We start from the raw sequence: 144179 nt of genomic DNA on the forward strand, positions 1-144179 counted from the left end.
ATAACACAACACAATGTAAGTGGCAGAAAGTGGCTGGAAGATATATGAAAAAATCCAAGGACTGTAGTACAATTTCAATCTCCCTACAATGATCTCAGGACAAGTATGGCAGCAATAAAAAGGACTGCTGCACACAAAAGTGTGGTCAAATAAACAAGATAACTGTGCAGAAAGGAGCAACAGGATTTTTGCTTTTAAAAAAGCAGTTGGTTTGCACAGCAGCGTGCAAACAGCAATGCAGCTATCAGGGAGCCCTATAAGACAGCCTAATAAGCTACAGAGCTGATGCACAAAAATATACCCTCCACTGTCCCTGCAAAAAAAAGGTGGTGTTGGACAGTGGAAATCGCTACAGCACAAGCGGTTTGGGGGTTAATCTTCCCTCCCTAACTATGTCCCTTCTTCTGATGAAGCTGCAGCAACCTCTCCCTATGCTAAGATCGGCAGAAGTAAGATGGCGGTCAGCGTGCACCCCCCTTTATAGCCCCTGTGACGCCACAGAAACCAGGCGAATCACTGTCATGCCCTTCTCTAAGATGGTGGGGACCAAGACCTATGTCATCACGCTGCCCACACTCTGCGTCCTCCTTCATTGGCTGAAAAATGGCGCTGAAAACGTCATACGAAACACGACTTTGGCGCGCAGATCGCCGACCTCATGGCCGATCCCACACTAGGATCTGGTCGGGTTTCATGAAATCCGACTTTGCCGAAAGTCGGCGATTTTTGAATTTGTCCTATCCGTTTCGCTCAACCCTACCTGTGATTACAGTTGCACATATTAGTCAGAAATTTAAGATCTATAGGACTGTAGCCAACCTCCCTGGACGTGGCCGCAGGAGGAAAATTGATGACAAATCAAAGAGATGGGTAATATGAATGGTAACGAAAGAGCCTAGAAAAACTTCTAAACAGATTAAGGCTATGTGCACACGATGCAGATTTGCTGCAGATCCGCAGCGGATTATTCCGCAGCGTTTCTGCAGATCCGCACTGTGATCTACAGTACCATGTAAATCAATGTTAAATAAAAAAAAAATTGGGCACATGGTGCAGAAAAATCAGTGCGGAATTGCTGCGGATTTAAAAGTAGTGCATGTCAGTTCTTTTGTGCGGATCTGCAGCGTTTCTGCACCCCTCCATGATAGAAATCCAGAGTGGCAAAAACCGCACAAAATCCGCGTCAATTCCGCGTCAAATCCACACAAAATCCGCATAAAAACCACGGTAAATCCGCGGCTGTGGATTCTGCAAGGAGATGCAGATTTTGTGCAGAAAATTCTGCACCCCATTCTGCAGCGTGTGCACATAGCGTTAGGGTGAACTTCAAGCTCAAGGAACATCAGTGTCAGATTGCACCATCCGTTGTTGTCTGAGCCAAAGTGGACTTCATGGGAGACAACCAAGGAGGACACCATTGTTGAAAAAAAATCATAAAAAAGCCAGACTTGAATTTGCAAACTACATGTTGACAAACCACAAAGCTTCTGGGAGAATGTCCTGTGGACAGATGAGACAAAAATTGAACTTTATGGCAAGGCACATCAGCTCTATGTTCACAGATGGAAAAATGAAACATATCAAGAAAAAAACACTGTCCTTACTGTGAAACATGGAAGAGGCTGTTATGTTCTGGGGCTGGTTTGCTGCATCTGGCACAGGGTGTCTAGAATCTGTGCAGGGTACAATGAAATCACAAGACTATCAAGGGATCCTAGAGAGAAATGTGCTGCCCAGTACCAGAAAGCTTGGTCTCAGTCCCAGCTCATGGTTCTTGTAACAGGATAATGACCCAAAACACACAGCTAAAAACACCCAAGAATGGCTAATAGGAAAACATTGGACTATTCTGAAGTGGTCTTCTATGAGCCTTGACCTAAATTCTATTGAGCATCTTTGGAAAGAGCTGAAACATGCCGTCTGGAAAATGCAACCTTCAAACACGAGACAACTGGAGTAGTTTGCTCTTGAGGAGTGGGCCAAAATACCTTTCGAGTGGTGCAGAAGTCTCATTGACAGTTACAGGAATCATTTGATTGCAGTGATTGCCTCAAAAGGTTGTGCAACAAAATATTAAGTTAAAGGTACCATCATTTCTGTCCAGGCCTATTTCATGAGTTTTATTTTTTTTTTAATTCTGTAGAAGCATGGTTGAAAAGCAATGTCTGACTTTCATTTGTTCATTTTCATAGATTTTGAATTTATTATTACTTTTGTCAGATTCAAGTTATTTCTGTGACCATTTAGAGTTTTTCAGTCATTAAACGAGGGGTACCAACAATTTTGACCACGTGTGTGTATAGAGCTCCTGTATATAATGTCACTGGTGAGTCACTGTGTTACCTGTACACATACACTTTATACTATGTACAGAGCTCCTGTGTATAATGGCACTTATGATAATATTAGCATTGTGTTTTTTAATAATTGATCAGTATTGTAGTATTCGGTCACTATATGGTTGTAATATGTGGTCTGGTCATGGTGTGGTGGTATTTGTTCCCTGTATGTAGTATTATTCGGTCACTACGTGGTGGTAATATGTGGTCTGGTCATGGTGTGGTGGTATTTGTGCCTTGTATGTGGTATTATTCGGTCACTATGTGGTGGTAATATGTGTTCTTGTCTTGGTGTGATATTTGTTCCTTGTATGTGGTATTATTCGGTCACTATGTGGTGGTAATATGTGTTCTTGTCTTGGTGTGATATTTGTTCCTTGTATGTGGTATTATTCGGTCTCTATGTGGTGGTACTATATGGTCCGGCCATGGTGTGGTGGTATTTGTTCCTTGTATGTGGTATTATTCTGTCACTATGTGGTGGTAATATGTGGTCTGGTCATGGTGTGGTGGCATTTGTTCGCTGTATGTGATATTATTCGGTCACTATGTGGTGGTAATATGTGGTCTCGTCATGGTGTGGTGATATCTGTGCCTTGTATGTGGTATTATTCGGTCACTTTGTGGTGGTAATATATGCTCCAGCCATAGTGTATTGGTATTTGTTCCTTGTATGTGGTGGTATTATTTGGTAACTATGTGGTGGTAATATATGATCTGGCTGTGGTGTTTTGGTATTTGTTCCTTGTATGTGGAATTATTCGGTCACTATGTGGTGGCGGCATATGGTCCAGTCATGATGTAGTAGTATTTTTCCTTTGTATATGGTATTACTAGTCAATTTAAAAAAATGTTACACATTCCTTTAAAGAAAATAAATACCTGAAAAGAGTATTGGATATCTTAAGAAATGTTTAATAGGTTAGAGTAGTGTAGGACTCTGACAAAAGAGTCTACCTTGTTGTGGTGGCAGCTTAAACAATCTTTTGACCAAATCAAAGCTGATGGTTATGTATGTAATATAATGTTAGATGGGTCTGTTAATGTGTGATTGGCGAGGACATGAAGGTGTATGTCATGTCCAGATAGAGGTAGCACCTCTGGTGGAGGGCTTGCCTTGTCCTTTCAGGACAGCGCATCAATCTTTGGTCTTATCTGGTACTTAACTCTGTCGTCGCCACATAATGTCGGACATTCTGAGACATTGTGCCTGTTCAAAATTAAACTATAAATTTCAAATACGTGCTCGGAAAAGCCACTCTTAATACATTAAAAATAAATCAGATCTCTTTATTAATACTCCATAACATCATCTATGTTATTAGTATTCATGCATTGTAACAATATAATTGGTTCATCTTATCTCTAAATATGTGCTGGTATTAGCATACATACTTCTAATTGGCTAAGTTAACACTGCTGACACCCAGTTTGTGGTCTAGATGTCCTCCTAGCCTCTAAGTTTCGTATATCTGGTCATTATGTCTTTACACAAAGGCTTTCCGTACCCCCCTTATCTGATCATGGACTCCATCTTTGAAGGAAAGAAATACATGTAGAAAGAAACAAAAATGAAGTCAGGATAGATATAAATCCTGCTCTCACAACTCTCACCTGTACCTCCAATTAACTGCTTACCTGCAGCAGTGGGTACACCCTGATACACCTACTTGGCAGGCGGGCCTAAGCAGGTGAGGGTAGCCATTGGTTTTGAGGCCTATGGTAACTCTAAGGGTTTGCCTACTTGTGCATGTGAAGGCTGGATTTGGCGGACTGTGCAAAAGAAACCATCTAAGATTCAACGGACAGAAAAGCGATTCGCAGCAAAGCACATATAGGAAACTGCTGGCCATCCTTTGCATCCTGACCTATCTCCATTCGTCTTGACTAGGCCCGGACAAGAGAGTAAGGCTGACGGACCTGTGCAACTCTTCCTTTCTTTAATGCAAGTCAAGCACAAATCATCATTTCGATCACCATGCTACAAACTCGTGTGGTGATGGGAGAGCCATGAAGCAGCAGGGGTGGAATCAATGGAAGCTGTATTCACGAATCTGCACAAAAGCGGCCCACGGCATAGTGTCGCTCCCCACTGGCCCAAAGCCATAGTGGAGTTTGGCAGTCCCCTGGGTGTCTGAGCAGCCCTCTATAGTATCACTCTGCCCACCTCCATGGAGGAAGGGGCTAAAAAAGGTGCCTCAAACACTTCACCTTGACCTGGCCAGCCTACAGTTGCTGGCGGATATTCCTCATAGTGATTGACACACAAAAAAGTACATGATGATACTCAACCTTGGCACATGGAATGAGAGAACTCTGCTAGGCAATATCAAGGCAGACTGGAGAGAAGAATGGCACTGGTTGCCAAGGAGCTGGCTCACTATAACGTGGACATAGCAGCTCTCTGTGAAACGCGCTTAGAAGATAAGGGTCAACTGACAGAGCGTAGTGGTGGATACACACTTTTCTGGAGTGGTCGAGGCAGCACTGAACGACGAGAAGCAGGAGTGAGATGTGCTATCAAATATCACCTGTTCGTAAACTTACCCAGCTTCCGGAGAGCATCAACAATTGCTTGATGACACTTCAGCTCCCGCTTAAAAACAGGAAGCCTGCCACTCTGGTAAGTACCTATACTCCCTCCATGACCAACCCAAGTAACAGTAAGGATAAGTTCTATGATGATCTTGACACACTTATCTCAGTAATACTCAGACAAGCTCATTATTCTTGAAGACTTTAGTGCCAGAGTGGAAACTATCAAAACTGGGAAGAAGCCACTGGGAGACACTGCATTGGCAAATGTAACAGTAATGGCCTTCTGCACCTCAAGGTGTGTGAAACACATGACCTTTTCATCACCAACACTCTGACGCTCTGTTCCATCTACCCACTCATAAGAAGAGATTGTGGATGCACCCACACTCGAGGCACTGGCATCTTATTGACTACGTCATTGCCAGGAAGAGGCATAGGATGGACTTTAGAGTAATGAGCCATGTGTGGTGCCGATTGCTGGACCAACCACCACCTCATTGTTCCTAAGTGCAGGCTTTGCATTCTGCCATTGAGGAGACCCCAAGGACAGAAGACTACAAGGAGGTTGAATCTCTCCAAGCTGCAAAACAGAAGTGTGGCAGAGGAGTTTGAAAATGACCTTAATGGCAGACTGTCATACTCACTGCAGGCAAATGAGACAGGCGTGGAAGAACAGAGGCCAACTCTTTAAGATGCTATTTAGAATACTGCCCAGAAGCCCAAAGTAACTAAGCCTGGTTCGATGAAAACGACAAATAAATAAAGGAACTTTTAGAAGAGAAACATCAGCTGAAAAAAGCTCATCAAAACAACCCCCAAGCTAAGAAAGCTGACTTTACCAGCACAAAAAGAAAGATACAGATAAAACTACACGAGATGCAAAAAAGCTGGTTCAGCAAGAAGGGTGACAAAATCGAGGGCTAAGCAGACAGCCATGAGCTCAGGTGCTTCTATGATGTGCTAAAGACTGTATATGGACCCCAATCATCCAACTCCTCATCTCTCCTCAACACGGATGGAACTAACTGCTGACAGAAAAGAAGCAGTTTCTGGAACAGTGGGCTGAGCACTTCAACAACGTCTTTAATCGCTCTGCCATTATCAACGACGTGGCCATTGGTCGCCTGCCACAGGGAAAAATCAACCAGGACCTCAATGTTCTTTCAAGTGAAAATAGAGTCAGAGAGGCAGTAAAACAACTCTCCTGTGACAAAGTGCCAGGAAACGAAACTATACCTGCCGAGTTATACAAAGCAGGAGGATCTCTCCTGATATATGATATAAATGATGACTAAATTATTCCAGTGCATGTGGAAAAAAGTGCAAGTTCCACAACAGCTGAAAGATGCCAGCATAATTCACATCTACAAGAACAACAGCCAATCTTATGATGACCATTGAGGCATCTCCCTTCTGTCCACTGCTGGGAAGATTGTGCCTCACCTTGTCACGACACACCTTGGGTGACCCAGGACCAGGGGCTTCTTCCCTGTCCCTAACACTAGGGGATGCCTTAGCTCGCCGTGCTCTCCGAGATACTTCAGATAGCGAAGATGTCGGGGCCTCCGCCCTTGCCTTATCTCCTGAGTTAGCCCTCTGTATGTTCTCTTCCCCCACCCAGGGAAGTGGGGGTGCTACTGTGCAAGGGTTATCAGAAAACTCCAGGCATACAAAATATTCACACAGATGAATGAACCGGGGTGTGCAGGAAGGGGAATAAACAAAAACAGAGAAGGACTGTCATGCCACTGCTGAGTGGGTACGAGAGACCACCACCAGAGGGTGACAGAGCGGAGGACTCAGTAAGGCAGTACTAACATAAACCCTTGGTGCTGCAGCAGCCTCCACAAAGGGCGAAAGGATAGTCAATAAAGCCAGGTCGGTAACAGACAGGAGCGAGGTACCAGTGGGGAGAAACTAATGCGTAGTCAGAAACAAGCCAGAAGATCAGAGCCTGTCAGGAGCGGAAATACCAAGGACGATAGACAGAGACACAGGTCAGAAAGCAAGCAGAGTCAAAACACAACGGGATCCGGTCACAGGGGAAAAGGCTAAGTCAGGGACGGGTACAGGGAACGTGCAAGCACCAGGAGTCAGGAAACAGCAAGAACACAAATTAGGGTGTAATGGGGTCAGCTGCTTAAGCAGAAGACTGGAACTATAAATGACATGGGCTGTCAGCAACAGCGCAGAGAAATAGCCGACCATACACCAAAGAGAGGCAGAGAAAAGTTAACCCACATATGACCAGGATGGGGAAGAGATGGAAGAAAGCAAGCCCTGACCTGGATCATGACAAGGATAAGGAATTACTTACTACACATACAAACCAATCAACAGTCAAAGAAAACTCCTCCAACTCTCCTTCTCATATGAACTCCTCTCCCTCCCTCCGGTCCACTTGGTAAACTGTTTGTTCCGGATAATCTCCGTCTTAGAGTCCTTAGCGAACATCACCATTCAGTGTTGGCCGGACATCCTGGTAATAAAGCCACTGCTGATCAGCTTCTCTGCGTTTTTGGTGGCCAGGTGCTCACCAGGATGTCCAGGAATATGTAGCCGCCTGCAGTATCTGTGCGCCCTCTAAGACCTTTCATATTCGTCCGTCGGGGGCTCTCCAACCATTGGAACTTCCCAGCAGACCTTTCAGTCACTTGTCAGTCGATTTTATCACCGATCTTCCCGTGTTGGCAGGGAATATTGTAATCCTGGTGATGGTGGACAGATTCAGTAAAATGTCTCATTTTATTGCTTTACCAGCTTTACTGAACGCCAAATCCTTGGCTCAAGTTTTTGTCAGGGAAATAATTAGATTGCATGGTATACCAACCGATATTGTTTCTAATCGGGGGATGCCGTTAGTCTCCAAGTTTTGGAGGGCATTTTGCACCCGTCTGGGGATCCATTTGTCATTTTCTTCTGCATTTCACCTGCAGTCTAATGGGCAGATTGAACAGGTTAACCATAATCTAGAGACGTATCTCAGGTGTTTTGTATCTGAAAATCAGGAGGACTGGGTTACCTTTTTACCGTTAGCCTAATTCACGGTAAATAATCGTTGTCAGAAATTGACCTGTAAGCCTCAGTTTTTTGGGGCATATGGGTTCCATCCTCAGTTTATTTCATTTAATAATAGTCACCCTTCTGGATTACCAGAGGAAGAACGGTTTTCATCTTCTATTTCTACCATATGGCAGGGGGTTGCTAATTTGAGGAAGATGGGATCCAAATATAAGAGTGTGGCTGATTGGAGACGTTTGGTGGGTGTGGTGTTGGTGTCCTGGTGTGGTTGTCCCAGGTTTATCTGTCCTTATAAGTTCGTAGCCATGGTCAGTCCCGTAGCATTTTGCCTTGCTTTACCGCCCACCTTTAGGATCCATAATGTATTTCATCGTTCTCTCCTCAAAAAAATACGTTGCATCTTCTGTACCATCACTACTACCAGGGACGGGCTGGGCCGGATCGCAGGGAGGCAAATGCCCCCCGGGCCACTCACCCAGCAGCTGTGCAGGGCCGGACGCCTGATGGCCGCACACAGCAAACTGTGTGAGGCCGTGTCTGCTGTGCTGTACAGTACTGAGATGCTGCTGGCAGCAGGGTTTGTGTCTAGATCGGGGTTGATTTCTTGAGGTAATGATGTCACTGGAAGGGGCAGGGCCTTCTTCAGTCCAGTCCAGTGAAGGTCTAATAGCAGGAAGCTGTGTTTTGCCTAGGCTGCTGGAGAAGAAAGTGGGAAATGAGGGGCTCCACCATGGAGCCCTGTGAGAGGACGGAGGGGCTGCAAATGGGAATGAGGACCCAGGACTCAGTGTTAGTACTCTGAGGATGGATTTTGGAAAGGGGTTGTTGCAGGGGTGGGATTCAGCCGGTTCTCCCCGGTTCGATGGAACCGCTTGTTAAAAAAGTAGCTGATTCCCCGAACCGGGGAGATTCAGAGCCGCGATCCGGTACCACACCTACCAACCTTCCCGTATGCTGCTGGGGAGTCCCGATTTGAGAATGCCCCGTGGTCCAGCACTGCAGAGCTGCATCCCTCCACCCGCAGAGAGCCGCACATCACATGGCTGCCGCTGCTCTGTGCGCACAGGACCTGTGATGAGGTCACAGGAGGGGAGGAGTCACATGATCAAGGGCCTCTGTGTATTGCAGGACTCTGCTCTGCTGTGCTGGTTGTCATGGTGCTGGACGACGGTAAGCTTATGTGTGGAGTCAGGAGTTGTTTACAGTGTGGATGTAGCAGAGCCGTGTGTGTGCGAGGTGCACGGAGAAGAGCCGTGTGTGTACGAGATGTACGGAGAAGAGCCGTGTGTGTACGAGGTGTACGGAGAAGAGCCGTGTGTGTACAAGGTGTACGGAGAACAACCGTGTGTGTACGAGGTGTACGGAGAAGAGCCGTGTGTGTACGAGGTGTACGGAGAAGAGCTGTGTGTGTACGAGGTGTACGGAGAAGAGCCGTGTGTGTACGAGGTGTACGGAGAAGAGCCGTGTGTGTACGAGGTGTAAGGTGAAGAGCAGTGTGTGTACGAGGTGTACGGAGAAGAGCCGTGTGTGTACGAGGTGTACGGAGAAGAGCCGTGTGTACGAGGTGTAAGGTGAAGAGCCGTGTGTGTACGAGGTGTACGGAGAAGAGCCGTGTCTGTACGAGGTGTACGGAGAAGAGCCGCGTGTGTATATGAGGTGTATGGAGAAGAGCAGTGTGTGTATGAGGTGTACGGAGAAGAGCAGTGTGTGTGTATGAGGTGTACAGAGTGGAGCCGTGTGTGTACGAGGTGTACGGAGCGGAGTCGTGTATGCAAGGTGTATGGAATATCATGTGTGGCCATTATACAGTATGGAGCATCATGTGTGGCCATTATACAGTATTGAGCATCATGTGTGGCCATTATACAGTATTGAGCATCATGTGTGACCATTATACAGTATGGAGCATCATGTGTGGCCATTATACAGCATGGAGCATCATGTGTGCCCATTATACAGTATGGTGCATCAAGTGGGGCCATTATACAGTATGGAGCATCAAGTGTGGCCATTATACAGTATGAAGCATCATGTGTGGCCATTATACAGCATGGAGCATCATGTGTGCCCATTATACAGTATGGAGCATCAAGTGGGGCCATTATACAGTATGGAGCATCAAGTGTGGCCATTATACAGTATGGAGCATCATGTGTGGCCATTATACAGTATGGAGCTCTGTGTGGCCATTATGCAGTATTGAGCATCATGTGGCCATTATACAGTATGGAGCTCTGTGTGGCCATATTTTTTTGTTTATAATTATTGTTTATGAAACAGTGTGATCAGCAGTGCTAAATGGGTGTGGTTGGGATGTGGATATGGGTGTGACTAGTTGTGAAATGGGTGTGGTCAGAGACGTGGCGTGATTTTCTGGATTTGTTTTCTCATTTTGACTCTCATAGTTGTGGTCTACCTATGGTGTCAATTACAGGCCTTTCTTATCTTTTTAAGTGGGAGAACTTGCACAATTGGTGGCTGACTAAATACTTTTTTCCTCACTGTATAATACATATAGGACAGTGAGGACCTTCATACTATATATAGGGGGCAGTGGGGACATCATATTTTATATAGGGGTTATGTAGCCATTTTACTAAATATAGGGAGCTCTGGGGTCCTCAATGTATTATAAAGGGCTTTGGGGACCATCATATTGTGTATTGGGGGCTGTAGAACCATCAGTCTGTATATACAGAGCTGTGTGGGTACTCAGAGGACATTATTTGTTATAAAAGAGGACACTATTAGTTTTGATAGGGGCACTCAGGTTCTATTATTTATTTATTTTTGTTGGGGGGTCATTATTAACTTTAAGTGGACACTCAAGGGTATTTGTTGCTGGAAGGGGGCACTTGGAATATTATATAGAATACAGGCCTTTGCACAGTAAGGGCATTAATACTTTCTATGGGACACTTTCATTTTTGGGGGAGGGAGTAATCCTAGTAATGGCACAATTTTTTAAATATTGGGGTCAGTGTTCCACACCGCAAGTGCACGCAGAGTGGGGAGTTTTTGTAGGTTGGAAATAGATGACGACGTCGCTGAAAATGTGTTTTTGTTGTAATCTGTGCAGACAAGCTGTGGCCGGAGAAGTGGTAATGGAGGTCTGGGCCAGAAGGAAAAGACTGGAAAAGTGAACAACCTGAATCAGAAAAAACGTCATGTGTAAGTTAAACTGTACTGTAATCACGTGTATGTTCTGTGGGACTGTTATCTACAAATATACGGTTACTGTAAGGTGGTAATATTGCTCTTTTTAGTAGTGTTTTAATTTTTTTTATTTAGTAACAGCTTAATGTGTTTTGGTCATTATGTAGTAGAAGGTGTATGGTGGTGTCATTGGCCTTTGTATAGAGTGTTTTGTTACGTAGAGGTAATGGTCATATTATTATGTATTCGCTGTGTAGTGGTGATGGTGGTGGCTGGTAGTTATTGTTTTGGTCTTTTATAGTAGTCATTTTGATAATATTGGTCTTTGCATTGTGTGTTGTTGGCTAGCTTCAGTGGTTTACTGTAATTACACATGTATAGATGGGGAAACATGCACTTTGGGACTTGTACCCCTGATCTTTTAGGACCCTAGCAACACCCCTGCCGTACTGTGTGTTTACATGTCCGTGTTTCTGGAGTTGTATGTTTGAAGGTAAGCTCAGTTATGGTACCATATCTGAGCAGTAAGCTTGGTTCTGGTACTGTATCGATGTAGTAATCTAGACTCTGGTACCACATGATGTAAGCTTGGTATTGTTCCCGTATCTATGTTGTAGACTTAAGGTACCTTCACACTAAGCGACTTTGCAACGATAACGATAGCGGTCCGTGACGTTGCAGCATCCTGGATAGCGATATCGTTGTGTTTGACACGCAGCAGCGATCTGGATCCTGCTGTGATATCGCTGGTCGTTGCTGAAAGTTCAGAACTTTATTTGGTCGTCAGATCGGCGTGTATCGTCGTGTTTGACACCAAAAGCAACGATGCCAGCAATGTTTTACAATGGTAACCAGGGTAAATATCGGGTTACTAAGCGCAGGGCCGCGCTTAGTAACCCGATATTTACCCTGGTTACCATTGTAAAAGTAAAAAAAACAAACCGTACATACTCACCTTCTGATGTCTGTCACACGTCCCCCGCGGTCAGCTTCCTGCACTGACTGTGAGCGCCGGCCGTAAAGTAAAAGCAGAGCACAGCGGTGACGTCACCGCTGTGCTGTGCCTTACGGCCGGCACTCACAGTCAGTGCAGGAAGCAGACGCCGGGGGACGTTACGGACACCGGAATGTAAGTGTGTACTGTTTTTTTTTTTTTACATTTACGCTGGTAACCAGGGTAAACATCGGGTTACTAAGCGCGGCCCTGCGCTTAGTAACCCGATGTTTACCCTGGTTACCCGGGGACTTCGGCATCTTTGGTCGCTGGAGAGCTGTCTGTGTGACAGCTCTCCAGCGACCACACAGCGACGCTGCAGCGATCGGCATCGTTGTCTGTATCGCTGCAGCGTCGCTTAAGGCCCCGTCTCACATAGCGATTTACCAACGATAACGACCAGCGATACGACCTGGCCGTGATTGTTGGTAAGTCGTGTGGTCGCTGGGGAGCTGTCACACAGACAGCTCTCTCCAGCGACCAACGATCAGGGGAACGACTTCGGCATCGTTGAAACTGTCTTCAACGATGCCGAAGTCCCCCTGCAGCACCCGGGTAACCAGGGTAAACATCGGGTTACTAAGCGCAGGGCCGCGCTTAGTAACCCGGTTTACCCTGGTTACCAAAAAAAACAAACAGTACATACTCGCCTTTCGGTGTCCGTCAGGTCCCTTGCCGTCTGCTTCCTGCTCTGACTGAGCCGCTGTACAGTGAGAGCAGAGCGCAGCGGTGACGTCACTGCTGTGCTGCGCTCTCACTGTATGGTGGCACCCAGAGCAGGAAGCGGATGGCAAGGGACCTGACGGACATCAGATGGTGAGTATGTACTGTTTTTTTTTTTTTACATTTACGCTGGTAACCAGGGTGTAAACATCGGGTTACTAAGCGCGGCCCTGCGCTTAGTAACCCGATGTTTACCCTGGTTACCAGTGAAGACATCGCTGGATCGGTGTCACACACACCGATTCAGCGATGTCAGCGGGACCTCAACGACCAAAAAACGGTCCAGGCCATTCCGACACGACCAGCGATCTCACAGCAGGGGCCTGATCGCTGGTACTTGTCACACATAGCGAGATCGCTACTGAGGTCGCTGTTGCGTCACAAAACTAGTGACTCAGCAGCGATCTCGCTATGTGAGACGGGGCCTTTAGTGTGAAGGTACCTTTAGTAAGCTCTCTTCTACTCCCTTATCTCTGTAGTAAGCTCTGTTCTGCTCCCTTATCTCTGCAGTAAGCTCTGTTCTGCTCCCATATCTCTAGTAAGCTCGGTTCTGCTCCCATATCTCTGTAGTAAGCTCGGTTCTGCTTCCATATCTCTGTAGTAAGCTCAGCTCTGCTCCCTTATCTCTGTAGTAAGCTCTGTTCTGCTCCCTTATCTCTGCAGTAAGCTCTGTTCTGCTCCCATATCTCTAGTAAGCTCGGTTCTGCTCCCATATCTCTAGTAAGCTCGGTTCTGCTCCCATATCTCTGTAGTAATCTCGGTTCTGCTCCCTTATCAATGTAGTAAGATCGGTTCTGCTCCATATCTCTGTAGCAAGCTCAGTTCTGCTCCCATATCTCTGTAGTAAGCTCGGTTCTGCACCCATATCCCTGTAATAAGCTATGTTCTGTTCTCATAGCTCTCTAGTAAGCTCTGTTCTGCTTCCTTGCTTCCCTATCTCTCTAGTAAATTCGGTTCTGCTCCTATATCTCTAGTAAGCTCAGTTCTGCTCCCATATCTCTGTAGTAAGCTTCTTTCAGTTTCCATATCTCTGTAGTAAGCTTGGTTCTGCTCCCATATCTCTGTAGTAAGCTAATTTCTGCTCCCATATATCTCTAGTAAGCTCGGTTCTGCTCCAATAGCTCTATAGTATGCTCAGTTCTACTCCCTTATCTCTGTAGTAAGCTTGGTTCTGCCCCATATCTCTGTAGTAAGCTCGGTTCTGCTCCCTTATTTCTGTAGTAAGCTCTGTTCTGCTCCTTTATCCCTATGGTAAGCTAGGTTCTGCTCTGACATCTCCTTTTCTACGTAGTAGTTGGTTCCGTTCTTGTGTCTATGTAGTTAGCTTGCTTCTGTTACAGTATCTACGCCGCTATTGTAGCAAGGCGTGGGAGCGCCGCTATACAGCAAGACAACACCAGACACTTAAAAATCTCTGGGCGACGACCCATTAATAACACATGAGCAGTGTTACAGTGTTAGCCGTTTCAGGGCACTGCAGGAAAATCTATTCCTTACTCTGCACTTTACTTTGGAATAAGCGATAAAGTGATTAAGGCTCTGGTAGAGCCGAAACGTCTGTTTATATCGCTTCTACTTTATATTCTTGTTTTGCTCCCAATTTATTCCATGTAATAAATACTTGAAATTGATTAGAATGATATCACCATGAGTGAAGTTATATTTATTATTACTGGGACCATTTGGTTCATTACACCAGCACTTCGCAATCTTGACTGAGTGCACGCTAACCTTATCTCTACAGTATCTATGTAGGCAGTAAGCTTGGTTCTGCTTCCATATCTATGCAGCAAGCTCCTTTCTGTGTCCCATATCTATGTACCAGCCTGTCTTTAAAGCTTGTTATCTCTGCTGCTTTATTGCACCAGCCAGAGGTAAGCAGGGCAGAGGTGGGCCAAAACAATTCGAGGGCCACTGCCATACCTCCCAACTTTCGAGGAAGGGAAAGCGGGACGAAGTCAGCGGCGCGTGCAGCGCGACGCGGCAAATTTTAGGCCACACCTCTGACCACACCCATTTCACAACTAGTCACGCCCCAACCACACCCATTTAGCACTTCTGATCACAATGTTTCATAAACAATAATTATAAACAAAAAAAATATGGCCACACATGACGCTCCATACTGTATAATGGCCACACATGACGCTCCATACTGTATAATGGCCACACATGATGCTCCATACTGTATAATGGCCCCAAATGATGCTGCGTACAGTGTACTGGCCCCACGTGATGCTCCATACAGTATAATGGGCCCACATGATGCTGCATACTGTATAATGGCCACACATGATGCTCCATACTGTATAATGGCCACATGATGCTCCATACTGTAGAATGGCCACACATGACGCTCCATACTGTATAATGGCCATTGGCCACATTATGCTCCATACTGTATAATAGCCCCACATGATGCTTCGTACTGTATAATGGCCACACATGATGCTGCGTACTGTATAATGGCCACACATGATGCTCCATACTGTATAATGGCCACACATGATGCTCCTTACTGTATAATGGCTCCACATGATGCCCCATACTGTATAATGGCCACACATGATGCTCCATACTGTATAATGGCTCCACATGATGCTCCATACTGTATAATGGCCACACAGTGCCCCATACTGTATGATGGCCACACATAATGCTCCATACTGTATAATGGCCACATTATGCTCCATACTGTATAATGGCCACACATGATGCTCCATACTGTATAATGGCCCCAAATGATGCTGCGTACAGTGTACTGGCCCCACGTGATGCTCCATACAGTATAATGGGCCCACATAATGCTGCATACTGTATAATGGCCACACATGATGCTCCATACAGTATAATGGCTCCACATGATGCTCCATACTGTATATTGGCCACACAGTGCTCCATACTGTATAATGGCCACACAGTGCTCCATACTGTATAATGGCCACACATGATGCTCCATACTGTATAATGGCCACGTGATGCTCCATACTGTATAATGGCCACATTATGCTCCATACTGTATAATGGCCACACATGATGCTCCATACTGTATATTGGCCACACAGTGCCCCATACTGTATAATGGCCACACATGATGCTCCATACTGTATAATGGCTCCACATGATGCTCCATACTGTATAATGGCTCCACATGATGCTCCATACTGTATAATGGCTCCACATGATGCTCCATACTGTATAATGGCCACACACAGTTCTCCATACTGTATAATGGCCACACATGATTCTCAATACTGTATAATGGCCACACATGATGCTCCATACTGTATAATGGCCACACATGATGCTTCATACTGTATAGTGGCCACACGTGATGCCCCATACTGTATAATGGCCACACATAATGCTCCATACTGTATAATGGCCACATGATCCTCCTTACTGTATAATGGCCACACATGATGCTCCATACTATATAATGGCCACACATTATGCTCCATACTGTATAATAGCCCCACATGATGCTTCGTACTGTATAATGGCCACACATGATGCTCCATACTGTATAATGGCCACACATGATGTTCCTTACTGTATAATGGCTCCACATGATGCTCCATACTGTATAATGGCCACACACAGTTCTCCATACTGTATAATGGCCACACATGATGATCAATACTGTATAATGGCCACACATGATGCTCCATAGTGTATAATGGCCACACATGATGCTCCATACTGTATAATGGCCACACAGTTCTCCATACTGTATAATGATCCCACATGATGCTTAATACTGTATAATGACCCCCCTCCTGTATGCATGGCTCATATTCCCCCCTGTATGCATGGCTCATATTCCCCCTCCCCCTGTATGCATGGCTCATATTTCCCCCTCCTGTATGCATGGCTCATATTTCCCCCTCCTGTATGCATGGCTCATATTCCCCCCCCCCCGTATGCATGGCTCATATTTCCCCCACCTGTATGCATGGCTCATATTCCCCCCTGTATGCATGGCTCATATTTCCCCCTCCTGTATGCATGGCTCATATTCCCCCCCCCCCGTATGCATGGCTCATATTTCCCCCTCCTGTATGCATGGCTCATATTCCCCCCCTGTATGCATGGCTCATATTCCCCCCCTCCTGTATGCATGGCTCATATTTCCCCCCTGTATGCATGGCTCATATTCCCCCCCCCTGTATGCATGACTCATATCCCCCCCCATATGCATGGCTCATCTCTCCACCATACCCCACCCCCCGCTCCCATCTTGAATGGCGCGGCTTACCGTCTTCCTTCATCCCCCCTCCCCTGTCCCTCCATCCCTCTGTCCCTCATACTTACCTGTTCCTCACCACGCGGCCGCGCCGACATCCCTCTCGCTCTGTCCCGACTCTCGGCGCAGCACCTTCTTCCTGCGTGAGCGGTCATGTGATAACACTCATTAAGGTCATGAATATGCGCATAGTCATGACCTTAATGAGCGGTACAACGTGACCGCTCATTCAGGAGCACTGCAGAAGCCGAGACCAGGCATCGCTGGAGCAGGGTGAGTATCGTCTTCAAGGAGGGCGGGTGGGAGGCGGGGGGGCGGTGTCGGTCGGGAGGTGACCCAGCTTTTATAAAAAAAAAAAAAAACAACAAACCTTGCTCAGGTGCCGCCCCCTGCATTGTCCCCACCCTAGGCACGTGATACGGATCTGCCGGGTGATGTACACACCTCCCAACCAGTGCGGGACAACTAATGTCCCGCCCGGGATCGCGGGGCTGACTGTCAAAATCTGGACAGTCCCGCTGGATCTGGGATGGTTGGGAGGTATGGCCACTGCCTTGTGATTGCCCCCCAGGCTGAAATGTGCCAGCCAGCCCCTGAGTACTCCTTTCATTGTCAATGGAAACTTGAAGTTTCACATTACGAAGATCTTGGACTCTCATCTTGTTCGTCGGTCACTTTAGTATCTGGTACATTGGAGGGGGAACAGTCCTGAGGAGAGGATGTGGGTACCAGCATCTGATGTTCATGTGGTTAGACTAGTCTGAATTTTTCACATGGCACACCCCGATAGGCCTGGTCCTGAGGTTCTGTAAGTCCCTCGTAGAAGAGGGGGTACTGTCACGGGGTTACTGAGACAGTGTGGAGCCAGAAGATTGCAGCATCTGATTGCTCCTACTCCGGTGCTGAGAAGAAGCACTTCTCCTTCATTTTAAATGTGTCTATTCCTTCTGGCAGAACACGGGTTAATTGGCCATGTTGGAAATCTCTGTGCTTACAGCTGAGCTCGGTTAACCACTACTTTTCCCTTTTTTAGTCAGGGCTCTGATACAAATCCTTGTCAGAGTTAGCTTTATTGCTGCTTGGCTAACGGAGGGAGAGGAGTTCTTATGAGTAGTAGAGCTGGAGGAGTTATTAGTGACTGATGCTTGGTTTGTATGCGTGGTAATTCCTTATTGTGAGGGATGAGAGAGACTCCATTTTGGCTTTATTAATTCAGGCCCTATAGATTATCCAGAGATCTCCCTTCACAGCAGAGTTGTGGCCCCCACCCTTGGGATAAGTCCACAATTCCCAAAAGAACAGGACTTTGCCATGTGGCCAGAGAATTAGAGGCTACGTGTTAATGAAGGCGAGGAGCAGAGCTGGAACCCCCTGCTGTCTTCTGTGCAAGGCAGCCAACTTCAATCAGCTATCAAAGGAAAGCGTTGACATTTGGGCACCAACACCTAGAGATGAATTATGAGTAGTGTTGAGCGATACCTTCCGATATCTAGCCTCTCGGGAGTCTATGCGGGCTGCCGGGGCTCTGTGCAGGCTGCCGGGGCTCTGTGCGGGCTGCCGGGGCTCTGTGCTGGCCTGCCGGGGCTCTGTGCGGGCTGCCGGGGCTCTGTGCGGGGCTGCCGGGGCTCTGTGCGGGCTGCCGGGGCTCTGTGCGGGCTGCCGGGGCTCTGTGCGGGCCTGCCGAGGGTCTGTGCGGGCCTGCCGAGGGTCTGTGTGGGCTGCCGGGGGTCTGTGCGGGCTGCCGGGGGTCTGTGCGGGCTGCCAGGGGTCTGTCCGTGCCTGCCGGGGCTCTGTGCGGGCTGCCGGGGCTCTGTGCGGGCCTGCTGGGGCTCTGTGCGGGCTGCCGGGGCTCTGTGCGAGCTTCCGGGGCTCTGTGCGGGCTGCCGGGGGCTCTGTGCGTGTGTGCAGGCATCGTCCGATGGGACTACAAGTCCCATCGGACGATGCCTGCTACAGTGACAGTGATTGACACATTAGCCAATAATGGGACAGTAGTAGTCCCATCATCCGGCTAATGTGTTGAATGTAAAAAAAAACAAAAAAAAACATACATACAGCATACTAGATACATACATACTACATACATACTACATACAATACATTCATACATTACATACAATAGATACATACAGACATACAGTACATACAACATAGAGTACATACTCACCATTACTTGTCATTTTGATCCCCGAAGCCAGTGTCACCTGTAAAAAAAAGATTAAAATAACAAACAACCAATATACTCCCTGTCCGCAGAAATCCACGAGTGTCCCACGACATCCCCGGGGGAGAACGGCAGCATCAGCTGATGCGACCGCTCTCCAGGGGCTCCATGAACACAATGACGGGAGGAAGGTATCCTTCCACCACTGTATTCCTCCGCCGCTGTAAAAAAATAGTCCCTAGTCTCACTTTTGGCATTGCTGTGTGAGAAATTTTCCCATGCAGCAAGTGCCATAAAGTAAGAGTTTGAACTCTAGTAACCTCAGTGATGCACTGCAGGAGCCATTGTCTCCTGTCAGTGTGTCACTGAAGGTCCTATAGAGCAGTGACATTACCCGATGTCACTGTTCTATAGGGGAGATCATCGTGGGACACTCGTTATTAATTGGACTACGGCGGACAGGTAGTATACGGTTTATTATTTTACGTTTTTTGCAGGCGCTGAAGTATGGTAAGTATGGTTAAATGAAGTATATTAAAATACTTTTTTCCTAATGTGTGTGTGTTTTATTAACCCTTTATTACTATTGGATTAATAATGGATAGGCGCAGTGGCGTAACTACAAAGTTATGGGCCCCGGTGCAAACTTCCAAATGGGGCCCCCCCCCGCCATAAAATTCAATGTAACCCCCATAGAATACAATGCAGCCCCCCTCATAGTATAATGCAGCCCCTCCATACAGGGGCAGTGAGAAAGACATGAGCAAATGGTGACAAGGGGGCAGGGGAGAGGGCACAAGGGGGCAAGGAAGACAGGCACAAGGGGACACATGGGGGCTAGGAGGCAGGGGAGAAGGTTACAAGGGGACTAGTGGGCAAGGGAGACTGACACAAGGGGACAATGGAGACTGACACAAGGGGCACACGGGGACAAGTGGGCAAGGGAGACTGACACAAAGGGCACACGGGGACTAGTGGACAAGGGAGACTGGCACACGGGGACACAGGGACTAGTGGGCAAGGGAGACTGACACACGGGGAATAGTGGGCAATGGAGACTGACACAAGGGGACACACTGGGACAAGGGACAAGCACAAGGGGACAAGGGAGACAGGCACAAGGGGATACACAGGGACTAGTGGGCAAGAGACTGACACAAGGGGACAAGGGATACTAGCACAAGGGGACACACAGGGACAAGTGGGAAAGGGAGACTGACACACAGGGACTAGTGGGCAAAGGAGACTGACACAAGCACAAGGGGACAAAGGAGACTGACAAAAGCACAAGGGGACATAGGAGACAGGCACATGGGGACACACAGGGACTAATGGGCAAGGGAGACTGGCACATGGGGACACAAGCATAAGGGAGACAGGCTCAAGGGGACACACGGCCCCCTGACCTGCCAGAGCCGCTTGCAGCTGCGACCGTGGTAGTTACGCCGCTGCCTCACACACACATACTACAGATATCATACACACACTACAGATATCACACACACACACATCATACTACAGATATCACACACACACACACACACACACACACACACATACTACAGATATCACACACACATACTACAGATATCACACACACACACACTACAGATATCACACACACACACATCATATTACAGATATCACACACATACTACAGTTATCACACACACACTACAGATATCACACTGTTGTGAATTTGGTTTCTGGGCTCCCCCGGTGGTCACTGGTGGTACTGAACTTGTGTGCTTCATCGCCTCTGTTCACCTGTTTCCATCAGGATGTGGGAGTTGTCTATTTAGCCTTGCTCCTCAGTCATTTCTATGCCGGCCAACAATGTTACCAGAAGCCTTTCTGTTGCATGTTCCTGCTCGTAGACTACTATCAGCTAAGTTGGACTTGTAGTCCTAAGTTTGTTTTGCATTTTTGTTCCAGTTCTCTGTGATTGTTTATTTCTGAGGCTGGAAGCTCTTGTGAGCTGGAATTGCCACTCTGGTGTCATGAGTTGATATTAGAGTCTTAAAGTAATTCCAGGATGGTGTTTTGAAAGGGTTTTCAGCTGACTGTGAAGTTCCCTTTTCTGTCTTCCTACTATCTAGTAAGCGGACCTCAATTTGCTAAACCTATCTTCATACTTCGTATGTCAATTTCCTCTGAAATCACCGACAATATATGTGGGGGCTACTGTCTGCCTTTTGGGGAAAATTTCTCTAGAGGTAAGCCAGGTCTGTATTTTCCTCTGCTAGGGTCAGTCAGTTCTCCGGCTGGCGCTGGGCGTCTAGGGATAAAACGTAGGCACGCTACCCGGCCACTGTTATTTGTGCGGTAGGTTTAGCTCACAGTCAGCTCGAGTTCCCATCTTCCAAGAGCTAGTCCTTTTTGTATGCTTTACTACGTTCTCTTGCCATTGAGAACCATGACAGTTTGGCCGGGCAAGGGTTAAAATTATTGGCAGAAGAAAGGAGAGAAAAGAAGTCTGCAGAGAATTTTTTTTTTTTTTTTTCTGAGTTTGCTCATTAGTTGATTTTCTAGCTTCTCTGCTTACTGCAGCCTTCATCTCTCTCTCCTTCTAATCCTTGAATGGTTCTGACTTCACCTGATGAAAATGGATCCTCAGGGTTTAGCTACAGGTTTGGATAATCTCGCTGGGAAGGTTCAAAGTTTACAGGATTTTGTAATTCATGCTCCTATATCTGAACCTAGAGTACCTTTGCCTGAATTTTTCTCCGGGGATAGATCTCGCTTCCAGAATTTCAAACATAATTGTAAATTATTTTTGTCTCTGAGATCTCGCTCCGCTGGAGATCCTGCACAGCAGGTCAGGATTGTAATATCCTTGCTCCAGGGCGACCCTCAGGATTGGGCATTTGCTTTGGCACCAGGGGATCCTGCGTTGCTCAGTGTGGATGCGTTTTTCCTGGCTTTGGGGTTGCTTTATGAGGAACCTCATTTAGAGATTCAGGCTGAAAAAGCCTTGATGGCCCTGTCTCAAGGGCAAGATGAGGCTGAAATATACTGCCAAAAATTTCGTAAGTGGTCTGTGCTTACTCAGTGGAATGAGTGCGCCCTGGCGGCGAATTTCAGAGAGGGTCGCTCTGATGCCATTAAAGATGTTATGGTGGGGTTCCCTGTGCCTGCAGGTCTGAATGAGTCCATGACAATGGCTATTCAGATTGATCGGCGTTTGCGGGAGCGCAAACCTGTGCACCATTTGGCGGTGTCTACTGAGAGGGCGCCAGAGATTATGCAATGTGATAGAATTCTGTCCAGAAGCGAACGACAGAATTTTAGGCGAAAAAATGGGTTATGCTTCTATTGTGGCGATTCAACTCATGTTATATCAGCATGCTCTAAACGTACTAAGAAGGTTGATAAGTCTGTTTCAATTGGTACTTTACAGTCCAAGTTTATTCTATCTGTGACCCTGATTTGCTCTTTATCGTCTATTACCGCGGACGCCTATGTCGACTCTGGCGCCGCTTTGAGTCTTATGGATTGGTCCTTTGCCAAACGCTGTGGGTTTAATTTAGAGCCTCTGGAAGTTCCTATACCTCTGAAGGGTATTGACTCCACGCCATTGGCTAGTAATAAACCACAATACTGGACACAAGTAACTATGCGTATTAATCCGGATCACCAGGAGATTATTCGCTTCCTTGTGTTGTATAATCTACATGATGTGTTGGTGCTTGGATTGCCATGGCTGCAATCTCATAACCCAGTCCTCGACTGGAAAGCTATGTCTGTGTTAAGCTGGGGATGTCAGGGGACTCATGGGGACGTACCTTTGGTTTCCATTTCGTCATCTATTCCCTCTGAGATTCCGGAATTTTTATCTGATTATCGTGACGTTTTTGAGGAGCCTAAACTTGGTTCACTACCTCCGCACAGAGATTGCGATTGTACAATAGATCTGATTCCGGGCAGTACGTTTCCAAAGGGTCGTTTATTTAATCTATCTGTGCCTGAACACGCTGCTATGCGGGAATATATTAAGGAGTCCTTGGAAAAGGGACATATTCGTCCTTCGTCATCTCCCTTAGGAGCCGGTTTTTTCTTTGTATCTAAAAAAGATGGCTCTTTGAGGCCGTGTATTGATTATCGGCTTTTGAATAAAATCACGGTTAAATATCAGTATCCTTTGCCACTGCTTACTGATTTGTTTGCTCGAATAAAGGGGGCCAAGTGGTTCTCTAAGATTGATCTTCGTGGGGCGTATAATTTAGTGCGAATTAAGCAGGGGGATGAGTGGAAAACCGCATTTAATACGCCTGAGGGCCATTTTGAGTATTTAGTAATGCCTTTTGGTCTTTCAAATGCCCCTTCAGTCTTTCAGTCTTTTATGCATGACATTTTCCGTGAATATTTGGATAAATTTATGATTGTGTATCTGGATGATATTTAGATTTTTTCGGACGACTGGGACTCTCATGTCCAACAGGTCAGGAGGGTTTTTCAGGTTTTGCGCTCTAATTCCTTGTGTGTAAAGGGTTCTAAGTGCGTTTTTGGGGTTCAAAAGATTTCGTTTTTGGGGTACATTTTTTCCCCCTCTTCCATTGAGATGGACCCTGTCAAGGTTCAGGCTATTTGTGATTGGACGCAGCCCTCTTCTCTTAAGAGCCTTCAGAAGTTTTTGGGCTTTGCTAATTTTTATCGTCGATTTATAACTGGTTTTTCTGATGTTGCTAAACCGTTGACTGATTTGACTAAGAAGGGTGCTGATGTTGCTGATTGGTCCCCTGCTGCTGTGGAGGCCTTTCGGGAGCTTAAGCGCCGCTTTTCTTCCGCCCCTGTATTGTGTCAGCCTGATGTTACTCTTCCTTTTCAGGTTGAGGTCGACGCTTCAGAAATCGGAGCTGGGGCGGTTTTGTCGCAGAAAAGTTCCGACTGCTCCGTGATGAGACCTTGCGCGTTCTTTTCTCGTAAATTTTCGCCCGCTGAGTGAAATTATGATATTGGTAATCGGGAGCTCTTGGCTATGAAGTGGGCTTTTGAGGAGTGGCGTCATTGGCTTGAGGGGGCTAGACATCAGGTGGTGGTATTGACTGACCACAAGAATTTGATTTATCTTGAGTCTGCCAGGCGCCTGAATCCTAGACAGGCGCGCTGGTCGTTATTTTTCTCTCGGTTTAATTTTGTGGTTTCTTACCTACCGGGTTCTAAAAATGTGAAGGCGGATGCCCTTTCTAGGAGTTTTGAGCCTGATTCCCCTGGTGATTCTGAACCTACAGGTATCCTTAAGGATGGAGTGATATTATCTGCTGTTTCCCCAGACTTGCGTCGGGTCTTGCAGGAGTTTCAGGCGGATAGACCTGATCGTTGCCCGCCTGGTAGAATGTTTGTTCCTGATGATTGGACCAGTAGAGTCATATCGGAGGTCCATTCTTCTGCGTTAGCTGGTCATCCTGGAATCTTTGGTACCAGGGATTTGGTGGCTAGGTCCTTCTGGTGGCCTTCCCTGTCGCGAGATGTGCGAGGTTTTGTGCAGTCTTGTGATGTTTGTGCTCGGGCCAAGCCTTGTTGTTCTCGGGCTAGTGGATTGTTGTTATCTTTGCCTATTCCGAAGAGGCCTTGGAATCACATCTCCATGGATTTTATTTCTGATCTCCCTGTTTCTCAGAAGATGTCTGTCATCTGGGTGGTGTGTGACCGTTTCTCTAAGATGGTCCATTTGGTTCCCTTGCCTAAATTGCCTTCCTCATCCGAGTTGGTTCCTCTGTTTTTTCAAAATGTGGTTCGCTTGCATGGTATTCCGGAGAATATCGTGTCTGACAGGGGAACCCAATTCGTGTCTAGATTTTGGCCAGCGTTCTGTGCTAGGATGGGCATTGATTTGTCTTTTTCGTCTGCTTTCCATCCTCAGACTAATGGCCAGACCGAGCGAACTAATCAGACCTTGGAGACTTATTTGAGGTGTTTTGTGTCTGCGGATCAGGATGATTGGGTTGCCTTTTTGCCCTTGGCGGAGTTTGCCCTCAATAATCGGGCTAGTTCTGCCACCTTGGTTTCTCCTTTCTTCTGTAATTCTGGGTTTCATCCTCGTTTCTCTTCCGGTCAGGTGGAGTCTTCGGATTGTCCTGGAGTGGATGCTGTGGTGGAGAGGTTGCATCAGATTTGGGGGCATGTGGTGGACAATTTGAAGTTGTCCCAGGAGAAGATTCAGCATTTTGCCAACCGCCGTCGTTGTGTTGGTCCTCGTCTTTGTGTTGGGGACTTGGTGTGGTTGTCTTCTCGTTTTGTCCCTATGAAGGTTTCTTCTCCTAAGTTTAAGCCTCGGTTCATCGGCCCGTACAAGATATTGGAGATTCTTAACCCTGTGTCCTTTCGTTTGGACCTCCCTGCATCTTTTTCTATTCATAATGTCTTCCATCGGTCATTGTTGCGCAGGTATGAGGTACCGGTTGTGCCTTCCGTTGAGCCTCCTGCTCCGGTGTTGGTTGAGGGTGAGTTGGAGTACGTTGTCGAGAAGATCTTGGACTCCCGTGTTTCCAGACGGAGACTTCAGTATCTGGTCAAGTGGAAGGGCTACGGTCAGGAGGATAATTCTTGGGTGACAGCCTCTGATGTTCATGCCTCCGATTTGGTCCGTGCCTTTCATAGGGCTCATCCTGATCGCCCTGGTGGTTCTGGTGAGGGTTCGGTGCCCCCTCCTTGAGGGGGGGGGTACTGTTGTGAATTTGGTTTCTGGACTCCCCCGGTGGTCACTGGTGGTACTGAACTTGTGTGCTTCATCGCCTCTGTTCACCTGTTTCCATCAGGATGTGGGAGTTGTCTATTTAGCCTTGCTCCTCAGTCATTTCTATGCCGGCCAACAATGTTACCAGAAGCCTTTCTGTTGCATGTTCCTGCTCCTAGACTACTATCAGCTAAGTTGGACTTGTAGTCCTAAGTTTGTTTTGCATTTTTGTTCCAGTTCTCTGTGATTGTTTATTTCTGAGGCTGGAAGCTCTTGTGAGCTGGAATTGTCACTCTGGTGTCATGAGTTGATATTAGAGTCTTAAAGTAATTCCAGGATGGTGTTTTGAAAGGGTTTTCAGCTGACTGTGAAGTTCCCTTTTCTGTCTTCCTACTATCTAGTAAGCGGACCTCAATTTGCTAAACCTATCTTCATACTTCGTATGTCAATTTCCTCTGAAATCACCGACAATATATGTGGGGGCTACTGTCTGCCTTTTGGGGAAAATTTCTCTAGAGGTAAGCCAGGTCTGTATTTTCCTCTGCTAGGGTCAGTCAGTTCTCCGGCTGGCACTGGGCGTCTAGGGATAAAACGTAGGCACGCTACCCGGCCACTGTTATTTGTGCGGTAGGTTTAGCTCACAGTCAGCTCGAGTTCCCATCTTCCAAGAGCTAGTCCTTTTTGTATGCTTTACTACGGTCTCTTGCCATTGAGAACCATGACATCACACACACACACACACACAGACATACTACAGATATCACACACACACTACAGATATCACACACACACACATACTACAGATATCACACACACACATACTACAGTTATCACACACACACACTACAGATATCACACACACACACACACACACACACACACACATACTACAGATATCACACACACACACCAGAGATACCAGCTCATATACACAACTCACAATCTCCTCTCTGGTACAGGGGTGGCTGATGTAAACCGGCTGCAGCTCCTCAGCTTCTCCTGACTAAAGCGGCTCTGTCCTGCACCTCCCCCCTGCTCTCGCCTTCTGTCCTGGGGTTATTTTGGCTTTCTCTTAAATACGATCTCATTCAGACGTACATGAGATGTATGAGGGGGGAAAAATACAGACTGAGAAGCTGTCTCATCGTGATGACTGGAGCTGCTTCCTGTCTCTCACGTGCCCCGGCTGCCCAATTCCCCTAGATACGCCTCGGACTGTTGCCGGGCAGGAGGAATCTCCTGCACTGCAACATGGTGTTGGGTGCCAGCACAGCCCGCACAGTGGTCTATCCAGCACAGCCCGCACAGTGGTCTATCCAGCACAGCCCGCACAGTGGTCTATCCAGCACAGCCCGCACAGTGGTATATACAGCACAGCCCGCACAGTGGTATATACAGCACAGCCCGCACAGTGGTATATCCAGCACAGCCCGCACAGTGGTATATCCAGCACAGCCCGCACAGTGGTATATCCAGCACAGCCCGCACAGTGGTATATCTGCAGCGCCCCAGAGTCCTGGTCGTTGCAGTACTGTGGCTCCGCCACTATGGGGAGCTATGGTGCGTCTGATGGCACTGAAGGAGTTCATCTAATCAGGTATCACAGTCACCAATACATTTCACAGCCGGGCCTCCGGGGGGAGCTAAGGGTTCTATTCACTAGGCCACTCCCCACCATAGTGGGTAAACTGGGGGTCAGGCAGGAAGTTAGAGGAGAAAGCTGACTGGGTTGGAACCAGGCAACACCTTGTGGCAGAGGGTGTTGTAGGGGAAGAGACAGTAGGGTCTCTGTCAGGGGTGGGATCCTGACAGAGGCTTGGCAACAAGAACGAACGTAACGGGACCGTGCCTGCTCCGGGTAGCGGCGGTGCCCAAGAAAGGATTAGAAGAGAGATAGATTGTGCTGAGTGAGAAACGGGATCACGCAAAGGAGAAATACCAGTAGGAGTCGTGCTGTAAGACCAAAGCAACGTCCTACTGAGGCGCACAACCGGTGGCCGGAACGCCGAGGGAGTAGAATAATATTCAGCTTCAAGCAATACTCCAAACAGCGGCAGGACAGTCAGTCTCAGGCGGGCTGTCTAACTCAAATCACCTATGAAGTCTTGGGGGGCAACTTGTGGAGAGGGGCGTCTCTAGGGTCCCGGAAGAGCTCCGAGCCTACCCGTCAAACGGGTGCCGTTCCTACCCGAACCTCAGGGAGGGACGGAGGATTAGCAGAACATCATCTAGTCGAGTTGTGAGGGAACTTAAGAAACAGACACAACAGTTGTGGGGACTTTCCGTAAGCACAGCAGGGAAGGACCACAACACATAGCGCAAGCAGGAAGGCACAGATTTCTACCTGTGAAGAGAACTCTGGAGGTGCCATTGGACCGGCCGGACTTGCGCAGCCTGGTGAACCGTATTCTGGACTGAGGACCCAGAGATCTTCAGTAAAGAGGTAAAGAGACTGCAACCTGGTGTCCTCGTTATTTATCGCGACCTACACCCCACCACTGCACCATTATCACCACTTATTGCACTGGACGTCCCCCACTGACAGACAGGGCCACGGACCGGGTCTAGCCACCGTGACAACCCCAGAACTGAACAGAGACTCTCAGAGGCCCGGCTCCGGGTATCCCTCGGCCCTGCGGCGGTGTGGGGGCGCTCCAAACTTGGCGTCACGAACAGGATCTACTTAAGCCTGAAGAATCAGGTCATGTGTGCCTTGGAACTGTGATTTACTGTGCTTGGACTGTACTTTATTGCAAGGACTGTGCCGCGCCATTTGCCGCCAAAATCGGCCGCCATTGCAGCGCTGAGGAGAGGCGCAGGAGAAGAAGAGGGGCGTGGAGTGGGCGTAGGCAAGCTGGAGAGCACAAAGGACAATGGCCGCCCAGTCTAAATATTTCTGCACAGTGAGGACGTGTCCGTCAGCAGCAGAGATCCGCCTCCTAATCCTCAATGGAGGGCGGAGGCAGAGAAAACGAAACCGCCCACGAAGGAGAGAGCGGGAAAAGGACCAGGAAGTGACCCACGTGGAGGACGCCATGGCCAGCAGCTCCGAGGCCGAAAGCGGGGTGGAAGCGGACGTCTCCCCTGACTACCCGGATGAGCGTGCCGGCCGGTTCTCCGAGGACAACACCAGATTCCTGAGAGCCGAGATGGAGAACTTATTTAACCAGCTCCTCCAACTGAATGTGAGGGTCCAGGCTCCACACCCGGTGGCGCCGAAAGAGAGCCCCCGGACATCGGACCCATTGCTGCCGGAATTGTTACCGGAGTTCTCGCCGATGGAGCCAGCAGAACCCATTGCGGAGGGAGAGCCTACACCGACTGGTGAGTCCGCCGACCCTGCCCCGCCAGAAGAAGATGTGTTAGTGGGCCCCGTTGCAGCACCCCCTCTCCCTGGGACTCACAAGCTCCAACGCCTGTTACCCTGGGAGGAGGCCACGGGCATGGAACACCGCATGAAGGCCCCGATTACGCCAATCACCCTGTTATGCGGGACCCGTGCGGAGCGCACGGTATACCGCTGGGTGAACCCAGGATCTGACCTCATGGGATTCCCCGGGGTGAAGACACGAGAAGGGGAGATGGTGCAGGCCTTGAGCTGGGAGGCATATCAGGCCCAGCTGGAGCAGCGGTGGAAGGAGGAGAACCAGGCGTACCAGGCCGGGCTGGAGGCGTACCATCAGAAAGACCTAGCAGTTAAGGACCGGGCCCGCAAGGACCCCACCGCTCACTAGGCCACCTGAGCAGGAATAAACCTCGGAAACCTGAAACTGTACATAGTTCTTAACTGTTTGGTGACTGTTTGCTGCTAAACCCGTCCAGGGTTAATTCTTCAATGGATCCCTTTCTTGACCCGGGATCCCTGTTTGTTTATTTTTCTTCGAGTTTGCACAAAAGTTGAAAGAACTGTTGTAATCATGGACCGTGCGTGATACAAACTTTTTTTGTAAATAGTTTGCACCTTCTTAAAGGTGCTATCTACTGGTTCTATATGAAGAAAGGACACTTTGCGAAGATATTGTTTTTGAAAACATCACTGGAGTCCTTATTGCAAACAGACTTGCAGCTTGAGGAGTTGCACTACCTCATAGACACTTGGTCCCCTCTTAAAGGGGATGTTCACTGATGGTACTTAGAGAATGATGTTGCTCTAAAAAGAAAGTTAATGATGCTGCTGATATGTACAAGTTGTATGTAACTAAATTGTTGAAAGAAGTGTTTAATAATGTGTTCTGAGATAAAGTAATTATTGGAAAGATGCAGTAGACCCGTAGGGGTAGACATAGTGTCCTGCATAGTTGTTAGCAAGAAAGTAAAGATAGAAGTTAATGCTCTAAGAAAATGTTTGGTAATGTTGATAGAAAATGGGGATAGAAGGTAAACCCTGAGTCCTCCGTAGAAAACTAGTTTATTGTAAAGAAAGAGTTTAATAATGTGTTACAAAGGACAGAAAGTGAACCCGTAGGGGTTAGTCAGTGAGTTCTCCTAGGAGCCATATGAAGATGGCTCAGTAGTCCTAAACTGAAAGAATGTTATGTTCTATACTATGTATAGTAGTAGAAAAGACAGAAGGCTCGGGCTGAAAGGAGCGGTCCTGTAACAGAAAGGAGAGGCAGTAGGTCTGGTGCCGATAGGACAGGCGGTCCTGCAGATTTAAAGAAGGAGAATGAAAAAGTTAATTTACCTTATAATGTGATTATAGGAAGGTCTTTAGTGGATACAGAGTGTATGTCCTTAAAGGCAACGTTAAAGTACTGTTCAACAATTTTTGCACTTAGTAGAATACCCGGTTGGGTAAGAAGAATTATTTATAGCATGTTGCTATGTTATTTAACCATGTTTGTAACGTTTAAGTGTCCTTACCTCCCATAAAGGGAAGCCTGTTCAAGTATACTTATTGTTATTGCACTCAAACAAAACTGTATGTCTTTTTGCTAACTTGTATTGTTGTTTTTCTTCCCAGTCCCGGAGTACTGTGTTTAACCAGGGGGGAGTGCAGCGCCCCAGAGTCCTGGTCGTTGCAGTACTGTGGCTCCGCCACTATGGGGAGCTATGGTGCGTCTGATGGCACTGAAGGAGTTCATCTAATCAGGTATCACAGTCACCAATACATTTCACAGCCGGGCCTCCGGGGGGAGCTAAGGGTTCTATTCACTAGGCCACTCCCCACCATAGTGGGTAAACTGGGGGTCAGGCAGGAAGTTAGAGGAGAAAGCTGACTGGGTTGGAACCAGGCAACACCTTGTGGCAGAGGGTGTTGTAGGGGAAGAGACAGTAGGGTCTCTGTCAGGGGTGGGATCCTGACAGAGGCTTGGCAACAAGAACGAACGTAACGGGACCGTGCCTGCTCCGGGTAGAGGCGGTGCCCAAGAAAGGATTAGAAGAGAGATAGATTGTGCTGAGTGAGAAACGGGATCATGCAAAGGAGAAATACCAGTAGGAGTCGTGCTGTAAGACCGAAGCAACGTCCTACTGAGGCGCACAACCGGTGGCCGGAACGCCGAGGGAGTAGAATAATATTCAGCTTCAAGCAATACTCCAAACAGCGGCAGGACAGTCAGTCTCAGGCGGGCTGTCTAATTCAAATCACCTATGAAGTCTTGGGGGGCAACTTGTGGAGAGGGGCGTCTCTAGGGTCCCGGAAGAGCTCCGAGCCTACCCGTCAAACGGGTGCCGTTCCTACCCGAACCTCAGGGAGGGACGGAGGATTAGCAGAACATCATCTAGTCGAGTTGTGAGGGAACTTAAGAAACAGACACAACAGTTGTGGGGACTTTCCGTAAGCACAGCAGGGAAGGACCACAACACATAGCGCAAGCAGGAAGGCACAGATTTCCACCTGTGAAGAGAACTCTGGAGGTGCCATTGGACCGGCCGGACTTGCGCAGCCTGGTGAACCGTATTCTGGACTGAGGACCCAGAGATCTTCAGTAAAGAGGTAAAGAGACTGCAACCTGGTGTCCTCATTATTTATCGCGACCTGCACCCCACCACTGCACCATTATCACCACTTATTGTAGAAAGTAGTGGAAAGCTAGCACTCAATCAATGAAGTTCACGGTGCCAGTGAACGGGATATTAAATCCCACACGTCATCAAGTTCCAAAAAATCACTGCACTCGTATGGTTTTCAAATGCATAATTCCAAAAGTTTATTAAATTTATATCAGAGGAAAAAAGGTACTTGGCGAATTGACGTTTCGGCTAACCCGTAGCCTTGTTCACAAAATCGCCTATTAGAACTGTATTGTGCACAAAGAAAGGACCCTTTACGTTTGGTGAGTCAAATAGAACGATGAAGAAGCATAACCTAGCCGACAGGACTGTGTCGGCTTCCTCCACTACGCCACCAACGCTTGCCCCTCTCCTGCACACAGGACCAGGACGTGTATTGATCCTGTATCTACAGGCAGCATTTCCCAATATACAGAGGAGACACCTTTACCACCAGTGGCCAAAATTTCTGTGGTCCCCTGCATTAAATAGTGACACAGCGCTATACCCTCTAATTACGTCTGGGGCACTGCAAAACATACAGAACGGATACAGGCTGACATCCAGTATTGACTGCACCCTCAGGACAGCCACAAGTCTTGGTCCAGCCGCTGATACGGTTTTTGTGCATTGGCTTATTTTCGCTAGCACTCTTGCTAGGTTATGCTTCTTCATCGTTCTATTTGACTCACCAAACGTAAAGGGTCCTTTCTTTGTGCACAATACAGTTCTAATAGGCGATTTTGTGAACAAGGCTACGGGTTAGCCGAAACGTCAATTCGCCAAGTACCTTTTTTCCTCTGATATAAATTTAATAAACTTTTGGAATTATGCATTTGAAAACCATACGAGTGCAGTGATTTTTTGGAACTTGATCACCACTTATTGCACCGGATGTCCCCCACTGACAGACAGGGCCACGGACCGGGTCTAGCCACCGTGACAACCCCAGAACTGAACAGAGACTCTCAGAGGCCCGGCTCCAGGTATCCCTCGGCCCTGCGGCGGTGTGGGGGCGCTCCATATCCAGCACAGCCCGCACAGTGGTGTATCCAGCACAGCCCGCACAGTGGTATATCCAGCACAGCCCGCACAGTGGTATATCCAGCACAGCCCGCACAGTGGTATATCCAGCACAGCCCGCATCTATCGCCCCCCCAAGAATGCCCCCACAGTCCAGTAAAAAAAAACAAAAAAAACACTCTCCTTACCTTTCCTCTTGCCAGCGTTGCTTCCTGCTCCGGTCTCAGGCTCAGCTGCAGTCTGCCCGGGACACAGCAGGTGCGCGATGATATGACGTCATCGCGCACCCGCAGTGTCAGAGGCAGAGCGGGGAATGATGGGAGAGGGAGCGTCTGTAGACGCGCTCTCCTCCGTCATTGCATTCAACTGTACCGGCGTCATAGACGTCGGTATAGTTGAATGCGACGGCAGGGGGGGTGAGTCGGCGGCGGGGGGAGGCGGATCGAGCGGCCCATGACTGGCACCGGCTCTTCTGGCATTTGCCAGAAGTGCCCGATGGCCAGTCCGGCCCTGCTCTGACCTGCCGGCCCCGGGCCCCTGACCTGCCGGGCCCGGTCGCAATGGCGACCGCTGCAACCGCGGTAGTTACGCCCCTGTCCATACTGTACAATGGCCACACATAGTGCTCCATACTGTACAATGGCCACACATAGTGCTCTATACTGTACAATGGCCACACATGATATTGCCTACAGTATAATGGCCACACATAGTTACTCCTACACACGCGGCTGAGCTCCGTACACATTGCACATGCGGCTCCCCTCCGTACACCTTGTACACACCCAGCTCCGCTCCGTACACCTTGCACACACGGCTCCGCTCCGTACACCTCGTACACACACGGCTACGCTCCGTACACCTCGTACACACACGGCTACGCTCCGTACACCTTGCACACACGGCTCCGCTCCGTACACCTCATACACACGCGGCTCCGGCCCGTACACATCGTACACACCCGGCTCCGCTCCATATACCTCGTACACACATGGCTCCGCTCCGTACACCTCGTACACACCTAGCTCCGCTCCGTACACCTCGTACACACCCGGCTCCGCTCCGTACACCTCATACACACCCGGCTCCGCTCCGTACACCTCGTACACACCCGGCTCCGCTCCGTACACCTCGTACACACCCGGCTCCACTCCGTACACCTCGTACACACCCGGCTCCGCTCCGTACACCTCGTACACACCCGGCTCCGCTACGTACACCTCGTACACACCCGGCTCCGCTCCGTACACCTCGTACACACCTAGCTCCGCTCCGTACACCTCATACACACGCGGCTCCGGTCCGTACACATCGTACACACCCGGCTCCGCTCCATATACCTCGTACACACCCGGCTCCGCTCCGTACACCTCGTACACACCCGGCTCCGCTCCGTACACCTCGTAACACCCGGCTCCGCTCCGTACACCTCGTACACACCTAGCTCCGCTCCGTACACCTCATACACACCCGGCTCCGCTCCGTACACCTCGTACACACCCGGCTCCGCTCCATACACCTCGTACACACCCGGCTCCGCTCCGTACACCTCGTACACACCCGGCTCCGCTCCGTACACCTTGTACACACCCGGCTCTGCTCCGTACACCTCGTACACACCCGGCTCCGCTCCATACACCTCGTACACACCCGGCTCCGCTCCGTACACCTCGTACACACCCGGCTCCGCTCCGTACACCTTGTACACACCCGGCTCTGCTCCGTACACCTTGTACACACCCGGCTCTGCTCCGTACACCTCGTACACACCCGGCTCCGCTCCGTACACCTCGTACACACCCGGCTCTGCTCCGTACACCTCGTACACACCCGGCTCCGCTCCGTACACCTCGTACACACCCGGCTCCGCTCCGTACACCTTGTACACACCCGGCTCCGCTCCGTACACCTCGTACACACACGGCTCTGCTCCATATACCTCATACACACCCGGCTCCGCTCCGTACACCTCATACACACACGGCTCCGCTCCATATACCTCATACACACACGGTTCCGCTCCGTACACCTCGTACACACACGGCTCCGCTCCGTACACCTCATACACACCCAGCTCCGCCTTGTACACCTCATACACACACGGCTCCGCTCCGTACACCTCATACACACACGGCTCCGCTCTGTACACCTCATACACACACTGCTCTGCTACATCCACACAAACCCCTCCTGACCTCACACAAAAGCTTACCCTCCTCCAACACGATGACAACCAGCACTGCACTACTGTCCTGCACTACACGGAAGCCCTTGATCATGTGACTCCGACTCCTCCCCTCCTGTGACCTCATCACAGGACCTGTGCGCACAGAGCAGCTGCAGCCATAGTTGTGGTGTGCGGCTCTCTGCGGTGGAGGGGCTCTGCTGCGGGACAAGTGCAGTCCCACCCGTGATTGCGCATGCACTGAGAGAGTGCACGCGCACCAGGGCCTGTAAAGAAGATTTATTTAAAGGGCCGGAGGCCCATTTTGTAGCTCAGAGTTCTTAGGGGCCCGACCAGTCTGCTGGACTGGGCGGGCCCCTAAGCACTGCGGGCCCCGTCGCAATTGTGACCCCTGCGACCACGGTAGTTACGCCCCTGGATAGGCATCTTATTGACGCCTCTCCGTTATTAACCCGGCTTAATGTCACCTTACAATAGCAAGGTGACATTAACCGTTTATTACCCCATATCCCACCGCTACACGGGAGTGGGAAGAGAGGGGCTAAGTGCCGGAATTGGCACATCTTACAGATGTGCCATTTCCGGGGCAGCTGTGGACTGGTATTTGTAGCCGGGGGGGGGGGCAATATCCATGGCCCCTCTTTAGGCTATGAATATCAGCCTGCAGCTGTCTGCGTAGCCCTTCTGGCTATAAAATATAGGGGGATCCCACGTCATTTTTTTGGGGGGTTCCCCTATTTTAATAGCCAGTAAAGGCTACGCAGACAGCTGCGGGCTGATATTCATAGCAGGCTACAAATATTGGCCCCCGGCCGTCGGCTTTCCCCCTCTGGCGCAGAAAATTGCGCGGGAGCCCACGACGGTTTTTCCGTTTTTTTTAATTAAACGCTCATTAAGTTACATAGTTACATAGTTATTAAGGTTGAAGGAAGACTTTAAGTCCATCTATTTCAACCCATAGTCTAACCTAACATGCCCTAACATGTTGATCCAGAGGAAGGCAAAAAAAACCCCATGTGGCAAAGAGTAAGCTCCACCTTGGGGAAAAAAATTCCTTCCCGTCTCCACATACGGCAGTCAGACTAGTTCCCTGGATCAACGCCTTATCAAGGAATCTAGTATATATAACCTGTAACATTATACTTTTCCAGAAAGGCATCCAGTCCCCTCTTAAATTTAAGTAATGAATCACTCATTACAACATCATACAGCAGAGAGTTCCATAGTCTCACTGCTCTTACAGTAAAGAATCCGCATCTGTTATTATGCTTAAACCTTCTTTCCTCCAGACGTAGAGGATGCCCCCTTGTCCCTGTCACCGGTCTATGATTAAAAAGATCATCAGAAAGGTCTTTGTACTGTCCCCTCATATATTTATACATTAAAATAACATCACCACAGTCTTCGTTTTTCCAAACTAAATAGCCCCAAGTGTAATAACCTATCTTGGTATTGCAGACCCCCCAGTCCTCTAATAACCTTGGTCGCTCTTCTCTGCACCCGCTCCAGTTCAGCAATTAAGGCCTCTTTCATACTTGCGTCGGTACGGGTCCGTCGCTATGCGTCGGGCCGACGTACCGACGCATGTTGTGAAATTTGTGCACGACGTGGGCAGCGGATGCAGTTTTTCAACGTATCCGCTGCCCATTCTGAAGTCCGGGGAGGAGGGGGTGGAGTTTCGGCCGCACATGCGCGGTAGAAAATGGCTGACGCGACGGACAAAAAAAGTTCACTCGAACGTTTTTTCGTGCCGACGGTTCGCCAAAACACGACGGATCCGTTGCACGACGGACGCGACGTGTGGCCATCCATCGCAATCCATCGCTAATACAAGTCTATGAGTAAAAAATGCTTCCTGCGAGCACATTTGCAGGATCCGTTTTTTTCTGCCGGATCAATTTTTTTCCTCATAGAGTTGTATTAGCGCCGGTTTGCGCCTGATGGCCACACGTTTCATCCGTTTTTTGCAGGATCTATCAAAAAAGCTGTTTCTGCCGGACGGAAACCACATACAGAGGTTTTTCTGTCCGGCGAAAAAACGCACAGCGACGGATCCAGCAAAAAACGGATGAAACTGAGATGTGAAATGATGAATCCGGCCTCCGAATCCAGTTTTTCATGCATGTTTCCATTCAAATTATGCTCATTTTCTGTTTGTTTATTTCCAAAAACTGCATCAAAACCTGCATCAAAAACTGCATCAAAACTGCTCCAAAAACTGCATCAAAACTGCACCAAAAACTGCATAAAAAATCGCATCAAAAACCGCACCAAAAACCTGCATCAAAAACTGCACCAAAAACAGCATCAAAAACCGCACCAAAAACCTGCATCAAAAACTGCACCAAAAACAGCATCAAAAACCGCACCAAAAACCTGCATCAAAAACTGCACCAAAAACTTCACCAAAAACTGCATCAAAAACAGCATCAAAAACCGCACCAAAAACCTGCACCAAAAACAGCATCAAAAACCGCACCAAAAACATGCATCAAAAACAGCACCAAAAACTGCATCAAAAATCGCACCAAAAACCTGCATCAAAAACAGCACCAAAAACTGCATCAAAACCTGCATCAAAAACTGGTGCAGTTTTGATGCGGTTTTTGATGCTGTTTTTGGTGCAGTTTTGATGCAGGTTTTTGGTGCGGTTTTTGATGCAGGTTTTTGGTGCGTTTTTTGATGCAGTTTTTGGTGCAGTTTTGATGCTGTTTTTGGTGCAGTTTTGATGCAGTTTTTGGTGCAGTTTTGATGCTGTTTTTGGTGCAGTTTTGATGCAGGTTTTTGGTGCGGTTTTTGATGCAGGTTTTTGGTGCGGTTTTGATGCGGTTTTTTATGCAGTTTTTGGTGCAGTTTTGATACTGTTTTTGGTGCAGTTTTGATGCAGGTTTTTGCTGCAGGTTTTTGGTGCGTTTTTGATGCGTTTTTTTATGCTGTTTTTGATGCAGTTTTGATGCAAGTTTTGATGCAGTTTTTGGAAATAAATAAATAAACGGAAAATGTGCATGATTTGAATGGAAACATGCATGAAGAAATGGACTCGGAGGCCAGATTCATAATTTCACATCTCAGTTTCACCCGTTTTTTGCCGGACAGAAAAACCGTTCCTCTGTATGTGTTTTCCGTCCGGCGGAAACATCTTTTTTGACGGATCCTGCAAAAAACGGATGAAACGTGTGGCCATCAGGCGCAATCCAGCGCTAATACAACTCCATGAGAAAAAAACTGATCTGGCGGAAAAAAAAGGATCCTGCAAATGTGCTCGCAGGAAGCGTTTTTTACCCATAGACTTGTATTAGCGACAGATCGCGACAGATGGCTGTTATGATTTTCCCAATGGCAGGGAAATCAAAATAACAACGGACTAGCTCTCGGGTGATGGGAACTAAAGTGACCGTGACCTGAACCTGACACGACACTGGAAGTAGCCGGGGAGTGTTTCCTACGATGCCCTAGACACCACGCGCCAGCCGGAGATCTAACTACCCCTATCAGAGGAATATACAGGCCTGCCTTACCTCCAGAGATGAACCCCAAAAGGAGATAGCAGCCCCCCACAGATATTGACGGTGAGTCAAGAGGAAAAGACATACGTAGGATGAACAGCAGATTTAGCACAGTGAGGTCCGCTTACTAGATAGCAGAAGTACAGGAAAGAGTCACTTCACGGTCAACTTCAAAACACTACTCAAAAACACCATCCTGAAATTACTTTAAAACTCCAGTGACAACTCATGCCACTGGAGTGGCAATTCCAGTCCACGAGAGCTTCCAGCTACAGAGAGTCACATTGCAAATAGCTGGACAAAAATAGAATAAACTAGAAACAAAATTCAACTTAGCTGAACAGGATCTTGAGGCAGGAGAATGCAACAGAATGCTACTGATACATTGTTGGCCGGCATCAGACCAGCAGCCAAGCAGCCTTAAATAGGAAACTCCCCTAATGGGTGTCAACAGGTGATCAAGGATAGAAGAAGGCAAATAAGTGGCACTACCATAAAACACCACCGGGGGAGCCCACAAACAGAATTCACAACAGTACCCCCCCCTTAAGGAGGGGGCACCGAACCCTCACCAGAACCACCAGGGCGATCTGGATGAGCACTATGAAATGCACGAACCAAATCAGGAGCATGAACATCAGATGCTGTCACCCAAGAATTATCCTCCTGACCATAGCCTTTCCACTTAACCAGATACTGAAGTTTCCGTCTGGAAACACGGGAGTCCAAGATCTTTTCCACCACATACTCCAACTCACCCTCAACCAGCACAGGAGCAGGAGGATCAGCAGACGGAACAACCGGCACCTCATACCTCCGCAACAATGACCGATGAAAAACATTATGAATAGTAAAAGATGCTGGGAGGTCCAAACGAAAGGACACAGGATTGAGAACCTCCAGAATCCTATAAGGGCCGATAAACCGAGGCTTAAACTTAGGAGACGAGACCTTCATAGGAACAAATCGAGAAGACAACCAAACCAGGTCCCCAACACAAAGACGAGGACCGACACGCCGATGACGATTAGTGAACTGTTGAGTCTTCTCCTGGGACAACTTCAGATTGTCCACAACCTGTCCCCAAATCTGATGCATTCTATCAACCACAGCATCTACTCCAGGACAATCCGAAGACTCCAATTGACCGGACGAAAAGCGAGGGTGAAACCCTGAATTACAAAAAAATGGAGAAACCAAAGTGGCAGAACTGGCCCGATTGTTAAGGGCAAACTCTGCCAATGGCAAAAAATCAAGCCAATCGTCCTGATCAGCGGACACAAAACACCTCAAGTAAGTCTCCAAGGTCTGATTAGTACGCTCAGTCTGGCCATTAGTCTGAGGATGGAATGCAGACGAAAAAGACAAGTCGATGCCCATCCTGGCACAGAACGCCCGCCAAAATCTAGACACAAACTGAGTACCCCTGTCAGACACTATATTCTCAGGAATACCATGCAAACGCACAACATTCTGAAAAAATAGAGGGACCAGCTCAGAGGAGGAGGGCAATTTGGGCAAAGGTACCAAGTGAACCATCTTGGAAAAACGGTCACACACCACCCAGATGACGGACATCCTACGAGAAACAGGAAGGTCAGAAATAAAGTCCATAGAGATGTGCGTCCAAGGCCTCTTAGGAATAGGCAAGGGCAACAACAACCAGCTGGCCCGGGAACAGCAGGGCTTAGCCCGAGCACAAACATCACAAGACTGCACAAAAATACGTACATCTCGAGACAAGGAAGGCCACCAGAAGGACCTAGACACCAGATCCCTGGTGCCAAAAATTCCAGGATGACCTGCCAACGCGGAAGAGTGAACCTCCGAAATAACTCTACTGGTCCAGTCATCAGGGACAAACAATCTACCAGGCGGACAGCGATCAGGCCTAACCACCTGAAACTCCTGCAAAGAGCGCCGCAGGTCTGGGGAGACAGCTGACAATATCACCCCATCCTTCAGGATGCCAGTAGGTTCGGAATCACCAGGCGAGTCAGGCTCAAAACTCCTAGAGAGGGCATCCGCCCTCACATTCTTAGACCCAGGCAGATATGAAACCACAAAGTTAAATCGAGAGAAAAACAACGACCAGCGCGCCTGTCTAGGATTCAGACGCCTGGCTGACTCAAGATAAATTAGATTTTTGTGGTCAGTCAAGACCACCACCTGGTGTCTAGCACCCTCAAGCCAATGACGCCACTCCTCAAATGCCCACTTCATGGCCAAGAGCTCCCGATTTCCAACATCATAATTTCGCTCAGCGGGCGAAAACTTTCGAGAGAAAAACGCACATGGTCTCATCACTGAGCAGTCAGGACCTTTCTGCGACAAAACTGCACCTGCTCCGATCTCGGAAGCATCTACTTCAACCTGGAACGGGAGCGAAACATCAGGCTGGCGCAACACAGGAGCAGAAGAAAAGCGGCGCTTAAGCTCCCGAAAGGCCTCCACAGCCGCAGAGGACCAATTAGCAACATCAGCACCCTTCTTGGTCAAATCAGTCAAAGGTTTAGCAATGGCAGAAAAACCCGCTATGAATCGGCGATAGAAATTAGCAAATCCCAAGAATTTCTGAAGACTCTTTAGAGAAGTAGGTTGTACCCAATCACAAATAGCCTGAACCTTAACAGGGTCCATCTCCATAGATGAAGGGGAAAACATATATCCCAAAAAGGAAATTCTCTGAACCCCAAAAATACACTTTGAGCCCTTCACAAATAGAGAATTAGCTCGTAAAACCTGAAAAACTCTCCTGACCTGTTGAACATGAGATTCCCAGTCCTCCGAAAAAATCAAAATATCATCCAAATACACAATCATAAATTTATCCAGATATTCACGGAAAATATCGTGCATAAAGGACTGAAAAACGGAAGGGGCATTCGCGAGACCGAAAGGCATTACCAAATACTCAAAATGGCCTTCAGGCGTATTAAATGCGGTCTTCCACTCATCCCCCTGCTTAATCCGCACCAAATTATACGCACCACGTAGATCGATCTTAGTGAACCACTTCGCCCCCTTTATGCGAGCAAAAAGATCAGTCAGTAAAGGTAACGGATACTGGTATTTAACTGTAATCTTATTCAGAAGTCGATAGTCGATACAAGGTCTCAATGAACCATCCTTTTTACCCACAAAGAAAAACCCTGCCCCCAGTGGAGACAAAGAGGGGCGAATATGACCCTTTTCCAAAGATTCTCTGATATACTCCCGCATAGCAGTATGTTCAGGTACAGACAAATTAAACAAGCGACCCTTAGGAAATTTACTACCGGGAATCAACTCAATAGCGCAGTCACACTCTCTGTGAGGAGGGAGAGAATCAGTTTTAGGCTCCTGAAAGACATCATAAAAATCTGACAGAAATGCTGGGATCTCAGAGGGAGTAGATGAAGAAATGGGAACCAAAGGTGCATCCCCATGAATCCCCTGACATCCCCAGCTCAGCACAGACATTGATCTCCAGTCCAAGACTGGATTATGAATTTGTAACCATGGTAATCCAAGTACTAATACGTCATGTAGATTATATAACACAAGGAAACGAATAATCTCCTGATGGTCTGGGGACAGATGCATAGTCACTTGTGTCCAATATTGTGGTTTATTGCTAGCCAAAGGTGTAGAATCAATACCCTTTAAGGGAATAGAAACCTCCAGAGGCTCTAAATCAAACCCACAACGCTTGGCAAAGGACCAATCCATGAGACTCAGAGCGGCGCCAGAATCCACATAAGCATCCACAGTAACAGATGATAAAGTACAAATCAATGTCACAGACAAAAGAAATTTAGACTGCAAGGTACCCATAGAAAAAGATTTATCAACCTTTTTATCAACCTTCTTTATGCGTTTAGAGCATGCTGATATAACATGAGCTGGATCTCCACAATAGAAGCACAACCCATTTTTGCGCCTGTAATTCTGTCGTTCGCCTCTAGACAATACACTATCGCATTGCATATGCTCTGGTGCCTTTTCAGAGGTCACCGCCAAATGATGCACAGGTTTTTGCTCAGAAGATACCGCCATATGGTGCACAGGTTTTTGCTCAGAAGATACCGCCATATGGTGCACAGGTTTTTGCTCAAAAGATACCGCCATATGGTGCACAGATTTTTGCTCAGAAGATACCGCCATATGGTGCACAGATTTGCGCTCCCGTAAACGCCGATCAATCTGGATAGCCAATTTCATGGCATCATTCAGACCTGTAGGCACAGGGAACCCCACCATGACATCCTTCACGGCATCAGAGAGACCTTCTCTGAAATTAGCTGCTAGAGCGCACTCATTCCATTTAGTAAGCACCGACCATTTACGACATTTTTGGCAGTATATCTCAGCTTCATCTTGCCCTTGAGAAAGAGCTATCAAGGCTTTCTCAGCCAAAATCTCTAAATTAGGTTCTTCATAAAGCAACCCCAAAGCCAGAAAAAACGCATCTACATTTAATAACGCAGGATCCCCTGGCGACAATGCAAATGCCCAACTTTGTGGGTCACCCCGCAATAGAGAAATAACAATTTTAACCTGTTGCGCAGGATCACCAGCAGAGTGAGATTTCAGAGACAAAAACAATTTACAATTCTCTCTGAAATTCAAAAAACGGGATCTGTCTCCGGTAAAAAATTCAGGCATAGGGATCTTAGGTTCAGACATTGGAGCACGTATAACAAAATCTTGTAAGTTCTGGACCTTTGTAGCCAGGTTATTCAGACCTGCAACCAAACTCTGTGGATCCATGATTCAAACAGGTGTAACCAAAGCCATTCAGAGATTAAGAGGAGAGGAAAAAAAAAAAAGGCTGAAGACTGCAGTTTAAGCAAGGAGTACAAATAAGCACTAAGGTGCACTTTCCAAACACAGAAGGAAAAAAAAACCTTTTCATATCCTTTCCTGCTTTAGTGCATAGTTTTAACACATGTGGGCCAGCCAAACTGTTATGATTTTCCCAATGGCAGGGAAATCAAAATAACAACGGACTAGCTCTCGGGTGATGGGAACTAAAGTGACCGTGACCTGAACCTGACACGACACTGGAAGTAGCCGGGGAGTGTTTCCTACGATGCCCTAGACACCACGCGCCAGCCGGAGATCTAACTACCCCTATCAGAGGAATATACAGGCCTGCCTTACCTCCAGAGATGAACCCCAAAAGGAGATAGCAGCCCCCCACAGATATTGACGGTGAGTCAAGAGGAAAAGACATACGTAGGATGAACAGCAGATTTAGCACAGTGAGGTCCGCTTACTAGATAGCAGAAGTACAGGAAAGAGTCACTTCACGGTCAACTTCAAAACACTACTCAAAAACACCATCCTGAAATTACTTTAAAACTCCAGTGACAACTCATGCCACTGGAGTGGCAATTCCAGTCCACGAGAGCTTCCAGCTACAGAGAGTCACATTGCAAATAGCTGGACAAAAATAGAATAAACTAGAAACAAAATTCAACTTAGCTGAACAGGATCTTGAGGCAGGAGAATGCAACAGAATGCTACTGATACATTGTTGGCCGGCATCAGACCAGCAGCCAAGCAGCCTTAAATAGGAAACTCCCCTAATGGGTGTCAACAGGTGATCAAGGATAGAAGAAGGCAAATAAGTGGCACTACCATAAAACACCACCGGGGGAGCCCACAAACAGAATTCACAACAGATGGCCACATGTCGCGTCCATCGTGCAATGGATCCATCGTGTTTTGGCGGACCGTCGGCACGAGAAAACGTTCAAGTGAATGTTTTTTTGTCCATCGCGTCCGCCATTTTCGACTGCGCATGCGCGACCCATACTCCACCCCCTCCTCCCCATACTTCAGAATGGGCAGCGGATGCGTTGAAAAACTGCATCCGCTGCCCACTTCGTGCACAAATTTCACAACGTGCGTTGGTGCTTCGACCCGACGCATAGCGACGGACCCGTACCGACGCAAGTATGAAAGAGGCCTGAATGAGCGTTTAATTTAAAAAAAACTTTGTGGGCTCCCGCGCAATTTTCTGCGCCAGAGGGGGAAAGCCGACGGCCGGGGGCCAATATTTGTAGCCTGCTATGAGCATCAGCCCGCAGCTGTCTGCGTAGCCTTTACTGGCTATTAAAATAGGGGGACCCCCCCAAAAAATGACGTGGGGTCCCCCTATATTTTATAGCCAGAAAGGCTACGCAGACAGCTGTGGGCTGATATTCATAGCCTAGAGAGGGGTCATGGATATTGCCCCCCCCCCCCCCGGCTACAAATACCAGTCCACAGCCACCCCGGAAATGGCGCATCTGTAAGATGCGCCAATTCTGGCACTTAGCCCCTCCCTTCCCACTCCCATGTAGCGGTGGGAAATGGGGTAATAAGGGGTTAATGTCACCTTGCTATTGTAAGGTGACATTAAGCCGGGTTAATAACAGAGAGGCGTCAATAAGACGCCTATCCATTATTAATCCAATAGTAATAAAGGGTTAATAAAACACACACACATTAGGAAAAAAGTATTTTAATATTCTTCATTTAAACATACTTACCATACTTCAGCGCCTGCAAAAAATGTAAAATAATAAACAGTCTACTACCTGTCCGCCATAGTCCAATTTATAACGAGTGTCCCACGACGATCTCCCCTATAGAACAGTGACATCGGGTGATGTCACTGCTCTATAGGACCCTCAGTGACACACTGACAGGAGACAATGGCTCCTGCAGTGCATCACTGAGGTTACTATAGTTCAAAGTCTCACTTTATTGCAATTGCTGCGTGGGAAAATTTCTCACACAGCAATGCCAAAAGTGAGACTAGGGACTATTTTTTTTACAGCGGTGGAGGAATACAGTGGCGGAAGGATACCTTCCTCCCGTCATTGTGTTCATGGAGCCCCTGGAGAGCGGTCGCATCAGCTGATGCTGCCGTTCTCCCCCGGGGATGTCGTGGGACACTCGTGGATTTTTGTGGACAGGGAGTATATTGGTTGTTTGTTATTTTAATCTTTTTTACAGGTGACACTGGCTTCGGGGATCAAAAGGACAAGTGATGGTGAGTATGTAATCTATGTTTAATGTACTGTATGTCTGTATGTATGTATTGTATGTAATGTATGAATGTATTGTATGTAGTATGTATGTAGTATGTAGTATGTAGTATGTATGTAGTATGTATGTAGTATGTATGCAGTATGTTGTATGTATGTAGCATGTATGTAGCATGTAAGTAGTATGTATGTAGTATGTATGTTGTATGTATGTAGTATGTAAGTAGTATGTATGTAGTATGTATGTATGTATGTATGTATGTATGTAGTATGTTGTATGTATGTAGTATGTATGTAGTATGTATGTATGCAGTATGTAGTATGTAAGTAGTATGTATATAGTATGTATGTAGTATGTACAGTATGTAGTTTTTTGTTTTTTTTTTACATTCAACACATTAGCCGGATGATGGGACTACTACTGTCCCATCATTGGCTAATGTGTCAATCACTGTCACTGTAGCAGGCATCGTCCGATGGGACTTGTAGTCCCATCGGACGATGCCTGCACACACGCACAGACCCCCGGCAGCCCGCACAGAGCCCTGGCAGGCCCACACAGACCCCCGGCAGGCCCGCACAGACCCCCGGCAGGCCCGCACAGACCCCCGCCAGCCCCGCACAGAGCCCCGGCAGTCCCGCACAGAGCCCCGGCAGGTCGGCACAGAGCCCCGGCAGGCCCGCACAGACCCCCGGCAGCCCGCACAGAGCCCCGGCAGCCCGCACAGAGCCCCGGCAGGCCCGCACAGAGCCCCGGCAGGCCGGCACAGACACCCGGCAGCCTGCACAGACACCCGGCAGCCCGCACAGAGCCCCGGCAGGCCCGCACAGAGCCCCAGCAGGCACACACAGACACCCAGCAGCCCACATAGAGCCCCGGCAGGCACGCACACACACACTCGCAGTCTCCGCCCACGCACCGCCCACACTCCATTATAGTGCATAATTGCACTATAGGAACTTCCGATTCTGGTATCCGATATTGCAAAAGTATCGGAACTCGGTATCGGAATTCCGATACAGCGAATATCGGCCGATACCCGATATTTGCAGTATCGGAATGCTCAACACTAATTATGAGAGTACCGTGTGTGGCACCTCAGGAGTCCGGATACCACAGTAGTGCTGCCTTCCTCTCGGGGAGGGTAGTGCTATGTCTGGAGACAGGTGAGATTCCCTTTGGCAGGTTATCACACACACAACACCTTCCAAATCCAGGCCAGGAGGGGGAGCTCAAAACCCTGTTTTAGGGCAGCTTCCCTGGATAAAGATCCTGGTTTGGAGGAGGAGTCAGATGAGCCTGTACAGACAGTCTGTGTGCGAGGACAGACAGGGATGAAGCACAGAGGAGATACAGGACTCCAAGAGGCCACAAGGAAGGCCTCCACGGAGTCAGTGCGCAGAAGCCGGGTACCGGGAGCCCGAGGCTTATGTGGATTATAATACACAGAACAGAACCGGAGGGCATTGACTTACATGGACTTTGCCCATATTTACCTGTGGCACAGCAGCACCTTGGAGCCTGGAGTCACCGTGTAAGGACCCTAGTAGGCATGGCTCAAGCTGCCTGCCATACAGGTACCTGTCCCAGGACTGGAGAACGAATAAGGACTTTGCTTAGGACACTTAGTGGCAGCAGAGACCTCAGAGACAGTGAGCGCAGAGTGGAAGGCCCCTACCTGACCTACCCAAGGGACCCCGCTTGTCTCTGGACTGCCCGGACTTCTATCCCACCTGTTGCCGGTGCCCTGGACTGTGGCCTGTCACCCACAAGTAAACCAGGTAAAGACTTATCACCGGCTACACCATCTACGCCACACACCATAGGACCCCGCTTCACCTGTGGGAAGTGTAACATCTGGGCTGCCACAACATCCCCCAGGGGACCCCTCTAATGCAGCATCAGTCCCAATACTGACCGAACCCCACAGGTGGTGTCACGACAAACTTTGGACATTTTACCCCCTTTAACGTTGAGGCCCAGGGCCACGGACTGGGTCACAGCCACCGTAACATCCCCCTTGCGACCGGACCCGGTACTGAGTACCCCGATGCCCTGGGGGCGACTCATCTCGGGGTTAAGTCCAATATACCACCAAAATCCTGGGAGCCCTCCACACACACTCCTGTGTCTCATCTTTCTCTAGCTGTCCCGGATGCCGAGCTATCGAGACTGGCTCTCCAGAACCACTTAGCCAACCCAAGTTTGGACTCTTCATATTGGTCCAGCCCCAATGAACCCATTGAGACGTAAGTCATCCCGTTTGGACCTCCCACTAGGAAGTTATGACCGATCCTAGATATTGGGAATTATTTCAGCTAGGAGGTCAAGGGAGGAAACTTCAGTCCAACCAAGAGGGGCGGTGGCAAATATTGGAGGGGGCGAGCTAGGGGTTAAAAGCTAGCTACACACCTTTAGCCAGTGTCATTGTTCTGCCATGGAAGCCACGTCTCGTCACGCTTGGAGATGGACCGGAAACTAAGATGGTACCTATGGATATGAGAGCTTCCCTTCATCCACAAGTTATAAAGAATGGTAACTTGACACATACAGCTAACTGCAATCCCATACCTGTACCCTCCGTTTACCTGTACCCTCTGTTTATCTGTACTTCTGGCTATAATTTCTGTATATTACTCTGTATATATTTGTATTATCTAGTGCACCTTTCAGCTTCTAAAATATTAATCAATTTTGGGCTGCTCTTTTATCTCGAAATCCGATTTTCCACATCCGGGAGTCCCACTAGTACTTACAGTATATGCTACCTGGGATTGGTTTCTGACCCGATATAAGCTTGTTACCGGACCAGGCTTTTATCTAACGAGGAACTGATGGCAGCATACCGTTCTGGTGTTATTGGTGGATCCTGGCAGTGATGGACTGGAGGTTTATATATATATATTTCCGGCCTGGGACTGGTGAGATATATACCGCCCTCACTGCAGAGTGCCCCGATAACCAGTATGTGACAGGGCAGCCTCTCTTGCGACTACTTATACTGGGTGCAGTTCACTGTCTGACCTGAGGGTAAGGGGGCGCCAGAGAGCTGTAACTGTAAGCTCCGTAGCAGATTGGTGACGTCAGGGGGATATCTGGATCCCATGGCTCTCATGTTTCCTTACACTTATGCTTCTCTGTTTTGGTTAATTCCCCTACCTTCACACCCCGATGCATTCCTCTATTACATGTTAGTGAATATTTTGTATGCCTGAAGTTTTCTGTTAACCCTTGTTTGTGTTGCGTTGTTTGTCGGGTTGGTTTACTACGGTGCACAGTAGCACCCCTCTTCCGTAGGTGGGGAAGAGAACAGATGGAGGGCTAACTCTGGAGATAAGGCAAGGGCGGAGGCCATGGCATCTTTACCTTCGGAAGTATACTGGGGAGCAGGGCAAGCTAGGGCGCCCCCTAGTGTTAGGGACAGGAGCCCCCTGGTCCCGGGTCACCTGTCAGCTGTGTTGTCACAATATGGAGGACTATGGGGTGTACATTATTCTGTATGGATGACTATGGCAAATGCATTATACTATATGGGGGAGTGCATTATTCTGCATGAGGACTATGGGGAATGCATTTTTACTATATGAGAGACTATGGGGTATGCAGTATACTATATGGTGGACTATGGGGTATATATTTTACTGTATGAAGAGCCATGTTTTGCTCATGTTTATTGCACTTGTCTATATTTGCCCCTTCCAGCACCATGGAATAAATGGCGCTATAAAAATGTATAATAATAATAATAATAATAGTGAGGACGATGGGGTGCATTATAGTATATGAAGGACTCTGAGGGGTGCATTATACTATTTACTATATGGAGGGCTATAGGGAGTACATTATACTATATGGAGGACTATGGGGTGCATTATAGTACATGAAGGACTTTGGGGAGTGCATTACACTATATGGGAGACTAATTTGTTGTGCAGTATACTATACTGTGGACAATGGGGTCCATTATAGTACATGAAGGACTTCAGGGAATGCATTATACTATATTGGAGACTAATTGGTGTGCAGTATACTATACGGAGGACTATGGGGTGTGTATTATACTGTATTAAGAACTACGAGGAGTACATTATACTATTTACTATATGGAGGACTATAGGGAGTACATTATGCTATATGGAGGACTGTGGGGTGCATTATACTTTATGAAGGACTATGGGGAGTGCATTATAGTATTTGGAGGACTATGGGATGCAGTATACCATATGAAGGACTATGGGGCCCCATTCACTTTGGGGGTATCATACAGTGTTTATGGGGCACTTTTGTTGACATCATACTTTATGGGTGCAATTATGAGAATCTAAGGTTTTAGTAGGAGGAAAATTACTTTGTAAAGGCTGCAGTGATGTGAGATATGCTATTCTGTGACACCGCTAAACATTCATTATTTTTTGTTGGGGGGGGGGGGCAATTACAATTTCTGCTATGAGGCCCCATGATTTCTATGTACGACCCTAGTAGAATAGTTTCTTTCTTTCTAAATGTGCAAGATAAGAATGGTATTGCACCCGGATGGTAGATGTTATACCAGACTAGAGACACCGTCCTCATCTTAAACCTATAGAAATGTTTTGAAAGGAGCTGATTTGAGCAGTTTATGGGTAAAAAACACCTACATTGCAGAGGTGAAGCTGATTTGTATTGAGGAAGTGGCTAAAATTCCTCCATCCGATGTGCAGGAATAATCAGCAACTTCTGGAAATGTTTACATGCAGTTATTGCTGCTCAAGGCGTCACACCAGATACTGAGAGCAAAGGGTTACATACTTTTACCACTCACAGACGCGTGATATTGGAACACTTTTCTCATTTATAGGATGACCATGTCTAATATTTTTTGACTGATTTGTTTGATTTGGTTCTTTCTTTACTTTCATGACTTTTGTGAGAATGTGAAGAAGTTTTAGGTCAAATTATGCAGAAATATGGAAAATTATGAAGGGTTCACAAAGTTTCACTGATGATTATAAATATTTATATTATTATTAATTTTCTAGTTCGCATCATGAATGCTTCTTGGTGGTGGAAGAAACTTTTTCCTGACCTCACAGTAATCCCCATGTCGGTCCCAGTGGCTCGGCTACATGATTTTTTTATCCTCTTTGCCGCCTAGATGGACAGGAATCTGAGAGGATGATTGGCAACTTCCAGGGACAAGATTCACAGAGAGTTAGTTAATTATTAACAGCAGTTCAGGCCTCAGGGAAATGACCAGGAGTGAAGCAGATCCAGGCGTCACGCCTGATGCACAGATTTCCCCATAAGAACCAGTTATGGCAGAGATGAGGGTCTCCAGGGTGCTGGTTACACTGGTGCTACTATCATTCACCACACAGGTTCTTATGCAGAAGATTCTGTCTGAGAGGAAGAAATGCGGGGATCCCAACTGTGAAAGTAAGTGCACCCTATGACAAATTCTTTTGTGTTGGATTTCCCATGGACACTTGTGAAGGGTTTGAATAGGTGACGGCTCCAATATGCTTCCATTGTCACAACCTCCTGAGATTTCTACATTGATATTAGGACAATTGTGACTCAGATGTTTGCAGGAGTCACCAGACGCTGTGTCCATATGCCGCTAATCTTATGTCACTGAGGCAGATGCACATTACATTGTGTATTACTTAGGGTACCGTCACATTAAGCGACGCTGCAGCGATAGCGACAGCAATGCCGATCGCTGCAGCGTCGCTGTGTGGTCGCTGGAGAGCTGTCACACAGACCGCTCTCCAGCGACCAGCGATGCCGAGGTCCCCGGGTAACCAGGGTAAACATCGGGTTGCTAAGCGCAGGGCCGCGCTTAGTAACCCGATGTTTACCCTGGTTACCAGCGTAAAAGTTAAAAAAACAAACAGTACATGCTCACCTGCGCGTCCCCCAGCCTCTGCATCCTGACGCTGACTGAGCTCCGGCCCTAACAGCAGAGCGGTGACGTCACCGCTGTGCTTTCACTTTCAGTTTAGGGCCGGCGCTTTAGTGTCAGGAAGCAGAGGCTGGGAGACGCGCTGGTGAGTATGTGCTGTTTGTTTTTTTAACTTTTACGCTGGTAACCAGGGTAAACATCGGGTTACTAAGCGCGGCCCTGCGCTTAGTAACCCGATGTTTACCCTGGTTACCAGTGTAAAATATCGCTGGTATCGTCGCTTTTGCTGTCAAACACGGCGATACACGGCGACCTAGCGACCAAATAATGTGCAGACCTTCTAGCAGCGACCAGCAATTTCACAGCGGGATCCAGATCGCTGCTGCGTGTCAAATACAGCGATATCGCCATCCAGGTCGCTGCAACGTCACGGATTGCTGGCGATATCGCCTAGTGTGACGGTACCTTTAGACACGGGCGCACTATGGATATTTCTATATAATATTTGTGATTTTGGGCATTTGGGATAGAAAGAAAACAGCGAGTTACGACACAGAGGGGACGAAGGTCACCCAGTGTTTATGGCTGGTTACAGATAATGAAAGCAGGGGAAGAGTAAGCTGAAGTCTGCAATGATTAGATATAGCTTGCACTCCATACCATGGCATACCCGTCTTATCCTGCTATACACCTCTATACCCCATTATACCCCTCTACAATCCACGGGATGCTCCTCCATTCTCCTCCTTACCTATCGATACTCCTCCATGCCTCCACACTCCTCGCTTACCTCATTCTCCTCCATACCAATGCATGCTCCTCCATTCTCCTCTATTCTCCTCTATTCTCCCCCATTCTCCTCCATGCTCCTCTATTCTCCTCTATTCTCCTCCATTCCCCTCTATTCTCCTCTGTTCTCCTCCATTCTCCTCTATTCTCCTCCATTCTCCTCCATGCTTCTCTATTCTCCTCTGTTCTCCTCCATTATCCTCCATGCTCCTCTATTCTCCCCATTTTCCTCCATACCTATCCATACTCATGCATGCTCCTCTCTTCTCTCATTCTCCTCCATACTTCTCCATACCCCTCCATTCTGCTCCTCCCTTCCCTCATTCTCCTCCATACTTCTCCATACTCCTACATTCTACTCTATGCTCCTCCATTCTCATCCATTCTCCTCCATGCTCGTCCATACTCCTCCATTCTCCTCCATGCTCCTTTATACGCCTCCATTCTCCTCTATGCTTTCATTTGCAATTGCCTCCATACCCCTCCATACTCATCCATGCTCCTCCATTCTCCTCCATGCTCCTCCATTCTCCTCTATTATCCTCCATGCTCCTCCATGCTACATTCTCCTCCATTCTTCCTTATGCTTCTCCATACTCATGCATGCTCCTCCATTCTCTTCCATACTCCTCTACTCTACTCCATGCTCTTCCATGATCATCCATTCTCCTCCATATCTCTCCATGCCCCTCCATACTCCTTCATTCTCCCTCATTCTCCTCCATGCCCCTCCTTACTCCTGCATGCTCCTTCATACTCCTCCATGCTTCCCCATGCTCCTCCATGCTTCCCCATGCTCCTCCATGCTTCCCCGTGCTCCTCCATGCTTCTCTATGCTCCTCCATTCTCCTTCATTCTCCCTCATTCTCTTCCATGTTTATCCATGCTTCTCCATGTACCTCCATTCTCCTCCTTACTCCTCCATGCTCCTCCATACTCCTCTATTCTCCCCATTCCCCTCCATACTCATGCATGCTCCTTTATGATCCTCCATTCTCTTCCATGCACCATTCTCCTCCATGCTCCATTCTCCTCCGTGCCCCTCCATACTCCTGCATGCTCCTCCATATCTCTCTATGCCCCTCCATACTCCTTCATATCCCTACATACACCTACATACTCCAACACTCCTCCTTATAGCCAAACGGATGGTGCAGGTTAGGATGGACTTAATGGGGCAGTGGGAGGCTACAGAGAAGATTGTTGTACAAGGCATAATAATACCCCATGGAGACTTCTACAACAGTCTTCTCTGTAGTTCAGCACCCAGATAATATGCCTCTAGTCCCAGCAGCGGCTGCCCAACACCGTGGTCCAGGGTTGTCCTAATTGAGGCCCCGCATCCCTCTGTGGTTTCATTGCTTGTACATTAGAATAAATTTTGTCCTTACTGGGGTGGAAATCTCTCCATATATTGACCTCCGGCTGTGCTGGTGCTTATACACAGGAGCGCGGTGCACAGCAGCATCTGATCAAGCAGAGCCGCACTATAGGGGACAGGCCAGTGTCCTGTTGTAGCACAAGAAGTTGAATTCAGACTATCTCAGATGCCAATAAATAATACTGATAAGCTTGAGTTAAGGGCCATACTGTACCTGTATTCTGATGGAAAATCAGCTGCAGAACAAAGCATAGAGGACGAAAAGCGCAGCAGTCTACACTTGTGATGGGATAGAAATATTAATTGGGAGCTCTGAGAGCCTGAGAGCATACAAATGCCAAGTCCGGGCTCTAAGACAGAGCTGCAGGAAAGGGTTGTGTGGGCTCTTGGAGGACAGGTGAGCTCGCTCCTCTTTGTTTTTCATTTTTCCTCTTCGCCTTCTGAGATATGTAACTTTTTTATATTCCAGTCACTGGAGATGCATCAAGGCTTGATTTTTTTTTCCTTTACATTTTTTCCCGTAGTTTTTATCATTACCATTTTGGGGCGATTTACTGCTTTTTTTTTGGCGTGAACAGTATGGTATAAATATTCTGAGATTTTATTAGTATCAAGTATGTTAAACATGTTCATGCTTTTATATATTTTTATTTTTAATGTTTTTTTTTTTACATTTTTTGGTCCCTTTAGGAGACTTGAACGTTTGATCATTTGTAGAATGCACAATACTGTAATGTTTCAGTGTATTGTAATATTATCTATCAGACACAGGTTTGAGGGCTGGGATGGACAATGGCATCAAAAGGGACCCTTGCCCTTATTTGTAGCCTATTAAATGCCGTCCAGGAGGTTAAACTGCTGGGATCGGAGCAGTTAGGCTTGGGTATCGGCTGTAAAACACAGCTCTTGAGCCCACGCCAAGCATGTACGGTGAATGTCACAGATAGAACCCTGGGCAGAGTGTGCCCACCAGACGCCATGGGCCAGATTTGCCCGGATTTGCTGGCTGCAGGCATCGACCCTGCTCTGAGATGATAATGACTTCTGAGATATTATAAATGCATGAAATAAACATTTGAAGATAAGTCCATTACGTGAAATAATGAGATATGATGAAGGAGTCTATGGATCAAGAGCTCTCCTGTCAGATTGTATCACACGCTCGTCCTTTCTCTTTGTTACATTTTATCACATTATCGTAATTTCTCCTTGTAACACTGTATCATATATTTATCGTTTTTCTCCTTGTTACATTGTGTCACATTCTCGGCCTTCCTTTGTTCCATTACATCACTTTCTCATAATTTCTCTTTGTTACATTGTATTACATGTTCATCCTTTCCCCTTGCTATATTGTATCACATGCTAGTTACTGTTCTTTTTGTCACATTGTATCATATGCTCAGTACATTATATCACATTCTTGTTGTTTATATTTATTACATTGTATCAAATGCTCGCCCTTTCTCTGTTACATTGTATCATATTACAATTTCTATCATATAGAAGGTGTAGATGGAGAAGAGCAGGGGCCCTAGGACTGAACCTTGCAGGACTCAGACAGATAGGGGGCGAGGTGACGAGGTGGTGTGTGAGTGGGAGACGCTGAATGTCCGGTCAGTTAGGTATGACGAGATCCAAGATAGGGCCAAGTCTGTGATGCCAAGAGATGAGAGGGTCTGTAGTAATAGGGAATGGTCCACTGTGTTGAAAGCAGACGACAGGTTCAGGAGGAGGACAGAGTAGTGTAAAAGGCAGAGGACAGGTCCAGGAGGGGGAGGACAGAGTAATATAGAAGGCAGAGGACAGGTCCAGGAGGAGGACAGTAATATAGAAGGCAGATGACAGGTCCTGGAGGAGGAGGAGAACAGAGTAGTGTAAAAGGCAGAGGACAGGTCCAGGAGGAGGAGGAGTGTCGCTTGGCTTTGGCAGTTAGCAGGTTATTGGTGACTTTAGTCAGGGCAGTTTCAGTGGAGTGATGCAGTCGAAAGCCAGATTGTAAGCGGTTGAATAGGGAGCAGGAAGAGAGTGGGGAGAATAGTTCGAAATGGACGCGCTGTTTCAGTTGTTTTAAGGCAAATGGGAGAAGTGATATGGGGCAATAGGTAGATACAGAGGATGGGTCAAGGGAGGGCTTTTTGAGGATAGGTGTGATTGAGGCATGTGGGGAAGACACCAGTTGTTAGTGATAGGTTGAAGAGATTGATTAGGGTTGGGATGAAGACTGTGGCGAGGTTTGAAATGAAGTGGGATGCAATTGCGTCAAGAGCACAGGTGGTGAGATGTAATCTCGAGAGTAGGGCGGAAAGTTGGTCTTCTATAATGGTGGAGAAGTTGGTTTTGGAGGAGGAGGGCTGAGTAGTTAGGTTGTGGGGTTTGTAGGCCAAAGCTTTCTCTGATGTTATCAATCTTCTGTTTGAAGAGTAAGACCTTTATCTTTGTTACATTGTATCCAATATCATTGTTTATATGTATTACATTGTATTATATGCTTGGCCTTTCTCTTTGTTACATTGTATCCCATTCTTGTTGGATATATTTATTACATTGTATCATATGCTCAGCCTTTCTCTTTGTTACATTGCTTGTACATGCTTGTATTTTTCCTTTAAGGTTTGATGATGCGAGTTTCAGCAAATCAAGATTATTCCGGACCAGACTGCAGATTCTTGACTTTTAAAACAGGAGATGAAATTAATGTTTATTACAAGCTGACCGGGAAGAGGGAAGACTTGTGGCAAGGAAGTGTAAGTCACCCAGCGTGGTCCTCCTGACCACCACTGGCCCTGGGCATGGTTTCTGTGACTGGTGACAGGTTGCCCATTTTTCTGATGTTGGTCCAACATGTTCGCTTTATGGTCACGATAGATAAGGATGGATCAGAAGGTTTTCTGTCCAGCTTCTCTGTGTCCCTATGATAACACCTCCATCTCCAGCAGGAAGAATTGGCACCATTGCAGCCAATCAGATAATAATTCGCATTTCGCCAGCACAAGGAGGAAAAAAAGAAACAGGAAATGAGATGTGTCATTATGATGCACAGAGTTCCTATGATAAGAGTGAGCGGGGTAAAGCACAAAGTGGGAAGTGTTGTCATCAAGACATAGGGAGAAAAGTTCCCCACTGGATGCCTGTAAATTCAATCAGTATAAATATGTAAAAAATGATTTATTGTATAATAAAACATCATATAATCTGTTAACTGCACATCCTTCCACCACCTATTGTTATCCAGCCATTGGGGAACTACAGGTCCCAGCTTGCCAGTGAGCATTGCCTGTTGCTGCATTGCAATTTTTTTCTCATATTTTTCAGACAGGAAAAGCGTACGGCTTCTTTCCAAAGGATTCTGTTACTACTGAGGAGGTTTATCTGAGTGAGGAAATAGAGATCCCAGCGCAGGTAACGATATTTATATCGCAACTTTGAAACTTTCTGACTCTATGAGGATGTCAGTAACTCCAGATTAACTGCTTTTGTCTATTGGGGTCTAACGGAGGCTTTAAACACTGTCTCATCAGTTTTTTAATTCCGTCATGCTCTGCTCCATTAAGGGGTCTGCATAATCAGTCATTACAGCTGAGCTGCACTGTCTGTTGGAGTCTGAGGAAGTCAGAAATCCAACTCCTGTCTTGTAAGAGGCTCAGGATGCGTTTTTCCCCTCAACTTCCATGCTTTACACTGCAGCTCTGCTTGGTCAAATGAAGATTTGCTTAATATTCTGTATATAGCGTAAACTTCCTTCCTGGGTAGGAGTTCAAGTCCCGTGTGGCACGGTTATGTGTTCATTGCATGGCACAATTCTGCGGGCACTGTATTTCTTTACTAATTTTCCACTATATGGTGGAATTATTGCAGTTGTGACACTACTATCTGGGCAGTAAAACTCTCCTTTTCTCTTCTTTGCAACAAACGGGTTGTAAAGTATTATAAAAACATGGCTTGCTTCTCTCAAACACAGCACCACCCCTGTCTACAGGTTGTGTCTGGTATCGCAGCTCAGCTTCATTGACGTGAATGGTGCAGAGCTGCAATACAAGATGCAACCTGTGGACAGATGTGGCGCTGTTTGGGAAGAAAGCAGCCATGTTTTTCTTACCCTGGACAACCCCTTAAAGGTTCTTAAATGAGACTAACAATGAAAGCCTACTTATTTTCTCTCCAGGAGATTGATTTTGTGTGTCTGGACGGAGGGGAATATGTTTTTGAGAACGAGGACAGTGTTTTACATCATATCAACAGAAACAAAGAAGACCCCATAGACCAAACTGTACAGGAAGGTAAGAATACAGGAGGTAATGCAGGACAATCCCAATGTATATAAAGATTTACATCTTCCTTTTAATATTAAAGGGGTTCTCTGAGATGAATAAAAGGGATCAGTAAACAAAATCCAAACCCTGATTTATAATCCTGGACCTCACTGAAAGCGACCCTGTCATTTCAGATAAGTGTTCAGAACCCGCCTTCCTGTGTGTAAATGAGAAATAGCACTATTTCTGGCCATGATATGCTGCGCATCCTGCATTTATCACCAATTTTCCCCTCTGCAGCCTTTACCACTAATTTTCAGTTGTCTCTGAGCTAGTGGGTGCAGACGAGGTGCTATGATGTCTCCCATACACAGCACACACAGACAGGGATTCCAGCTCTCCTGTCTCTATGCAGCACATTACTTGAAACAGCATGGAGGACATTAAACGGCAGAACTGAGCAGTGTAGTTGTGAGTCCAGCACTGAGGTGAGTTAAAAACTTACTAAACTTACAACAAGGCAGCAGCATCATGGATGACACTACAGTGTAGCTGTGACTCCAATTCGGGGTGAGATAAAATGCTTATTAGAAAGCAGTAGTATGGTGGATCTTATAGAGCATTACTTAGCAGTGCAGCTGTGAATCCAGCTGTAGAGTTAAATAAAACACTTACTAGAAAGTAAAGCAGTATAGGTCTGTGTTTCCCTGTCTCTGCTCCTTTCTCCTCATTTCCTCCACAGACATCAATAAGCAGCTGTAATCTGATCACTCAGTGAGCTTGCAGTCCCTTATTTTGAGCAAGGCAGTATTTCAAAGTGAATGATTAGTTCAGGCGCAAAGTGGAGAAGTTTCTTACATTCTTTTTTACTATTGATGTATGTAATGTTTAATGAGACAGCAGCGACCATTTAAAGGGAGTGTATAGGAATTTTGACTACTTTCTCATGTTAGTGCAGAATTCCTCCAAATTGACCAGCGCGTAAAATCGCTGCTGATGAACAAGCACGTGACCAGTCCCCTCCAATTGTAGCACACCTTACAAGGGAGAGCTGATTTTCGATTGGAGGAGGCTGATGGATGGGACTGGTCACATGACCTTGCACCAGCAGCCACTGTATGGACAGAAGTGTCGGTGAAGAAAACTGCACTAACAAAAGAAAGTGGACTACACCTTTAACTATAATGGATATAAGTTGTCATACCAGACAAAACTTACGGACAGGTGTGGAGCTATTTTTGGAAGAAAAAGGCCATGTGTTTCTAAACATATACAACCCCTTTAAGTTACCGGTAGATTTGCTCCAATAAATTTCCATTTCCCTGAGCATCCCGATGATCTAATACGATTGTCCCAGCTCTGTTAGATCATCATTCTACGTGTTGCAAACAGAACACCAATTGATTTTGATAATGGCATTGCTATTTAAGCAATTTCCCCATATATTATCATTGGGTTGTTATGGTCGAATGCTAAACAGATACTATTTATAATATCAGAAACTTAGCTACATTGTTTCCTTCTACAGATGGACAATCTACCAAAGATGTCATCATCCCAGAGTCACCAGAGCCTGAAGTTCAGGAGTCTTGGACTCCCTCCAGCATTGCTGGCTGGTTTGGCATGGGAAAAAAGAATGAAATGAAAAATGCAGAATCTAATATCATAAACATGGAATCCATAAATGAAGAAGCTCAAGAAGCTCAGAAACAGCCAGAGGAAGATGCTCCTGAAAAGTCTGGCTGGCTTGGAGGCGGACTCAAAAAGTTTCTGCCCTTTGGAGAAAAAAAAGTTGAACCAAAAGTAAAAGATGATGAGAACTATGGAGGAGAATCTTCCACCTCTAATGAACAGACTGACCAAGAGCAAACCAATATAAAGAAGGAGGCTGAAGAGTCAAAGTCAAAGTGGTTTCACTTTGGAATTAGGGATGTTTTAGGATTTGGGGCCAAAACTCAGAATAAAGAAGAATCAAACCTGAATGTGGTAGGAACAGATAACGAGGTTACTCCAGAGAATCACAGTCAAGATAGTAATCCAATGCTTGATCTATCGGAGACCTCAAGAATGGACCAAAGTGCGAAGACAAAGGACATCCAAATGGAATGTATGGCTGTGACCAACGTACCAGATAAAGGTGGGTCTGATGAGTCTGCAAAAAAGATGTTAGAGTGAGGATAGATGTGAGGTCTATAATGTGTAGAGTATCTGACAAACAAGTTGTAAAAAGTTCCTAGAGTTACAAAAAAAGTAAGATCCCTCCACAAGTCAAGGAACATCACAATGATTCAGTCCCGTTGTGTCAAATGTTCTAAACTCAGATAAAAGTCACAGTATGGAGAAGGAAGAGATAGAATTTGGAGAGAAGGGACATTCCACACAAACGTCAGTACATAAGTCTAGACTTACGTAAATATCTTGATACATTGTCACAGGGAAGTGAACTAAATGGACTTGGTTCTGTTGTAGATGGAAACCCTCAGGATGAATTCAGCCATCTTAAGGAGATGCATCAATCAGATGTTCATCTTGATGAATCATTGACAGAGATAATCAGCACTTTTCTAGAAGAAAAAGGCGAAGAAAGAAAGGAACAAGGAGTTGAAGGAGAACATTTTATAAAGACCTTAGGGTCTAATCAAGCTGATGATCTTGGAGAGTATGTAGCTAAGAATAAAGAAGATTCTGATACCTTGTCGCAAGGGATCAATGTCAGTGACATTTATTCCTTTGTGAATGACCAAGAGGAACATCAACCCAAGGTTTATTCTGACGATGAAATGACAAAGAAGGATAACACCTTTCATAATGGAGAAGAACATGATGAGAAACCTGAACTTGAAGAACCTAAACCTGTGCAGGCTTCAGAGTCTCGTCAAGAAGATGATTCCAGAGATCATACAGTTATGATTAATGAATATTCTGACTCATTGTCACAGAGCATTGATGACGGGCTCAAACACAGAGCAGATTTGGTCATCATAGATGATGACGATAAGGCTGAAGTCATAAATGTTGAAGAGATGGATCGACCACAGATTTTTCTTGTAGATAAATGGAAATTGGAAAGAGAAGGTGAACATGAAGAAATTCCCAAGAGACTTAAAGAAAACATCAACCCAATGGAGACCCAGGAACAGGAGAAAATACAAATTCCTGCAGAAGTTGTGTCTACAATGAGCGATATATGGAGTCTTGATGACCATTTCTTTGGGTCTTCTCATCATCTAAGAGATGATGTAGAGTCAACTGATGAAGAGAAAGTGAGCACAAACCTAAAGACAGGGAGGAAGGAGGTGGAAGAAACAAATGAAGAACATAAGACCATGGGATCTGAAAATAGAAAGCAAGCTGTGTGCACCACAAGTCAGGATCAGGACTGCATGAGGGGTCTTACTGAAGATGCACAATCCGGACAATATGAACATCAAGGTCTTACAGCCGGATCTACCTACATATCTACAGATAAGACCACCATCGAAAACTTGAGACCCGTCACTGAGATGGTAACAGAATCTCAACTTGATCCAGCAGAAAAAGGCAAAAAGCTCAGGAGCCGAGAGGACTTAGAGGATGTGGAGAATGAGAGTGATACCCCTAAATCAAGAGAAGGTGATGAAGATTACGTCTTGTGGGATCTGTTATGGTGGCACTCAGCTTTTTTAGAAATACAAATAAACATGAAATGGCCAAAACAATTTATTACATGATTGGCAGGAGATAACGATGCCACTTTTTGGACTTTTATTAGAGATTTTTCTGTTTTAGGGAAAAACAATATTTCAGGGAGGATGGAGAAGTCTATGTGTCCATGTGTGTGTGCCGTGCTGTGTTCACTAACTAAAAATGCTGTGTATATCAGTGTTATTATAATCCTCCCCATATGATCCCCAGCCGGAGTCAGTGCCCCCATAATGTGAGGAGCTTGGTTCTAACATCAAATTCATCTTTGCAACGAACAGCAATTACCCCCTGACAATAGCCATTGATCAGACAGGTTGGATTTCCATTTGTCTTGTCCTACTGTTTCTCCAGATGAGCGGCACTGCGTTGTGTCCAGGGGAAGCTTCTCCCTTCTCCCACCATAGAAATTATATTCTTATTGGTGCTGGTATTTATGGCCACTTTTGGGTTATCTCCTATCCATGGAAAGCTTAGACATGGGCGTGCATATAAAACAGATCTATACAATACCATCCCAAACACTACAATGTGTCAACCCCAGACACCACATTAAAGGGAACCTGTCACCCCTTCACCCCCAATCCCAGGCGTTTGTAACTAAAAGAGCCATCTTGTGCAGCACTAATGCTGCATTCTGACAAGGTGGCTCTTTTAGTTCTTGTTCCTGCCAAGGTTTCCTGTAAGTGCTTCTTCCAGAAACATCATACAATGGTACTCACAGAGCCCCCATAATGTGCCAACCAAAGAGATGTAAATTTCCTCTCAAAGTACCCCTATAAAGGTCCAACCACAGTAGCCACATAAAGGTCCACCCACAGTACCCTATAAAAGTCCACCCACAGTACCCTATAAAAGTCCACCCACAGTACCTCCATAAAGGTCCACCCACAGTACCCCCATAAAGGTCCACCCACAGTACTCCCATAGAGGTCCACTCACAGTACTCCATAAAGGTCCACCCACAGTACCGCCATAAAGTTCCACCCACGGTACCCCCATAAAGGTCCACTCACAGTAGCTCCATAAATGTCCACCCACGGTACCCTATAAAAGTTCACCCACAGTACCCCCATAAAGGTCCACCCACGGTACCCCTATAAAGTTCCACCCACAGTAGCCATATAAAGTTCCACCCACAGTACCCCCTATAAAATTCCACCCACAATACCTCCATAAAGTCCCACCCACAGTACCCCCATAAAGGTCCACCTAGAGTACCCCCAAAAGGATCCACCCACAGTACCCCCATAAAGGTTCATCCACAGTACCCCTATAAAGGTCCACCCACAGTGCCCCCATAAATGCCCACCCACAGTACCCCCATAAAGGTCCACCCACAGTATCCCCCCATAAATGTCCACCCACAATACCCCTATAAAGGTTCACCCACAGTACCCCCATAAAGTTACCCTCACAGTACCCCCATAAAGGTACACCCACAGTACCCCATAAAGGTCCACCCACAGTACCCCCATAAAGGTCCACCCACAGTACCCCCATAAAGGTCCACCCACAGTACCCCCATAAAATTCGAACCACAGTACCCACATAAAGCACAACCCACAGTACCCCCATAAAGGTCCATTCACAGAACTAGTATAAAGGTCCACTCACAGTACCTCCATAAAGGTCCACCACGGTACACCTATAAAAGTCCACCCATAGTACCCCCATAAAGGTCCACTCACAGTAGTCCCATAAAGGTCCACCCACGGTACCCCTATAAGAGTCCACCCACAGTACCTCCATAAAGGTCCACCAACAGCACCCCCATAAACGTCCACCCTCGGTACCCCCATAAAGGTCTACCCGCAGTACCCCCATAAAGATCCACCCACAGTACCCCTAGAAATGCCCACCCACAGTACCACCCATAAAGGTCCACCTACAGTATCCCGCATAAAGGTCCATCCACAGTACCCCCATAATGTTCCACCCACAGTACCCCCATAAAGGTCCACCCACAGTACCCCCATAAAATTCCACCCACAGTACCCATGTAAAGCACCACCCACTGTACCCTCATAAAATATCATCCACAAGATCTCCACAAAGTGCCCATACATTGTAAACCACAGCCTCGTTGAAGTGGATGTCGCGGAGATTCAATACCACACACAACCTGTGGACGGGGGGGGGGGGGGGGGTGCGGTTTTTTGAAGAAGAAGGACCATGTTTATCTCATTCTGGACAACCCCCTTAAGGATGGTGACCCCAGATATAAGGGCAATGCTGGTTGTCATGTACCTTTACATGATGGGGTTATATTACCCAGTGACACCGCTGTTGAGTGTGGGCCGGGTCTCCTCATTATTTGAAAGTCTCTTGGTCATCAAACCTGATTAATTTATTTTGCTCTTTAGATACATTATCTTCACACTGTGATGCTGCGGGGGCACCAGGGACCGGTGGGGGCTGCACCAATAGTCCTTGGAAGAGACCACAGGGGGCAGAGGAGAGCCCAGGCCCATCATATGCATCCCTGCTGGCGTTTACAGGTGAGCTGCATTGTGCCAGACTGTAACAGAAGAGGAAATGTCGTGTAACCACAGCGCTGGATTTGTTACAATGTATCGTGTCTTTATCACAGCAGAGATGATGAGGAAGATCTCGTCAGGGTCCAGGGAGGTCCACTCCCGGTATCTGGTCCCGGTCAGGTCCCAGGTCACACGTACAGTCAGAGAGGTACAAGTATTGAAACCAATCCTGCCCTCTGTCCTGCATGCGCTGGCAATGCAATCTATTACTCTCTATTATCAGCCATTTCAGAAGTTGTAATCATGTGCACAAGCTGCGGCGCCCTACAACCTCCAGAGACATTTACTTCTGTAGAGATGTAGCAGAGCTGAATGACAGTGCAGCAGAGGAGCCACACTATGTATAGCAAAGAGGTGGTCCCGGGGGGCAGCATTGGTTGCCCCAAACGCCTCTGTGCAGCAACTGAGATGGAGATGCACTGAGCTCTCCCCCGACTTCACACCTCTCCTCTCACTTATCATTTTGAGAGGCGAGAGGCAGAGATCAGTACTTGGAGCTGTCCAACATTTTAATTTAAAAAAATGTAAAAAAAAAACAGCCAACATTATAATAACCAGTTATAACAAATATTTTCTATTCCTTACTCCGGTTATTGTTGAGGATAGGGTTAGGACTTTGCTTAGGGTTAGTCATAGTTCTAGGGCAAGGATCGGACATAGGCTATAGCTAGGGTTAGGGAAAGTACAAGGGTTGGGGGTAGTAATAAGGTTAGGGCTATAGTTAGGGATATTACAATAGTAAGGGATAGTACAGGGTGGGCCATTTATATGGATACACCTAAATAAAATGGGAATGGTTGGTGATATCAACTTCCTGTTTGTGGCACATTAGTATATGGGAGGGGGGAAACTTTTCAAAATGGGTGGTGACCATGGTGGCCATTTTGAAGTCGGTCATTTTGGATCCAACTTTATTTTTTCAAACTTATTGAGAATTTCACAAGAAAACCAATGGTGTGCTTGATTTTAATGTAACTTTATTCTTTCATGAGTCATTTCCAAGTTTATGACCACTTATAAAATGTGTTCAAAGTGCTGCCCATTGTGATGGATTGTCAATGCAACCCTCTTCTCCCACTCTTGACACACTGATAGCAACACCGCAGAAGAAATGCTAACACAGGCTTCCAGTATCCATTGTTTCAGATGCTGCCCATCTCGTATCTTCACAGCATAGACAATTGCCTTCAGATGACCCCAAAGATAAAAATCTAAGGGGGTCAAATCGGGAGACCTTGGTGGCCATTCAACTGGCCCACAACGACCAATACACTTTCCAGGAAACTGTTCATGTAGGAATGCTCGGACCTGACACCCAAGATGGTGCACACCACATTATGTTGGATCCAAAATGGCGGACTTCAAAATGGCCGCCATGGTCACCACCCATCTTGAAAAGTTTCCCCCCTCCCATATACTAATGTGCCACAAACAGGAAGTTGATATCATCAACCATTCCCATTTTATTTAGGTGGATCCATATAAATGACCCACCCTGTACTAGAGATGGGACAAGGTTTAGGGATAGTTCTAGGATTTAGGCAAGGGATAGGGTTAGGCCTAGGTTTAGGGATAGTACTAGGGTTAGGACAAGATTTAGGGATAGTACTATGGTTTGGGCTAGGGATAGGGTTAGGACTATGTTTAGGGATATTACTAGAGTTCGGACTAGGTTTAGGGATAGTACAAGGGATAGTGTTATTGATAGTAATAGGGTTAGCGTTAGAACTAGGGTAAGAGATAGTACTAGGGTTATCATTAGGACTAGGCTTAGGGCTAATACTAGGGTTAGGTTTAGAGCTAGGTGAATAAAATGGTAACATAAAAAAACTATAAAAATGTAAGTGGTTCAATACTGAACTGTTGTTGGGGACTCGGGGAGCGCTAATGTTTAGAGTGTAAAATCCTTGTTGACCCGGTTCTCACAATCCACACTACACCTGGGCCCATATAGGAAAGGGACGTGATTGTGCGGCGTTTACCTTTCCTCCTCTGCTGCCTCCCGCACACTGATCCCAGAAGATCTGGATGAACAGACTGTAAGTGAATATTGCACTTATGACAACGTCAGCTCTGCTACATCTGCGCTGTAGGTAGATAATACGTGAGAAGTGACAGGTGCTGGAACCGTCTGCAGAGACAGAATAGGGTCCCTGTCGGCTGTCATTAAACCACCTGTGTCACCCCCGGCATTGCGCAAGTGTCCAGGCATCACCTTACAGAAGTAGTGACCCTGCCACCCTGTGCAGGCAACATGTCCCCCATGTCCCCCATGTCCTAGAGGCTCCCGTTACCCCCTGGATCCTTATGTACATGTTATGGAGGATCCAGTAGCAGCGGAGGAGGAGAAGGTAGGTGCAGGTGGCATATTGCCCTAATATGACCGTGCAGACGACCGCTTATAATCAATTTCCATGGATGATTGGGTAATAGAAGAGTGCGACACCGCCGCTACCAGGAGGAAGAAAGTTCTCATCCCCCTCAGTCACATGCTCTGCTTATGGGGGGGTCATTTATGTTTTTTTATTGTAGGGTCACCCTTTTCATGCACACTATTAGGGCAATCATAACTAGAAGGGCTCACTCACATCATAGAAGCGAAATCACTGTAGAATGAAAAGTTTCAAAACTTTCTAAGTAACTTTCTGGAGTAAAACATTTGCCTTTAGACATTTTTTGATTTTTGTGCCAAATTTATTATTGGATTTCTTTATGACATGGTTTTCATTGTCCAGATGTTTACAGCTAATTCATCAATTGTGTCTTTTTTCAGTTTTAACACTTTTTCTAATTCTAACTCTGGTTAGTGCTAGGGTTAGAGCTAGGGTTAGGACTTTGATTAGGATTAGTTACTCCGGCTAGAGCTAGACTTCGGGCTGGTACTAGGGTTAGGACTAGAGTTAGGGCTAGAGTTAAGACTTTGATTGGAGTTAGTGCCAGGGCAAGGACAGGACTAGGGGTAGGGGAGGTAGAAGGGTTAGTGTTAGGACTAGAGTTAGAGCTAGTACTAGGATTAGTCTTAGGGTTAGGGTTAGAATTAGGGCTAATACTAGGGTTAGCGCTAGGACTAGAGTCAGGGCTAGTAATAGGGTTAGGGTGAGGACAACAGTTAGAGATAGTACTTGGGTTAGCATTAGAACTAGAGTTAGGGTTATTATTATTAGGGTAAGAGTTAGGACTAGTACTTGGGTTAGCATTAGGACTAGAGTTAGGGTTAGTACTAGGATTAGGGCTATCATTAGGGCTAGTACTAGGGTTAGAGTTAGGGATAGTACTAGGGTGAGAACAGGAGTTAGAGATAGTACTAGGGTTAGCGTTATTACTGGAGTTAGGGTTAGTACTAGGGTTAGGAATCGGGCTAGTACTAAGGTTAGAGTTAGGGCTAGTACTAAGGTTAGGGTTGGAGATACAGCTCGTACTAGGGTTATTGTTAGTACTGGAGTTAGGGTTAGTACTAGTATTAGGGTTACAGTTAGGGCAAGTACTAGGGTTAGGACAAGAGTTAGAGCTAGTGCTAGGGTTAGGACAAGAGTTAAAGTTAGTACTAGGGTTAGCATTATGGCTAGGCATAGCACTAGGGTTAGTACTACGGTTAGGTTAGGACTAGAGATAGTACTAAGGTTAGCGTTAGGACCAGAGATAGTACTAGGGTTAGCGTTAGGGCTAGGGTTAGCATTACAGCTAGTACTAGAGTTAGCGTTAGGACTAGAGATAGGGTTAGCATTAGGGCTAGTACTAGGGTTAGCGTTAGGGCTAGTACTAGAGATAGGGTTAGAGTTAGAGCTAGTACTAGAGTTAGCGTTAGGACTAGAGATAGGGTTAGCGTTAGGGCTAGTGCTAGGGATAGGGTTAGAGTTAGAGCTAGTACTAGAGTTAGCGTTAGGACTAGAGATAGGGTTAGCATTAGGGCTAGTGCTAGGGATAGGGTTAGAGTTAGAGCTAGTACTAGAGTTAGCGTTAGGACTAGAGATAGGGTTAGCATTAGGGCTAGTACTAGGGTTAGCATTAGGGCTAGTACTAGAGATAGGGTTAGAGTTAGAGCTAGTACTAGAGTTAGCGTTAGGACTAGAGATAGGGTTAGCGTTAGGGCTAGTGCTAGGGATAGGGTTAGAGTTAGAGCTAGTACTAGGGTTAGCGTTAGGACTAGAGATAGGGTTAGCGTTAGGGCTAGTACTAGGGATAGGGTTAGAGCTAGTACTAGAGTTAGCGTTAGGAATAGAAATAGGGTTAGTACTAGGCTTAGCGTTAGGGCTAGTACTAGGGTTCGGGAGAGGGTAATAAAATAGTTACATAAAAAACACAAATAGGTAAGCAGCACTAAATTGATTAAACATTGTGAAACTTTTTTGAGAAATTTAGTGCAATTTCCTACAGCGAAAATACAGACTAAGAAGAAAAATTACTTTAAAAATGCATTTGTTGATTTTGGTCCTTTGTGTTTCAATTCTTCATTTTTCCCGCCCCAAGATCTCTGCTTGCTGTTGGTAGATGGTAACAGTCTAGAGGCGCTATACAGACTTGATGCTTCCCACACTTAGGCGTTTGCTACAAATGCATCCAGTCTTGATAATGCAAAGATCAGCAGAGCAAATCTCTCTCCTGCCCTGAAAGTTTGTTACAATGTATCAGTGCAGGTGACGTGGAAATAGATGAGCTGCTGTTATAATAGAAGTCGGAGTAGTAACGATCCCAGCGTCTTCTGATTCCTCCGTGTCACAGGGGGCTCCAGGGAAACAAACGGCACCCCATATCTCAGCTTCCTGAGTGTTCTATAGGGGGATGAAGTCTATTTGCAGTAATTCGCTGAATTATAGGTTTAATCATTAATTGCTGCTTGTCATGGAGAGGAAAGCGCTTTTGTTCGGCAGCGGCAGAGATTGCTGTTGGCCGGAATAAGACACGGATGTGGGGAGATAAGGAATCGGGCACTAGTGGATAAATCCCACGGTGTTGCCTCTGATAAAGCATTGCTGAGCCTAAGGGCTCATACCCATTTGTGAAAAAAATGGACGAGTGCAATCCGATAAAAAAATCAGATTGCACCCGGACCAATGTTATTCAATGGGTGACATCTCATATGAGATTTTTTTTCTCAGCCGAAATCGGACTGCATGCTGCCTATTGCTGCGTATGTCGGACGAGACTCGCCAATGCAAGTCAATGGGTGCGAGAAAAAAAAGCACAGCACTCGGGCCATGCGAGTGCTGCCTATTTTTTATGCAACGGCGACCTTGGAAAAGCCACTAATTCATATGCGGCTACTGTAAAAATCACACTGACAGGTTAGAATAGAATAGATATATACACATAGAATGCACATGTATATATAGATGTCAGTGATACACACATATAATAATAATAACAATAATAATAATAATATATTTTTATTTATATAGCGCCAACATATTCCACAGCACTTTACAATTAAAAATATGTATATATATATATATATATATATATATATATATATATATATATATATATATATATATATACCATATATACTCGAGTATAAGCCGAGAATTTCAGCCCATTTTTTTAGGCTGAAATTGCCCCTCTCGGCTTATACTCAAGTCATTCCCAGGGGTCGGCGGGGGAGGGGGAGCAGCAGCTGTCTAATAATATTCACCTGCTCATGGCGCAGTCCCTGCACATCCCTGGTTCTCAGGGCGCTGACAGCTTCTTCCTGTAGTGAGAGGTCACATGGTACCTCTCATTACAGTAATGAATATGGACCTGACTCCACTCCCATAGGGGTGCAACCGCATATTCATTACTGTAATGAGCGGTACAATGAGACCGCTCAATACAGGAAGAAGCTGTCAGTGCCCGGAAAACCAGGGACCTGCAGGGAACCGTGCCCGGAGCAGGTGAGTATAACGGGGGCATATTCACCTGTCCCATGTTCCACCGTCGGCGCCGCTCCGTCTTCCGTGTCCTCTGCAGTGACGCTCAGCTCAGAGGGCGCAATGACGCGATTAGTGTGCCCAGCGGTGGAACGGGAAAGGTGAGTATAGCATGTGCCGGGGGCCAGAGCGACGAGAGGTGAGTATGTGATTGATTTTTTTTTTTATTGCAGCAACAGCATATGGGGCAAATATCTCTATGGAGCATCTTATGGGGCCATGTGCAGCGTTATATGGGGCAAATGTGTCTATGGAGCATCTTATGGGGCCATAATCACCATTTGTGCAGCATTATATGTGGCATATTTTAATATGGAGCATCTTATGGGGCCCATCATAAACTGTATGGAGCATTAGATGGGGTGTATTTTGTATGGAGAATCTTATGGGGTCCATAATGAACAGTATGGAGCATTATATGGGGCTCCTGATTCAATATGGATATTCAAAAACACTTAATCTACTGATGTCTCAATTAATTTTACTTTTATTGGTATCTATTTTTATTTTTGACATTTACCGGTAGCTGCTGCATTTTCCACCCTAGGCTTATACTCGAGTCATTAAGTTTTCCCAGTTTTTTGTGGCAAAATTAGGGGGGTCGGCTTATACTCGGGTCGACTTATACTCGAGTATATACGGTATGTATTGATATTACATAGATGGAGAGATAGATAGAAGAAAAGCCGGTAATTCATTTGCCGGGTTCTGTAAAATCACTGCAGGAGCCGACAGAATAGAAAAGATGGATTACATACAGTAAATACATATAGAATAGGTAGATATATAGATGTCAGAGACAAATACAATTAGTACGGTGTGTGTGCAAATTACTGGACATGTATTTAATTAATAATATATTATTTTGGGGAAAAAAAGTGCTCCAGCGCAATTTTCAAATCCAGCAGAGGGAAAGCCAGTGACTGGCGGCAGATGTTTATAGCCTGGGAAGGGGGTAATACCCATGGAGCTTCCCAGGTTATTAATATCACCTCATAGCTGTATATTTAGCCTTTACTGGCTATTAAAATAGGGGACCCCCCAAAAATGACGTGTGGCCCCCCTATGATTAATAACCAGCAAATGCTATGCAGACAGTTGCGGGCTGATATTAATAGCCTATATATATGTATATATTTATATGTATTCTATGTGTATATATCTATTCTAACTATTCTATTCTAACCTGTCACTGTGTGATTATACTGTACGCGGTAGGTCATTTGCTGGCTTTTAAGCTATCGATCTAATATATATATGTGTGTGTTTTGACGAATATTTCGCTTTAAAACGATGTAAATGACAGAGAACTGCTGTATGTAAAAGCTCATGTTAAAATCGCATTGCACACGGATGTCATACAGATGTTGTGTTTAAAAATTGCATTGTACTCAATGAGACCGTTTTTTTCTCTCATATGGGTATGAGCCCTAATTCTGTTTTTTTGGGAGGGAAATTGTATAAATAGCAATTCCCTAAAGAGCCATATTCCAGAAGGCTTTCCTGCTGCAGACTGACGCTGATCGCTTACTCCATAGGGGAATGACGACTTGAGCAGTCTATCAATATATTAATGTAGAAATAGCAAATTCTGCAGACACGCAGTAATATTACACATTAAATGGAATGCAACTGGCAAGAGGACTGGGGCTTACTGGTAACCAGTACGGCAGGCAGCAAATACTGAGCAGACCAGATTCTACGTTTTGTTTTTATCTTTTCTTCTGCCCCCATTGCCATATGCGATCTTGTTCTTGGCACGGCGAGTTGATGATTTTACTGATTCGCAAGGTTTTATTGCATTTTTTTTTTTTTGGGGGGGGGGGACTCAAACTGAAAAACTGCACTTCCAGATTTCTTTTTTCTTTTTTATCTTACTGTACAGGTTAAATAATTTAATATTTTGGCGGGGATACCAGATTTTATATTTTTTAATGTATTAATTTGGGGGAAAAAACTTCTAGACTTTTCTTTAATATTTTTTTTTTATTGCACCTTACTTTTTTAGTCCCTGCTTGCTCGGACTATGCATCGAAATACTGAGTAATCGAATATCTTGCAATTGACGACCTGACGATCTATGAGGTCACGGCACGGGAGGACCAATATGGCGATGACTGGGGGGATAGGGGAGGTTTCAGTACCACTAGACCAATAACCAGGGTGTCAAACATGTGATGTAAAAATGATCATTTACAGTCATTTATTGTTCATTTCCTTAATTCTGCCTGGATTACATTTAAGTTTTCCATTCACAAAGTGATAATTTACAGTCATTTATTGATTTTTTGCCTTATTGTATCTTTAGCCTTTGTCCCTGATGACAGTCCTGGCACTTTTTACATGGACTGGCCCTTTAATTTTTTCAAGCTGCCAGTCAATATGGCCGCCGCGGCCTCAGCCGCCCCGCCCCCTCCAGGGACACGTCCAGCTACGCTCCTTCCTATTCCTGTGACGCTCGGTTGGGCTAAACCAAATGAAGAGGAGGGGGAGATTTTCACGTAAACTCTGCAGATTCTCTCAGAAGATTATGTGGATACATCAGTGCCGGGCTGGTAGGAGTATACGGATGTAGGTACAACTCCCGGTTAGGCGGCTGGTGGTGTAACCAGTGGAGCGCACTCCGTCCCACTTCCTGTGTAGATGGTACCGTCCAGCCGGTGACTGAGGGCTGCGGATGCGGGTGCTGCGCGTTATATGAGCGGGGATGGCGGAGGCGGTGCGGCGGGTGAGTCCCCGACCACATCCACACCTGACCGAGGCTGACAGGCGGCCACAGAGGGGGTCGTGCCCCCCAGTAGTACGGCAATGACAGTACAGGCACCCCTTCTATACGGCGCCTGCGCACATTGCTTGTCCTGACTTAGTTACTATGTATCAGTCCACTCAGACTTGTAACAACCTGGATACAATAGTAACGAACCCCCAGCTGTTGTATTAGGAGGCTTGTGTTCATTCATTGACAGCAAGCAGAGGTCATACATGTTGTGTATTTTCATCTGTCTTTAAAGCAGAAAATAAAATCTGTCTGATGTTCTGTGTTTTTTTATGGTTTATATTTATAAATTTGTTAGAAAGTTGCAGAAGTTTTCGTCACAGCAATTAATGACCTACAGTCAGATAATCCAGACTATCCGATAATCGGGCATGCTGCAGGTCACATGATAGTGCTGTATTGATACGAGCGTGGTCGGGGTTTGCCAGATTTCTCATGGCAGCGATCTGGTTGATGAACACACACACACACACACACACACACACACACACACACACACACACACACACACACACACACACACACACACACTCACACACTCACTATCGTCCCTTCCCCCATTGTAACGTCCCTTCCATCACCCCTTACTGTAACATCCCCCCCACTGTAACGTCCCTTCACCCACTTCTCCCCCCACTGTAAGTCCCTTCCCCCCACTGTAACCTCCCTTCCCCCCACTGTAACTTCCCCTCTCCCCCACATGGTAACGTCCCCTCCCCCAGATGCTCTTGTGTAATGACTGCTTGTCACAGAGCTGCAGATCCGTCTTCTTTCTGATCTGCATCATTTCAGGATCTCTGCTGTCAGCTGATGACTCTTAATGTGCAGACAGCTGAGGGTTTGGTACAATTGTATCCAATCCAGATATACGCCTCTGGGCTCTAGAAATAAGACTGATACTTTTTCCCTGCACCGATACACTGTAACAAAGTGTTAGCATAGGAGAGATCGGCGCTGCAGAATGTGTTTAGCTTGTGGAGTTTTGCACACACTGACACTATAACGCCCACTCCTGACCACAGGCCACCTGTCCTTACACTTCTCACAGCGGAGGTTTTGTTACAGTCTGTTCTTTTTCCTCGCAGGTTGCGTCCCTGTTACCGGACGACCTCCAACCCGGCGTGGATTTCTTCGGCTGTCCCTGGGATGTGGTGATCTTCACTGCGATCTTCGGATTTGTCTCTGTCTTGGTGTTTACGTGCAGAACGCTGCGATGTGTAAGTCATGGCCCGGATTATACATTCCTCCTGGGGATAATCGGACCAGAGGGTGAAACATCCTGGGAATTACTGTATAATCCGGCAGCTTCAGGATCCCAGATATACGGCACATGCTTCATCATCTGGGGATCTAACGGTTCTAAAAAAAATCCTCCGTAAAGGGGTATTACCATCATGGGGATTGGGCATCACCTAAAGGGTTTGTCCCCTCATCAAAAGTTGTCCTCCTCCATGTGACGACATGCGGGGGGGTCCGGCCGCTCCATTCATTATCAATGGCCCTGCAGGAGATGGCCGAGTCTCACAGAGGGATAAAGTGATGACCCACAATTGTGACGCGACATTTCATCACGTGGGATCCAGGGGGGTCCCTGAGGTCGTCCCCCCATCAATATTTAAGTCCCTTCAATAAATTATTTCTTCTATTGATTGGCGAAACCCTTTAGGCTATGTGCACACGTTGCGGATTTGGCCACTGTGGATTCGCAAAAGTTTTCCATGCATTTGTACAGTACCATGTAAACCAAATCCGCTGTGCACATGCTGCGGAAAATACAGCGCGGAAACGCTGTGGTTTGTTTTCTGCAGCATGTCAATTCTTTGTGTGGATTCCTCAGCAATTTACACCTGTTCCATAATAGGAATCCGCAGGTGTAAAACCGCAAGTGGAATCCGCACAAAAACTGCGGTAAATCCGCGCATGAATCCACAACGTGTGCACATACCCTTAATCATCACTGGGGGTCCGACCTCTGGGGACATCATTGATCCTGAGAATTAAGGACTTAGCACTGTGTCCGTCCTCCTGCAATGTTCAACCAAATTTGGCCAATAGCATTTGGTTGCATTGGGTATCCAGATAAGGGATGAAATACTACAGCCCCCTTCATTCTAAGGATTGGTAGGAGTCGCAGAGATTCGACCATCATTAAAGGGTTGTTCATCTGATTGATCTTTGGGAGGCCACCACTCCTTGGCCTCTCGGCTTTATGCTTGTCAGGGGACAGTGCACTCCTGAAGGTTGACAGCTCAGACTGCCTGCCCCGTTACTGTGCCCACCTGCCCCGTGCTGTTCCTCCATGCACCGTGCTGTGCCCCCTGCCCCGTGCTTTGCCCCCATTCCCCGTACTGTACCCTCATGCCCCATACTGTGCCCCCATGCCCCGTGCTGTGACCACATTCCCCGAGCTGTGCCCCCTACCCCGTACTGTGCCCCGTGCGGTGCGCCCCGTACTGTGCCCCCATGCCCCGTACTGTGCCCCATGCTTTGCCCCCATGCCCCGTGCGATGCCCTCATGCCCCGTACTGTGCCCCCCTGCCCCGTGCTTTGCCCCCATGCCCCGTACTGTGCCCCTGCTGCTAGCGGAGGAGCTTAGGCTCTGCAGCATCGGAGGAGCACACGGCACAGCTGCTGATGCATGTAACCATCTGACCTACGTCAGTGCAGCGATTGCAGACGTGTGCTCGATGCCCAGGACACTGGCCACAGCTGATCAAATGCAGCAGTGGCCAGCACCTAGACAACAAGCTGTACAGCTATGGAATGATTAGTCCCTCCATTTTGGAGAAGAGGTAAATGACAAATCTGCTTGTTTTTTCCCAACACCTTGCACTGAGCGCCGTCTTCCCTAGTGGATTTGCACTTGCGTGACTGAGTTTTGGGATCTACAAAACACGACTGCTTTCCAAAAACGGCCTCACACTTCATCCTCTATTGTATCGCAGCTCCATTCAAGTCAAAATAGGGCTGAGCTGCAGTGCCACACGCCTACTGTGGTTCAGGGAGGCGCTAGAGAGCCATGCTTTCCTAACCTCATACGTAATATGGATGATTGCTGATTTGTGACTGTTTCTCTCTTATATTTTTTTATAGATTAAGAGCAGATTTTATGCCGGTAAGTGTCTGGACCAACCAAGGCCGCCCCGGTAATTATTCCCTTATTTAAACTTTTAAAGATTAACTGTGATGCAGACCTTTCTAAAAAGTCCTTAAAGGGGTTGTCAGCTGCTTCTTCTTCTGCGGGAGGAGCAGAGGACGTGCTGGGCAGCCATTGATGCCATGTCAGCAGCGCCTCATTTGTCCTGATGCAGCAGTCCGAGGGGTCTGTCCACTTCTCTTAGGGGAGACGCGTCCATCTGTCACCTGTCCCCCCTATTACCATAGAGATGGGTGCACAATGCCAGGCAGGTGGCAGAGCGGAGAGACCCCGGTTCATCTTCCCGCTCGCTCATTTTCCTGCTGTCCATCACTTCATCTTCTCATCTGCAGGTCGAGAATATAGACTCGGGAATCAAGTCGCAGAAGCTTTAAGCAGTAAAAGGGAAGTCCTGGAGAAACTCTGCATTGTACAGAAGCAGGTATGGTGGTCTCTTCGGGTGGGTGCCGGCTCAGGGGGCAGGAGATGGGGGCAACATTCTGCTGATAAAGTCACTTTTTTTAACCTGCTTCTCAAAGTATGAAGAGGTCCAACGGACATTACAAGAGTCGGGTCACCAGAAATTAGTGAGCGGGATCTCCGAGCAGAAGGTTAGTGGAGAGAAGTGCAATAGATGGATTGGGGTGATCTCATGGGAGGCATCCTCAATTACATGTGTATCATCTATTCTGTGGACAAAGCAGACATGGTAATTATGGGATGACCCCTGTAAACTCAGCAGTGTGTGACCAGAGCTACAAGAGGAGCTGGTATCAGTCACATGAGGAGGTGACCAGTGGTTTCTCATCTGTCATTCATTATGTTGGCTGATAACATAGAATAGTAGATTGCACACCATCATTTCCTTTTGAGTTGTATATTTGCATAGACCACAGGGTGTGCAGTTATGCATGTATCATAATAGCTAGGTCACCCCCCACCTGGAGAAGAAAATATTCCTCCTGCTAGTCTTTTATTACCTTACACTTAACCATTTAATGCTTATTTTAGACTCTGCAGAAATCTCTACAGGCGTCTAACAAGGAACTGGAAGAGAACCTGGCCAAACTGGAGCGGGAGCTGGAGGAGGAAAAGCAGCGGGGCTCCGAACTGGACAGTATGGTAAAGTATGGGAGGAGAAGCAATGGGGGTCAGAGCTGGACAGTACTGTAATATATATGGGAGAAGAAGCAGCGGGGGTCCGGGCTGGACAGTACTGTAATATATGGGAGAGGAAGCAATGGGGGTCCTTGCTGTACAATACAGTAATATATATAGAAGGAGAAGCAGCAAGGGTCCAGGTTGGACAGTACAATAATATATGGGAGAAGAAGCAGCGGGGGTCCGGGCTGTACAATACTGTGATATATGTGGGAGAAGAAGCAGCGGGGGTCCGGGCTGGACAATACTGTAATATATATGGGAGAAGAAGCAGCGGGGTCAGGGCTGGACAGTACTGTAATATATGTGGGAGAAGAAGCAGCAGGGGTCCGGGCTGGATAATACTGTAATATATATTGGAGAAGATGCAGCGAGGCTCCGTGCTGGACAATACTGTAATATATATTGGAGAAGATGCAGCGAGGCTCCGTGCTGGACAATACTGTAATATATATTGGAGAAGATGCAGCGAGGCTCCGTGCTGGACAATACTGTAATATATATTGGAGAAGATGCAGCGAGGCTCCGTGCTGGACAATACTGTAATATATATTGGAGAAGATGCAGCGAGGCTCCGTGCTGGACAATACTGTAATATATATTGGAGAAGATGCAGCGAGGCTCCGTGCTGGACAATACTGTAATATATATTGGAGAAGATGCAGCGAGGCTCCGTGCTGGACAATACTGTAATATATATTGGAGAAGATGCAGCGAGGCTCCGTGCTGGACAATACTGTAATATATGGGAGAATAAGCAGTGGGGGTCCAGTCTGGACAGTATGGTAATGTATGGGAGGAGAAGCCGTGGGGGTCTGGCCTGGACAATACTGTAATATATATGGGAGAAGAAGCAGCGGGGGTCCGGGCTGGACAATACTGTAATATATATGGGAGAAGAAGCAGCGGGGGTCTGGGCTGGACAATACTGTAATATATGTAGGAGAAGAAGCAGCAGGGGTCTGGGCTGGACAATACTGTAATATATGTGGGAGAAGAAGCAGCGGGGGTCCGGGCTTGACAATACTGTAATATATGTGGGAGAAGAAGCAGCAGGGGTCTGGGCTGGACAATACTGTAATATATGTGGGAGAAGAAGCAGCGGGGGTCCGGGCTTGACAATACTGTAATATATTTGGGAGAAGAAGCAGCGGGGGTCCGGGCTGGACAATACTGTAATATATATGGGAGAAGAAGCAGCGGGGGTCCGGGCTGGACAATACTGTAATATATGTGGGAGAAAAAGCAGCGGGGGTCCGGGCTGGACAATACTGTAATATATGTGGGAGAAGAAGCAGCGGGGGTCCGGGCTTGACAATACTGTAATATATTTGGGAGAAGAAGCAGCGGGGGTCCGGGCTGGACAATACTGTAATATATCTGGGAGAAGAAGCAGCAGGGGTCCAGGCTGGTCAATACTGTAATATATGTGGGAGAAGAAGCAGCAGGGGTCCAGGCTGGTCAATACTGTAATATATATGGGAGAAGAAGCAGCAGGGGTCCAGGCTGGTCAATACTGTAATATATATGGGAGAAGAAGCAGCAGGGGTCCAGGCTGGCCAATACTGTAATATATATGGGAGAAGAAGCAGCAGGGGTCCAGGCTGGTCAATACTGTAATATATATATGGGAGAAGAAGCAGCAGGGGTCCAGGCTGGCCAATACTGTAATATATCTGGGAGAAGAAGCAGCGAGGGTCCGGGCTGGACAATAGTGTAATATGTATGGGAGAAGAAGCAGTGAGGGTTCGGGCTGGACAATACTGTAATATATATGGGAGACGAAGCAACTGGGGGTCCTGGCTTGACAATACAGTAATATATATAGAACGAGAAGCAGCAGGGGTCCTGGTTGGACAATACAATAATATATGGGAGAAGAAGAAGCGAGGGTCCGGACTGGACAACACTGTAATATATATGGGAGAAGCAGTAAGGGTCCGGGCTGGACAATATAGTAATACATGGGAGGAGAAGCAGCAGGGGGCCGGGCTGGACCGTATGGTTGCATATAGGAGGAGAAGTAGCAAGGGTCTGGACTGGGCACTACTGTAATATACAGTATGTGGAACGAGAAACAATGGGGCCAGGGGATATGTCTGATGGGGAGGATATGGGTCTCGGCATTGGTAGGATGCTAGTTGCTATTACTGTAAATGTCTCTACAGCTTGAAGATCTAAATAAGAAAATAAAATCTCTGGAGGAAAATTTTAAGAAGGAAACATCTCAGAAGGATGAGGTAAGTGATTTCAGCATGGGCGGGTGAGTCTGGGAGAGCAGTTCTTGGGTCTCACTTATGTAAGGAGTTGCCTTATTTAGAGAGATAACTCTATGAACAGCAGTAAATATGGCCTCTGTGCTCAGGCAGCCTCCCACTCACATGGCCTCTGTGCTCAGGCAGCCTCCCACTCACATGGCCTCTGTGCTCAGGCAGCCTCCCACTCACATGGCCTCTGTGCTTAGGCAGCCTCCCACTCACTCACATGACCTCTGCGCTCAGGCGGCCTCCACACTCACATGACCTCCTCACTCAGGCGACCTCTGCGCTCAGGCGGCCTCTGCGCTCTTGTGACCTGCGTACTCACATGACCTCCGCACTCACGTGACCTCCTCTTATTCCGCAGACTCGCACGACCCAGAAAGTATTTGAAGTTAACACCGGACGCCTGGAGTCATCGCTTCAGGACGCAGCGGAGGAGAAGTCTCACCTGCAGGAGAGCATCAAGCAGGTCGGTCCCTTTCCAAATGATACAATGTCATCTTATTTACGATGCAAAAGAAACAATAAAGAAAATTTCAAATGGAAGCAAAAAATCAGTTCTACAAACCTCTGGGATTTTCTAAAATAGTAAAAATAAAAAAAAATAAAAAAACAACCTAGATTTAGTTTCTTTGTAATTGTTTTGACCCCAAGAATAAAGTTCTCATTTCCAGGTTACCATACAGTGAACTTAATAAAAGCAAGAGATGAAAAACAAAATTTCTGTGGTTGATTTTTCTTTTTTTTTTCATTCTACGCCGTACTTTTATTTTTTTCTATTTTTCAACACAAAATAACAAAACAAATAATTCTTCATGCAAAATACTAGCCACCATATGACAGCATCTATGGACATACATAAAGGGGAAATGAAAAGGGTACAAATAAATAATGGCTATGGCACCCTGGGGCTAAGGCTAAAGAGGTCATTCGTCTGTACCTTGTGACCTGACAACCCCTTTAATAGCAAACGCCTTATTAAAGAGACCTGTCCCCCTTCCGTTATAGTAAATACTTGTGTTCCCTGTGACATTATGATTCTTTTTGCTTTGCAGCTTTCTAAGGAGGCCGAGGGCTGGGAGGAAAGATTCAGCGAGCTGTCCGAGAATTCTAGAATCCTCAGCTCGTCAGTGGGAGTCATGCAGGAAGATCTGAGCAGCAAGCAGAGCCAGGTGAAGGTGAGCAGAGAATGCGGTGATGAACGCGGGGACTAAGGCGGTGATGAGCGCGGGGATGAACGCAGTAACAGTGATCACCTGCCCCACACCCGCTGACCATATAACAAATGCTTATTATTTTTTAGTCATTAATTGAAAATTTGCTGTCGCTGAAAGACTGGAGCTCAGAGGTGGACGAAGTCAATGATGAGGAAGACGACGACATTCTCTCCAGTATTAAGTGGGATTTTGAAAACGGCGAACCCCTGGGTAATGTCCTGCAAGTAATCACTGCCGTCTACTCATATAGCTTGGAAAATATTTTCATTACTTTTTAATTTTATTTTCAGGGGATCCCCAGAAACAAAGAATTAAGAAGCTGATTTATGCTGCCATGGTAGGTGGTCTACGTGGTCATCTTGTATCTGTATATAGGGAGCTGCCCCTAGTGGTGGCTGCAGACATAATCTTATCATGTATCTGTATACAGGGAGCTCCCCCTAGTGGTAGCTGCAGACAGAACCTTATCATGTATCTCTTTATACAGGAAGCTCCCCCTAGTGGTGGCTGCAGACAGGATTTTATCATGTATCTCTGTATACAGGGAGCTCCCCCTAGTGGTGGCTGCAGACAGGATCTTATCATGTATCTCTGTATACAGGGAGCTCCCCCTAGTGGTGGCTGCAGACAGGATCTTCTCATGTATCTCTGCATACAGGGAGCTCCCCCTAGTGGTGGCTGCAGACAGGATCTTATCATGTATCTCTGTATAATGGGAGCTCTCCTAGTGGTGGCTGCAGACAGGATCTTATCATGTATCTCTGTATACAGGGAGCTCCCCTAGTGGTGACTGCAGACAGGATCGTATCCTCTTTATACGCGGAGCTCTCCTTAGTGGTGGCTGCAGACAGAATCTTATCATGTATCTCTGTATAATGGGAGCTCTCCTAGTGGTGGCTGCAGACAGGATCTTATCATGTATCTCTGTATACAGGGAGCTCCCCTAGTGGTGACTGCAGACAGGATCGTATCCTCTTTATACGCGGAGCTCTCCTTAGTGGTGGCTGCAGACAGAATCTTATCATGTATCTCTGTATACAGGGAGCTCCCCCTAGTGGTGGCTGCAGACAGGATCTTATCATGTATCTCTGTATACAGGGAGCTCCCTCTAGTGGTGACTGCAGACAGGATCTTATCCTGTATCTCTTTATACAGGGAGCTCCCCCTAGTGGTGTCTGCAGACAGGATCTTATCATGTATCTCTGCATACAGGGGGCATCTCCCCCTAGTGGTGGCTACAGACAGAATATTATCTTGTATCTTTGTATACGCGGAGCTCCCCTAGTGGTGGATGCAGACAGAATATTATCATGTATCTCTGTATACGCTTAGCTCTCTCTAGTGGTGGCTGCAGACGGAATCTTAGTTTTTATGTTAATTTTCATCTTTGTTTTGTAGCTAAATGCGTCTTTGAAAAGTGTGGAATCAGAGAAGAAGCATTTGTGTGATAATCTTTCCGATGAAATGAAGGCGAAAGAACAGCTTGCAGGTAGAGTGATACTTTACATATTTTATCACTGGATCCTTGGACTCCTTTTATTATAGATAATTCTCTCTTTGTATGTGCAGAGTGTATCACGAATCTGCAGAACAGCAGCCAGTCGCTCTCACATGAGAAAGGAGAATTGGAGGAAGAGTTGGAGAAACTAAAGCAGAAAATGAGTGTCATGATGGAGGTGTACCAGGAGAACGAGCAGAAGCTGCATCGGTAGGATATTGGCTTTTTATGGCTTTGCAGTTAGTAGCAATTTTAATATACAGAATCAAACCGCTCACATACCGTCCTCGCTCGCATACATCATAGAATCATAGAATGATAGAGTTGGAAGGGACCTCCTGGGTCATCTTGTCCAAGCCCCTGCTGCCTACCGTCCTCGCTCGCATGCCGGCATCGCTCACATGCTGGTTCTCCGAACATGTCTCCTTCCACTTGGAGTATTCAGGGCAATGATGTGTGTAAAATAGCTCTCCTCCAGGTAAAAAATAAACCTTTTTACATTTTTCTTCTTTGTGGGTCCATCATTAACCCCCATAAAAAGAAGAAAGCCCACGACCTTCCCTGTCTAATGTTCTTCTAGATTGTGAGCTGTGATGCTGAAGCTCGGGGAGAAGCAGTCTGTTCTCAGGTAGCGGCTGCGCCCCACACATCAGCTGAGCTCAGACTCTGGCTGTGCTTCTACAAACAGGGCAGCGAGGTGGTAAAAACACAAAAAATGCATCCAGCACGGTATAATTCACTAATCCAGTAGTTTACATATGTATATAATTCATAATTTTCTAGGAAACTTACTGTTCAGGAGAAGGAGCGGGTCCAGAAGGAGGCAAAACTGTCTAAAGCAGACGAAAAGATGAACATGGCGACCAGTGAACTTGTCACTGTCAAGTAAGAGAAGTCCTGAAGTCAGTCCCCGAGCTCTCTGCTATTTCTACTTGTTCACAAAATTCCTCTCCTCTAGGACAAGAGTCTCCGAACTGGAAGAAGAAATGGATAAAACAGTCTCCTCCTATCAACACCAGGTTAGTGCAGTCACTGTGTACATACATTACATTACTGATCCTCAGTTACATACTGTATTATACTCCAGAGCTACGCTCACTATTCTGCTGGTGCAGTCATTGTGTACATACATTACATTACTGATCCTGAGTTACATCCTGTATTATACCCCAGAGCTGCACTCACTATTCTGCTGGTGCAGTCACTGTGTACATACATTACATTACTGATCCTCAGTTACATACTGTATTATACTCCAGAGCTACGCTCACTATTCTGCTGGTGCAGTCATTGTGTACATACATTACATTACTGATCCTGAGTTACATCCTGTATTATACCCCAGAGCTGCACTCACTATTCTGCTGGTGCAGTCACTGTGTACATACATTACATTACTGATCCTCAGTTACATACTGTATTATACTCCAGAGCTACGCTCACTATTCTGCTGGTGCAGTCATTGTGTACATACATTACATTACTGATTCTGAGTTACATCCTGTATTATACCCCAGAGCTGCACTCACTATTCTGCTGGTGCAGTTACTGTGCACATTCATTACATTACTGATCCTGAGTTACATGCTGTATTATACCCCAGAGCTGCACTCACTATTCTGCTTGTGCAGTTACTGTGCACATTCATTACATTACTGATCCTGAGTTACATGCTGTATTATACCCCAGAGCTGCACTCACTATTCTGCTGGTGCAGTTACTGTGCACATTCATTACATTACTGATCCTGAGTTACATGCTGTATTATACCCCAGAGCTGCACTCACTATTCTGATGGTGCAGTCACTGTGTACATACATTACATTACTGATCCTGAGTTACATCCTGTATTATACCCCAGAGCTGCACTCACTATTCTGCTGGTGCAGTCACTGTGCACATTCATTACATTACTGATCCTGAGTTACATGCTGTATTATACCCCAGAGCTGCACTCACTATTCTGATGGTGCAGTCACTGTGTACATACATTACTGATCCTGAGTTACATCCTGTATTATACCCCAGAGCTGTACTCACTATTCTGCTGGTGCAGTCACTGTGCACATTCATTACATTACTGATCCTGAGTTACATGCTGTATTATACCCCAGAGCTGCACTCACTATTCTGATGGTGCAGTCACTGTGTACATACATTACGTTACTGATCATGTGTTGCATCCTGTAGATCTTTTATTATAAAAATGAAAAACATAACAATAATAATAACAGAAACAAAACAGAAATATCAGCCAGAGAAATAATCAGTATAATGAACACTGGTCCAGCCGCTCATTCTCTCCTCAAACATATTATACATATATACAGAATAATAACTAATATTAAATACTTACACCTTTTTGTCTGGTCACCAATTAAAATAATAACTAACAAATAAACTAAACAATAGCAAACAAAAACTATATACATAAACTATTTTTTTTTTTACATTTTAAATAGAATAACCACAAACTATACAAATATATACAATACTAAGCTAACTACCACCCCACACTCAAGCCCACCATTCCCAACCCCCCACTGACCTGAGAGCTGGTCCTGCGTCTCATGCCTCAGTCCATGTCCATTGTCCTTAGGCCAGATCAGGCAGTGCCAGTTTTCCACCAAACACCCCGGTGTTCTATAGTCCCACAAGATAAACCCACCTCCCCCCTTTTCCCACCACCCAACCTAACACCTACACACAAATCTATATCCCTATATACAATATATACAGCAGCACACACTACAATAACCACAAATCATGAAGCCCAAGTTCAGCGCCTGCGGCCCTATATTACTGTATACCGATCAATCAAAACAAAAATCAACAGTGTCAGCAGCAGCCCACCACCAGGAAAGGAGATGACCAGACTAGGGCACACTAAAAGAAAAGCCCCTCCAGAGGAGAGCGGCCCTCCGTGTGCCCAGTCTCCCATACTCCAGAGAGCGCACCTTCACCAGTATGATCCTAAACACATCGTCCACTGGGAGGATTGTCCATTGCATCGATACTAAGCACCGTGTGTTCCATGGGCAATACCTAACCACTGTGCTAACTAGCAATAAGGTGCAGAGGTCTCGACCACCAAGGTCTCCGAATGCTCCAAAGGCCCATTCCGCATAAGGCTACTTTCACACTTGCGTTTTCAGGCGTACGTCGCAATGCGTCATTTTCGAGAAAAAACGCATCCTGCAAAGTTGCTCGCAGGATGCGTTTTTTCTCCATAGACTTGCATTAGCGACGGATTGCCACACGTCGCATCCATCGTCCGACGGATGCGTCGTGTTTTGGCAGACCGTCGGCACAAAAAAACGTTCCATGTAACGTTTTTTTGTGCGTCGCGTCCGCCATTTTCGACCGCGCATGTGCGGCCGAAACTCCGCCCCTCCGGACTGCAGAATGGGCAGCGGATGCGTTGTAAAACTGCATCCGCTGCCCACGTCTTGCAGTTATTTCTCAGGTTCCGTCAGTACGTCGGCCCGACGCATTGAGCCGGGCCCGTACCGACGAAAGTGTGAAAGTAGCCTAAGAGAGACCGGCCAGCCGAGACCAGCCCACCCTGTTGTACATCTGTATTAAAGGGACACCGAAGCAGGAAGTGATTCATGCTTTCCAGCACGGTACCACAATTCTCCCGAGGACAGTTCCTGTCCTCAGAGCTCCTACAATTCAGATTGTCCCTCACACACAGTTTCCCATGGAAGCAGCGCTAAGCCAAGTCCCAAAACTTCGAGGGGATCCTGATAGAATTCAAAAGATGCAAACCCACCCCAAGATCCCGAGCAGAGTCCTGATCTCACATGTTCCCAGACCCCACCGGCGAATTACCTTCAGAACCAAGGTAGGGTAAGCCGGAAGATCTCCATGGTGTGCGAAGATCCTTCACTTGCCCTCCTGTCTCCCATTCCTGGAAGAAAGGCTGAAACCAATCCCCTACAGGAGAATACCCACAGGAGCCCTCTCCAGAGGTTTGCAATACTGATCTTAATGAAGGTGTCCACAAGGAATACCACAGGGTTGATCATCCTCCTAGTCTCCTCATACGGTAAGTAATCTCCCTCTTGACCAGGTTCAGTCTATTCCCCCATAACAGTTGGAAAAACAAACTGTATACCCGAATTCAGAGATACTCCGGCAAGATGCACACACTGCCTAGATAAATCAGTAAAGGGAGCAGGTAAGTTTTGATCAGGTTTACCCTTTTCCTTAGAGTCAAAGACCAACACTTCAATTGGTTCACCTTCTGAGTGGCGATCTCTAGCCTACTGTCCCAATTTTGTTTGGGGTAATCCCCCTGGCCAAATTCGATGCCAAGGTCTTTTGCAGAGACTTTGGTCCCTGGAACGGTGTCCGGGAGATCAAAACCAGTATCTTCTCCTCCCAGCCAGAGACACTCACACTTATCCCAGTTGATCTTGGACCTGGATGCCTCCGAGTAACGATCTACCTCTGACATCAGCCACCCTGCCTCCTTGTGAGAGGAAAACAAAAACAGTGACATAATCTGCATATGCCACCACCCACAGAGTGGCTTCCGGTGCTGCTTGTTCCATCCCGATCCCAGCCAATGGTCCACGCTCCACCCTCCTATGAAGTGGGTCAATCCCAAACACGTACAGCAGTGGGCTCAAGGAACAACCCTGACGAACACCAGACCCAACCTCAAAAGACATGCCAATCCAACCGTTCACAAGCAGGAAACTTTCTGCCACACTGTACAAGGTCTTAAGCTAATCAACCAACCCCCGCAGCAGGCCATATCTCAGAAGGACAGACCAGAGGTACAGTTATATGAAAAAATTTGGGCACCCCTATTAATCTTAAGCTTACTGTTTTATAAAAATTGTTTTTTTTGCAACAGTTATTTCAGTTTCATATATCTAATAACTGTTGGACACAGTAATGTTTCTGCCTTGAAATGAGGTTTATTGTACTAATAGAAAATGTTCAATCTGCATTCAAACAAAATTTGACAGGTGCATAAGTATGGGCACCTCACCAGAAAAGTGACATTAATATTTAGTAGATCCTCCTTTTGCAAAAATAACAGCCTCTAGTCGCTTCCTGTAGCTTTTAATGAGTTCCTGGATCCTGGATGAAGGTATTTTTGACCATTCCTCTGTACAAAACAATTCCAGTTCAGTTAAGTTTGATGGTCGCCGAGCATGGACAGCCCTCTTCAAATGATCCCACAGATGTTCAATGATATTCAGGTCTGGGGACTGGGATGGCCATTCCAGAACAGTGGAATTGTTCCTCTGCATGAATGCCTGAGTAGATTTGGAGCGGTGTTTTGGATCATTGTCTTGCTGAAAGATCCATCCCCTGCATAACTTCAACTTTGTCACTGATTCATGAACATTATTGTCAAGAATCTGCTGATACTGAGAGGAATCCATGCATTTCTCAACTTTAACAAGATTTCCGGTGCCGGTATTAGCCACACAGCCCCAAAGCATGATGAAACCTCCACCAAATTTTACTGTGGGTAGCAAGTGTTTTTCTTGGAATGCTGTGTGTTTTTGCCGCCATGCATAACGCCTTTTTGTATGACCAAACAACTCAATCTTGGTTTCATCAGTCCACAGGACCTTCTTCCAAAAAGAAATTGGCTTCTCCAAATGTGCTTTTGCATACCTCAGCCGACTCTGTTGGTGGCGTGCTTGCAGAAACGGCTTCTTTCACATCACTCTCCCATACAGCTTCTCCTTGTGCAAAGTGCGTTGTATAGTTGACCGATGCACAGTGACAACATCTGCAGCAAGTTGATGCTGCAGCTCTCTGGAGGTGGTCTGAGGATTGTCCTTGACTGATCTCACCATTCTTTTTCTCTGCCTTTCTGATGTTTTTCTTGGCCTGCCACTTCTGGCCTTAACAAGAACTGTACCTGTGTTCTTCCATTTCCTTACTATGTTCCTCACAGTGGAAATTGACAGGTTAAATCTCTGAGACAGCTTTTTGTATCCTTCCCCTGAATAACTATGTTGAATAATCTTTGTTTTCAGATCATTTGACAGTTGTTTTGAGGAGCCCATGATGCCACTATTCAGAGGAGATTTAAACAGGAGAACAACTTGCAAGTGGCCACTTTAAGTAGCTTTTCTCATGATTGCATACACCTGGCTATGAAGTTCAAAGCTCAATGAGGTTACAAAACCAAAAAAAATGCTTTAGTAAGTCAGTAAAAAGTAGGTAGGAGTATTTAAAACAAGAAAATAAGGGTGCCCATACTAATGCACCTGTCAAATTTTGTTTGAATGCAGATTGCACATTTTCTGTTAGTACAATAAACCTCATTTCAAGGCAGAAACATTACTGTGTCCAACAGTTATTAGATATATGAAACTGAAATAGCTGTTGCAAAAAAAACTATTTTTATAAAACATTAAGCTTAAGATTAATAGGGGTGCCCAAACTTTTTCATATAACTGTACTTGTGACTAACCCGATCAAACACTTTTGCCTGGTCCAGTGACAGCATGAACCCCTTCCAGTGACCACTCCTACCCTGCTCCACTGCCTCTAGGACACAGAGCACAGCACTAAATGTGCTGCGGCCTGGAATAGAGCAATGCTGGGCCTCTGAAAGGAGTCTGGGTGCAAATTTCAACAGCCAATTAAACGGCACCTCTGCCAGAACCTTCCTGTCTACATTGAGAAACACTATAGGATGCCAATTCTCAATGCAAGATGAGTCCTTGCCCTTTGACAAGATGATCGGAGCAAACCACCTCATTGACTTTGGAAGAGTGCCCAAGGAAAGACACTGATTGAATAAATCAGTCAAGAGGGGAAACAAAGAGACCTTAAAGGTCTTGTAGAATTCAGATGTTAAGCCATCTGGACCGGGCAATTTTGGGGGGGGGCAAGCCCTTCAATAGCCAACGTAACTTCCTCTTCCCTGATCATCTCTGTCAATAAGTCAAGAGAGAGGTCTACCCCTGTTATGGGGATGACTTCAGCCAGGAAAGTCGACCTCTCATCCCAATCAAGATCCCTCTTCCCCAAGAGGTGCGAGTAGAAGGATCTGACAACCTCCAGGGTCCCTGATCTGGATCGCCTCAGGGACCCGGCAATGTCGACCAGTCCTGTAACTACTCACTAATATCTTGCAGTTTCTGTAAGGTTCGGGCGAGCGGTACTTCCCGTAACCCTCTCAAAAACCAAAGATGCGTGTCTATCATACTGACCCCTCATAATCCAAGATTTCACTCTGGAGATCTCCTCGCGGCTACCTCCAGGTGAGACAAGATGTTCGAGTTTCCTCCTCAGACCTTGATACAGGCGGTACCTGCTCAGACTCCTGAGGCTCGGGAGCTGGCAGAAGATTCTTTGGCATCTCCCCCACCTCTCCATATCGGCCATGCCACGTCATGATGTCATAACAAGAAAGTGACTTGTTACAAGTCATCACGGTCACTTTCTTGATTTGGGTTTTGGCGAGACACTGCCTGAAAGGCAAAGTCTTGCCAGCCGAGCTCATTGTTTTCAAACTCATAATACGACCAGAAGAGCTTAAACCCCTCTGGCTTAACAAAGCTGACACAAACTCCGGTGTGGAATAGGGATGTGTTGTGAATTAGACTTTTTGGCTCCCTCTTGTGGTTACTAGTGATATGACTCTGGGATTTTCTTCCCTCAGTTTGCACCCAGCTGGGTCGTTAGTTCAGGGGTGTTGCTATATAAACCTCCTGGATCCTTAGTCCAGTGCCTGGCATCGTTGTAATCAGACACATTCTGTTTGCTCCTATCTGCTGGTCCTGGTTCGTGCAAAATTAAGCTAAGTCCTGCTTCTTTGTTTTTTGGGTTATTTGCTTGCTCTCATTTTTGTCCAGCTTGTACTAAATGTGATTCCTGACCTTGCTGGAAGCTCTAGGGGGCTGGTGTTCTCCCCCCGGGCCGTTAGACGGTTCGGGGGTTCTTGAATTTCCAGTGTGGATATTTTTGATAGGGTTTTTGCTGACCATATAAGTTATCTTTCTATATTCTGCTATTAGCTAGTGGGCCTCTCTTTGCTAAATACCTAGCTCATTCTTATGTTTGTCTTTTCCTCTTACCTCACCGTTATTATTTGTTGGGGGCTTGTATCCAACTTTTGGGGTCTATTCTCTGGAGGCAAGAAAGGTCTTTCTTTTCCCTTCTAGGGTTAGTTAGTTCTCCGGCTGGCGCGAGACGTCTAGAATCAACGTAGGCACGTTCCCCGGCTGCTGGTATTTGTGGTGCTAGGATTAGATATATGGTCAGCCCAGTTACCACTGCCCTATGAGCTGGTTTTCTGTGTTTGCAGACTTAGCAATTATTCCTGAGACCCTCTGCCATTGGGGTCATAACAGGGATGTATCAACGCAAGATGTCAATCACTTTGAAGCCCATCTTCAGCAGGAGCTCCACAACCTTAGACCTTGGAGGATATGGATCACTACCCTTACAGCGAAAAAGGACCACATACTACCCCTCCACCGAAGACGGACCACATTCCTACGCACAGTACCTGGCCCGGCTGTTGGGAGGGACCACACTGCATCCCCCTCTTTTTGCACTCGGAAGGCCCCGAGGTAATGCCTCTATCCAGAAGGATAGATCAACCTCTCGACTCTCTACCATTAGTGATCTCTCCCCCTTCTTTAGAGCGTCCAGGAGACGCCGCTGCAGTATGCCGTCCCCAAAGTCCGGAGACGAGGACGACGCCCTTTTTACTTCCCTGGAGGTGACAGCGGCATAACTACTAATGGTTGCTGCCTCCACTGGGGGGGCAACCGGACCCTTGAACACATCAACATCAACAGTATTACTATTACCCACCTCCATAAACCTCTCACCCTCCTCCAAGCCAGCAACCACACCACTAGAGAGAGAATTTTCCTCATTCATACCCCCCCACCACATTCACTCCTGCTGGATCAGTGAAAACGGGGTGACATTTTGACCTCCGAATCATCAGGCACAAGGGGCTCAGTCTCCTCCAGAGAACTGGAGGCGACCTCTCCCTGGTCTTATGTGTGCCCCCCCCCGCATCATCAGTTGGTAATTTCTGCTGTTTCACAGTTGACACCAGACGCCGCTAATCTTTTGCTGCAGTGAGGTGCCGCTGATCCTTTATATCATTATCTTGTTGACAAGCGGAGCCAAAACAGAATAGGACTTTGGGAGGACCGGAACACGAAGCCCCAGCAGCCTCCTCACACTGCCGCCGCTTCTCAATTAAGTGATCAGTGGCAACAGCATTCAGGGGTGCTGAGGCTACCGGAGCTGCTCCTGACACTGGGCCGCTTGCTGCTTCCACTGAGAAGCACATCACAGTATCATGGCATGACCGTTCACCCACCCTCACTGTCCAGCCTTTCGGCTGATGCACCTTCTGCTGTGTCCCCACTACTACAAGCAGAGACTGAGCTCTGCGCCTCACTTTCATGCTCTGTATTCTCACCACACCTTTGCACCGGATCCACAACAGAACTCGGGCTGGGCTGGGCAACGGGGCTTATACAGAGAGCTGACCCTGCAGTTGACTCGGGGTACAGGGAAGGGGGCATACATATAGCTTACAGCTTCCTGCAGCTTTGGCTAGGTGGTCTTCTTTTTTTTTTTTCTTCAGGCCACCAGGTGCCTCCTCTGGTAAATCATCACCAAGATGGAAGTTCTGAAGGCAGACTAGGAATTCCAGTAGCTTAATCTCCACAATTAGCGCCCCTCCCTGGCCACTGTTACCACTGTCCTCCCCAGAGCCAGCAGAACTGCGACCATATGCCAATGTTGCCTGTCCTGCAGGGAACTCTCTGAATGTGGCCTGCGGGTGACTTTGCAGGCCGCCAGGTGGGGCTTTCTGCTGGTTATCATCCTCCTCTTCATCAGCAATCCACCTGGCTCTCGGGCTGCAGCACCATCTACCTTTGCTCTATGTTATCAGCCATTTCTCTAAATCTGTCCTCATTCACTAGTATTTCCTTGAAGGGACCACTCTTCTCTCTTATGAAGGCTTTCCTTACCTCTAGCTCATTTATTTCATGTTTCAGTCTCTTTGCCTCCGCCTGGAGTTGGGTCTTCATTGGCTTGAAGGCACCTGCAGCTTTGGAGCTTGTGCAGAGCAGCTCCTCCCAGAGCCGCCTCTGGGTCTTGCTTGCAAATTCATACTCACGGAGATGGCTCATGACCTGGGAGCCATAGGTGGACACAGACTTCCGGAGTCTCTGCAGTCCCCAACCTTCCTCAGTGAGGTCAGCCTCGCCTCCGTGAGCACTCGGCTTTCCTCCGGAAGGACCGCCATCATGCACGCTAGCAGGCTTCTCCTCCATGTTGGAAGCCTTGCGGCTTCTCTGGGTCTCTGGTTACCCTGGGGGAGTAGGAGCCACATTGCTGCGACTCCTGGTGGAGCGTCTCACCCCGAGTCCTCTGATGTGCAGGCCGGTTGCTGGGTTCTTCTGCCCCCTGCCGGCCTGGTCCAGGAAAAAGAAGCCTGGGACTTGGCACTATTGCTCATCCCAGGAAACTCACTCCCTCCCTGGGTAGGAGAGAGAGCAGGTCCCCAGGAGGAGAGGTGGTGGTTTCTCAGGAGCTCGGGGGGGGGGGGCACACAGCAGGATCAGTGGCGACCACACTCACAATTACCACAGCGAGCAACAGCTGAACCGAGCTGCACTCACTATTCTGCTGGTGCAGTCACTGTGTACATACATTACATTACTGATTCTATACTGATCCTGAGTTACCTCCTGCATTATACCCCAGAGCTGCACTCACTGTTCAGCTAGTGTAGTCACTATGTACATACATTACATTACTTACCCTGTACTGATCCTGAGTTACAGTGCCTGAAAGTAGTATTCAACCCCCTGCAGATTTAGCAGGTTTAATAAGATGCAAATAAGTTAGAGCCTTCAAACTTCAAACAAGAGCAGGATTTATTAACAGATGCATAAATCTTACAAACCAAAAAGTTTTGTTGCTCAGTTAAATTTTTATAAATTTTAAACATAAAAGTGTGGGTCAATTATTATTCAACCCCTAGGTTTAATATTTTGTGGAATAACCTTTGTTTGCAATTACAGCTAATAATCGTCTTTTATAAGACCTGATCAGGCCGGCACAGGTCTCTGGAGTTATCTTGGCCCACTCCTCCATGCAGATCTTCTCCAAGTTAACTAGGTTCTTTGGGTGTCTCATGTGGACTTTAATCTTGAGCTCCTTCCACAAGTTTTCAATTGGGTTAAGGTCAGGAGACTGACTAGGCCACTGCAACACCTTGATTTTTTGCCTCTTGAACCAGGCCTTGGTTTTCTTGGCTGTGTGCTTTGGGTCGTTTTCTTGTTGGAAGATGAAATGACGACCCATCTTAAGATCCTTGATGGAGGAGCGGAGGTTCTTGGCCAAAATCTCCAGGTAGGCCGTGCTATCCATCTTCCCATGGATGCGGGCCAGATGGCCAGGCCCCTTGGCTGAGAAACAGCCCCACAGCATGATGCTGCCACCACCATGCTTGACTGTAGGGATGGTATTCTTGGGGTCGTATGCAGTGCCATCCAGTCTCCAAACGTCACGTGTGTGGTTGGCACCAAAGATCTCGATCTTGGTCTCATCAGACCAGAGAACCTTGAACCAGTCAGTCTCAGAGTCCTCCAAGTGATCATGAGCAAACTGTAGACGAGCCTTGACATGACGCTTTGAAAGTAAAGGTACCTTACGGGCTCGTCTGGAATGGAGACCATTGCGGTGGAGTACGTTACTTATGGTATTGACTGAAACCAATGTCCCCACTGCCATGAGATCTTCCCGGAGCTCCTTCCTTGTTGTCCTTGGGTTAGCCTTGACTCTTCGGACAAGCCTGGCCTCGGCACGGGAGGAAACTTTCAAAGGCTGTCCAGGCCGTGGAAGGCTAACAGTAGTTCCATAAGCCTTCCACTTCCGGATGATGCTCCCAACAGTGGAGACAGGTAGGCCCAACTCCTTGGAAAGAGTTTTGTACCCCTTGCCAGCCTTGTGACCCTCCACGATCTTGTCTCTGATGGCCTTGGAATGCTCCTTTGTCTTTCCCATGTTGACCATGTTTGAGTGCTGTTCACAAGTTTGTGGAGGGTCTTAAATAGTCAGAAAAGGCTGGAAAAAAAGATAATTAATCCCAACATGTGAAGCTCATTGTTCTTTGCCCCTGAACTACTTCTTAATACTTTAGGGGAACCAAACAGAATTCTGGTGGGTTGAGGGGTTGAATAATAAATGACCCTCTGAAAAGACTTTTCACAATTTAAAAAAAAAATAAACAAAGAAATAACATTCTTTTTTGCTGCAGTGCATTTCACACTTCCAGGCTGATCTACAGTCCAAATGTCACAATGCCAAGTTAATTCCAAATGTGTAAACCTGCTTAATCTGCAGGGGGTTGAATACTACTTGTAGGCACTGTACATTCCTGTATTATACCCCAGCGCTGCACTCACTATTCTGCTGGTGCAGTCACTGTGTACATACATTAAATTACTGATCCTGAGTTAGATCCTGTATTATACTCCAGAGCTGCACTCACTATTCTGCTGGTGCAGTCACTGTGTACATACACTACATTACTGATCCTGTATTATACCCCAGAGCTGCACTCACTATTCTGCTGGTCCAGTCACTGTGTACATACATTATATTACTGATCCTGTACTGATACTGGGTTACATCCTGTATTATACTCCAGAGCTGCACTCACTATTCTGCTGGTGCAGTCACTGTGTACATACAGTACATTACTGATCCTGAGTTACATCCTGTATTGTGCATCGTGTGTTGTGTGTCAGAACACAATCAGTAGAAGTGTGAATGCAGTTCTAAAGTATTATACAAGTCAGCGCGGGTCTCTGGTAATTTTTGGGGGATAAATTGTTACAGTTTCTCCCTTTTTTCTAGGTTACGTCGTATGAGAAGAAATCTCATGATAACTGGGTGAGTGGTGGCTTCCTGTCTATCTCCGGCTGCTTTGTGTAGTAAGCCCCTAATTCTCTGGATGAGAGTTGAAAGCTTCGTATATAAGGTTTCCGTTTCTTCTCCCGTAGCTGACTGCGAGGGCGGCAGAAAGATTTCTGAGTGACGTCAAAAAAGAGACTGCGCACTTGAGACAGAAGTGAGTGCAGTGCGGGGATTTGTGCTCTGCAGACGATGGATCATTCATTTAGATATTTCTTGTTTCCAAATTCTTCATGGTGTCTATTCAAATCCAAAGCTGCTTCCAGAATTCTGCTGGTCGTCCCAGGAAATAGGCGGTGTCACGGATCCCTACTCTGTGGTGTAACTAATTAGTCACGTGCCCGCTCTCAGCACGTTACTTCGGTTGTGCCTGCAAGGGTTAATCTATCTCCCCACTCTCACTCCAGCATTCAACCTCTGTCCTGTGCTGTAATGGGAGCATAAATCACACACCAACCCAGGCAACATACCCGCTCATACACGCTGCCACCACTCATCGAACACACGGGCGTTGAGTCCCGGAAATATTAATACTAATAATGTCTACCACTCATAAGGCTCACACACCTTAGGCTATGGATTCTCTTAGAACATTCAAGGTTCAACATGTTAAAGTTTTATACTTTATTACAAAAGGGTTTAGTGCTTACAGAAAGAAAAAGTTATAAAAATGATAAAAAGAAGACATACAACTTATACAAAACAGTATAAAATAACAGGAGAAAAACTTACAGAAATCATCTAACTTGTAGTCTGCTTTCTGCTCTCTGAGGGTAGGATGAATGTAGATTGGATCACACCAGTTCGGCTGCCCCCATTATGTGAACACATTTTTTAGGTATCAGGTCTACTTTATAGTTTTGGTCTGGAGGTCAAGTCTCTAGACCAGCCCCTTAGGTTAATATCATAATTGCTTGTTTTTTGATTGGACCACGGCCGTGCCCCCCCCCCCCCCCCAATGAATATATTATTTTCTCTTCAGGTCCTTTGTGTAAAAGTTCTTACAGAGATACTATCAGGCCGTAATTAACATCTCTCTTCCAAGAGCTAGGAGGTGTCAAATGTTACCTTTCTTCCAGCAGGACTCCCTGGTGAGATTGGAGACAGAAGTCCACTTGTCTCAGGAAAATACATATTAACACCTGGGTGCCACCTGCAGCTTTCAAGACAAATGTTACATTATTGACAGTGACCAATAAATCTATGCATAGACCACTGCACACACACATTATATATACACTCACCGGCCACTTTATTAGGTACACCATGCTAGTAATGGGTTGGACCCCTTTTGCCTTCAGAACTGCCTCAATTCTTCGTGGCATAGATTCAACAAGGTGCTGGAAGCATTCCTCAGAGATTTTGGTCCATATTGACATGATGGCATCACACAGTTGCCGCAGATTTGTCGGCTGCACATCCCAAAGATGCTCCATACAAGGCAGGATGGATCCATGCTTTCATGTTGTTTACGCCAAATTCTGACCCTACCATCCGAATGTCGCAGCAGAAATCGAGACTCATCAGACCAAGCAACGTTTTTCCAATCTTCTACTGTCCAATTTCGATGAGCTTGTACAAATTGTAGCCTCAGTTTCCTGCTCTTAGCTGAAAGGAGTGGTACCCGGTGTGGTCTTCTGCTGCTGTAGCCCATCTGCCTCAAAGTTCGACGCACTGTGCGTTCAGAGATGCTCTTAGGCCTACCTTGGTTGTAACGGGTGGCGATTTGAGTCACTGTTGCCTTTCTATCAGCTCGAACCAGTCTGCCCATTCTCCTCTGACCTCTGGCATCAACAAGGCATTTCCGCCCACAGAACTGCCACTCACTGGATTTTTTTTCTTTTTCGGGCCATTCTCTGTAAACCCTAGAGATGGTTGTGCGTGAAAATCCCAGTAGATCAGCAGTTTCTGAAATACTCAGACCAGCCCTTCTGGCACCAACAACCATGCCACGTTCAAAGGCACTCAAATCACCTTTCTTCCCCATACTGATGCTCGGTTTGAACTGCAGGAGATTGTCTTGACCATGTCTACATGCCTAAATGCACTGAGTTGCCGCCATGTGATTGGCTGATTAGAAATTAAGTGTTAACAAGAAGTTGGACAGGTGTACCTAATAAAGTGGCCAGTGAGTGTACATATATATATATATATACATATATATGTATACTCTGTGTGTGTGTGTGTGTGTGTATATATATATATATATATATATATATATATATATATATATATATATATATATATATATATATATATATATATATATATATATATATATATATATATATATATATACACTCACTGGCCACTTTATTAGGTACACCTGTCCAACTTCTTGTTAACACTTAATTTCTAATCAGCCAATCACATGGCGGCAACTCAGTGCATTTAGGCATGTAGACATGGTCAAGACAATCTCCTGCAGTTCAAACCGAGCATCAGTATGGGGAAGAAAGGTGATTTGAGTGCCTTTGAACGTGGCATGGTTGTTGGTGCCAGAAGGGCTGGTCTGAGTATTTCAGAAACTGCTGATCTACTGGGATTTTCACGCACAACCATCTCTAGGGTTTACAGAGAATGGCCCGAAAAAGAAAAAAAATCCAGTGAGCGGCAGTTCTGTGGGCGGAAATGCCTTGTTGATGCCAGAGGTCAGAGGAGAATGGGCAGACTGGTTCGAGCTGATAGAAAGGCAACAGTGACTCAAATCGCCACCCGTTACAACCAAGGTAGGCCTAAGAGCATCTCTGAACGCACAGTGCGTCGAACTTTGAGGCAGATGGGCTACAGCAGCAGAAGACCACACCGGGTACCACTCCTTTCAGCTAAGAACAGGAAACTGAGGCTACAATTTGCACAAGCTCATCGAAATTGGACAGTAGAAGATTGGAAAAACGTTGCTTGGTCTGATGAGTCTCGATTTCTGCTGCGACATTCGGATGGTAGGGTCAGAATTTGGCGTAAACAACATGAAAGCATGGATCCATCCTGCCTTGTATGGAGCATCTTTGGGATGTGCAGCCGACAAATCTGCGGCAACTGTGTGATGCCATCATGTCAATATGGACCAAAATCTCTGAGGAATGCTTCCAGCACCTTGTTGAATCTATGCCACGAAGAATTGAGGCAGTTCTGAAGGCAAAAGGGGTCCAACCCGTTACTAGCATGGTGTACCTAATAAAGTGGCCGGTGAGTGTATATATATGTATATATATGTGTATATAATATGTATATATACATATATGTATATATATATATATATGTGTGTATGTATGTGTGTATATATATATATATATATATATATATATATATATATATATATATATATATATATATATATATATACGCATATTTCACCACAGGCGGCTGTTTCCCTTCACCGCACTGTCCAGCAGATTTACAGCCCCAATGCCGGAGGTCACGGAACGGATCAGCAGAATTGTGAATAGAGCTGTGGAGATGACCAGAGAGTGAAATGATTCTATTGTTTCATCAATAGGTTAACAGAGGCCGAATATAAACTGGAACTTTTGGAAAAAGATCCCTTCGCCCTGGATGTGATGCAAGCAATTGGTAGAGGTAATCGCACTGCTATATTCTCTCAAGTTTGGACACTTAGTGCCGTATTGTGTGGTGTAGGATGGGCGCGATATGGCAGTATTATTTGCATTGTGCTGTATGGTAGTATTTACACTATATGGCAATATTATTTACGTTGTGTTGTGTGGTAATATTTACACTATATGGCAGCTTTATCTACATTGTGTTGTATGGTAGTATTTACACTGTATGGCAGTATTATTTATATTGTGTTGTATGTTGGTCTTTACACTGGCAATATTATTTACATTGTGATGTATTGCAGAATTATGTACTTTGTGTTGTGTGGCAGTATTATTTATTTTGTGTTGCATGTTAGTATGTACAATTTATGGCAGTATTATTTACATTGTGTTTGACAGTATGTGCATTGTGTTGTATGGCAGTATTTACTTTGTGTTGTTAGTATATACACTGTATGGCAGTATTATTTACATTGGATTATGTGGTAATATTTACACTATATGGCAGTATTATATACATTTATTGTATGGTAGCACTCACACTATGGCAGTATTATTTACCGTGTTTTTCGGACTATAAGACGCATCGGACCATAAGATGCACCTAGATTTTAGAGGAGGAAATTAGGGGAAAAAAACTGAAGCAAAAATGATGTCAATTCTGTACTTAAGATCACCTATACTGGTAAATATGGTCCCCTCATCCCTATCCTGGTATGCATAGCCATCATCCCCATCCTGGTATGCATGGCCCCATCCTTATTCTGGTATGATTGGCCCCATCCCAGTCCTGGTATGCATGATCCCATTCTTATTCTGATATGATTGATTGGCCCTATCCCGTTCCAGGTATGATTGATTGGCCCCATCCAGTTCCTGGTATGTTTGATTGGCCCCATCCAGTTTCTGATATGATTGATTGGCCCCATCCAGTTCCTGGTATCTTTGATTGGCCCCAACCAGTTCCTGGTATGATTGATTGGCCCCATCCAGTTCCTGGTATGATTGGCTGGCCCCATCCAGTTCCTGGTATGATTGATTGGCCCCATCCAGTTCCTGGTATGTTTGATTGGCCCCATCCAGTTTCTGATATGATTGATTGGCCCCATCCAGTTCCTGGTATGATTGATTGGCCCCATCCAGTTCCTGGTATGATTGATTGGCCCCATCCAGTTCCTGGTATGATTGATTGGCCCCATCCCCTTGCTGGTATGATTGGCCCCATCCCAGTCCTGGTATCCATGGCCCCATCAGAAAAGATTAAAAAAACAAACCTTTACTCTTACCTTCCTTCGCTTCCTCGCAGTCTCAGCGTTCTGTTCCAGTGCCAGCAGCTGCTTAATGCTTGTAAGCATCGCATGGCAGTGACATCATGTGCTGCTCACAAGCAGAGCACAGCTGCCGGAATACTCACCGGGTGTTCATCAGAGATCGCGGTGAGTATTCACTCCATTTCAGTAGCGCGCAGTGTCAGCCGCCTGCTTCCTGCTGCTGCCGACGGTCACGTATATAGATACTTAAGAGAAATGAATATTCTGCAAGGGAGCGGAGGAAGGTAAGAGTAATGTTTTTTTTTAAATCTTTTCTGATGGGGCCATTGATACCAGGACTGGGATGGGGCCAATCATACCAGCAAGGGGATGGGGCCAATCAATCATACCAGGATGGCAGGAAGAAATGAATATTCATTGCCCTCCACGCCCATGGGCATGGAATGCAGTGCATATTCATTTCTCTTTAACAGCGGGCACAGGCGTTAGCCGTAGCCACCGTCTCCTGCCTCTGTGACCCGCTGCTCCTCCGATACCGCTCCCCCTACCTCCCCAACACAGCCAGCGCCAATATTTCCAGACTATAAGACACACCTCCAATTTTGTGTCTCCCATGAAAACTCATGCTTTTATTAATCAAATGAGTTGCCAAATGAATTGAAAATCTAGTCTAGACATTGACAAGGTTCGAAAACAAGATTTTTATTTGAAATATTAATTTTCTCCTTCAAACTTTGCTTTAGTCAAAGAATGCTCCCTTTACAGCATTGCAGACCTTCGGCATTCTAGCAATTAATTTGCTGAAGTAATCTGGAGAAATTTCACCCCATGCTTCCAGAAGCCCCTCCCACAAGTTGGTTTGGCTTGATGGGCACTTTTTGTGTACCATACGGTCAAGCTGCTCCCACAACAGCTCAATGGGGTTGAGATCTGGTGACTGCGCTTGCCACTCCATTACAGATAGATACCAGCTGCCTGCTTCTTCCCTAAATAGTTCTTGCATAATTTGGAGGTGTGCTTTGGGTCATTGTCCTGTTGTAGGATGAAATTGGCTCCAATCAAGCGCTGTCCACAGGGTATGGCATGGCGTTGCAAAATGGTGATAGTGATAGCCTTCCTTATTCAAAATCCCTTTTACCTTGCAAAAATCTCCCACTTTACCAGCACCAAAGCAACCCCAGACCATCACATTACCTCCACCATGCTTGGCAGATGGCGTCAGGCACTCTTCCAGCATCTTTACAGTTCTGCATCTCACAAATGTTCTTCTATGTGATCCAAACACCTCAAACTTGGATTCGTCTGTCCATAACACTTTTTTCCAATCTTCCTCCGACCATTGTCTGTGTTCTTTTGCCCATATTAATCTTTTCCTTTTATTAGCCAGTCTCAGATATGGCTTTTTCTTTGCCACTCTGCCCTGAAGGCCAGCATCCCGGATTTGCCTCTTCACTGTAGATGTTGACACTGGCATTTTGAGAGTTTAATGGAACCAACAAATGTAATGCTCCAAATTCTCAACTAGCTCAAAGGAAGGTCAGGTTTATAGGTTCTCTAATCAGCCAAACTGTTTTCAGCTGTGCTAACATAGTTGCACAAGGGTTTTCAAGGGTATTCTAACCATCCATTAGCCTTCTTACACAGTTAGCAAACACAAAGTAGCATAAGAACACTGGAGTGATGGTTGTTGGAAATGGGCCTTTATACACCTATGAAGATATTGCATTACAAACCAGATGTTTGCAGCTAGAATAGACATTTTCCACAATAACAATGTATAGGGTGTATTTCTGAATCATTTAATGTTTGCTTCATTGGAAAAAACTGCATGTCTTTAAAAAAATAAAGAAATTTCTAAGTGACCCTAAACTTTTGAACGGTAGTGTATATTGTGTTGTGTGGTAGCATTTACACTGTATGGCAGTATTTACATTGTTTTATATGGTAGTATTTACACAGTATGGCAGTATTTACACTTTATGGCAGTATTATTTACATTTCATTGTGTGGTAGTATTTACACTGTATGGCAGTATTTTTTACATTGTGTTGTATAGCAGTATTTACACTGTATAGCAGTATTATTTATATTGTGTTGTGTGGTAGTATTTACACTGCATGGCAGTATTTATAATGTGTTGTATGGTAGCATTTACACTGTATGCCAGTATTATTTATATTGTGTTGTGTGGTAGTATTTACACTGTATGGGTATGGCAGCATTTACATTGTATATCAGTTTTTATATTGTGTTTTATAGTAGTATTTGCACTGTATGTCAGTATTATTTATATTGTGTTGTATGGTAGTATTTACACTGTATGGGTATGGCAGTATTATTTACACTGTATGGCAGCATTATTTATATTGCGTTGTATGGTAGTATTTACACTGTATGGCAGTATTATTTACACTGTATGGCAGTATTATTTACTTTTCAATGTATAGTGTTAATTATATAAAACCATTCTTCTCTTCTCTGCCCTCCGTGTACCCGTCCTGCTGTCGCCGGTCCTTGGTGACGTCATAGGGCAGTGTACAGCCCCGTACACAGAGATAACACATTGTATTAGTCATCTCTAACATTTAGCTTTAAAGATGCTCAAAAAACTAGGCCAATTTTTTTCCTTTTCCCTCGCACAGCGGTGCTCTGGGGACTGCAGCAAAACCCTCCTAAAGGGGATGGGGCTGCAATAAAGAAGTAATCCATCACTGTTCAAGGAAAAACTTAGAAGGGGGCTTGGCAGGAAATAAACTTTGGGACCCCCTTAATTCTCAGGATAGGCAGGGTCTTAAAGCTTAGACTCACAGATCAAAAAGTGTTTCTTATGCTATGCACCTTCCAAACGCATGTGATTATTGGTATCAGTGCAGTAGCAGTCCGACATCCTCACCGATCAGCTGGTGCCAGTGGCCGCTGGAATTCCAGTGTTGAGAACCAGGACACAATAGCGCTGTACACTGTGTAGTGGCCATTCTTGGTACTGCAGGTCAGATCACATTCACTTGAATAGCAGTTGAGCTGCAGTACTGAATACGGCCACTACACAGACATGTTACTCTGCTGTAATCTCTGGTTTATGTTTTTTTCTCTCCCCGTAGCCTATGCAGATGTGTATATTAACCTTCCAGGTACTTCCCCTTGTCGTCCCCATCTTGTTGCATGCTGTAATTTGTGACATCCCATTTAGTAATCTCACGTGTCTGCATCACATCTCATCCTAGCGATACAGAAAATTGGCAAAAAGTATGTGCACCCCTCCCACCGGTGTCGCTGGTACAGAGATAGAGATTGATCTACCTGATGGTGGCAGAAAGAGTCCCATTTATAAAGTAGAGGGGGCACATACTTTTTGGGGACACATTCTGTTGACTGCTGTGGACACTCACCTGCTTTGTCTTTGCTATTCACAGAGAACTCGCCTTTCGGATTGTCTCCGATCAGTCGCCATCATGAAGGTCGAGCTTTCCTCTCACCTCCCACCCTTTTGGAAGGTCCACTGAGGCTGTCCCCAATGCCCCCCGCAGCAGACAGAGGTATGGTGGGAGCCCCCCATAGACTCACCCCTGGTCCTGCTGGAGCACAAACTTCATAGAATAAAGGCTCTGATGACTTTTACTCTCTGATGGCAGGTGTGAGACCACCAGGATATTACCCAGGATACACCGGGCCAAAAGAACGAGGCGACGTAAACTCTGACAGAAGAGCGGACCACCAGCGGACCTTGTCAGACGCTGGCTCCTTGTCACCCCCCTGGGACAGGGAGCAAAGGAACAATGTCCCTCCACCAGGTAACAAACACCTCTGAAAACTGCCTCTAGGGGTTAAAGTGCAGTATCCCTTTAAGAGTGCAGCTCTGCAGTTCTGCATTGTGATCACAGATGGGATCGTTTACATTGTATCTCCCCAGGTTTGCCTTACCCTGAGCCACCTTTCCCACCCAGACGAGCAGAGCGATTTTATCATTACCCACCGCCACCATCAGGAAGGTTCTCCGGCCCTGCCGAACTGACCAGGAATCAGGGCAAACCCTTCGTGGACCCACAAGGTAAAGAGCAGTGCAGGTCTGTGGAGGCCGGGTCATAATCCCGGAGGGTCCTCTTATCGAGCCGATCTATGTGTTAAATCCACAGACGGCCGATCTTCTCCGGAGTATAAGGCGCGGATAAACGCGAGCCGGAACGGAGAGGAAGAGGCTAATGTAAGGACTAAGATTTCTGCTATTGCTCCCTGTGATCAACCATTGCGGTCCCTTTAACACTTCTCTTCTGCAGAACATGTCTGCTGCGTCCAGTCAGGATAATGACGTAATGGACGGCCAAGTCGGAGAGTTCCCCATGCACCCGCCGCCACCCATGAGGGTCCCCTTGCTACCCAGAGACCCCAGAGCACCTTATTTCCGAAGACCCTTTATGCCCCCTCCTCCAATGGACATGTATGGACCCCCGAGCTATCCAGGCATGCCACCGCCCCACATCCCAAGTGAGTTATGTCTGCCCTGATGGGACTGTTGCTGAAGAGTGTCCAGCTCCTGTGCAGAGCTATGTGTCGCCATGGTTACAGACTACAAACCCTCTGAAGTCTGATCCTGCACTTAATCCGGGCACATAATCTGCATAAGAGCTGCATACGCAAAACGGCAGGAACATTTCCATTAAAACTATTTACTGATAGAAAATATGCCAAGTTTGGCCCGAAAATGTAATTTACCTCAAAGCTGGGGTGTGCAACACGTAGCTTTTTTTTCCTGGGTGAAAAACTAAGAAAATCGCAACATTTTCAGATTTTTTTTGTACATAACCAGTTTGAATTAAATTGGCAAAAATTCCATGCAAATTTTTTAAAGAGATTTTTTGTCAAAAACTAAAGAGCAAAGAAAAAATGTCACCGTGCGTCTGAGTAATCAGAAATACTTATTTTGCGGTTACAGTTGATTGCAAAAATTTTAATGCACAAAAAAAAATCTGCGTGTGAACAGAGCTCGATGCCTGATTAACAGCTGCAGTCCCATCATATCTGGACCCAGATTGATATATTGTAATAAAACAATCAGGGTTGGAGAAACTGTAGCAAACCCTCCTCTGCGAGCAGGACTGCGATGGGTTGAGTTTGTTGTCTGATTAAAAGGTGTTTCCTTCCTGTCAGCGAGCAGGTGTGAGAAGTATCAGGGCCGGTGTTCAGCCTCCGCATTCACTGACAGCGAGCAGGTGTGAGAAGTATCAGGGCCGGTGTTCAGCCTCCGCATTCACTGACAGCGAGCAGGTGTGAGAAGTATCAGGAACGGTGTTCAGCCTCCGCATTCACTGACAGCGAGCAGGTGTGAGAAGTATCAGGGCCGCTGTTCAGCCTCCGCATTCACTGACAGCGAGCAGGTGTGAGAAGTATCAGGGCCGGTGTTCAGCCTCCGCATTCACTGACAGCGAGCAGGTGTGAGAAGTATCAGGAACGGTGTTCAGCCTCCGCATTCACTGACAGCGAGCAGGTGTGAGAAGTATCAGGGCCGGTGTTCAGCCTCCGCATTCACTGACAGCGAGCAGGTGTGAGAAGTATCAGGGCCGGTGTTCAGCCTCCGCATTCACTGACAGCGAGCAGGTGTGAGAAGTATCAGGAACGGTGTTCAGCCTCCGCATTCACTGACAGCGAGCAGGTGTGAGAAGTATCAGGAACGGTGTTCAGCCTCCGCATTCACTGACAGCGAGCAGGTGTGAGAAGTATCAGGGCCGGTGTTCAGCCTCCGCATTCACTGACAGCGAGCAGGTGTGAGAAGTATCAGGAACGGTGTTCAGCCTCCGCATTCACTGACAGCGAGCAGGTGTGAGAAGTATCAGGGCCGGTGTTCAGCCTCCGCATTCACTGACAGCGAGCAGGTGTGAGAAGTATCAGGGCCGGTGTTCAGCCTCCGCATTCACTGACAGCGAGCAGGTGTGAGAAGTATCAGGAACGGTGTTCAGCCTCCGCATTCACTGACAGCGAGCAGGTGTGAGAAGTATCAGGGCCACTGTTCAGCCTCCGCATTCACTGACAGCGAGCAGGTGTGAGAAGTATCAGGGCCGGTGTTCAGCCTCCGCATTCACTGACAGCGAGCAGGTGTGAGAAGTATCAGGGCCGGTGTTCAGCCTCCGCATTCACTGACAGCGAGCAGGTGTGAGAAGTATCAGGAACGGTGTTCAGCCTCCGCATTCACTGACAGCGAGCAGGTGTGAGAAGTATCAGGGCCGGTGTTCAGCCTCCGCATTCACTGACAGCGAGCAGGTGTGAGAAGTATCAGGGCCGCTGTTCAGCCTCCGCATTCACTGACAGCGAGCAGGTGTGAGAAGTATCAGGGCCGCTGTTCAGCCTCTGCATTCACTGACAGCGAGCAGGTGTGAGAAGTATCAGGGCCGCTGTTCAGCCTCCGCATTCACTGACAGCGAGCAGGTGTGAGAAGTATCAGGGCCGCTGTTCAGCCTCCGCATTCACTGACAGCGAGCAGGTGTGAGAAGTATCAGGGCCGCTGTTCAGCCTCCGCATTCACTGACAGCGAGCAGGTGTGAGAAGTATCAGGGCCGCTGTTCAGCCTCTGCATTCACTGACAGCGAGCAGGTGTGAGAAGTATCAGGGCCGCTGTTCAGCCTCCGCATTCACTGACAGCGAGCAGGTGTGAGAAGTATCAGGGCCGCTGTTCAGCCTCCGCATTCACTGACAGCGAGCAGGTGTGAGAAGTATCAGGGCCGGTGTTCAGCCTCTGCATTCACTGACAGCGAGCAGGTGTGAGAAGTATCAGGGCCGGTGTTCAGCCTCCGCATTCACTGACAGCGAGCAGGTGTGAGAAGTATCAGGGCCGCTGTTCAGCCTCCGCATTCACTGACAGCGAGCAGGTGTGAGAAGTATCAGGGCCGCTGTTCAGCCTCTGCATTCACTGACAGCGAGCAGGTGTGAGAAGTATCAGGGCCGCTGTTCAGCCTCCGCATTCACTGACAGCGAGCAGGTGTGAGAAGTATCAGGGCCGCTGTTCAGCCTCCACATTCACTGACAGCGAGCAGGTGTGAGAAGTATCAGGGCCGCTGTTCAGCCTCTGCATTCACTGACAGCGAGCAGGTGTGAGAAGTATCAGGGCCGCTGTTCAGCCTCTGCATTCACTGACAGCGAGCAGGTGTGAGAAGTATCAGGGCCAGTGTTCAGCCTCCGCATTCACTGACAGCGAGCAGGTGTGAGAAGTATCAGGGCCGCTGTTCAGCCTCTGCATTCACTGACAGCGAGCAGGTGTGAGAAGTATCAGGGCCGCTGTTCAGCCTCCGCATTCACTGACAGCGAGCAGGTGTGAGAAGTATCAGGAACGGTGTTCAGCCTCCACATTCACTGTCGGCCGAGCGCTTTGTGAAATGAATATACGTCACTCACATGAATCGATTATTTGTGTTTTCTTCCCGCAGTGAGAAGTCCCGTGCCCCCTCCGCAGCCGCATCTCTACCCCGCTTACCCCATGCACGGCGAGGCGTACCTCCCACCAGTACCTATAAGACCCCCAGCTGGAAACTATCCCACCCTGGACCCTGCTCCTGCTGCTGCCAGCGGCCTTCCGCCTCCAGACAAGTTACCAGAACCGACCACTTGATACATAAGACCCCCCCAATAAAGGACTCCACAGCCGCAATCGAAGGAATATTTATAGTTCAGGATATTTTCGGATATTGATGGAGGGTCTCTCCCCATGGACAGCAGTGGGAGCTCAGCACTTCCCGCTCGCTTTCATTAAAGGGTCGGACCTTAGTCTTAAGAGTCAAACTGAGAGGGAATAAAGTCCAGTTTGTACATAAGATGCTGTAGACACAAATGTTATGCTTCTGACATCTTTATTTATGAATACAGTAAAGGTCCTTTTATCTGGCATTTCCAATAATCCAGGATGGGACAAAACTGCATCTCTGATTAAACTGGGTCTCCTTTTTCGTTCCTGGGCCTTTGTGCATCGGACTGTAACACATGAGGACCTTTTGTCACAGATGAAAAAGGTCAAATTGGGGAGAAAAACGTACATTTTAGCACATATACAAATTCCTCATCAGGTTCCCAGGGGTGGTGGTCTTCAAGGATAAGGGCACTTTCAGGGTTAGGTTTGATTTTTATTTGCAATTACGAAAAATGTTCTTTTGATCTGAAATTGTGTTGCCTTTAAAAATTTATGCCATTCAAATTTTATAGGCTCTTAGTTCTTTTGCACATTGAGGAGTAATCAGAGAATCTGTCAGTGAACTTATTCTGCCTGGGTATTTATGGTAAGATTGGATGAAAGAAGCACAGGAAAAGACATAATTCCTCTTCAGAAAGAGCTCACTGGCATCATCTCAGTTGACTCGTTCTGCAGCCACCAATGTACAGGGAAACAAACAGCCCAAAAGAGCCAAATGTATTAAGTGCAGAATATATAATAAATACATTAAAATAATTGGCTGAGTCTTTCATCAGTAAATCTTGTCCTTTCCTCCCTTTCAATCTTGATTGATGGCTCAAGCATTGCAAGATGTCAGTGATGTAGACTGAAGCTCAGACCGTCATCAAGACCAAGGAGGAGACACAAAGCAAGAAGAGCTAAACATCTAGTAAGACGTCCCCTGCTGGGGAAGTGTCTGCTAAGAAGCCTGATCCAGTGTCTGATCTGCACGAGCCGACATCCACCCAAGATCGGATCGGTGGTTACTCCTCTAAGATGTTTGTAACAACCTTCAACACTTTGTGCCCAACTGTGTAAGAAGGCAAAGGGCGGTCAGCACATTTACATTTTTCTTTTCTACATTGATACTTTGGATTTGTAGGACAAATGCTCCTACGGCTGCAGCGTCTCTGGTCTTGTCTCGCATCCCTGTTTGATCATTGCCCAGCCTGTACAGTAGTGTTCAGAATAAAAGCAGTGTGATCACAAACATGAGTTATCACACAGTCTTATCCTAGCTGTTATTTCCAGCATTGGGAACATTGCACACTGTTTGCCAATTCTAAACATGAAGAAAAATGTGAACATTGTCTGTTCTAATAAACAGTGTCTGCATCTGTCTTTACAAACTCACAATATACACTGTGTGCAGAATTATTAGGCACGTTGTATTTTAGAGGATTATATTTATTATTGATTAGCAACTATGTTCTCAATCAACCCAAAAGACTCATAAATATCAAAGCTTAATATTTTTGGAAGTTGGAGTGGGGTTTTTTAGATTTGGCTATCTTAGGAGGATATCTGTTTGTGCAGGTAACTATTACTGTGCAGAATTATTAGGCAACTTAATAAAAACCAAATATATTCCCATCTCACTTGTTTATTTTCACCAGGTAAACCAATATAACTGCACAACATTTAGAAATAAACATTTCGGACATGCAAAAACAAAACCCCAAAAAATTAGTGACCAATACAACCACCTTTCTTTATGATGACACTCACCAGCCTTCCATCCATACATTCTGTCAGTTGCTTGATGTGTTTACCACCAACATTGCGAGCAGCAGCCACCACAGCCTCCCAGACACTGTTCCGAGAGGTGGACTGTTTTCCCTCCCTGTAGATCTCACATTTTATGAGGGACCACAGGTTCTCTATGGGGTTCAGATCAGGTGAACAAGGGGGCCATGTCATTTGTTCTTCTTTGAGACCTTTACTGGCCAGCCACGCTGTGGAGTAGTTGGAGGCATGTGATGGAGCATTGTCCTGCATGAAAATCATGTTTTTCTTGAACGATACCGACTTCTTCCTGTACCACTGCTTGAAGTTGTCTTCCAGAAACTGGCAGTAGGTCTGGGAGTTGAGCTACACTCCATCCTCAACCCGAAAAGGTCCCACAAGTTCATCTTTGATGATACCAGCCCATACCAGTCCCCCACCTCCACCTTGCTGGTGTCTGAGTCGGAGCGGAGCTCTCTGCCCTTTACTGATCCAGCCTCTGGCCCATCCATCTGGCCCATCAAGAGTTACTCTCATTTCATCAGTCCATAAAACCTTTGAAAAGTCAGTCTTAAGATATTTCTTGGCCCAGTCTTGACGTTTTATGTTATGTTTCTTGTTCAAAGGTGGTCGTTTTTCAGCCTTCCTTACCTTGGCCATGTCCCTGAGTATCGCACACCTTGTGCTTTTTGTTACTCCAGTAACGTTGCAGCTCTGAAATATGACACAACTGGTGGCAAATGGCATCTTGGCAGCTTCACGCTTGATTTTCCTCAATTCATGGGCAGTTATTTTGCGCCTTTTTTGCCCAACACCCTTCTTGCCATGAAACGCTTGATTGTTCGGTGATCACACTTCAAAAGTTTGGCAATTTCAAGACTGCTGCATCCCTCTGCAAGACATCTCACAATTTTGGACTTTTCAGAGCCCTTCAAATCTCTCCTCTGACCCATTTTGCCAAAGGAAAGGAAGTTGCCTAATAATTAAGCACACCTTATATAGGGTTTTGGTGTCATTAGACAACACCCCTCCTCATTACAGAGATGCTCATTACCTGATTTACTTAATTGGTAGTTGGCTCTCAAGCCTGAACAGCTTGGAGTAGGACAACATGTCTAAAAAGTATCATGTGATCAAAATACAGCTTGACTAATAATTCTGCCCACAGTGTATACTTTTTTTGAGGACTTATTCCTGTGAATCACTAACCTAATATTTAGTTGTTACCCACAGTTTTTTAGATCTGCTTCACGTGTATGTTGCTTCACTTTGAGGGGACTTCTTACTAAGAGATTAGGGTCACACAGGCGTCTTCTGTCCCAGTTCTCACAGGTAACATGAGACTGTGATCATCCTGGAGCCGATCATTGGCTGAGCCTTTGCCATTCTGGCTATTCTTCCATCCACTAGAATGGTTGTCTTCCGTTTCCTTCCACGTCTCTCTGGTTTGGTTTTCCATTGTAAAGCATTGGACATGACTTTAGCTGAACAGCCGATCATTGTCTGCACTTCTTTACAAGTTTTACCCTTTCCAATCAACTTTTTAATCAGACTAAGCTGTTCTTCTATACAATGTCTGTAACGACCCATATTTCTGAGGCTTTCAGGAGAAATGCATGTACAAGATGTCTTGGCTTCACCCTTAGATATGGGCCACCTGATTCACACCTGGTTCCTCACAGAATGATTGACCGCACTAATTGATCTCCTCACTGCTATTATTCAGAACACTTTCCCCTTCAATTAAATATCCTAATACACAGACTCAGAAACCTGCAGATCATGAATGCCGAGTCTGGTGGTTTTCTTAGAATCTACTGCACCAACTTTTAAATTGTGTGACGTGGGAATATAATTTATACCAAAAACTGATTAATCTGGTTCATCATATTGGACTGCTAGTATTTCCAACACTACTGTAACCCAATAACCAGGTGCCAGTGGGTCCGTCTCCCTACCTGTACGTCTGTAGAGTTCTTGGAGGAAAGAAACCCACCATGGATGACATCTGGAAGGAGTTTGGTCTCTGCTATAGAGGAAATAGCACAGTGACTCCGTGGTTAGCATGACTAGCTGGCAGCTCTGAGGTTCCACAAAAAAACAACAACTAAAAGAAAGTACAGTTTTTCTGAAAAAATAAAAATAAAATTATTTTCTCCTTGGGACCTTTTGACTTGTTCTATATACTACATTATAAAAAATAACCAAAGACAGAAAAAGATTGTGCTAGGGATGAAATATATCAGAAGAATCATTTAAAAAGTTTAATTGTATGAATTCAGTAACAACACGTTTGTGCAAAATAATAAAAGCAAACACCAAAAGGCAAACAGGAACACCTTATAGTTCTATAAGGTACATATAACTGTACATATAACCATATAAAACGGTATATATAACTGTAAACATAACCATATATATAACCATACATACAACCATTTACGGTATATAGATGTACATATAATGTAGTGACCCAGTCCAGAGTGAGTCCTTCCCTTTAAGTAATCCTGGATTGTGAGTAGCTTTTGTACGCTACAGCTCACTCTAACTGCCCCTCTACATTATCCTGTGCATTTGTGAGCTGTAACTCGCCATTTCTAGTCACCTCAATTTTAGATGCAATGCATTTCTCATTTGCTGTGTTCTGACGCCATCTAATGGTGAACATGTACAATGACTCATAATTATTGTTTTGTAAGGATCTGAGATGTGAATTCGGTGTCCTATTGGCCAGCTCCTAGTCACATGGTCAATAGGAGGAGCTGTTTTCCAGGCAGGTCTAGAATGTTCTTTAGGCCGGGGACACACACAACGTATACAAAAACGGTACGTATTTTACGGCCGTAATACGCAGAAATGTTCCAAAAATAGTGATCCGTATGTCATCCGTAGGCAGGGTGTGTCAGCGTAGTTTGCGCATGGCATCCTCCGTATGTAATCCGTATGGCATCCGTACTGCGAGATTTTCTTGCAGGCTTGCAAAACCGACATCTAATGGATTTATGTGCTCAAATGTTCGTAAAAACATATATACAGTATATATATATATATATATATATATATATATATATATATATATATATGTCATTGAGACACACACACACACACACATATATATATATATATATATATATATATATATATATATATATATACATATATACACATATATATATATACTGTATTTATATTTAGTTCAGCGCGATATATGTGAAAAGCTGGTAATTCAATTGCCGGCTTTTCATTTCTCCTTCCCAAACCCGACAGGATATGAGACATGGTTTACATGCAGTAAACCATCTCATATCCCTTTTTTTTTGCATATTCCACACTACTAATGTTAGTAGTGTGTATGTGCAAAATTTTGGCGCTGTATCTTGTAAAATAAAAGGTTAAATTGCGTAAAAAATTGGCGTGGGCTCCCGCGCAATTTTCTCCGCCAGAGTGGTAAAGCCAGTGACTGAGGGCAGATATTAATAGCCTAGAGAGGGTCCATGGTTATTGGCCCCCCCTGGCTACAAACATCTGCCCCCAGCCACCCCAGAAAAGGCACATCTGGAAGATGCGCCTATTCTGGCACTTGGCCTCTCTCTTCCCATTCCCGTGTAGCGGTGGGATATGGGGTAATGAAGGGTTAATGTCACCTTGCTATTGTAAGGTGACATTAAGCCAGATTAATAATGGAGATGCGTCAATTATGACACCTATCCATTATTAATCTAATAGTACGAAATGGTTAATAAAACACACACACACATGATTTACAAGTATTTTAATGAAATAAAGACACAGTTACCTTGAGTCGCGGTGAGGCGCCCTCTGCTGGATGTCCTCATGAACTGGAGCCTTGGAATTTTTCCCACGCTCGAGTTCATATGAGGACATCAAGCAGAGGGCGACTCAAGGTAACTACAGGTCACCCTGCTTCCCATTCATTCCCCGGGTTTTACAGGCAGAAGCGGCTGCATTAACAGGCTTCTGATTGTAAAATTAGTTAACCCTTTCAGATGGATTTACAACGTGGGACAGAACGACGGAAGGTATGGAATATTGTTTGTTTTTTTGAAACTTTGTTTCAGGTGACAAGGGTCTTCAGGTGGATTACCAGTATAATAAAATATTACAACACCCTGTGTCTTTATTTCATTAAAATACTTGTAAATAATGTGTGTGTGTTTTATTTACCATTTCGTACTATTAGATTAATAATGGATAGGTGTCATAATTGACGCATCTCCATTATTAATCTGGCTTAATGTCACCTTACAATAGCAAGGTGACATTAACCCTTCATTACCCCATATCCCACCGCTACACGGGAATGGGAAGAGAGTGGCCAAGTGCCAGAATAGGCGCATCTTCCAGATTTGCCTTTTCTGGGGTGACTGGGGGCAGATGTTTGTAGCCAGGGGGGCCAATAACCATGGACCCTCTCTAGGCTATTAATATCTGCCCTCAGTCACTGGCTTTACCACTCTGGTGGAGAAAATTGCGCGGGAGCCCACGCCAATTTTTTCCGCAATTTAACCATTTATTTTACAAGCTACAGCGCCCACATTTTGCACATACACACTACTAACAGTAGTGTGGAATATGCAAAAAAAGGATATGAGATGGTTTACTCTATGTGAACCATGTCTCATATCATGTCGGGTTTGGGAAGGAGAAATGAAAAGCCGGCAATTGAATTACCGGCTTTTCTCTAACACCGGTGCGTATTTCTCGCAATGCACACACATGGTCCGTGTGTAATCCGATTTTTTCTCGCACCCATAGACTTGCATTGGCGAGTCTTGGCCGAGATATGCTGACAATCGCAGCATGCTGCGATTTTACTCAGATCCTGAATACGGCGGAGAAAATATCAGATGATGGGAGCTGCACCATAGATTAACATTGGGCCGAGTGCTATGCGATTTTTTATCACATAGCACTCGTCCGTATTGCGGTCTAGTGTGACCCCGGCCTTAGTCTGAGGGATGCCTTCAGCTAGAGCAGAACACACGTGGAGGCTGTTTTCACTACAAGATCTGCAGGCCTAAGAGCCTGGGTTCCCTCTCTAACCTGTACAGACATCATTCTAAAGTCTTTCTGACTGGATTCACCACAGTTTTTACATTCACCTATAAGTACTTGTGCACATGCCGTGACACACTGTGAAGTTAAGGCCGGGGTCACACTGGCGACTTAAACGAACAAGTGCAAAGCGATTAAAAATCGCATTGCACTCAGACCAATGTTAAGCTAGGGGGGCAGATCCCAGCAGCCGATTTTTTGTCGGCCGTTTTCCTCGGCTGTGATTGGTACAGACACTTGGCCGACTGTCGGCTCACTCGCACCCATATAAGCCTATGGGTGCGAGTGAGACAGTGCACACCACTCGGATATCATCCAAGTGATGTGCGTTAAACGCAGACCTGGGCAATGGAGGATATGGAGAAATTCATTTCTCTGCCTCCTCCACAGCTGTGCTCCAGTCCGCTCTGTGCAAGAGGCTCGGAGCACAGACGCATGACTCTCGGCTCCTGCTCGCAGCAGAGCAGGAGCTGAAGGTCATTAGTATATCGCATCCGATTCTCTCGCATCGGATGCAATACGCTAGTGTGACCCCGGCCGAACCCCGAATACAGGTCTGTAACCTCTAATTGCTGCATCTACTTCCTTTTGTAAACTACCAAAAGACAGTGTCCAGTGCTCTTATAGCTCCAGACCCCAATTACATCTCGGCATCTAAGTGTGAACTTTAATTGCCATGGACTACCCATGAGAGACTATTCCTTATTTGTTCCAAGTTATAATTCCCGTTCCTGCTGAAGTAAAAGCAACTGTTATCCCCGAGACCGGTGTGTGTCATAATTCCTTTGGCTGTGGCCACCGTGTGGGGGTGGATAGCAAGGAACGTTCGGCCTGGTCATTACAATAACCATATATATATATATACACCGTAAATATAACCTTACAGATAACAGTACATATAACCATACATATAACTAAATATAGCCGTACATATAACCATACATATGTTAGCACCACATCGGATCCCTGCCCTGACAGGCAGGGCCTTTGGCGTGTCTCTTCACTCACCCATGCTGTGGATGGTTCTTCCCTTCCCCATGCTCTGCGTGCTTCCAGCTGTCCTCTGGCCATGTCTGTAGGGCACGTGTGTAGGCACTCCCGCCCTCTAAAATGGCCAGCACGTGCACTCGCTTTTTCCTCCCCAGCCAATGACTGTGGGACATTGTGTATATAGTGCTTCTTCCCTACTGGGGAGGTGCCTGAGCAACCTTCCTGTTTACAGTCTGTTGTGCAAGGTCGCACACCAGTGCAAATCCTGTCTGCTGCATGCTAGTGCAAATCCTGCCTGCTGCGTTCTAAGTGCAAATCCTGCCTGCTGCACTCGGATGCAAATCCTGCCTGCTGCACTTGGCTGCAAATCTTGCCTGCTGCACTCGGATGCAATTCCTGCCTGCTGCACTCCAATGCAATTCCTGCCTGCTATGCTATAAGTGCAAATCCAGCTTGCCGCACTCTGATGCAGATCCTGTCTGCTGCACTCTGACACAAATCCTGTCTGCTGCACTCTGACACAAACTGCTGCACTCACTCTGATGCAAGCTCTCCATGCTGCTCCATCCAGTCTGTCCTTCTGGGTCCAGCTGCTGCGCGACCGTTGGTCTGCCCTGGAGTGGCACCTGGCGTTCATTGGGAGCCAAGTCTAATCTCACTATCAGAGGCTCTAGTGGAACAGTCAGGTGATCGCTTAGTCACGCCCCTCCAGGCTCTCCATTGTCTGTGGCACAGTGGTTCCACAAACCATGACCGTGACCGTTTGCTCAGGCCATGGATCCCACTGGACCCCGGATCCTGCCCGTTCGGACCATGTATTAGGAGCTTTGCCGACAGAAAGACACACAGGAAGAGCTGTCCATATAGCTGCAGTCTTTTAACCACTAAGTTGGAGGCTTTAAACATCCCTACTGAGTTGTAGCATGTTGAAGCAGCCGTCTCTTCTTCAGACTCTTCCCAGACAGTTCGCGTAGTTCAAGATCCAGTTCCCCGACTCACATTTCCACTATGTTTTGATGGCAATCCGAGGCTCTGCTGTGGGTTCATGAATCAGTGCCGGCTACATTTTGAACGTCTCCCGCATCACTTCCCGTTGGACGGAGCAACAGTAGCTTACCTAATGTCACATCTTGGAGGCGAGGCCCTAGTGTGGTTGAACTCATTATGGGAGAGATCATCTCCAATTTTCCTGCATTCCTGGGAGCTTTTCGCAAAGTGTTCGATGAACTCGGGCGAGTCATCTCAGCAGCTTCCGCTCTTCTCTGCTTACGCCAGCCCAACTCATCTGTGGGACAATATGCGGTACACTTCCCTACTCTGGCTTCCGAGCTCGGTTGGAATAACGAAGCGTTGGTGGCAACATTCTGGGAGGGGCTCTCTGGAAACATAAAGGATGAGCTAGCAGGTCGTGACCTACCAACCACCTTCAAAAACCTGGTCCTATTGCTCCTTTGCTGATGTGTTTGACAAGAAGCAGAGACTTTGCCATCCCACAGGCCATATGACTGCCCTATCAACTTGATTTCCGGATCTACGCCTCCTAGAGGTCAAAGTTACCTTCTGTCCCCAGCTGAGACTCAAGCTATGTTGGACTACATTCAGGAGAATCTGGCCAGAAGGTTCATTCAGAAATCCTCCTCTCCTGCTGGGGCCAGGTTTTTCTTTGTTAAGAAGAAGGATGGATCACTCCGACCCAGTATTGACTATTGAGGTCTCAACCAGATCACGGTGAAGAATAAATACCCTATCCTATTGATTCCTGAGTTCTTCAACCAATTAAGAGGTGCCAGAATCTTCACCAAATTAGGGTACCGTCACACAGTGGCATTTTCATCGCTACGACGGCACGATTCGTGACGTTCTAGCGATATAGTTACGATCTCGTAGTGTCTGACACGCTACTGCGATCAGGGACCCCGCTGAGAATCGTACGTCGTAGCAGATCGTTTGAAACTTTCTTTCGTCGTCTAGTGTCCCGCTGTGGCGGCATGATTGCATCGTGTGACAAAGGTGTGCACGATATCGTATACGATGTGCGCACAGTAACCAATGGCTTCTACATCGCAAATACGTCATGAAATTATCGCTCCAGCGTCGTGCATTGCAAAGTGTGACCGCAGTCTACGACGCTGGAGCGATAATGGAGCGACGCTGGAGCGTCACGGATCGTGCCGTCGTAGCGACCAAAGTGCCACTGTGAGACAGTACCCTTAGACTTAAGAGGTGCCTACAATCTAATCTGCATTCAGCGTGGAGATGAATGGAAGACGGCTTTCAACACCAGGGACGTACATTATGAATACCGAGTGATGCCCTTCAGTCTCAGTATTGCACCAGAGAACATACCATAAGCAGGAATTAAAACATAACTTTTAATGTATAACCAAATAAAGGAATATATTAAATAAACTGTCACCCAAAAAAGAAAAAAAAAGTGTATCAATAAAAAAGTACTACTGGGTATACCCTGTCAGGGGATGTGCCATACAAAATTTAGTACTTATTAAGGATTTTTGTGCAGACGCTGGCAGTGGTCCAGTGTCCTATCACTCAACCCAAGGTACCTGATTAAATGGAGATAATGCCTATAGAGGAAGCATTTATCAAGTGCCAATACAGATAAACAGATAACCTTGGTTGCATTAGTATTAGCAGTTATCACAAAATAAAGGGAGGGGTAAGATCAATTGGAAAAGGTATGTACACAAATGTAATATTGGAACAATCTCACCAGTTGCTGAGGATAGGTAAGGCGGAGCCCCAATTTGCTTAGGTGAAGAGATCCATCAAGCCACAACATCAGGAGACAATTCCCTGTCAGTCCCTGGGGGGCTATCAATAAATCTCAATCCCCGAGCTCCTGCCCTTACAAGGACAGTCCACATCTACCCCTAAAGGTACCTTCACACTAAACGATATCGCTAGCGATCCGTGATGTTGCAGCGTCTTGGCTAGCGATATCGTTTAGTTTGACACGCAGCAGCGATCAGGATCCTGCTGTGATATCGCTGGTCGTTGAACAAAGTTCAGAACTTTATTTGGTCGTCAGATCGGCGTGTATCGTCGTGTTTGACACCAAAAGCAACGATACCAGCGATGTTTTACACTGGTAACCAGGGTAAACATCGGGTTACTAAGCGCAGGGCCGCGCTTAGTAACCTGATGTTTACCCTGGTTACCAGTGTAAAATGTAAAAAAACAAACAGTACAAACTCACCTTCGCGTCCCTCGGCGTCCGCTTCCCACACTGACTGAGCGCCGTAAAGTGAAAGTGAAAGTACAGCACAGCGGTGACGTCACCGCTCTGCTGTTAGGGCCGGCGCTCAGTCAGTGCAGGAAGCGGACGCCGGGGGACGCGAATGTAAGTATGTACTGTTTGTTTTTTTTTACATTTTACGCTGGTAACCAGGGTAAACATCGGGTTACTAAGTGCGGCCCTGCGCTTAGTAACCCGATGTTTACCCTGGTTACCCGGGGACCTCGGCATCGTTGGTCGCTGGAGAGCGGTCTGTGTGACAGCTCTCCAGCAATCAAACAGCGACGCTGCAGCGATCGGCATCGTCGCTATCGCTGCAGCGTCGCTTAATGTGAAGGTACCTTAAGGTACAACATGCCCTGCACTCTCCCTATTTCCAGGTCCCAACGCGTTTCTTTGCAAGCAGGATCATCAGGGGACTAGCTTGCATGGGAGATAAGGTGCTTCAGTGCTACAAATAGCGTTACCACCCTCTATACTAAACTGCAGTTATAGCCCCCCAGGGACTGACAGGGAATTGTCTCCTGATGTTGTGGCTTGATGGATCTCTCCACCTAAGCGAATTGGGGCTCCGCCTTACCTATCCTCAGCAACTGGTGAGATTGTTCCAATATTACATTTGTGTACATACCTTTTCCAATTGATCTTACCCCTCCCTTTATTTTGTGGTAACTGCTAATACTAATGCAACCAAGGTTATCTGTTTATCTGTATTGGCATTTGATAAATGCTTCCTCTATAGGCATTATCTCCATTTAGTAATCATACTACCCTGACCCTAAACCCTAAAAGGGAATGGGCCACACTCCATCAAACTGGTAAAGCATAACAATCCCTTTGCAGGATCAAGAAGTGCCATAAAATACAATTTGAATATAATACGAAAATTTATTTATTTAAATATACAACACAAGAACAAATACAGTAAAATTGGTGCCTCAACCAAAACACCAGAGGCTGGTAGGCAGAATGGATTGTGATATAGCCTATTTACAAAATTGTATAAATTAAGGGGACATGCACATTAAGAATCTGCCAATATAATTTGTTACAGTCTTATTGGAAGGACCATACACAGATATAGGAATTAAACACAAATTTGAAAATGGTGCAAAGGTTATAATTAACCTAGATCAACCCAACACCCCTCGTCAGTCTTTTCTGTGTAACTTTCCACCTCAGAATAAAATGTAAAGGGCATGAAGTCAGATCCTCCTCATATTACCTAGTATGCAGTCCCACACACAATTCCAACTGCCACATAATTAGCCCAGCCTCCAGACCCCTACGCACGTTTCGCTGTCGCTTCTTCCTGGGGGTGTGTCTATGGGTAAGCATCATGTGATTTTATATAGTCCCGCATCCAATCAGATTGACTGGGCGGAGTTTTGTCATAAGAGGAAACAAAGAATGAATACGGAACATGGCTATAAACGGAATTTAGAATATTAGGGCCGGTATATAATGACGTGATAACAGGGAAAGATCCCCTTGTGTGCAAAAAATAATAAGTGATTCGGCATATGTGCGTATCCGGAAATAGGAGCGCGCAATGGTCCATCATATTGGTGCATAAATGCCATTGCCAACGTGGGGTATTGAGGCAGGGCCGCGCCATACCCAATCACAGCAGAGTGGGCGGAGCGAAAGCACACACCCACATAATGCAACCAACTGCTTCACAGGAGGAAACGAAAGGCGGCCGGCAAGGTAACCTATCACAGCCAGACCATGCACAGCAGACTGTTTGTCAATACGCAGCCGCACCGTGTCTGTAAAAGACCGGCAGAGAATGACATCTAAATGCACATTGCTCTAATACTCACTGCATGTTCAAGACCATTGTGCAGTAACGCGATGGCGCAGCCAATCAAAACAGTGAACGAGATATACCAACGTTCTGCAGCCCGATTCATTACACCCTATCAGCGCCAACACTGAGTGGCACACATGTTTTATAGATGAATAAACCTCAAATGGACCTCAATGGGAATAACCAAGCCCAGCAGATATATTAGGGGCCCCAGATGGGTATATATATATATATTTTTTTTCTTTTTTTTTTTCAAAACGAAGTTATATCCACATTGCAGCCCAGCCAATCAAAATCAGATGGGCGGAGTGATAAACATACATCATTATGACCGGCATGAACCAATGCACCTTCATGTGAATAATGAAAATTAAACTGAACAACCCATAAGAATGTCTGTAGCAAGACCCACAAACATAATCACCTCTCAAAAGCAATGATAAAAAACTGCAATGATAAAAAAAACTGCAAATGCCCCAGGGAGTTAAAATAGGGAAATTACATTGAAATTATTCCACAAAAGTATATATAGGTCACATATAATGCCCACATCAAAGAAGTAGTATGTGTTTTTGGAAGAAAACACACACTACACATAAGGTGCGGAGTGCAAAGAAAAGGCACAACCAATCTATGCCCTGAAAAGTAAACAATGAGTGCCAGAGATATAGAGGTACTCGGATGTCAAGTGAATTTGTGCCGATGTCAATTCTACCGGTAATATGTGATATAAATAAAGTGCACAGTGCTGCAAGCTAATAGCAAAAAGCCATATGCCATAAACGGTGTATAGATGAAAAAAAGTGCCCAAGGATACAGGGCATTAATATAGCAATGTGAATTGGTGTCAATGTCAAGGTGGAGAGCGAGATCAGTCTGCCATCCCCCCCTGCAGGTTGGGGGATGACAAACGGAACACCGCCCCGCGAGACATAACGGCTGAATAATAGCCAATAAAAGTACTGAGTGCAAAGTGGTGAATAGTGAGCAAAATAAAGCCTGTGACCAATATTGGTGTCAGCCAAACAGAAGCCCAATATATTTGGGCGCATTAATGGCCCATCTAAAAATTGTTGACAATAGAATACATTTTTGATAATAAAAATCACCCGACAGTGGCATTGATAGTACAAGTATACTAATAGTATAAACAACAAAATAATAAAATATGAACAACAAAAGTAAAGTCATTGTGATGGCCTTTATCTTCAGTGCATCATTTTCCATGTTCGATGTTGTAATCTTTGAACAACTTCCACTCAGTGAAGTCCTTATTCAAATGATCCATTCGAATAGCCAACCAATACACCGATTCACCACACATGGTTCCCTCATGGATACCTAAAGATGACAAAACAGACATGACCTTTTCCAATTGATCTTACCCCTCCCTTTATTTTGTGATAACTGCTAATACTAATGCAACCAAGGTTATCTGTTTATCTGTATTGGCATTTGATAAATGCTTCCTCTATAGGCATTATCTCCATTTAATCAGGTACCTTGGGTTGAGTGATAGGACACTGGACCACTGCCAGCGTCTGCACAAAAATCCTTAATAAGTACAAAATTTTGTATGGCACATCCCCTGACAGGGTATACCCAGTAGTACTTTTTTATTGATACACTTTTTTTTTCTTTTTTGGGTGACAGTTTATTTAATATATTCCTTTATTTGGTTATACATTAAAAGTTATGTTTTAATTCCTGCTTATGCTATGTTCTCAAGATTTTGGTAGGATCATGTGATACATTTAAACTATTATATATTGCTGTTTTCTCAGTATTGCACCAGCAGTTTTTCAAGAATTTGTCAGCGACATCTTCCGGGGCCTGCTTTATTCCTGTGTAGTCATGTATCTAGACGATATTCTAGTATTTTTCTCGGATCTGGCCTCCCACAGTTGAACAGTTCATTAGGTTCATCTGCGTCTGAGGGAGAATCGCATTCACGTCAAGTATGAGAAATGTGTTTTCGAACAGTCCTCTCTTCCCTTCTTTGGTTACGTTATCTCGGATACCGGACTCAGGATGGATCCTGAAAAAGTCTCTTCCATCCTTAAATGGTCGCTGCCCATGGGAGTCAAAGTAATTCAGTGATTCCTTGGCTTTGCTAATTACTATCGGCAATTCATTCCTCATTTCTCCACATTGACCGCTTCTATCTCTGCTATGACCCGAAAGGGAGCCGATCTGAAGAACCTGTCCTCCAAGGCTGAAGAGGCCTTCCACTCTCTTAAACGGTTCTTCTCTACCGCTCCCTTTCTGCATCGCCCGGATTTGAGCAGTTTTCCCTTGAGGTGGAGGCATTCTCGTTAGGGGCTGGAGCTGTGCTCATCCAGAAGTCCTCCTCGGGTTGCCACATGACCTGCAGTTTCTTCTCCAAGGCCTTTTCTGCTCCAGAGTGTAACTACTCCATCGGCAACTGGGAGTAACTTGCCATTAAGATGGCTCTGGAGGAGTAGCGTTTCCTGCTGGAGGGGGCAGTCTATCCTGTGGTCATCTACATAGACCATAAGAACCTGGTGTATCTCCAGTCCGCCCAGAGACTTAATTCTCGCCAAGCTAGGTGGTCACTATTTTTTCCCGCTTTAACCTTTTTTTTACATTTCAGGTCCGGTGACAAGAAGATCAGAGCAGATGCCCTCTCTCGCTCTTTTTGTCTGGGGATCAAGAGGAGGATTCACAATTTATCATTGAACCATCTAAGATTGTCACTGTCATTCCAGTCAGTCTGTCACGAATTCCTCCAGGGAAGACACTTGTGGCTGAATCCAAGAAGGAGCGCGTTTTGTCTTGGGGCCACTCGTCCAAGGTGGCTGGTCACGCGGGACAAAGGAAGACTGATTTCTTGCCACTACTGGTGGCCGTCCATGAGGAGAGAGATCTATGCTTACGTGGCTGCCTGTCCAATTTGTGCCCACAATAAAGTACCCAGATGACTTCCTGCCGGTTCTCTCCTGCCGATACCTGTACCATCTGGTCCATGACATCACATAGCTATGGACTTCATTATGGATTTGCCAGTATCCGAGGGTTGCACTGTCCTCTGGGTAGTCATGGATTGCTTCTCCAAAATGGCGCACTTTACCCCGTTGTCTGCTCTTCCATACGATCCTGAACTGGCTGACAGCTTCATCAAACATATTTTACACCTGCACGGATTTCCTCGTCACATTGTGTCTGATTGATGTTTGCAGCCATCTCAGACGAGGTAGCGGGCTGCCGGGGTAAAGTCCACTAAGTGTCACAGTCTCTGCCTCTGCTGAAGATGTCGCTGAATGGCACCGGTGCTGAGTAGTGATGAGCAAATATACTCGTTACTCGAGATTTCCCGAGGACACTCGGGTGTCCTCTGAGTATTTTTCAGTGCTCGGAAATTTAGTTTTTATTGCCGCAGCTGAATGATTTACATCTGTTAGCCAGCATAAGTACATGTGGGGGTTGCCTGGTTGCTAGGGAATCCCCACATGTACTTATGCTGGCTAACAGATGTAAATCATTCAGCTCCGGCAATAAAAACAAAATTTCCGAGCACTAAAAAATACTCGGAGTACACCCGAGCGTGCTTGGGAAATCTTGAGTAATGAGTATATTCACTCATCACTAGTGCTGAAGGTGTGTACACTACAGTTCAAAAGTTTAGGGTCACTTAGAAATGTCCTTATTTTTGAAAGAAAAGCACAGTTTTTTCCAATGAAGCTAACATTAAATGATTTGGAAATACACTCTATACATTGCTAATTTGGTAAATGACGATTCTTCCTTCAAATGACTAAAGGCCCATTTCCAACAACCATCACTCCAGTGTTCTTATGGTACTTTGTGTTTGCTAACTGTATAAGAAGGCTAATGAATGGTTAGAATACCTTTGAAAACCCTTGTGCAAGTATGTTAGCACGGCTGAAAACAGTTTGGCTGATTAGAGAACCTATAAACCTGACCTTCCTTTGAGCTAGTTGAGAATCTGGAGCATTACATTTGTTGGTTCCATTAAACTCTCAAAATGGCCAGAAAAAAAGAACTTTCATGTGAAACTCGACAGTCTATTCTTGTTCTTAGAAATGAAGGCTATTCCATGCGAGGAAATGCTAAGAAACTGAAGATTTCCTACAATGGTGTGTACTACTCCCTTCAGAGGAGAGCACAAACAGGCTCTAACCAGAGTAGAAAGAGAAGAGGGAGGCCCCACTGCACAACTGAGCAACAAGACAAGTACCTCAGAGTCTGTAGTTTGAGAAATCGATGTCTCACAGGTCCTCAACTGGCAGCTTCATTAAATAGTGCACACAAAACGCCAGTGTCAACGTCTACAGTGAAGAGGCGACTCTAGGATGCTGTCCTTCAGGGCAGAGTGGCAAAGAAAAAGCCATATCTGAGATTGGCTAATAAAAGGAAAAGATTAATATGGGCAAAAAAATACAGATATTGGAGAGAGCAAGGTAGGAAAAAAGTGTTATGGACAGACAAATCCAAGTTTGAGGTGTTTGGATCACACAGAAGAACATTTGTGAGATGCAGAACAACTGAAAAGATGCTAAGATGCTGGAAGAGTGCCTGACGCCATCTGTCAAGCATGGTGGAGGTAATGTGATGGTCTGGGGTTGCTTTGGTGTTGGTAAAGTGGGAGATTTTTGCAAGGTAAAAGAGATTTTGAATAAGGAAGGCTATCACTATCACCATTTTGCAACGCCATGCATACCCTGTGGACAGCGCTTGATTGGAGCTAATTTCATCCTACAACAGGACAATGACCCAAAGCACACCTCCAAATTATGCAAGAACTATTTAGGGAAGAAGCAGGCAGCTGGTATTCTATCTGTAATGGAGTGGCCAGCGCAGTCACCAGATCTCAACCCCATTGAGCTGTTGTGGGAGCAGCTTGACCGTATGGTACGCAAAAAAGTGCCCATCAAGACAAATCAACTTGTGGGAGGGGCTTCCGGAAGCATGGGGTGAAATTTCTCCAGATTACCTCAGCAAATTAACTGCTAGAATGCCAAAGGTCTGCAATGCTGTAATTGCTGCAAAGGGAGCACTCTTTGACGAAAACAAAGTTTGAGGGAGAAAATTATTATTTCAAATAAAAATCTTGTTTTCAAACCTTGTCAATGTCTGGACTAGATTTTTAATTCATTTGGCAACTCATTTGATTAATAAAAGTATGAGTTTTCATGGAAAACACAAAATTGTCTGGGTGACCCTAAACTTTTGTAGGTACCAGGTCCTCGACAGTCCGCCTGGTCAGTTCCAGGCTGCACACTCACGGCCGGTAGCGGAGCGGTGTGGGTGAGAGCTCTGGTAGTAAGGATGGATGGACACACCACCTCAAGTCTCCCATGGTCAGTGTGAACAGGGTCTGAGGTACTGTAGCACGGGCCTGAGTTGTTGCGTATTCCAACAGAGAGGGAGTCAACCTTCTTCTGCACGCTCTGTCTTTCAGCCAAGTGTCCCGGTTTCCCGCGCACCACCCCTTTTATACCAGACACATCCCCTATAGACAAGTGCAAAGGTCTGTTCAGGTTGGAAAGCTTTCCCCTACAACAATGGTGACAGCCCCGATAGCTCTGTATCCGACACGAGAGAAGCATCCCAGGCCTGGTCCATCTTCCTACACCAGCATGGGAGACAGGCTGGGAATCCCTGGTCCGGTTGACATGTTATTTTGTTCTTTTCAAAGCTTTCCCTTATGATTTTATTCCTCTTGAGAAGACCCACAGAGGTTCTAACAGTCTGTTAATGGCCACCCTAAACTGAATGTGCCTCCCCTCATCAGATCGCAGCCGCTAAGCAGCTTGAGGCTGGGCCAGTACCAGCATGGAAGACTGGCTGGGAATCCCTGATCCCATTGACATGTTACTTTGTTTTTTCAAAGCTTTTCCCTATGATGTTATTCATCTAGAAAAGATCCTCGGGGGTGCTAACAGTCTGTCAATGACCCCTCAAAGCTGAATGTGCATTCTCTCATCAGATGGCAGCTGCTATGCAGCTTGAGGCTAGGCAAGTACCAGCATGGGAGACTGGCTGGGAATCCCTGGTCCTGGCAACATGTTATTTAGATTTTTTTTTTTGCATTTTCCTGCTCCTTGCATCATCTCACATAAGATAGTAATATACAGGGTGGGCCATTTATATGGATACACCTAAATAGAATGGGAATGGCTGGTGATATACTAATGTGCCACAAACAGGAAGTTGATATGGGAGGGGGAAAACTTTTCAAGATGGGTGGTGACCATGGCGGCCATTTTGAAGTCGGCCATATTGGATCCAACTTTATTTTTTTCAATGGGAAGAGGGTCATGTGACACAAACCTATTGAGAATTTCACAAGAAAAACAACGGTGTGCTTGTACCCAGTGGTTTTCTGTTTAGTGTGTAATGGTGATATTGATTCCTTCTTCCCATGTGTATAACCTTACATTTGTCATTGTTAAACCGCACCTGCCACCTTTCAGCCCAAGTTTCCAACTTATCCAGATCCATCTGTAGCAGAATATCTTCTCTTGTATTGACCGCTTTACATAGTTTTGTATCATCTGCAAATATCGATATTTTCCTGTGTAAACCTTCTACCAGATCGTTAATAAATATGTTGAAGAGAACAGGTCCCAACACCGACCCCCGCGGTACCCCACTGGTCACAGCAACCAAGTTATACCATTTATAACCACCCTCTGCTTTCTATCACTAAGCCAGTTACTTGCCCACTTACACACATGTTCTCCCAGACACAGCATTCTCATTTTGTGTACAAATTAGTGATGAGCGAGCATGCTCGGAAGTGCTTAGTTCTCCCCCCAGCATCTCGCTGCTCGCGATGCTCGGCGAGCGCCTAGCATTTCCGGGGTTGCTCGGTAGGAGCTCGGGTCCCCGCCCTGCATGTTTGGCACCCTTTACAGCGCCAATCAACATGCAGGGATTGTCTGCCACATGTTGTAATGCCACAGCCATGTTGGTTGTGGCAATACAGTGATTGGCTGGCCGCAGAGCGCCAGCAGGTCTATATCAGACCTGGCGTCGCCCTGCTCGTCACAGTCAGCTCCAGAATCAGCCCAGTGTAGGGACAGATGCTGCTGAGATAGGGAGAGAATTGCAATTGTATTAGTTAGTGTGGGTATACCATATTGAATACATGAATCCATGTAAACCAACAGTCCTTCTGAGGACTAATTACGGTGTCACTCTCGGGTGTCCTCCGAGTATTTTTTAGTACTCTGAAATTTCGCTTTTATTGCCGCAGCTGAATGATTTACATCTGTTAGCCAGCATAAGTACATGTGGGGATTCCCTAGCAACCAGGCAACCCCCACATGTACTTATGCTGGCTAACAGATGTAAATCATTCAGCTGCGGCAAGAAAAACTAAATCTCTGAGCACTAAAAAATACTCGGAGGACACCCGAGCGTGCTCGGGAAATCTCGAGTAACGAGTATATTCGCTCATTACTACTAGGCAGGCATTGTATGTGGCATACTTCATTGCATATGGCAAGAGGGTCCATTCCATTACAGATATTTACTGTATATACATAGCCCCAGGTATCTGTGGCCAGGAATAATTTTTTTGCATTTTAATCCTGATTATTTTCTTCAAAAGCAATCCAGAGCTCACGTTTTTTTTTGCTCCATTTGCTTGTTGGCAGTGCAGAATACAGCCAGACCCTTTCTATATTACAGCGTAAAAATCCAGCTATTTTAAACAGGGGTTTGGCCGCCACAGCGATCACATCTGAGTGCGCAGACAATTCTGTAATTTCTGAGCTACTGTAAAGTTTTGTTGGAGTGTCTTGTACAAGTTATTGACACCAGTTTGCTGAAAAAAAAGTTACCTACATGCCAGCTATTTTAAACTTAGCCATTTGTAGTGACCGTGCAAAATATTATCCTCCATTTAAAATGTGCAAGGCGCGAGATAAGGGCCGGAAAACTGGACGTGATGGTGATGGTGCATGCAGAGGCCGAGAGAAAGCTGAAATCGTGCAACAACAAACACCCACATCTTCTTGCCCTACCTTGCTGTCCCAATTACTAGGGGACCACAGCAGCATACCACTATTGAACCCAGAGCAGTATCAAAAGGTTGTTGGTTGGATAGCGGATAATGCTTCCAGTCACTTTACCACCACCACAACTTCCACACGGTGCAGTCTGAATAGCCATGAGCCTGGACCGCATATTCCTCACTCTGATCATCCTTCCTCCCACTATGTCGAGTGCCCAGAGACAACTGATCCTACCCTTTTGACACTCCGAAGAGCTGTTCACTTTTCCATTTATAGATTCAGGCCTCTCACCCATTCCACTTGAAGCAGGGCAAGAGGAGATTGCATGTAGAGATGCCCAAATATTTGAGCAGCCATGGTCACACGAAGGCTACGGTGGTAAAGTGTCACAAGAGGTGGACGATGATGAGACAATTGCCAGAAAGTCAGGAGGAGGACCAGGGTGTGGCAGTGGAGGACAAGGTGGTGGATAATATAGTAACTGACCCAAGATAGCAGGAGGACATGCAGAGCGAGGACAGCAGCACACAGGGGGAGGGAGGCACAGCACCCTAACAGGCAGGAAGAAGCAGTGTGGTGGCCGCAGACAGAAGGCAGGCAACTGTTCCCCGTAACACCAACACAACGGAAGTGGCCAGTCCAACTGTTAGGTCTTCCAGAGTCTGTTGTTTTTTTCCCCAATTCTTTATTTATGAATTTTAACATACAATTAAATTAAGCTCACATCATAAAGTATCATATAAACAGTTATTATTTGTAAAGACACGCGAGTTTATGCATATCATAATAAACAACTGGTTGAAAAGAGAACCAGACAAAACAAAATATCAGGTGTAACAATAAACGAACATTGGTGTAGAACCGACGAATGAGCACAAAATTATAGCCAGTACTTTTAGCCTGTAGAAAATTTTTAGCACAAAATTAAACAGCTTAGAGAAAAAACAAGTAAAGGGAATCCTCGCCATTCTGGTACAGAAGGAGTTCTTCCCTAAGGGGAGCCCAATCACCGTGGTTCACAAGAAGAAGCTATATGGCCTAATCCTTTCCGGTCCAACTGGTAAAAGGGGACCAGATCTTTAGGAAATGATCATGGGAAAATGTCTCCCAACTCGATAGTTCCTCTAGTCGAAAAATATCTTTAACCTTCTCTATCCAGTCTCCAAAGGTTGGTGGGGTTGTTTGTTTCCACTTCAAGGCAACCAAATGTTTTGTGGCCCCCAACAATACAGGTGGAAGGTCATGTTTCTTAGGTTTAAAATTTGGCGTAGGAAGGGACAGAAGTACTTTTGGGGCAGTAAGAGCTGATGTCAACACTCCTAGGGCTTTCATAGTATAATTAATTTGATCCCAGAAGTGTTGGAGTTTCTGACAAGACCAAAAGATGTGAGCTAATGTACCTCTTAATGTCTTACATCTCCAGCAGAGTGGAGATTCAGCTAGACCTAAGTGAAAAAACCTCTCCGGAGTGAAATACTACCTTGACAGGATTTTATACGCAGATTCCTGCAGTAAAATACATTGAGAAAAGCTGTGCGAGTTGGAACAGATCTTCTGTATATCTTGAGGTGATAAGGAGATTTTGAGTTCAACTTCCCAAGAGTGAAGAAATATTGGTTTAGTATTAATTTTGAAGTTTAGAAAGGTTAACAGATCTTCGATATTAATCTTAATAATTAATTAATTAATATTAATTAATAGGTGGTTTTATTTTTGTCAGAAAATCTAGCCTGACAAAAATAAGCCACTCGGAGGGTGGGGTGGATAATGTTTTGATCTGTTTCTTAAAGTGGGACACATGTATCTGTTGAAGAAAATTACTTGGACGTTTTTGAAGCTTCTAGGGGCCATGAGTTATTACAAGGTATCTTATTGTTTAGAACAGGGGTCTCAATCTCGGCTGGGTATATGGGCCACATTATTTGCATGACAAAATGACATTTTTAGTGATACCATATTTTTCTCTATACACCTTTTGAACTGATCCCTATCTTGTAGTAATGTGCCCCATGCTGGTCACTATCTTGTAGTAATGCCCCATGCTTGTCCCCATCTTGGAGTAATGCCCCATGTTGGTCACTATGTTGTAGTAATGCCCCATGCTGGTCCCTATGTTGTAATGCCCCATGCTGGTCCCCATCTTGTAGTAATGCCCCAGGCTGGTCCCTATCTTGCACTATTGCCCCAGGTTTGTCCCTATCTTGTAGATATGGCCCCATCCTGGGTCCTCATCTGGTAGTAACGTCCCCATCCTGGTCCCATTCTTGTCGTTATGTCCCCCAGGCACGTACCCATATAGAAGACATGTGCCCCATCCTGGTTCCCCCCATATATTACAGACAGGTCCCCCATCCAGGTCCCCCCCATATATTGCAGAGAGGTCCCCCATCCAGGTCCCCCCATATATTGCAGACAGGTACCCATCCAGGTCCCCCCCATATATTGCAGACATGTGCTCCATCCAGGTCCCCCCCATATATTGCAGACAGGTCCCCATCCAGGCCCCCCCATATTCCAGACAGGTTCCCCATATATTGCAGACAGGTCCCCCATCCTGGCCCCTCCCCATATTGCAGATAGGTCCCCCATCCAGGCCCCTCCCCATATTGCAGACAGTTCCCCCATCCAGGTCCCCCCATATATTGCAGACAGGTCCCCCATCCAGGTCACCCCATATATTGCAGACAGGTCCCCCATCCAGGCCCCTCCCCCTATTGCAGACAGGTCCCCCATCGAGGTCCCCCCATATATTGCACAGGTCCCCCATCCAGGCCCCCCCCATATTGCAGACAGGTAACTCATCCAGGTCCCATCATATTTTGCAGACAGGTCCCCCATCCAGGCCCCCCATATTGCAGACAGGTCCCCCATCCAGGTCCCCCCATATATTGCAGACAGGTCCCCATCCAGGCCCCCTCCATATTGCAGACAGGTCCCCCATCCAGGTCCCCCCCATATATTGCAGACAGGTCCCCCATCCGGGCCCCCCCGTATTGCAGACAGGTCCCCCATCCAGGCCCCCCCCATATTGCAGACAGGTCCCCCATCCAGGTCCCCCCCCATATATTGCAGACAGGTCCCCCTTCCAGGCCCACCCATATTGCAGACAGGTCCCCCATCCAGGTCCCCCCCCCCCGTTTTCACATAGACATAACAGAGAAAAAAAAAAAGATTCTTCTCACCTGTCCTCCGTTCCCTCGGCGTCCTTTCTGCTCCTGTGGCCCGCAGGCACATACACCCTGTAACGATCGCGCTTGCCCCAGCAGCCGCCGACATCCGCGCTGTAGTGAAGTGTATTGCCGCACAGAGACCAGCTCTCTGCACAATACTAGTGTCAGCTGCCGGCCTATCAGAGGTAAGCAGCTGACATCTGTGTCCCGAAGCAGCGGCGTATGATGTCACTGCCATGCGCAGATGTCAGTTGCTTGCCCCTGATAGGCTGGCGGCTGACACTACTATTGCTGTGCAGAGAGCCGGTCTCTGCGCGGCAATACACTGCACTACTGTGCGGATGTCGTCGGCTGCTGGAGCGAGCGTGATCGTTACGGGGTCTATGTGCCTGCGAGCCGCATGGAGGAGCCGGATGAGACCCCTGGTTTAGAAGATGGGAAATTGGTTTATTGGAAGAGAGGACCAAAGATCGTAGGGATCTGTGGTTATAGATGTATGGGATTAGGCCGATTGGAATTTTATCAAGGAAATAGCAAGTAGGTGGGCGGTTTGGTATCAATGAGTGTCTATTTAGGATGGTCGTTGAAAGAATTTCCTCAAAGCTAATTTTTGAAATAGGGTGGTTTGTCCATAGCAGTTTTCTCATATCCTGGCCTAATAGTTGTGTTTCGATATGTGCTTGTGCGTCTTGATCTACCAAATGTGTAAGTTTTATCCATCTGGCTATATGTATGGCCTGATAATAGGAGAGAAGATCGGGAAGGCCCAGGCCTCAGACTGCTTCGGAAGGATTAGGGTCTTAAAAGGTAGTCGGGCTTTTTTTAAATTTCCAGACAAATTTAGTAATAATTTGGTTTAGGGTGTTGAAGAATGATTTCGGCAGTGAGATTGGAACCATGTTCATTACATACAGGATATACGATTTAAATATATTAACCCTACCTATCTAAGAAAGGAAAGGGAGATCAAAAGAGTTACGAAGGCTCTTGATGGGTATCGTTTCTCCTTATGGAGAGTGACATACCATCTCTGGCTTGTCAAGGTAAGGAGGCTTATTTGCCGTACAATGCTCCTCTGGGAATTAAAATATGCAAATTGCCTCTTCTGAGAAAAAGAGGACTTAACTCTATAGCGCCACCTGTTGGAAGTAGCGATCCTACAAGTCACAATTGCAGCGCCCCAGAGTCCTGGTCGTTGCAGTACTGTGGCTCCGCCACTAAGGGGAGCCATGGTGCGTTCGATGGCACTGGAGGAGTTTCTCCAATCAGGTATCACAGACACCAATATGTTTCACAGCTGGGCCTCCGGGGGGAGCTAAGGGTGCTATTCATTAGGCCACTCCCCACCATAGTGGGTAAACTGGGGGTCAGGCAGGAAGTTAGGAGAGAACGCTGACTGGATTGAACGAAGCAACACCTAGGGTTGAGCGACTTTCATTTTTTTAAGATCGAGTAGGGTTTTGGGAAACCCGATTTTGTCCAGAGTCGAGTCGAGTGCAGTCGGCCGATTATCGCTAAAAGTCGGGGATCGACCGAAACACGAAACCCAATGCAAGTCAATGGGGAAGCATAGTCGGCAGTGAGTGGAGGCCAGGAAAACACCTACAGTGCCCATTTTAATGCCAAAAACATCCATTCTTGTTTCTGAAGCTTGCCAATCTTAATTAACTGTATAATAATAGTTGGGCATAGGGAATTGGGGGAAAGTTGTGGGGGGAGTAGGGCTGGCTCAAGTTTTTCGTGGGCCCAGGAAATGCGGACTACGTCACGGCGGTGTTGCAGGGAAAGGTAAGTATTTAAAAGTTGCAAGTGCTGTGATCCTGAGCAAGCAGGGGGGGCCCACTCGTTCGCATTGCCACTGGCACAGGGCCCCTCAAAGTACGGCGGTGTGTTTGCATGGCGGGGGCGCCTCCCACCAGCAGCGACACTTTTGCGTACTCTGAGGGGCCCTGTGCCAGTGACGTCGCCAACGAGTATGCCCCCCCACCTGATGAAGGAACCTGCACTTTCATCTGCACCTTCCTCTTTGTCCCTGTGTAAGGTGGTATAACATGCGGGAAGGGGAACCTTACTTTCAGCAGGGACAGATTCTGGCTGTGTAGAGTACAAGGGGAATGTAGTGGTCTAGGTCAATGTACCAGCAGACTCATTTAGCAGTGGCTGGGCAATGGGCAGGATGAGGAGGAAACAGATATAGGGCCAAAGAATAAAGTAGGCTACATGCAGTTCAAAATTGGTAACAGGACTAAACAGGCGGCATTGCTTTGTTCAGTGGAGTAGCAAACCCAAGAGCAGCAGACACTGTTTCAAGGGCCTAACCACACTAGTAGGCCAAATGCAGTTTAATATCTGATAGTATAGGGCGAAAGCCAGAATGTGGAAGCTCAGCTTTGTTCAGTTGAGGACAACACCAGGGAGGGGCAGACACCTTTAGTAGGCCGGAAAAGCCTATTGCATTTTTTAAAATGGTAATTTGGAGCAGAAGGTTGAAGCTCAGCTTTATTTAGTTGAGGGCAACACCAGGGAGGGGCAGAAGCCGTTAGTAGGCCCTAACCACCATTTTTTTTTTTTTTAAAACCACTTAATGAGAGCCGGAAGGTTGAAGCTCAGCTTTATTTAGTTGAGGACAACACCAGGGAGGGGCAGAAGCCGTTAGTAGGCCCTAACCACCATTTTTTTTTTTAAAACCACTTAATGAGAGCCGGAAGGTTGAAGCTCAGCTTTATTTAGTTGAGGACAACACCAGGGAGGGGCAGAAGCCGTTAGTAGGCCCTAACCACCATTTTTTTTTTTTTTAAAACCACTTAATGAGAGCCGGAAGGTTGAAGCTCAGCTTTATTTAGTTGAGGACAACACCAGGGAGGGGCAGAAGCCGTTAGTAGGCCCTAACCACCATTTTTTTTTTAAAACCACTTAATGAGAGCCGGAAGGTTGAAGCTCAGCTTTATTTAGTTGAGGACAACACCAGGGAGGGGCAGAAGCCGTTAGTAGGCCCTAACCACCATTTTTTTTTTTTAAACCACATAATGAGAGCCGGAAGGTTGAAGCTCAGCTTTATTTAGTTGAGGACAACACCAGGGAGGGGCAGAAGCCGTTAGTAGGCCCTAACCACCATTTTTTTTTTTTTTAAAACCACTTAATGAGAGCCGGAAGGTTGAAGCTCAGCTTTATTTAGTTGAGGACAACATCAGGGAGGGGCAGAAGCCGTTAGTAGGCCCTAACCACCATTTTTTTTTAAAAACCACTTAATGAGAGCCGGAAGGTTGAAGCTCAGCTTTATTTAGTTGAGGACAACACCAGGGAGGGGCAGAAGCCGTTAGTAGGCCCTAACCACCATTTTTTTTTTTAAAACCACATAATGAGAGCCGGAAGGTTGAAGCTCAGCTTTATTTAGTTGAGGACAACACCAGGGAGGGGCAGAAGCCGTTAGTAGGCCCTAACCACCATTTTTTTTTTTTTTAAAACCACTTAATGAGAGCCGGAAGGTTGAAGCTCAGCTTTATTTAGTTGAGGACAACACCAGGGAGGGGCAGAAGCCGTTAGTAGGCCCTAACCACCATTTTTTTTTTTAAAACCACATAATGAGAGCCGGAAGGTTGAAGCTCAGCTTTATTTAGTTGAGGGCAACACCAGGGAGGGGCAGAAGCCGTTAGTAGGCCCTAACCAAAGTTGAAGGCCAAATGCAGTTTAATTTCTGATACTATAGGCCGAAAGCCAGAAGGTGGAAGTTCCGATTTAGACAGTGGAGGACAATTTGAATTAGGGACTGCAGACAGACTTAGTAGGCTGTCCCCTGTGGACCATGCATCCACCACATTAACCCATTGCGCCGTAATGGACACGTAATCTTCCGTGGCCATGCCTACAGGTCCATGCGTCTGTTGTCAGGTGCACCTTTGTACTCACAGATTGCCAGAGTGCATGGACAATGCGGTCTTCTACATGCTGGTGGAGGGTTGGGATGGCTTTTCTCGCAAAAGAAGTGTCGACTGGTTAGCTTGTAGCGTGGTACAGCGTAGTCCATCATGGCCTTATTAATAGTAAATAAAATATATAACTAGGCTCTATGAACTTTTAAATAGGTTCCAGGGGTACACGGGCAGCATTGGTGTGGTCAGTGGAGGAGTATTGCAAGTAGGGGCTGCAGACAGGCTATCAAAGGCCTAAAATAACAAACAGTAGGCAGTCATGGCAGTTTTACATCGGTTACATGGATACACAGGCAGGCACTCCAGGCAGCATTGTGCTCAGTGGAGGAGTATTGCAAGTAGGGGCCGCAGACAGGCTATCAAAGGCCTAAAATAACAAACAGTAGGCAGTCATGGCAGTTTTACATCGGTTACATGGATACACAGGCAGGCACTCCAGGCAGCATTGTGGTCAGTGGAGGAGTATTGCAAGTAGGGGCCGCAGACAGGCTATCAAAGGCCTAAAATAACAAACAGTAGGCAGTCATGGCAGTTTTACATCGGTTACATGGATACACAGGCAGCTAGGTGGTGAGTGGAGGAGTATTTAAAGTAAGGACCGCAGACAGGCTATCAAAGGCCTAACATAACAAACAATAGGCTCATGGCAGTTTTACAGCGGTTACATGGATACACGGGCAGGCAGCTTGGTGGTGAGTGGAGGAGTATTTAAAGTATGGACCGCAGACAGGCTTCGAAGGCCTAACACAATAAAATGGGCTGGCTGTAGGCACTTTAAAATTGGTTCCAGGGGTACACGGGCAGCAGTGGTCTGGTCAGTGGAGGCCTAGTGGAAGTATGGACCGCAGACAGGCTTCGAAGGCCTAACACAATAAAATGGGCTGGCTGTAGGCACTTTAAAATTGGTTCCAGGGGTACACGGGCAGCAGTGGTCTGGTCAGTGGAGGCCTAGTGGAAGTATGGACCGCAGACAGGCTTCGAAGGCCTAACACAATAAAATGGGCTGGCTGTAGGCACTTTAAAATTGGTTCCAGGGGTACACGGGCAGCAGTGGTCTGGTCAGTGGAGGACTAGTGGAAGTATGGACCGCAGACAGGCTTCGAAGGCCTAACACAATAAAATGGGCTGGCTGTAGGCACTTTAAAATTGGTTCCAGGGGTACACGGGCAGCAGTGGTCTGGTCAGTGGAGGCCTAGTGGAAGTATGGACCGCAGACAGGCTTCGAAGGCCTAACACAATAAAATGGGCTGACTGTAGGCACTTTAAAATTGGTTCCAGGGGTACACGGGCAGCAGTGGTCTGGTCAGTGGAGGACTAGTGGAAGTATGGACCGCAGACAGGCTTCGAAGGCCTAACACAATAAAATGGGCTGGCTGTAGGCACTTTAAAATTGGTTCCAGGGGTACACGGGCAGCAGTGGTCTGGTCAGTGGAGGACTAGTGGAAGGAGGGAGCGCAGAAAGGCTTCAAAGGCCTAACATAACAAACAATAGGCTCATGGCAGTTTTACAGCGGTTACATGGATACACGGGCAGGCAGCTTGGTGGTGGTGAGTGGAGGAGTATTTAAAGTAGGGACCGCAGACAGGCTATCAAAGGCCTAACATAAAAAAACAATAGGCTCATGGCAGTTTCACAGCGGTTACATGGATACACGGGCAGGCAGCTTGGTGCTGAGTGGAGGAGTATTTAAAGTATGGACCGCAGACAGGCTTCGAAGGCCTAACACAATAAAATGGGCTGGCTGTAGGCACTTTAAAATTGGTTCCAGGGGTACACGGGCAGCAGTGGTCTGGTCAGTGGAGGCCTAGTGGAAGTATGGACCGCAGACAGGCTTCGAAGGCCTAACACAATAAAATGGGCTGGCTGTAGGCACTTTAAAATTGGTTCCAGGGGTACACGGGCAGCAGTGGTCTGGTCAGTGGAGGACTAGTGGAAGTATGGACCGCAGACAGGCTTCGAAGGCCTAACACAATAAAATGGGCTGGCTGTAGGCACTTTAAAATTGGTTCCAGGGGTACACGGGCAGCAGTGGTCTGGTCAGTGGAGGCCTAGTGGAAGGAGGGACCGCAGACAGGCTTCGAAGGCCTAACACAATAAAATGGGCTGGCTGTAGGCACTTTAAAATTGGTTCCAGGGGTACACGGGCAGCAGTGGTCTGGTCAGTGGAGGACTAGTGGAAGGAGGGAGCGCAGAAAGGCTTCAAAGGCCTAAAATAACAAACAATAGGCTCATGGCAGTTTTACAGCGGTTACATGGATACACGGGCAGGCAGCTTGGTGGTCAGTGGAGGAGTAGGGACCGCAGACAGGCTATCAAAGGCCTAAAATAACAAACAATAGGCTCATGGCAGTTTTACAGCGGTTACATGGATACACGGGCAGGCAGCTTGGTGCTGAGTGGAGGAGTAGTGCAAGGAGTGTCTGTCCCAGTACTCCCAAAATATAAATAGATGTTAATGTCTCGCAAAACAACCAAAACAAAAAAAAAGATGGCATACTTAGGTACAGGGGTGGGCTCATCTGCTGTGTTTCTGACATAGTAATTTGGCAGTAACTATTTAATGGTGCCAATATAGGACACAGACACAGACTACTTTAAGTTGCATCATAGATGTCTACAAATTTGTATTGTCAGTGCCAGACATTGAATGATGTCAGCGAATAGACTAAAGATTGGTGGAGCTGTGCGACATAATTTTGCACGTAGTAGAGCCCAGTTTGAGCTGGGGTAGGGGGGAACTCTCTTGAGGCCGGCGGGACCGCCCCAGGGCCACTCATGTTACAACGGTGTGTCTGACGTTGGGTGCGCACCACCACCGCCAGAGACACTACATTGTACTATGAGGGACCCAGTAGCAATGCCGTCAACCAAAAGCGAGCACACCCACCTCTTCAGACAAACAGCAGTCTCACGGGTGCTTGCGCCAAGTCGCGATACCACGGCCCCGTGTGGGGAGTTTGGCCATTTAGGGAGGTGTAAACATGTCGTATGCTGTACAATCTGCAGCAGCAAATTAGACATTAGAAAAGTAATTCACAGGCAAGAGCTTTTCATAGGAAAGCTAGGTGTCGGCCGGGCAAGGTGGGGCAAAAGATTTTGAAATCCAGTTGTGGTTCATTTTAATGAATGTTAGATCGTCAACATTTTGGGTAGCCAGACGAGTCCTTTTTTCGGTTAATATTGACCCTGCAGCACTGAATACTCTTTCTGATAGGACACTTGCTGCCGGGCAAGCAAGCTCCTGCAATGCATATTCTGCCAATTCTGGCCAGGTGTCTAATTTGGAGGCCCAGTAATCAAATGGGAATGACGGTTGAGGGAGAACATCGATAAGGGATGAAAAATAGTTAGTAACCATACTGGACAAATGTTGTCTCCTGTCACTTTCAATTGATGCAGCAGTACCTGTCCTGTCTGCGGTCATAGCAAAATCACTCCACAACCTGGTCAGAAAACCCCTCTGTCCAACGCCACTTCTGATGTGTGCACCCCTAACACTCCTAGTCTGCTGCCCCCTGGAGCTCGTGTGAGAACGATCACGTGCGCTGTGTGCTGGGAATGCCTGAAGCAAACGGTCAACAAGAGTTGATTGTTTGGTTGCTAATATTAGTTCCAAGTTCTCATGTGGCATAATATTTTGCAATTTGCCTTTATAGCGTGGATCAAGGAGGCAGGCCAACCAGTAATCGTCATCGTTCATCATTTTCGTAATGCGTGTGTCCCTTTGTAGGATACGTAAGGCATAATCCGCCATGTGGGCCAAAGTTCCACTTGTCAAATCTCCGGTTGTGATTGGTTGAGGGGCAGTTGCAGGCAAATCTACGTCACTTGTGTCCCTCAAAAAACCAGAACCCGGCCGTGACACGCAACCAATTTCCTGTGCCCCCGTGAAAGTTTCCGCATTAAAAATATACTCATCCCCATCATCCTCCTCGTCCTCCACCTCCTCTTCGCCCGCTACCTCGTCCTGTACACTGCCCTGACCAGACAATGGCTGACTGTCATCAAGGCTTCCCTCTTCCTCTGGTGCAGACGCCTGCTCCTTTATGTGCGTCAAACTTTGCATCAGCAGACGCATTAGGGGGATGCTCATGCTTATTACGGCGTTGTCTGCACTAACCAGCCGTGTGCATTCCTCAAAACACTGAAGGACTTGACACATGTCTTGTATCTTCGACCACTGCACACCTGACAACTCCATGTCTGCCATCCTACTGCCTGCCCGTGTATCCTCCCACAAATAAATAACAGCACGCCTCTGTTCGCACAGTCTCTGAAGCATGTGCAGTGTTGAGTTCCACCTTGTTGCAACGTCTATGATTAGGCGATGCTGGGGAAGGTTCAAAGACCGCTGATAGGTCTGCATACGGCTGGCGTGTACAGGCGAACGTCGGATATGTGAGCAAAGTGCACGCACTTTGAGGAGCAGGTCGGAGAACCCAGGATAAGTTTTCAATAAGCACTGCACCACCAGGTTTAAGGTGTGAGCCAGGCAAGGAATGTGTTTCAGTTGGGAAAGGGAGATGGCAGCCATGAAATTCCTTCCGTTATCACTCACTACCTTGCCTGCCTCAAGATCTACTGTGCCCAGCCACGACTGCGTTTCTTGTTGCAAGAACTCGGACAGAACTTCCGCGGTGTGTCTGTTGTCGCCCAAACACTTCATAGCCAATACAGCCTGCTGACGCTTGGCAGTAGCTGGCCCATAATGGGACAACTGGTGTGCAACAGTGTCATCTGCCGATGGAGTGGTTGGCCGACTGCGTTCTGTGGAAGAGCTGTAGCTTCTGCAGGAGGACGAGGAGGAGGAGGAGGGGGTGCGAACGCCTACAGCCAACTGTTTCCTAGACCGTGGGCTAGGCACAACTGTCCCTAAATTGATGTCGCCTGTGGACCCTGCATCCACCACATTCACCCAGTGTGCCGTGATGGACACATAACGTCCCTGGCCATGCCTACTGGTCCATGCATCTGTAGTCAGGTGCACCTTTGTACTCACAGATTGCCTGAGTGCATGGACGATGCGCTGTTTAACATGCTGGTGCAGGGCTGGGATGGCTTTTCTGGAAAAAAAGTGTCGACTGGGTAGCTCGTATCGTGGTTCAGCGTACTCCATCAGGGCTTTGAAAGCTTCGCTTTCAACTAACCGGTAGGGCATCATCTCTAACGAGATTAGTCTAGCTATGTGGGCGTTAAAACCCTGTGTACGCGGATGCGAGGATAAGTACTTCCTTTTTCTAACCAGAGTCTCATGTAGGGTGAGCTGGACTGGAGAGCTGTAGATCGTGGAACTTTCGGGTGTGCCGGTGGACATGGCAGACTGAGAGACGGTTGGAGACGGTATTGTTTCCGCCGGTGCCCTACATGCAATATTTCCTCCTACAAAACTGGTGATTCCCTGACCCTGACTGCTTTTGGCTGGCAAAGAAACCTGCACAGATACTGCCGGTGGTGCGGAAAATGGTGGCCTTACAGTGACGGAAGGGATGTTGCGTTGCTGACTAGCTTCATTGGCCGAGGGTGCTACAACCTTGAGGGACGTTTGGTAGTTAGTCCAGGCTTGAGAATGCATGGTGGTTAAGTGTCTATGCATGCAACTAGTATTTAGACTTTTCAGATTCTGACCTCTGCTTAAGCTAGTTGAACATTTTTGACAGATGACTTTGCGCTGATCAGTTGGATGTTGTTTAAAAAAATGCCAGACTGCACTCTTCCTAGACTCTGATCCCTTTTCAGGGATTGCAGACTGAGCTTTAACCGGATGGCAACGCTGTGCTCCAACAGGTTTTGGCTTTGACACGCGTTTTGGTCCAGATACGGGCCCGGCAGATGGAACCTGTTGCGATGTTGATGCCTGCTGCGGCCCCTCCTCCACCTCCGCTTCTGAACTACTGCCGCCTGCACCCTGTTCCCCCAATGGCTGCCAATCGGGGTCAATAACTGGGTCATCTATTACCTCCTCTTCGAGCTCGTGTGCAACTTCGTCTGTGTCACTGTGTCGGTCGGTGGTATAGCGTTCGTGGCGGGGCAACATAGTCTCATCAGGGTTTGATTGTGGATCTGTACCCTGAGAGGGCAATGTGGTGGTCTGAGTCAAAGGAGCAGCATAGTACTCTGGCTGTGGCTGTGCATCAGTGCACTCCATGTCAGAATATACTTGTAATGGGCATGGCCTGTTAAATGTTTCACTTTCTAAGCCAGGGACGGTATGTGTAAAGAGCTCCATGGAGTGACCCGTTGTGTCGCCTGCTGCATCCTTCTCTCTTGTTGTAGTTTTTGCTGAGGAGGACAAGGAAGCGACTTGTCCCTGACCGTGAACATCCACAAGCGACGCGCTGCTTTTACATTTACCAGTTTCGGAAGAGGAGGCAAAAGAGCTAGAGGCTGAGTCTGCAATGTAAGCCAAAACTTGCTGTTGCTGCTCCGCCTTTAAAAGCGGTTTTCCTACTCCCAGAAAAGAGAGCGTTCGAGGCCTTGTGTAGCCTGACGACGAAACTGGCTCCACAGCTCCAGACTTAGGTGGAATATTTTTATCCCCACGACCACCTGATGCTCCACTACCACTACCATCATTACCAGCTGACAATGAACGCCCACGACGACCTCTTGCACCAGACTTCCTCATTGTTTTAAAATCTTAACCAAAGTAACTTTATTTGTTGCTATCAAACAACTTACACGGTGAGCTATAACTTCAGTATGATTTCAATATCCCTTAACAGGTTGGTGAGACCACAAGGAAAATCAGGCACAATGTTACACACTCTGTTTTCTGTGGCACAAAATCACAGAGATGACACACACGCAGGACTGTCACTCAAGCACTAATGTCAATATTAATCTCCCACCTAATTTATTTATTTTTTTTTCTCAGGGAGACTTTAGAAACCAAATAATATTAAAAAAAAAAAAAAAAAAGGCTTTCTATGGCCCACAATTAGAGAGAGAGAGGTGGCACAACCAGGAGTCAAGACTGGCGCACAAGCTGAAAGGGCAATATTACTCTCCCACTGTTTTTTATGTTTTTTTTGTTTTTTTCAGGGAGACTTTAGAAACCAAATAATATTAAAAAAACCAAAAAAAAAAAAGGCTTTCTATGGCCCACTGAATGAGAGGGAGAGAGGTGGCACACCCAGGAGTCAAGACTGGCACACAAGCTGAAAGGGCAATATTACTCTCCCACTGTTTTTTTATGTATTTTTTGTTTTTTCAGGGAGACTTTAGAAACCCAATAATATTTAAAAAAAAAAATAAATAGGCTTTCTATGGCCCACTGAATGAGAGGGAGAGAGGTGGCACACCCAGGAGTCAAGACTGGCACACAAGCTGAAAGGGCAATATTACTCTCCCACTGTTTTTTTATGTATTTTTTGTTTTTTCAGGGAGACTTTAGAAACCCAATAATATTTAAAAAAAAAAATAAATAGGCTTTCTATGGCCCACTGAATGAGAGGGAGAGAGGTGGCACACCCAGGAGTCAAGACTGGCACACAAGCTGAAAGGGCAATATTACTCTCCCACTGTTTTTTTAGGTTTTTTTTTTTTTTCAGGGAGACTTTAGAAACCAAATAATATTAAAAAAAAAAAAAAAAAAAAAAAATAGGCTTGCTATAGCCCACTGAATGAGAGATAGCACACACAGCAGTGGCACACAAGCCCTGACTGAGGCCAATATTTTTCTCCCACTGATTGATGTAGTGTTTTTGTGTTGAGGTAGAATTTAGAACACAAATCACGGAAAAAATAAATAGGCTTTCTATGGCCCACTGAATGAAAGGGAGAGAGGTGGCACACCCAGGAGTCAAGACTGGCACACAAGCTGAAAGGGCAATATTACTCTCCCACTGTTTTTTTATGTATTTTTTGTTTTTTCAGGGAGACTTTAGAAACCCAATAATATTTTAAAAAAAAAAAAAGGCTTTCTATGGCCCACAATTAGAGAGAGAGAGGTGGCACAACCAGGAGTCAAGACTGGCGCACAAGCTGAAAGGGCAATATTACTCTCCCACTGTTTTTTATGTTTTTTTTGTTTTTTTCAGGGAGACTTTAGAAACCAAATAATATTAAAAAAACCAAAAAAAAAAAAGGCTTTCTATGGCCCACTGAATGAGAGGGAGAGAGGTGGCACACCCAGGAGTCAAGACTGGCACACAAGCTGAAAGGGCAATATTACTCTCCCACTGTTTTTTTATGTATTTTTTGTTTTTTTCAGGGAGACTTTAGAAACCCAATAATATTTAAAAAAAAAAATAAATAGGCTTTCTATGGCCCACTGAATGAGAGGGAGAGAGGTGGCACACCCAGGAGTCAAGACTGGCACACAAGCTGAAAGGGCAATATTACTCTCCCACTGTTTTTTTAGGTTTTTTTTTTTTTTCAGGGAGACTTTTGAAACCAAATAATATTAAAAAAAAAAATAAAAAAAAAATATAGGCTTGCTATAGCCCACTGAATGAGAGATAGCGCACACACAGCAGTGGCACACAAGCCCTGACTGAGGCCAATATTTTTCTCCCACTGATTGATGTAGTGTTTCTGTGTTGAGGTAGATTTTAGAACACAAATCACGGAAAAAATAAATAGGCTTTCTATGGCCCACTCAGTGAGAGATGGCACACACAGGGATGGCACTGTAGCAGAAATGCCAATCTTAATCTCCCACAAAAAAAA

General features: G+C 46.3%; 1 protein-coding gene across 4 annotated transcripts; it reads left to right on the plus strand.

The window, feature by feature from the left end:
• Positions 1 to 50803: 50803 nt before the first annotated feature.
• MIA2 (MIA SH3 domain ER export factor 2) lies at positions 50804 to 107625 on the plus strand. Of its 4 annotated transcripts, XM_077268787.1 has the most exons (32): positions 50804 to 51003; positions 56256 to 56389; positions 56958 to 57044; positions 57808 to 57922; positions 59424 to 60032; positions 60365 to 61507; positions 63943 to 64077; positions 64170 to 64264; positions 73884 to 74015; positions 75892 to 75913; positions 76288 to 76376; positions 76474 to 76545; positions 76946 to 77056; positions 79264 to 79335; positions 79721 to 79825; positions 80412 to 80534; positions 80660 to 80783; positions 80864 to 80910; positions 81972 to 82062; positions 82143 to 82281; positions 82855 to 82956; positions 83030 to 83090; positions 94963 to 94998; positions 95109 to 95176; positions 98519 to 98598; positions 102955 to 102984; positions 103267 to 103389; positions 103486 to 103644; positions 103764 to 103901; positions 103987 to 104054; positions 104128 to 104335; positions 107266 to 107625. In XM_077268787.1, the coding sequence occupies exons 1-32, from the start codon at positions 50883 to 50885 to the stop codon at positions 107445 to 107447; spliced, it is 4821 nt and encodes a 1606-aa protein (XP_077124902.1). In that variant the 5' UTR covers positions 50804 to 50882; the 3' UTR covers positions 107448 to 107625. The 4 variants fall into 4 exon arrangements, with proteins under 4 accessions (XP_077124902.1, XP_077124910.1, XP_077124918.1 ...); XM_077268795.1 differs by lacking the exon at positions 102955 to 102984; XM_077268803.1 differs by lacking the exon at positions 60365 to 61507.
• The last annotated feature ends 36554 nt before the right edge of the window (positions 107626 to 144179 follow it).

The sequence above is a fragment of the Ranitomeya variabilis genome, chromosome 1, assembly GCF_051348905.1.
Source record: "Ranitomeya variabilis isolate aRanVar5 chromosome 1, aRanVar5.hap1, whole genome shotgun sequence".
Taxonomy (NCBI): Eukaryota; Metazoa; Chordata; class Amphibia; order Anura; family Dendrobatidae; genus Ranitomeya; species Ranitomeya variabilis.

Excerpts from the sequence above, each read along its gene's own strand:
- MIA2 (XM_077268787.1), top strand. The coding sequence starts at position 50,883 with ATGGCAGAGATGAGGGTCTCCAGGGTGCTGGTTACACTGGTGCTACTA. Across the intron at positions 61,508-63,942 it reads TACCCCTAAATCAAGAGAAG|ATACATTATCTTCACACTGT; the intron begins GTGATGAAGATT and ends TTTGCTCTTTAG. Across the intron at positions 74,016-75,891 it reads CGTGCAGAACGCTGCGATGT|ATTAAGAGCAGATTTTATGC; the intron begins GTAAGTCATGGC and ends ATTTTTTTATAG.